We start from the raw sequence: 144,179 nt of genomic DNA, 5'->3' as shown, positions 1-144,179 counted from the left end.
ACAGACGCTTCCATCCTCAGGACCTGTCGCTCCTCTGCAGCGTTGTCCAGCAGCCTCTTCGGGCGCGCCCGTTGCAGCACTGCAAGCAGGATATTTCAAGACTAGAGTCCCGCAGGACACGGTCCACAGCTTGGTGTTTTATGTAATTCGTTGTTCTGATGATTGGGTGTGGCGGGGCCACACACGACCCGCCGCCCCTGTGTTCCACCGCAAGCCAACTTCCCTCACCTGCTGAGCCGCCCCGCGCTTGGCTTCTTCACCTATATATAATCTGTGCGGGAAGAGGAGGAAGGGCACCGAGCCGCGCGGGGAAGGGGACACCTGCCCGCGAGGCTGGCGATGCCCGTAGGCATACACCTGGTGGTGAGGAGGGCCAGACCCACACCCTCCGGCAGGGCCACGAGCTGCAGCCGCTGCCGCCGCCACCACCGCTAACACCACCACACACACGCCTCCTCCTTTGGCACTTAGTTGCAGGAACACGCCTGCCATTTGTTATGAGACGGAATGGCTATCACTTATGTACATGATGATAATAAACTAGTTTTTTGTAGTCCTTGGCATCACTAGCCCCAACACTACAGCAGCAGACCTACACGGCCAGGGAAGGCTTGGTGATGCAGAGTTTTAAATCACGACACGGGAGAACGTCTGTCCAGACAAAGGAACCAACACCTTGAAGAGCAACATACTGACCAGTCTCGTAAATTTACTGCTGAGTACCATAGCCTAGGAAAAAAATAATTCATGGGGAACGTACGGTAAGCGATACATAACCGTAAATAATGAAACGTGAAGTATTCGGGAACAGTTAGCGTAAAAGAGAAAGGCAAAATTGTCGATCACTTCTGTACATACACTCCACAACCTTTAGATAATACAGATATCACTCACATAAAGACATGATCACCCGAAAAGAGGGCAATAAAAAAACTTCAATCGATTAGCATAAAAAGGTTTCATTAGCAAAAAAGGAAAGTATTTAAACACCTGGTAGCAAGAGCAGTTTCCACACGACACCTAAACCACGATAGGGAGAGAGTGATGCATAAAAGACGCGGCTGTTAGTAGTGTTACGTCAGGCAGCCGGCACATGTACACACACCCCACACAACTGTGCATCCTCCCTCGCAGCGAAAGAAATAGAGTCAAATCAATAAAACAAAAGACGGAACAGTGAAAGTCAGGGAGGAGAAGTATCGGTATTCACATCAAGGGTGTAGGGTACTAGTGCGGTGAGGGAGAAGCAGAGGATCAAATCACTAAAACAAATGAAAGTCAGGAAGGAGAGGTGACAGTATTTACATCAGGGGTAAAGAGTACTACTGCAGGGAGAGGGATGAACCATGACTCGCTGGAGGATGTTGTTCTGTGCAATAATACTAAACAATACAACAACCTGCACAACTAAAGCCTAAGGTGACGGTGCCATACACATTCATTAAAGTCGTGAAAAGAGGAAGCAGTGACCCTGAGGTGCCCGAGTTAAAGCGACGAGGAGAACAACGGAATGACGTAAGACGTGAAAAATTTGCCTCACTCACTCTCTGAACTACGCACAGGTGTTATATTAATGCTAATCAGACACGGAGGTAAGACGTGCTGATGCCAGGTGAGAGGAGGGGAGGAGGTAAGGGGTGGAGGTAGGATTGAGAGAGAGAGAGAGAGAGAGAGGTGAACATAAGACCTTTTCCCTCGCCCCCTCACACCCGTCCCTTGCTCCCTGCCGCCCCTCACACCACTTTCACCGCCTCTTATGGGTAGGGCATATATAACATATGTAGTTGCCCTGCTGAAGTTGCATCCCCTACGGTTATATTAATACTTATGGTCGATCGATATCTGTCTCTGTGTCTATCTCTGTCTCTGTCTCTCTCTGTCTCTCACTCACTCGCACTCACACACACTCACACTCACACTCTCTCTCTCTCTCTCTCTCTCTCTCTCTCTCTCTCTCTCTCTCTCTCTCTCTCTCTCTCTCTCACACACACACACACACACACACACACGTAGCGATACCTATATTATCTTCAAGCACCGCATCACCTCCGATACAGAATGAATGAACTTCACTTTCGACCCCTTCTTTCCTTCTGCGTGTTCGCCACAACAGCATCACCCTCACCCCTCTACCCACCCCTTCCCCAACTGGATGCGTCTTGTAAGGGTCGCGGCCGTGGCCTCGCTCCATTTGCAGTTACTTCCTCTAGAACTGTCAGGGAACTGCATGAAATAATGAAACAAACAAAGAAAATGAAAGATAGACGGTCATCCAAGAGTTTTATGACCGATCCTCCATGACAGGCCTCTATATACGCACTGCCCCAAGACAAGGCAGCGTAAGAACAGACAACACTAACACTCTCTAGGTACAATCAAACCGCCTTTGTAATCTGACCCTGGCGACGCACAATGCTTGGCGTGGGCAAGTGAAAGTATTTTGGCTGTGTTGCTAGAAGAGCTGAGGTGTCAAGTGGGGCATCGTAGGCTCCAGTGAGGTTATAATATAGGAGGACAAGCGAGGCATTCGCAGCATTGCCTGACAGACATTATCTTGTGCTACAAAGGTCTTGCAGACAGGGAGGAGCAAGGAGTTGGATTCTTAAATATAAAAGAATTTAGCAGAAAACATGGAAGAATTGCTTAGCTTCAACGAAATAGTGTACTTAATCTGAACAAATGATAGAAACATAAAATACTTTAAACTTATGCATCACATTCAACTTAAAAATAGTAAGAGCGGAGGCTGGGCAGCGCCACATCGCTCTTCCCTTCCCACGCTTGGAAGCAGAGTTTCAGGTTCGCATGGACAGGACAAGTAATGAATCATAAACTAAATAAAGGCTAGTTGACGTGTCTGAAGAAGCTGTTCCTTTAAAATTAAGTTGTTTTCTATCTTATCTCCGCCGACACTTTTTAGGGGACGTGGAATGTTAGGTCGCCCAGATAAAAAATTCTCCACCAGGCATGAATGGGATGGGCCATGTTTAGCGAGCAAATCGGTTATTGTGTACAATATTACCAAACAATACATTAACCTGCACAACTAAAACACAAAGTGACGGTTGTGTACACATTTATTAAAACCGTGAAAACCAAATACTGAAGCCTTATGCAGATATAGCCTTGAGAGGAGCCACAGGTCGATATTTTCAGACGCTTCCACCTCTCACATCAACTATTTCCAAAGGCCGAAAAGATCACTCGGGTTCTCATGAGTGTTTTTTTTTTAGGTTAGGGTCATAAAACTACCCCTGGAAATGCCCACAACTCCTACGAAAGCCTTGCCAAATATGTGTGCCTGGGTGATAGTGTTTAGTAGTATGGTCCACAATTTGTCGCAGCACACCCACAAGGTCGTGCTGGCGTGCGTGCCGGGCTGCCGTGCGACCTTCTGGTACAGTCTCAACACATGTATGTTGACTCACCCAACCAAAACCCGGACCCGTATTCTCACACATTTAGGGCTCTCACAACGACCATTTCCAAACGCCACGATGAAGAGTGGTCGGATTCTCATGAGTGTTTTTCATGTTCATAGTGAAAGGCAATGTTAAACTATCACTAGACTCATAAAGCTACCCATGGAATTACTATAACTATAACACAACCTCTACCGAAGCTTTATCAAATGTGGGTGTGTAGGTCCCGAAATGTTTGGGAAAATAGCCCATCGTCTGCCAACGTAATTATTCAAAGTGGCGCAGTTTAAAAAAAAATATATATATGATTATTACTCTAGTTTTTAATTAATCATCACACACACACACACACACACACACACACACACACTCATAAGCACGTCGTCCTTCAAAGTTAATTTAATGATAAAAATGCCATTATTTTTTTTTTTTACGTCATGGCCTATTGCGCCGGTAGGCTTCTTCCCGGTGGATCCCGATGGTCGGTCCAAGGCTTCTTCCCGGTGGGGCCTGATGGTCGGCCCAGCCCGTTCTGGCGCAGGCGAGTGTTTATAGTGGCGCCATCTTGCATTGGCTCATGCTGCCCTCCCGGAGCTCATCTTTAATCCTAGAATCTAGAGTCCGGGTTGACAGGTGGTCTTCTGGAAGCCATGTGGGTAGTATTAAGCCACTCGGCGGCGGCTGAAAAATCCCAGCTTGGTGGCACCGATCGGGGATTGAACTCGCGTCCTCCTGAACGCGGGGCCGTCTCGCTATCCATTCAGCCACCGCCTCCCCATATAATCCACAAACATCAAAACATCTTCACATACACTGTCACCCTTGAGGAAGTGATTGTGGTTGGTAATGCCAGACGCTTCCACCTCTCACATCAACTATTTTCCAAAGGCCGAAAAGGAGATCAATCGTGTTCTAATGAGTGATATTTTACGTTCGTGGTACAGAAGAAGGGTCAAACTACCAGAGGGGTCATCAAATTAATCCTGCAAATACCCAAAACGCCTACGAAAGCCATGTCAAATATGTGTGCTTGGTCGCTGAAAAGTTTAAGAATATGACACTGTGTTTGGAGACGCCTTGCCGCAGCTGTACTATTAAACACGGACCATCCCTGCTGGAGCACCTCGAGGCATAAACTATACTGTCCAAATCCCTTATGCAAGAATTAACCAGCATCTTCATTCTTTCATCACTATACTGTCCAAATCCCGTATGCAAGGTTAACCAACATCTTCATTCTTTCATCCTTTTCTCCAGTAACCTCTGGAACAGCCATCCCTCGTCTGTAAATCATTTTGCCTATGACTTGACCTCCTTTAAGAGAGGAGTATCAAGAAACCTCTCCACCCGAAACTGACCTCTCTTTTGGCCACTCATCTATACTTTCTTTTGTAGAAGGAGTGATTAGAGGGCTTTGTTCTCATTTATTTTTGCCCTTGAGGTGCTTCCTTTGCTGTATAAAAACTGACGCTATGCACACGCTATCCAAGGCTCCAATACGTGACGAGGATTGTACTGCTGCGTCTGCATGGAAGTATTGCACGAAAACAGTCTAATATATGAACAAGGGGGAATGACCTCAACGACTTCACAGCTTTCGAAGACCTTGTGGCGCAGTGGCCTTGTGTTGAGACCTATTCTTCACCCTAGGAGAGAGAGAGAGAGAGAGAGAGAGAGAGAGAGAGAGAGAGAGAAAACGTGACTACATAAACGGTCATAGCATAGTGAGGATTTCTAACAGATGTTCAACTCTCTCTCTCTCTCTCTCACATATATATATATATATATATATACTATCTATCCAATTATCTAATTATCTATCCCTACCTCTCTATCTCTCTTTCAATCTATCTACCTATCGACCTCCTCCTCATTCTTCTACCACTACTGCTACACTAAGTATTCGATATCTTGTCACCTCCCCTAAGAGTAACCCCCCCCCGTACCCATTCCTTCCCTCTCGCTCGTCTCCGTATTGCCTCGCCTTCACTAGGACCTTAGTCAAGACTACGCCGCGGCCTGTCTTGAGTCGATCGCTGCCCTGCCTGACGGAGGGAAGGAGGGAGACACACATTGATCTGTCTTTGCCACGAGCCGAGAAGCCAGCCAGACAGCCAACCAGGACGATCCAGTTCTTGCGTGCGTGTGTGTGTGTGTGTGTGTGTGTGTGTGTGTGTGTGTGTGTGTGTGTGTGTGTAGAGAGAGAGAGAGAATGTTGTTGGAATGTTTGTATAAATTACGTTGAGGTTGCTTTGAAGTTTTATACATAGTCGATATTTTAAAATGGCCTTCTAATGCAGTGGTGCGTGTGTGTGTGTGTGTGTGTGTGTGTGTGTGTGTGTGTGTGTGTGCGTGTGTGTGTGTGTGTGTTCGCACAGCCATATTAGGTACCGCCAACAAGCAGGAAAACCTCAAGCAACAATGGATGAGGGACATCAAGCGAGGAGGAAGAAAAGCTTTAAAAAAAAAAAAGGTACTGAAGGTTACATCCCGAGTTATTAATTTATATTCACAGAGCTGCTTCATTTGCTGTCAAGAATAACCCACTAACTTCCTTCTCACAATACGACTGGACGTTTCATTCCCTGGGCAGGTTAAACGGGATAGACCGGTTTTGGCAACCACATCGCCTGCCCAGAAGAAACTATAATAATTCTGTTCATAATACTGCTAACTAATGTTACCCATAACGCTAATACTTTCATCAATACTGCCTTAAAGACGAAAACAAAGGAGGAAGAGGAAGCTTTTTAACACCCATCCACCTCTTCGTTTTTGCCCTCATATGACAATCCACGCGCCCACCTTGCCTTCAACTTTCCTTCCTCAACTCTCACACCGCTGCATTTACGTGGTGTCGGACACGCACACACACACACACACAGACACACAAACAGACAGCTTTTCCCCGGCGGCCACACTAGCTCTCCACCTGCCCGCCTCCCATTAAGATAGACAAACAAATATGTATCATAGAGAAAGAATGAAGAAGGAAGACTCCATTGTAATACTACCTTATGTAAACCTCCTTTTAACAGAGCAGTGACGCCCAACACCGCCGCCATCGTCACCCAAACACCCGGCAGTCGTTAAGTCGTGAGTCGCGTCACGTCAGTCGGCAGTTGACCCTCATAATGCCCTTCACGTGTCCTTTCTTTCTTTTCTTTCCTCAAACGGAAGACACTGCCCATACCCCTCCCTCTCCCCCGTCACCCTGGACCAAGAAGAAGGCCCCCCAGCACCCCTTAGCTCCTTCCAGCCCACCACATGCGATACACTTCCCTCCAATATGCACGCAACATACCTAACACCCCTTCTATCTAGCTCCCTGCCCCTCCACTACAAAAGGCCCCCCCCCATAGTTCCCTTCAGTGCTTTCCTGCCTACCACACACAATAAATTCCCTCCAACAACCACTCAACATTCCTAACACCCCTATACACCCTAGCTCCCTGCCCCCCAACGCTCACCCTCCACCACAAAAAGAGCTCCCCAGCCCCTTCCAGTCCACCACACACGATACACTTCCCCTACATAACCAAAACCCCTCCACCCTATAGTTCCGTGCCCCACAGCGCTCGCCCAACACCACAAAAATGACCCCCGGCATCTCTCAGCCCCTTCCAGACCACCCCCACACACGATACTCCTCTAACAAGAACCTAACGCGGGCACGAACGACGTTCAAACTACTCGAACCCACGACCTGTTGTCAAAATACCGACAAGTCATTCGACAGTACAAGACAAAGTCCACTCACATTGTCTCAGGAATCCTACCGAGATTCAACGCGTTCGCCGGCTTCAACACTAAAGCATACAGCATTAACACAAGTCTGAAGGAACTTTGCAATGACGAGGGCGTAACATTCACCAGTGCCTGGCATCACTTCGCTGAAAGTCCGTTTTTGTTCCGTGAAGACGGGCTCCACCTGAATGCGGTAGCTTCAGCACGTCTTGGAAGGCTGCTGAACGATGAGTTGAAAGTTTTTCAAAAAGGCGCCTACGAGGGGATATGATTCAAGTCTTCAAGTACCTGAAAATTTTCAACAACGTCGATCACTCAAAGTTCTTTGAACTGCAAACAAACTCAAGAACTAGAAATAACGGCTTACCCATTCAATCGAATCGATGTAGCACAGACATTGGCAGGAGTTTCTTCTCAAATCAAGTCATCAGCCAATGGAACGATCTTCCTTCAGAAGTAGTAAATGCGAATACCATCAACTCCTTCAAAAATCGAATCGACCGTCATTTCATTGCAACGGGAGTACACTGAATATCGAGGTGCTTTCATCTGCTCTGCGGGCACTAAGTGGTTGTTGAGCAGATTAAATCACCAGAGCGGGCAACCTCGTAATGAGCCAATAGGCTTTCTGTTGCCTGCATTTCCATGTTTCCTCCTCCTCCTCCTCCTCCTCCTCCCCCGACATCGCCGCCCCGCACGCAAAGTCTGACACACATGCATTTTCCATGAGCCTAGTATCGCTCGCCTCAAACTCGTTGCCATTGGAGTCGGTATTCTCAGACGCTTCTGCCTCTCACAACTATTTCCAAAGGCCATAAAGGAGATTAATCGGGTTTTAATGAGTGTTGCTTTAGGCTCCTGGTACAGAAGATGGGTCCGACTAACACCAGGGTCATAAAAGTACCCTTGGAAATGCCCGAAACTCCTACAAAAGCCTTGTCAAATATGTGTGCTTGAGCGCAGATATGTTTAACCCGTCCGCTGCGATTGGCACGATTTGGCTTTAACTGGTAGCCTGGTAACATAATATAGTCCTAGGTCTTTCTCTGCCCCTGTGGTGGATAGTGGAGTGTTTCCCATGTGGCACTGGTACGCTGGATATCAATTTCAAAGGTGCATGACTCTACATTTTTCTTCATTGAATTGTAGCGCCACTTTTCGTTCCATTCCTGTAGTTTGGTGAGGTCTTCTTGTAGGAACTCCGCAGTCAAGGGGTTAAGAAAATAACTACTATATCCTCATACAAAGACTACCTTACTGTTTTTTTACCGACATTTCTGTGCTCGGCTATTCGTCACGCACATAACACTAATTGCCTCCTCATATATGAATCATCAACGTCGCATGGCTTTGATGGTTTAGCTCAGTGGGTTCCTTTCCATGACGTTCATTTATCTCGTATATCAATATTCCCGAACAAAGAAAGTTTAAGCCTCAAACAAAAAAACATTTATTAAAGCCCGTATTCCTAAACGTCTCGGCACCTCAGATTACGGGTTTAAAAAGGCTCTCGTTGCTGGGATTTTCATGGACAATTTTGTGATCCCAGTGAGTTTTACACGACTGGGAAAATCACCCCCATGAAAACCCGGTTAATATTCTCTGTGGCCTTAGGAAAAAGTCGTAATGGGAGCCCGATACGTAAAAGAATATGAACTTTGTTGTCTTGAGAATATTTGTCCACATACTTATCTTTAACCACTTCAAAACCCATGATTACCTGATAAATGTTTTCTGGCTCTATAATTACTAGCGGGTGGTGAGTAATGTGGGGAAGGCGGCGGAAATAAGGGTCATATTCTTAAACATTTCGTCGCCCCAGCACACCTATATGACAAAGGCTTTCATAGGAATTGTGGGCATTTACAGGGGTAGTTTTATGACCCTAGTGGTAGCCTGACCCTTCTTCTGTAACCATGAACGTAAAAAAAACACTCATGAAACTCCGATTAAACTCCCTGTCGGCCTTTGGAAATGGTTGACGTGAGGGGTGGCAGGAAGCGTCTGAGAATATTGACCAAAGCATGACGGGCTGTTTTGTCGCATCATGGTGGCAGTGCGGTGTGGAGAGGCGGGCAGGGGCAGGGGCAGGGGCAGGGCAGGGCGAGGTAAGAGGCGTGCCCGGCAAACCAGACCTCGTGCGTGTCGCCAGCCACGTAATACCACCAACATGAGTGAGGACAAAGAAAAGGTGAGAGCCCGTACAGGTAAGTCTGACCACTCCACCAACGAAAGTATGTTGACGAACCGTGTGCAGGTAATGAAAGTAAGACACGGACGCTATACAATCGATGATATCTTAATGTTCTGAATACTTAACACACATATGTCAGATGCTGCATAACAGAATAGAAAGATAATGATTTTGAGTGCATTGAGCTGGTAGCCTTCCTGTGACCCACGACAGAGCGATAATCTCCCTACCTTCCTTATCTCCATCCTTCCTTTTCCCTTGTAAACATCTTCCCATTCTTCCTCCCTTCCTTTAATCCTAAGACTTACTAAGGTTCATATGTTCTTAAACGTCTCAGGTTCCCATTACGACTATTTCCCAAGGTCACAGAAAAGATTAACCGGGTTTTCATGGGTGGTGATTTTCCCGTTCGTGGTGCAGAGATCGTGTAAAACTATCACCACCATGACAGACCAGTCCATGAAAAGTCCAGCGGCTTCTACTACGAGAGGCTTTTCTAACAGGTGAACTGAGGTGCTGATATGTTTAAGAATACGGAGAGAAATAGGATAGGAGGAAAGGATGGGAAGAAGGAGAGATATGGTATGCAGTGGCAGTCTTGTTCTTCCCTCTTGCCTATTCCTTTCATTCTGTTCTCCTTTCCATCTATACGAAAGGAAGGGAGGCTATAGGGAACGAGAGATAAGAGAAAATATGTGTTAAATGGCATGTAGGAGCCCCAATTTATTAGTACGTGTTAGTAGCTGTGTGGGTGGGAGGAAGAGCTGTATACACAAACACACACAAACACACACACACACACACACACACACACACACACACACACACACACACACACACAGTAATCAATAAGGTCAATCTCTCTTTCTCTCTCGAATGTTGTGTGTGTGTGTGTGTGTGTGTGTGTGTGTGTGTGTGTGTGTGTGTATGTTAATAAACCTCTGCAGTGCGTGGCGAGGCAAGGAGAGCTGAGTTACAGGAAGAGGAAGCAGGAGGAGGAGGAGGAGGAGGAGGAGGAGGAGGAGGAGGAGGAGGAGGAGGAGGAGGAGGAGGAAGAGAAGAAAGAGAAAGAGGAAAATGTGAAATACAAGAAGAAAAAAATATCGTCACGAACATGTGTAAAAAAACAAAATTGAACAAGAAGAACACCAACACCACCAACACAAACGCCACCAACACCAACGCCACCACCACCAACAACAACAACAAAGACCATGAGAAAGCCACAAAACATCACGCCATAAAACAAGAAAAACCAATCGAAGCTATCAGTAATATCAGGGAGTTGGGAAAGAGAGGGAGAGGGAGGGAGGAACACAGACTTAGGGGTGGGGGGGAGAGAGAGAGAGAGAGAGAGAGAGAGAGAGAGAGAGAGAGAGAGAGAGAGAGAGAGAGAGAGAGAGAGAGAGAGAGAGAGAGAGAGAGAGAGAGAGAGAGAGAGAGAGAGAGAGAGAGAGCACAGATTTAAGATGAGAGGGAAAGGAGAGAGAAAATAAGGGAAGCTGGAAAGGGATAAGGTGAGGTGGTGTACAAGGCAAACAGACGAAAGTAAAAAGAATAGATTAACAGAAGACATAGATTCACACAGACGTGGGGAGAAAGGTTAGAGGGGAAAGACAGCTTGTAAGGGTTAGGAAAAGGTTGTGTAATTGACAGAAATAAAGGAAAGGGATTGATTGATTGATAGTTTATTGTTGCAAGTAAACAACAAAGGAGAAGGGAGGAGCATGCCATCCCAACCCCCAGGCAGTATAGTGTGATTATACAACTAAGGGTAACACGAGTAGAGGGGAAGGGGAAGAGGGGAAAGATAGCTGAGAAAGGCTTGGAGCGAGGTAATATAATAAGGAAATTGACCTCTCTTTTGTCCACTCTTCTGAACTTTTGCTTTTATAGGGGCAGTGTTTAGCGGGCTTTTTTTCTCAGTATTACTTTTTTTCTGCCCTTGAGCTGCTTCCTTTACTGTAAAAAGAAAGACAGAACAAGCATAAAGAAAAGGTTAACAGAAGATAGGGATTCACAGAGACGTAGAGAGGAGAAGGGGAGAGGGAAGAAGAAAAAGAAAGCTGGGAGGTGGTGTGAAAGGGCATATAGGGAAAAAAATAAAGGAAAGAGTAATAGGACAGAGACCCCTAGACGTAGAGAGGATGGGAGGAAGGAAAGAATAGCTGGAAGATGGTATGAAGGAGGAAACATTCAAGTATAAGTGAAAAGGTAACAGAAGAGAGGGATTCACGTAGGGGGGAGAGAAGGAAGGTAGCTGGAGAAGGTTAGGGTGAGGTGCTGTAAAGAGACACATCAAGTATAAAGGAAAGGGTAACAGAGGAGAGACTGATTCACGTCATGACAGTGTTTACCCGCAGTCGCATTGTCTCGCATCTGCAGCAGTCACCTTCAAGTTCCAGGACTCGACACGGTGGGGACTAACGTAAGGTTGCTGAGGTGACGACACACACACACACACACACACACACACACACACACACACACACACACACACACACACACACACACTTCGGACCCCACGAACATTTGCTCATATTCTGTTATTCAAAATTAGACAAATACAATAACTAGATAAACACACAATGTCGTATTGCCGCCCCCCCACTTCCCTCCCCCCCCCCTCTCATCCCTGTGTCAGAACGAGTCACATCGCCCTGTTATCACCCAAGGCGCCCACGCAACCCTCCCATCACCGGCCATACACGTAACACACACACACACACACACACACACACTCCCCCTCCCTCCCTATCTCCCTCTCTCTCTCTTCGTGTGTCCAAAAAAAATCTACGAAAATATTGGAACACTCATCATTTCACATCTGTTTAAGAGAGAATTACAGACCACTTCACGGATAACTAGAAAAATAACATATGACTGCTGAAAAGCTGAAATATTTATGGCTCTTCCGTAATTGCAGATAGATAGATATAGATAGATAGATAGATAGATGTGATGAGGAGCCTCTACCACTGTAACGCTTAACAAGATATATGTACAGTAAAATAAGGAAAAGTCTGTCACATGTAATAGTCTTTCATCACCTCTCCACAAAGGCGCTAACACACACACACCAGCCTGCTGTTGCCTTAATAGATAGCTGTCGTACTGTGCGTGGCAACCCGATAATGAGATATACCCTGTGCAGCGTTAGTGAAGGAGGGCATGGTGAAACAGGGAGAGGAGAGGAGAGGAGAGGAGAGGGGAGAGCAGGAAAGACTTGAAGGTGACTCATACTGAAGTGGGCGTAGTGGGGCATCTGGGGTGACACGAACGATTGCCGCAAAGAGTCCGGCCTGCCTAAGCCCGTATTCTCAAACCTTGCGGCGCCTGGGCACACACATTTGACAAGGCTTTCGTAGGAGCTGTGGAGCTGAGGAGAGGACGCACATGAAAATCTCCTATATAACTTATACAAGAGCCTTTTTAACGAGATGTACTGAGGTGTCGAAATGTTTGAGGATATGGGCCCAGAGTCTTTCAAGCGGGGAGGTATCAAGTCATAACTCTTTCCAAAACTGACTTCTCATTTTGGCCATTCATATCTATTTTCTTTATGGGAGCAGTGATTAGCGGAATTTCTTTATTTACTTATTTTTGCTCTCCTTTACTGTAAAAATATTGCCCTTGTCTGGTCCCTGATCCTTCATTCTGTGCACTCTGAAACTACGGAATAATTTTGGTGTTTAGGTTTTTGATGCTTGTAAACTGGCAAGGTAAAAATATATCTATATGTTAAAACTTTCCACAACCCCGGAAAAAATATTAGACGTAAGACACTCAGGGATCTCTGATGATAAGATTAGACAGATTGACACAAGTGTGGAACCCGCCACAGATGGTGATCGTTTAGGGAGTTTTAGCTCTGCTATGGATACGTAGTAGTAGTATTTTCTCCCCGCAGACTTACTCACGTCCCTCTCCACGGGACCGACTTTTATCACCGCGTTCTTATCGATCTTCTCAAGAGTCCTTTCTTCACCCACAAGGCTTAAGCGGATTTTTTATATAATTTTTCTTCTCTAGTTCCAAACAGACTTGAAATTAATGCATATATTATATATACGAGTATATATATGTATGTATGTATATATATATATATATATATATATATATATATATATATATATATATATATATATATATATATATATATATATATATATATATATATATATATATATATATATATATATATATATATATATATATATATATATATATATATATATATATATATATATATATATATATATATATATATATATATATATATATATATATATATATATATATATATATATATATATATATATATATATATATATATATATATATATATATATATATATATATATATATATATATATATATATGTAAACAAGATTACTACTATTACTACTTCTAACAATAATAATAATAATAACAATAATAATGATAATAATAATAATAATAATAATAATAATAATAATAATAATAATAATAATAATAATAATAATAATAATAATAATAATAATAATAATAATAATAATAATAATAATAATAATGACAGATAAATGTAATATAATAATGATGATATTTGATGATGATGATGATGATGATGATGATGATGATGATGATGAGGAGGAGGAGGAGGAGGAGGAGGAGGAGGAGGAGGAGGAGGAGGAGGAGGAGGAGGAGGAGGAGGAAGAGGAGGAGGAGGAGGAGGAAAAAGCAGTAAGCTTTTAAGATCAACTTGGAGAACTCATTAGCAAAGTCTCTGTTAGTTCCCACCCAACTCTGGAATTCCTCTCGAGTCCGTGACCTTTGCGGCGACAACTACACGTGCCGGCGAGACTCTCACCCGCCCCCCAAACCTGAAGCGATCCATCAATACAACATACCAATCACTCATCCACCCACACAACTCACCAATCACTCATCCACCAACGCCATCCGCCAGTCACTCATCCATCCACACAAAACGTCACTCACTACCTCCCTTTATACATAGTTTTGTCCCTTAAGCACCAGAAAGGTAATAATAATAGAGCAGTAAACACAACCTCTAAAGCAAGATAATAAAGGAACAGTAAACACAACCTCTACATAAGAAGAAGGAAAAGAAGGAGAAGAAGAATGAATAATAGTAGGAACAGTAAACGACCTCTGAAGCCAAGTAATAAGCTAACAGTAAACACAACCTCTTAAACCCTGTTTGTATAGTGTTAGCAATCTTAGCAAAGTATTGAGCGATGCACCACTCACTCAGTTGACTCACTAACACCCACCCACCCACACACACACACACACCCTTACCCACCCTCACTCTACCCCCACATCCCCTTACCCCTTCCCCATCCTTCCCTTTCTCTCCACTCCCTCATCCCCACCTCCACTGCTACATCTCACATCATCACTCCAAATCGCCCTTCTTTTCAACCACTTATCTCCACCCCTGTCCCATTCTCACTCTCCTATCCCTACATCCTACATGAATTCACTCTCCTCCAGCTGCTCAACTACGGCCACGCCCAAGCCCACCTGGACCCCGGCGGAACGACAGCCTTACGGAATGCTCCAGGACGAGGCTAACAGGAAACCGGTAACCTAATCGTATTCTCAAACCACTCGGGGTCTTTTTACGACCATTTTGGAAGGCCGCGAAGACAGGACGGGTTCTCGCGAGTGTTTTTCCCGCTCATGTTGCAGAAACCTTCCTAATCTACCTCCAGGGTCATGAAACTACCCTTGGAATGCCCTGATATATCCACGAAAGCCTTTTAAATAGAAGTGTAGTAAGGTGCCGGAACGTTTAAGAATGAAAGCCCCGGGAGTTGCGGGCTGCTGGCGCCTTGATATCACACACCCACATCCTTTCCCTTATGTAACAGATGCTCGAGTTTTTGCTTCCCCGACCTCGAGAAGCTGCCCAGAAGGATACTTTATCTCTTAATTGCTAAATACGTAACCACTCATTTACTTTATACTCTCAAGTACTAAAAAATGTGGACACCCTTTAATACATATATAAGCTCAAACTCAAAGCAAACTCACCCTTCAGTAGGAAGATCTAAAGTAAAAAGTCCTTTCAAAGTCAAAGTCTCCCAATCGTCGCGCTGCCTCTCTCTACAGCAGGTTTTTATCCACCCTCCACACGGATGCCACGGTTTATATGCAAAGAACCGCCCCTGCCCGTCTGTTGGGGGATAGAGAAGCAAAAGATGGTTAGGTAAGTATTCTCAGACGCTTTTGGCTCTCACAACAAATATTTTCAAAGGCCACAAAGGAGTAGTCTAGTTCTCATGAGTGTTTTTTTATATCTTATATTTATGGTGGAGAATCCTTGTTAAACTATCACTAGGCTCATAAAACAACCCATGGAAATACTAACATAACAACCTCAACAAAAGCCATAAATAACAAATCCTGAAATGTTTAAGAATATGAGCATTACAATCAAATATGGAATCGAGGGATGTTTCTGTCATTTTTACTCCTCTTTCTTACATCTGTTTGTTTGTTTGTTTGTTTTTTCAATACGAAAACACACACACACACACACACACACACACACACACACACACACACACACACACACACACACACACACACACACACACACACACACACACACACACACACACACACACACACACACACACACACACACACATATAGATATATATATATATATATATATATATATATATATATATATATATATATATATATATATATATATATATATATATATATATCACACACACACACACACACACACACACACACACACATATATGTCTCTCTCTCTCTCTCTCTCTCTCTCTCTCTCTCTCTCTCTCTCTCTCTCTCTCTCTCTCTCTCTCTCTCTCTCTCTCTCTCTCTCTCTCTCAAAGTGGAACTTCATGATTTTCTTACATCTTTGCATGCTCACCAACGATTACCTTGCTCATTAATAATTCGCATCTTTGCTAACCCATCTAATACACCCCCACGTTTCACGTGGAAATACTATGACAGCCGATTTCACAGTCCAACACAGTGGCTTTGTGATCGCCCGACCCAAACTATTCGATCTTCTACACTCCACAATAATTAGGTTTTCGATGCAACACCGGATACACAAGAGATTTCCCGTGTATGGTTTCCTCTAATTTCTTAACTTAAATATCAACACCAAATGATACACAAGGAATTTTCGAAGTCTTTGGTATTGGTTTGAAGGCTTACTAACCCATCATGTCCAGCTTGGAAAGTGGCCCTAAGTGTATCAGCGTGGGTTAGCAGGGTGTTCGCATTGCCCATCACAGAAGTACTCGAGTAATGTAAACGTGGCTGGCTGTGCCCGTAGAGTTTACCGCGTCACCTAACCCACGTTCCGCCCGTAACACTTTGTTTGTCTCGTAGGCATGGAAAAGTTGGTGGCAATTTGGAGGAAATCTTGCCGAAAAAACTTTTGCTGATGTCACTTCGTGCTAAATGTGGAAGAAGATTTCCTAAGATTATAATATAGTCTCGGGAACGTAAAGATTTATGTGGTTAAACAGAATTTGAAGCGCTGGCCCCAGAAACCTGATAGAAACTTTGCGTAGGAAACTGCAATGTTGTTTTATTAATAAATAGGAATATTTTGCTTTAATAAGCTATAATTGCTGTACTACTACTATCTGGGCTTCCGTAAAATGGTTCTCCGCAGTCACCTTGAAAACGAATCTCAGAAAACGAAGATTAAAAGAAAAGTAAGAAAACGTAGACAGCGACAGCACAAACATTACGAGATATACAAGACTCTCTCTCTCGCACTTAAAACAAATTAAAGTCCCGGACCTGACAAAGTATATCCTACACTGCTTAAAGAAACAAAGAGCGAAATACTCTCCTCCCTCACAACAGTATTCTATATGTCCTTGCGACAAGGAATCGTCCCTTCGGATTGAAAAAAGGCTAACGTGACACCAATCTTTAAGAAAGGAGACAAAAAAAAATACCAGGTAATTACAGGCCCATTATAAAATCTAACTTCAGTTGTAGGTAAGCTACTTGAGAGCATAATTAGAGACAAAATTGTGAGTTACCTTGAAAGCCACTCATTAACTGGGGATTCACAACATGGCTTCCGTAACAAAAGATCCTGCCTATCAAACCTATTGACCTTTTATAGCGACCTCTTCTCAGTTTATGACGTAACCAAATCATTGGACATAGTCTATCTTGATTTCCAGAAAGCGTTTGATAAAGTCCCACATCATAAATTACTTTATAAATTAAAGCAAATAGGTATTGACGGTCAAGTACAACAATGGATCGCGAATTGGTTGAGCAACAGACAACAAAGAGTGGTGATTGACGGATTTAACTCAGAGTGGGCGCCGGTCACTAGTGGCGTCCCTCAGGGCTCGGTTCTTGGCCTAGTGCTCTTCATTATTTACATCAACGATGTGGATGTTCGACTCAATAATCGCATTAGTAAATTTGCAGACGACACAAAGATTGGTAACTCGGTTCTCACTGACGAAGACAGGCAAAGCCTCCAAGAGGATTTGCACAAAATTTCAGCTAGGTCGGATAGATGGGAGATGCCCTTTAACGTAGACAAGTGCCAGGTCCTTCAAGTTGGAACAAGAAATAAGAAATTCGATTACGAAATGCGCGGCGTTAAACTCAAAAGCGTTCAATGCGTTAAGGACCTGGGGGTCAAAATTGCGTCCAACCTCAAATTCTCACAGCAATGCATCGATGCAGCAAATAAAGCGAACAGAATGTTGGGCTTCATTAAAAGAAACTTTTTATTCAACAATAAAGCTGTAATACTTCCGCTCTACAATAGTTTATTCAGACTCCACTTGGAATATGCGGTACAGTGTTGGTCTCCCCACCATTTATTTATTTATTTATTTATTTTTTACGTCGCGGCTTAATGCGCCGGTAGGCTTCTTTCCGGTGGGGCCTGATGGTCGGCCCAAGGCTTCTTTCCGGTGAGTCCTGATGGTCGACCCAGCCCGTTCTGGCGCAGGCGAGTGTTTATAGTGGCGCCATCTTGCATTAGCTCATGCTGCCCTCCCGGAGCTCATCTTTAATCCTAGAATCTAGAGTCCGGGTTGATAGGTGGTCTTCTGGACAGCATGTGGGTAGTTTTAAGCCCCTCGGCGGCGGCTGAAAAATCCCAGCTTGGTGGCACCGGGCGGGGATTGAACTCACGTCCTCCTGAACGCGGCGCCGTCACTCTGTCGATTCAGCCACCGCCTCTCCTAATCCAAAGGACATTGCTAAATTAGAATAGAAAGTGTTCAGCGTCGGGCAACAAAAATGATCCCTTCCTTGCGCAACAAATCCTACGAAGAAAGGCTTTCCACCCTTAACATGTTCTCTCTTGAGAAACGCCGCCTCCGAGGAAAACTGATCGAATGTTTTAAAATATTTAAGGTTTCACGAATGTAGACAGATCAAAATTGTTTATGATCGATGACACTTTGCGAACGAGGAACAATGGCATAAAACTCAAATGTAAGCAAGTAAATTCAGACTGCACCAAATTTTTCTTCACCAACGTTGTAGTGCGAGAATGGAATAAGCTCCCGTGCACCTTCAGTGGTCCAGTGTAACACGATTGACTCCTTTAAAAACAAGCTCGACCGTCACTTCCTTGAACATAATATTAACTAGAGTTGAAATGCAGCGTTTTGGAGCCAACTGATTAATGTAGAATCATTTAGGTTTAAGGACAGACCACCTAGTCTGGACCAAGGAGTCTGTGTGGTCTGATGTTCTATGTAAATCTATGTAAATCTCTCCGTGTTTTTCCTAATAATACACAAAGCATTTTATTTCAGGCATAACACGAGTAAATAAGATAAACAAACACCTGTAAATGAAAATATTAGGGAAACATTAATGACCCCTGGTATAGCCTAGTTATGACAGTCCGCCCTCTCTTTCTCTTCCAAGCACTTAATTAAACCTATTACCTCAAACCAAAGTCTCATAATCATCATTTATGCTTAATTACCTTGCACGACGGGCAGGTAAGCCATGGTATTGCGTGGGAACAGCAAATACAGGTAAATTTTCTTCCAAGAGAAACTCACGTCAACTCAAACCACTGTTTACATGCGGACTAACTTAACCCCAGCGCTGCCAGATTGTCGTACTACAACATTACATTTAGTTTCTGCCCCGAAACTGTCGTAGGCACACAAATAACGATATGCAGTTGAATTTAGTGTTAAAATCCTTAATTATGATGTTTGTTTGGTAGTAGTAATAATGGGTTAGAAATCGGATAATACCTACAGTGTGTCGAGTACGATAATTCCTTTCCTCCTCCTGTTGGTGGTAGCGAGTGTTCTAAGTGCTAATCGGTTCACGGATAGAGAAAGTCATATCCGCCAGGGTTACTTTATTGGACAAAAATCACAAAGGTCATTAGGACAAGGACAGCACATAGAATAGGTGTTTGTTTGTGTAAGCGTTTGTGTGAATGTTGTGAAGTGTGGGTGACATAGGTGTTGATGTGTATGTGTGGAACTATGTGTATAATTTGGACGAATTTGGACGAAGAAGGACGAAGACAGACAGTGGAAGATAAACGAGGACAAGGAAAGTTAAGCATTGAAGACACGACAAGACAGACTGGCAGACACATAATGACGATGGACATATTACATGTTGAGTCCGCTCTGCAGCGCCCATTTTCTTAAGTGTCACTGAGGGGAAGGAGCACGCAGTTGAGCGGTGACTGCTACACTCCTCCTCCTTCTCCTCCTACCTTTTTCTCTCTTTTTCCTCTTTCCTCCTTTCTTTCTTTTCTCTCCTGTTTCCCCTCCCCCTTCCTTCATTCATTCATTCTCTCTTTCCCCTGTTTTCTCCTCCTATTCTTCCTCCTCTTTTTCTCTTTCTTCCTACCTTCTCTCTTTCTCCTGGTTCCCTTCTCCTCCTTCCTTCCTTATTTCTCTTTTTCCCCTGTTATCTCCTCCTCCTCCTCCTTCTCCTCCTGCGATGCAAGTACAAAATTCCAAAGTTGACAAGGCTTTCGTAGGAGTTTGGGGCAGGACCCTGGTGGTAGGTTGACCCCTCTTCTGCACCATGAACCTAAAAACAACACTTATCAGAACCCAACTGATCTCCTTTTCGTCCTTAGGAAATAGGAAATAGGATAGGAAAATGTGCGAGCTGGCAAGGGAAGACGAGGACTGATGAACGACAACTACCTCAAAACACGACACACAAATGAGGTTTATGAGCCAATATCAATCTTTTCCGCCCGTATAACCTATATCAACAGTTAAGCTTTTTGTACACTTATTGCTTGGATACCGTTACTGATGTGAGTAGGACAGTGTTTAATTAGAAACTATATAGGAAGACATGATGCTTAGTAGGGAGACTGATAACTCCATGGACAGGTTGCTGGGACACGAGTGGGCGGGACGACTCAGCAGGAAGACGAGGTGAAACAGTCTATTTAGGGCTATTCTGTGGCTTGCTATTTTATGCCTAAGGCTTTCTCATCTCTAAGGAAACCACTGTATCACGGCTCCTTGTCGCTCCTTGTCTTATAAAGTTACACTCTTTCCACACTATGAAGCAAGTTAACCAACCATATAATTTTTCACCTCCGATCGAGGCAGTCTGATAAGGGATGAGGAGGACGAGGACGAGGACGAGGAATGGCAAAAGGAGGACGAGGACGAGGAATGGCAAAAGGAGGAGGAGGACGACGAAGAGGAGTAGCAAAAGGAGGATGAGGATGAGGAGAACGAAGAAGAGGAGGAAGAGGAGGAGGAAATAAAGAAGAAGGAGCAGGCGGAAAGGAATGAAGAAAGAGGTATTGGATTATGAAGAGGAGGAGGAGGAGGAAGAGGAGGAGGAAATAAAGAAGAAGGAGCAGGCGGAAAGGAATGAAGAATTAAAGAGGTATTGGATTATGAAGAGGAGGAGGAGGAGGAGGAGGAAAAGGACGAGGAGGAGGAGGAGGAAAAGGACGAGGAGGAGGACGAGGAGGAGGAGGAGGGGAAGATCCAACGTGCGTATGTGTGTCTCCTGCTAAGCGGCTTAAGCAGGAAGTGACATTTATTACCAAATTAGTGGATCGAGATATTCGGTAAATACTAAGAACGAATATTACTGTCACAGATAAGAGTGAAGTAAGATTAGTTCAACATGACGCTACATAAGCCCCCTCCAACACCACATAACCCCTCAACAACCCAACATAAACCCTCAACAACCCCACATAACCCCTCAACAACCCCACATAACCCCTCAACAAACCCACACAACCCCTCCTCAATCACCCATAACCCCTCAACAACCCGACATAACCCCTCAACAAACCCACATAATCCCTAAACAACCCCACATAACCCCTCCCCAAGCCTTCCCAACCCCATTAACCCCTCCCCAACCCCACATAAGTGACATAACCCCTCTCCAACCGCCCACAACCCCCGTAACCCTTCCCAACCCCATTAACCCCTCCCCAACCCCACATAAGTGACATAACCCCTCTCCAACCGCCCACAACCCCCCATAACCCCTACCCCAACCCAATATGAGTGACATGAAGACTGGTGTTCTCAGACGCTTTCGGCTGTCACATCAACTATTTCCAAAGGCCGACAAAGAGATCAGTCGGGTTCTCATGAGTGTTTTCTTCACGTTCATGGTGCAGAAGCCTTGTCAAATTATAACTAGGCTCATAAAACTACCCTTGGGAATGCTCGAAACTCCTCTGCGAAAGCATTGTTGAATATGTATGCTTGGACGCAGAAAGGTTTAATGGATATCAAAATGTTAGAATCGGTGCAGAGGAGGAGGATTAAGATGATTCAGGGGTTGAGAAACTTGCCATACAAGGAAAGACTCAAACAGTTAAACTTGCATTCTCTAGAAAGGCGAAGGGTGCGTGGAGACATGATCGAGGTTTATAAATGGATGAAGGGCTTAAATAAGGGGACTATTCATAAGGTTTTGTTGGTAAGAGAACCGGGTAGGACACGAAGTAATGGGTTTAAACTGGATAAATTCAGATTCAACAGGGACACAGGCAACAGGGTGGTGGATGAGTGGAATAGGCTTAGCAGTCACGTGGTGAGTGCTAATACAAATGTCACATTCAAAAATGGATTAGATAAATTCATGGACAGCGATATTAGGTGGGGTTAGATACACGGGAGCTTAGGTTCAAAGGAGCTGCCTTGTACAGGCCTACCGGCCTCTTGCAGACTCCTACGTTCTTATGTTCTTATGTTCTTAATACGGCCCTGAATAACATGAAAAGGAGGGATGTTGCGTCAGTATTAATGAGTGAGTGATCTTGAAGGGGTTGGGGAAATTAATAGAGAAAAAAGGAAGGAAAAGGAAGAGGTAAGGATTTCAGAGATAGTTGAGTCGAGGGCTGGAGTTCAAGCCTCACTATAGACCACTAAGAATATACACATACCTCACATATATAGTTAGTGTTACAGAAGCTATTAAGAGACATATGCCACCTTGATCAAAACTCATGATTACCACTGTCCCCACGCATCGAAACACTTACATATGGGCAGAAATTGACATATCATATTACAGTTTCCTAAAGACTTATTATCGTGATGTCTTACGCCCGTATTCTTAAACATATCAGCGAGGCCTCAGTTCCCCTGTTTGAAAAGCCTCTCGTTGTAGAAGTTGCTGCTGGGACTTTCATGGACTGTTTTGTGATGCAAGTGATAGTTTTACACGGCTTCTGCGTCCTGAGTGGAAAAAGCACCCATGAAAACCCGATCTGTCTTCTTTGTGGCCTTGGGAAATAGTCATAATGGAAGCCCGAGTCGTTTAAAAATGTGAACCTAAGTGGATGTATCAGTTTATCGAGTCTGTTTCCGCTCGACGTGGGCTCAAAGGAATGTTATCCTCGCCCACATTATAACCGCCACCCGCAGACTATTTCAAGCACATATCAGGAAGACAAAAAAAGGAGGAGGAGGAGAAGAAGAAGAAGAACAAGAACAAGAAGAACAAGGAGAAGAACAAGAAGAACAAGAACAAGAACAAGAAGAACAAAAACAAGAACAAGAACAAGAAGAACAAGAACAAGAAAAGAAGGAGAGAGAGAGAGAGAGAGAGAGAGAGATTTTTCTCAAGCTATCGTGCTTCACCGGTACCTCCTTGACTAACATGAATCGGGCACATTGTCATACCACTGCTTGATAACACAGGCGATAGCGGCAGCGCCCTTGCACGCCTCACCTCCACTGGACAACAAGAGTGACGGCGCCCACACCCTAACACAGGATATTCGCCTGTAATGAACCTCTAGCCTGCGACACTCACCCCCAGCCTGTTATCAGTGGCTCCCTCAACTTGCATCATGATCGAGAGCGGTTTTTATCTACATCCTTAATCTTGGTGGATCGTGGCCACGGTAGGGCTTCAGAACACATCGCCGCCCAGCTGAGGCACCGCCGCTCCGAGCTCTCCGGCCACCGCTGCCACTTCGTCCGCCATCCTAAGACGCACACCCCCTTCGGCGGCACCTATGAGGTCGTTGCTCCTATGTCTGCTCCTGCTGGGTGAGTAACGGGCGAAAACTCTTGCGTGATATACAAACGATTGAAATTTTGTTCCTACCTCTGTTACCTTTTTTGTATAGATGATATTTACTCGTTCTTATTACTACTACGATATTGATAGTCATACTTATAATCTTATTATTATCATAACTATCACCCTTCACCAATTCTCGTCCTCCAAACTCTCGTGAATGAGAGCGTCCGTCCCTTACAGGCGCGCGCACGCACTTTTGAAAACTTATCATTGCATGCAAACCGTCCGCCTCAATAAGATTACTTATATTGATAGACTCCTGGACACAGAAGCCCGTATTTTTAAACGTATCGACGCCTCGTTTCGCCTGTTTGAAAAGCCTCTCGTCGTAAAAGATGCTGGGATTTTCATGGACTGTTTAGTGATCCTAGTGATAGTTTTACATGACTTCTGCACCTTGAAAGGGAAAACACCACCCATGAAAACCCGGTTAATCTTCTCTGTGGCCTTGGGAAATAGTCGTATAGTGGGAGCCCGATACGTTTAAGAATAAAGATCATACAGTTCTTCCATGTAACACGTATAGAGCCTACTCCGTGTGATGGGCCTTGACGAGCCGCCACGGTGAAGCACAATAACACTATTCAATCTAATCATTTGATGACGAAACTAAACGGGGGATACGCTTATCTTGGACGCAGTGAATGTTATAGAATGGCATAAAATGACCCACAAGAACCGTGCTTACCTGTAGATTTGATTTCTCTTCCCTCCTTCCTGCACCGCCATTCCCGAGAATCTCAACGTAATATTTCCTTGCATATTCAACACCGGCTCTCTCTCTCTCTCTCTCTCTCTCTCTCTCTCTCTCTCTCTCTCACATCAGGGCCCTCACATGGAGGGGCAGGGGGGGGGGGGCATATGCCCGGGGGCGGCACTTTTAGGGGGGCGGCAATTCTAGCCTGGACCTGCCTCCCACAAGGCTGACAAAATAATAATAATAAAAAAGAAGCAAAGCATTCAATCTGACACTCTGATGGATATGAGCTTTGATGACATCATTCATAAATTTGCCAGAAGCAAAGCAAGAAAATTCTTAATGTAATCTACTAATCAATATGATCCATCATTATCTTCTTATATTATCATTCTTATGGCAATCTTTTTACTTTGAAATCAATATTTTTTCAGAAAATAATAATAACAACCACATTGCAGTCTGAGGAATGATTCTTCCTATTATTTATGAAAAAATTATGTTTACTCTTTAAATTTCACTTAATTATACGGCACACACAGCAAAAGCATCTTTTATTATGTATACCGGTATCCTATAATTACGTTGCCCAAATTAGGGTCATAGGCAGTAAAGGTACGTGGTGGAGGTGGGAAGTGGTGATTGGGGGGGGGGGCGCGTCACTGAGAGCTTTGCCCTGGGGCGGCACTTAGGCATGTAAGGGCTCTGCCTCACATGCACGTACATATAGCTTCATCGGAATTTAATTGTTTTCGTGATCTCCCGATTCTTGAATCGCGTTACAAATCGCGTTACAACACTTTCATAAAATCGTTAGGGTCATATTCTTAAACATTTCGGCGCATAAGTAGGTACACCTATTTGACAAGGTTTTCGTATAAGTTCATGGCATTTCCAGGCGTAGTTAATGGCCCTTTAATGGTTTAATGCTTTTAAGCCCCCGGATATTCCCAGTGACTGTACCTTTGAACCTAAGTAAACACTTATGAGAACCCGGTTGATCTCCTTTTTGGCCTTAGGAAATAGTTGATGTTTGAGGCGGAAGCGTCTGAGAATACCGGCCTGCTAACTTCGCTTCCGGTTCTCTCCCTTCGCTAGGCATCAGCTGGGTGGGGACGGATGCCTTCTTCGATGGTTTCTTTGGCATCAGTGACAACACCACCTCGCCTTCAGCCCCCTTAGACCACCCTCCCAGCCACGTCCATGGTCACAGCACGGACGAGGAGAGTGACAATGAAGCCCACCATCACCACCACCACGACCATGATGGTATAGACGGGGATGTGCACGACCAGCCTAGCCACGCCCATCATGGCAATGAACATCCCTACATGGACGAATATGAAGACACCCCCTCAGATGACACTCAACACCACGGCCGCCGCCACCACAATCACAACCACAACCACACCTACCTTCACCACAACCACACTCACCACCACAACCACACCCACCACAACCACACCCACCATCTCCCTCCACACCAACATGGCCGCCACCCACACCCCCACCACCGTCACCATGGGCCGACCCGAGAAAGTGACCGCCGGATCTTCGAGTTAAAAAACCCGATGAGCTTGGACGAGCGACGCCAACTGAACTTGTGGGACTCCATCATTAGAAGGAAAAACAACGGGTTCCAGTCGTCTGCAGGCTCCCACTATGACCGCAAGAACCCCCACTACATCCCTGACGGCCCTACACCCAACACTAACCCGGATATTCCCAGTGACCCAAGGCATATCTTTGGGATCTTCCCCGCGAGAAGACTTCCCTTCCCTCCTTATGGTCCCCACACCCACCACCAAAGTCCCCAAGCTGCTATCCCTCATATATCTCCCCCTCGCCACCACAGCCCTTCTCACCGATTCCCCCCTGAGGATGGTCGCAGTCCCCACCACGAGGATCCCCACTACTACGGCCCCAGGTATCACCCCCGTCCTCTCCACTCCAGCCTTCCCTACCCGCCACTTCCCTTCCCGTCACTTCGCATCCCGCCGCCGCCTCCGCCGCCCACGACCCCCCGGCGGAGGTGCCCGATGCTGTACTCCTCTATCGGCGGCCGCTGCATTGCCATATTCAGCATCGCCCGAGTGAGTAATTTCATGATAATCTACTTCTTAATGTATCAAAATGGGTCTATTTCATGAGTTTGACCTTTATCTCCTTTAGAACAAATTTGGGTATATTTCCTCTTTCTATGGGAGTAACCCGATATTTTCATTAGCCTCTCCAGAGTTCATCCACTTTACCATATGAATAGGAAGGATGGAAGTTCCCTTAGAAATACCGTGGCATCGTTAGCCTTTAGTCAGGGGAACATTCGCAATGACCAAGTTTTTTATAATGTCTTGAAGGTCATGAATATCAACCTTTGGTCCATCCACTTTACCATATGAATAGGCAGGATGGACAGTCATTCAGAAACAGTCTTTAGTCGGGGAACATTCGCAGTGACCCAGTTTATTATTACTCTTGAAATTCATGAATGTGAACTCCACGCACAGATGTCATGGAACGACGCCAAGCAGTTCTGTGACGGCATCTTCGGGGAGCTGTTCACCTTCAGCCGCCCGCAGGAGTACCGCGACCTAGTGGTGTACCTGCGGGCAAAGGGTACGTGCATAGGCTGACCTCTCTTTTTGCCACTCATATATACTCTCTTTTATTGGGGCTGTGATTAGCGGGCTGTTTTTTTCCCTTGAGCTGCTTTCTTTACTGTAAAAAAAAAAAAGACTAAACAACACCACCTTAGGCATTAAAAGCAATGTCTCTAAACTGCTCCCCACATTCCATAACCTTCTCATCTATACTCTCTTTATTGGGGCTGTGATTAGCGGGAGGGGTTTTCTTGTTTTTACCCTTGAGATGCTTCCTTTACTGTAAAAAAAACGAGTAGACAACACCTCAGGAACTAAAACCAATGCCTCATAACTGCTCCCCACATTCCATAAACTTCTAAACTTTCTATTCTTCCTCTCCACGCATTTCTAGAGGGTCTTTTTATTCCCGGGTTTTCTTTTTTTCCCCTTGAGTTGCCTCCCTTGTTTTAAAAAAAGTAAAAGTCTAAGGTTCGCCACTGCCACGGAACCATAATCACACTTAGTTCGGTTGGGTACTTTCTGTAATGTATAAGAGAGAATTTGCTATAATGTGCTAGAGCCCTTAACTACAAAACTTCTAAAATTACTAAACTTTCCATCCTTTTCCTCCACGCATTCAGTCTAATGTTCACAAGACCACTCTATAAATACACTACACTCAGTTCGGTGGGGTCCTTTCGAAATTATATTATGAGAGAACTTGCTATGTAAACTACTAAAACCCACTTCGTATTAACACTATACTCAGTTCGGTTGGGTTCTTTCTGTAATGTATAAGAGAGAACTTCCTATATTGTGTCACGGCACTTTCTTCCACAACATGTCGAAGTCCTTTCTATAACACGGACATGATTTCAGGGCTGAGTACGCCTCTGTGGGTGGGTGGCCGCGAAACCCCAAGCGGCTGGAAGTGGCTGGACCAAAGGATTATGCCGCTCGGGACGCCGTACTGGGCTGTCAGGTGAGTGCGTGAGGGAAGGAGTCCTCGGTCGGTATTCTCAGACGCTTCCGCCTCTCACATCAACATGCCGAAAAGGGGATTAATCGGGTTCTCATGAGTATTTTATTTTTCTTTCAAAGTCCTGGTTCAGAAGCTTTGGCATTTTACCAACAGGGTCATAAAACTACCCCAGGAAATCCCCACAACTCCTACGAAAGCCTTGTCAAATGTGTTTAGGTATACTTGGGCGGTGAAATGTTTAAGAATGCGGCATTTTGTCTGAATGAAATGGTTGAGTGTTAGTACTGCACCTACACAGCCACGCCTCAGGGAAAGGAGTCACGCTTGCAGCAATGAAACAATCGATGCAGTGTTTAGGAAAGGGCTGTGTTAGCAAGAGACAACACACCCACGTCACAGGGCACGGGTTCAGCCTTACGGTCCACTAACATATCCACACCCGGAGGTATACAGGTTCAAGTGCTGATAACGTATTTCCTTGATGCGCGACACCTACACAAAATATTACAGATAGATAAGGTGTCCCTGTCTCTGAGTCGCGTCCGGTAAACACATGCATTCCTTTCATCCGAGTCACTGATGTCTTTGCTTTGCTCTCCTTTGTCTTCTTGGCTTTATCAACGCCCATGGATATGTAAAAAAAATTATACGGTTTTGTTATTGAGGCAGAGATACTTGCTGAAGGCCACCAGTAATCCACAGAGGACGAGTGTTTTTTTTTTTTTAAGAACGTAGAGTAACATAGAAAGAAAACATTATATAGACAGAAACAAATCTATTTAGAAGTTACATTAACATTCTAATTCTATCCAGACAAGATCAACAAAGCAATGCAAATTTATTTTACTTGGCTATTTACTTTATCATCTATACTGAAAGGCAAGATTAACGATTTTTAGTTATAAATATGTTCAGCTTGGAATGAATAACTTCCAATCATGCAAAGTAAATCGCTGATGGACATTGTTATCATGGAGACAAAGGTTAGTTTTCTCAGACGCTTCTGCCTCTCACATCAACTATTTCCAAAGGCCGAAAAGAATAATAAGCGGTTTCTAATGAGTGTTATTTTATTTTCATGGTATAGAAGAAGGGTCAAACTACCAGCAGGGTCATAAAACTACCCCTGGATATGCCAAAAACTCCTACGAAAGCCTTGTCAAATATGTGTGCTTTGGCGCCAAAATGTTTAAGACCCAAAGATCAACTGGGTTCTAATGAGTGTTATTTTAGGTTCATGGTATAGAAGAATGGTCAAACTACCAGCAGGGTCATAAAACTACCCCTGGAAATGCCCAAAACTCCTACGAAAGCCCTGTCAAATATGTGTGCTTGGGTGCCAAAATGTTTAAAAATATGACCCAAAGACTTCGCCTCCTTCCTCACTTCCTCTCTCCCTCCCCAGGGCCGCCCCCTTGTCGAGCGGCAGCCGAACCATGCAGTGTCCTTCCAAGAGGAGCGACGACTCTCTGTGGTGAGTGTTTTAGTTTCAACTTTAACCTCATCCTGGGATGGTACGGCCGGTCAAGACTTAGGTTGGTATTATTAGTGGCTTTCGGCTTTCACATCAACTATTTTCAAAGGCCGACAAGGAGGTCAGTCGGGTTCTAATGAGTGTTTCTTAAGTTCACGGTACAGAAAAGGGAGCAGTAGTAGTAGTAGTAGCAGTAGTAGTAGTAGGGTCAGCCCCGTCCCGCACCTTGCCACACACTCAACACCTCTCGCTTCCTCTCATATATCAGCTATTTACTACCTTTGAATGAATTTCATTAAATAATTGGATAATCCAATAAGGTCATATAATGTTAAGATTGTTTCGTTTTTAGGATAATAACAAAGATTTTGCATAAATACCACGACACTTGACAGCGTTGGAATACAACTTTATCAAGTGTCGTGGTATTTATACAAAATCTTTGTAATTATACTAAAAATGAAACAATCTCAATACTATATGACCTTATTGGATTATCCAATTATTTAATCAAATTCATTTAAAGGTAGTAAATGGCTGACATATAAGAGGAACCAAGAGGTGTTGAGAGTGCGTGGAAAGGTGCGCGGCGGGGTTGACCCCGCAGCCGCCACCACCCCACCCGCCAGTTTCTCGTGGAAATACTATAGTAGTAGTAGTAGTAGTAGTAGTAGTAGTTGTTGTTGTTGTTGTTGTTGTTGTTGTTGTTGTTGTTGTTGTTGTAGCAGCAGCACCAAAAGAAGAAGCAGCACCAGCAAAAGTAGCCGTAAGGTCAAATTCGCCAAAGTCTACTATTAAAACTTTCACATTTTAAATAAGTTCAGAAAATATAAGATCGAAGTGCTTTTAGGGGAAGAAAAAACAAACTGTCGGCTATTTCGCGGCCCTCTTTACGTAAGGAGCAAATCTGGTTGGTCTTCATCAGCTTAATTTACTTCGGCAGGTGCGCGGCGATTGAAGCAGAGGACTACTACTACCTGAGCGACGCCGAGTGTGGCGCCCACAAGGCCCCGCTGTGTGTGCTGCGGGACGACGCCGAGGTGGTGGTTGCGCGCGGAGAAACCAACTACTTCTACCCTGCCCTCGACCCAGGCTTCTGCCGGAACTGGATGGTGACCGGCCAAGACGAGGATGGCAAGGAAATCTTCAGTGAGGAGACCGATCAAGGCGGCGAGGAAAGCAGTAGTGACGACGAAGAGATGAGCGAGGGTGAGAGCCAGGAAAGCAGTGACGAAAGCGAGGAGGAGGAAGAAGGGCAGGAAGATGAAGAGAAGGGAACGGAAGAAAACGAAGAGGAAGGAGCAGATGAAAATGACCAGGAAGAAGGCAAACAAACCACTTCTTCACCTACTCTTGGCGGAGATGTAGACAACGAAGAGGAAGACAGTACCGACACCGACCAGGAGACGAACTCAGGGTCAGGTGGCGGAGATGGGATGCATGAGGATGACGAGGACTTTGAAGTGGAGGGTTCGGGGTTCAGCTTATTGAACCCACCCATAGACGACTATTATTATGATGCGAATGACCCAGAGGACTACGATGCCATAGATAGCCTTTTCGATAACTAGTGCAAGAGGATGAACGCATGATAGACAGACAAGACGTTTTTGTGTTGGGTTTTTTTTCTCAGTTTGCAGTGTGTGTGGAATTGTACGGGTGGGTGAGTAAGTGAGTTAAAGTGAGTGAGTGAGAACTTTATTAAACACAACGCTGAAGTGTATGGGTGAATAAGTGAGTGAACGAATGAGAGGGAGTGATGGAGTAGGCTAGTCTATGGTATTTGCGCGAGTTCGATTGCCTCGCTAATAATGCAAACTTTATTAATGTAGTTTTCATTTGAAGACGAGACTGCGACAATCTGATACCAAACAAATCCATGTGCTTTTGCTTCTAATACCACGAAAATTAATTAAAAAAAATTATTGTAATACATGACACAACAATTTAGCTTCTTACTGTGTGTGTGTGTGTGTGTGTGTGTGTGTGTTATTCATTAGTACTATTTTGTGAATGTGTAGCAAGTGTACGTTTCTAAATTTACATTAGCATCTAGTAGGTTTTGCACTTCGTATTTGAGTCCATGTTTCGCCATCAATAAAACTAAGTCCTTAACCTTTGCATTCCCTTCTATGACCTTATTTTCTTCCTCATCGTGGTTCTTTGATCGAGCCATCAAGTGCTAAACGCACACACGCAAAAGTACAGTGGAAGGGTTAGAATAGGTTCCTGAAGAATAATATACCAGATAGAGAAGGGGTAAAAAACTAATACAGGAAGGAAGAGGTCTAGACCGTCTAGTCACTCTAGTGAGTCCAGAAATATAGAATGAGTACTGGTGAAATAAATAAAAAGGCTTCGAAAACTCAAAATAGTGCTTTAATCAAGACTCAAACAGACGGGCAGAAGACACCATTTTATTACACTTCCCATACCAATACGAGGCTGTAATGATTTGGGTATGACTTAAAAGTAAAAACATGAAAATAATTATAGGATAGCATCATAGCACTAATTACATCGACCGATCTTGAAAGCAGACATAACCAGCTTCGTTACGTTACTCCCGCCCACCTAGGCTATCTTTGAGTCATTCTTAAACATTTCTGGGTATTTCCAGGAGTAGTTTAATGACCCTGGTGGTAGTTTGACCCTTCGTCTGTACCAAGAATCTAAAAGAACATTCATTAGAACCCGATCAATCTCTTATTCGGCCTTTGGAAAAAGTTTGTGAGAGGTGGAAGCGTACCGACCAACGTTGCCCTCCTCACCCCCGAAGTCGATGCATTAGTAATATTTTTGAGTGTCTGGATTAAGCCCAGCCTGCAATAATTATAGAAGGGACAAGACACGAGTGGCATCTTCCTTGGAGCTTACTGGTCGACATAAATACATTGAGAGGGGAAAGAAGACAGCGTTAGGGTTGTGATGCCATATCTTAGGGAAAGGATATAGGAGGCATATCAAACTGAATCCATGCTGTCCATCATGCCCTCTCAGCCAAACAACCATCAGCGTGGCATTACGAGAATCTCATACACCCTCTCCCAGGCCATTCCAGCACTCCAGACACCTCACAATACCTTCAAACATGCCACAAGAGTCATTCCACCCCATCGCTGGTTCTCAAAAATACGACTCCGTTTAGAATATACCTTCATCCAAACCACCACTAAAGGAATAGTTAAGCCTTCATTAACGATTGATTATTATAGTAATTGACCTCACGTACGTACCTTCCTGTATGAAGACGATGACCTTGACTGCCTCCTGCTAGATGATGTAATTGAGAACACAGATAAAAAAAAACTACCGCTCATGAACACCGTGAAAAGTTTGGATTCCGCACTCACTTCTCCACCGACCCCACGTGAGGTAACCACTGAGGTAACTCGCTTCACTGCATGGTCACCGTCACCACACACAGGTGCACGAGATCCACGGGCTGATTCACAATACATATTTCTTACGTGTTCAAATAGATACCTACAACATGCATACTTACGTTACACCATGGTCTCGTATTCTCAAACCTTTCGGCGCCCAAGCACACATATTCGACAAGGCTTTCGTAGGCGTTTTGGGCATTTCCAGAAACATTTTAATGGCCCTGATGGTAGTGTGGCTTCTTCTGTAGGCTACCATGAATGTGAAAAAATATTCATGAGAACCCGATTAATTTCCTTTTCGGCTTTTGGAAAAAGTGATATGAATGTTGGCAACCGTTTGCGGCGTGAAGCTCGAAAACGATCCGAGCGTGTGAAGCAGTGAGATGGCCAATTAATAATGAAAAAAAAAAAAAAGCAGCGAGTGAGCAGACCACGAGATGGCTCGGTGGGGCAGGGCTTTCTATCCCTCCTCCCTTGACGATCCCAACACAGAATGCAGGGTTACACGGTTGTAGCCACCTTGTAATGAAATCTAGTGTATTGGTATATTACTGCTCTTATGGATCTCTCTTATAGGGAAAGCATATGCAAAACTAAAGACGAGGTTTGTGAGGAACATATCAGCAAAGAGGAAACAATCAATCAATAGGGTCATACGCTGGGTGGAGGGGGGGAGATGGGCGCTCGTTGGTTCACCCACCTGCGATGCTAAACATCGGGGTTCCCCTGAGCAAGGTAATACCTCCTGGCAAGAGTCATCCACTTGCTCAAGCCACAAACTTTGTGGGCCTCCCTTTGACCTTTCACATGGGGTTGACTCTTGATACAGTAATCCGGTGAGCAGGGTGCGACTTAACATGTCCAAATAACCAGTATTTGTGTTCATGGGCTATAGAAGTGTCCTAGAGGCTCCGCCCTGACGTGGCCAAGACTATCGACATGCTGCCCTGAAGACCACCTATCAACCCAGACTCTAGATTCTCTCTAGAGGATGAAAAATGAGATCCAAGGGGTAAAATCAGCCAAGCAAGTTGATACCACTATAAAACACTTGCTTGTACCACACAAGGCTGGGGCCGACCACCAGGCCTCACCATGAACAAAAGGCTATCGACACCATAGGTTGAACCTTAAAAAAAATATATATAATAAAATAAATTAATCAGAGGTATCCCATGCCAAGTGGGTTTTTAGGGGCTTTGTCTCAGGTGGGTCATTACAGCTTCATCTCTCAGGTTCCTCAGGCTTCATCTCTAGGCTCCTTGTTCTTCCCTTAACCAAGTCTCTGTTTATTTTCCCCAAAACACAACCAAGCTTCAGTCGCAAGCAAAGTGGTGGTGGTGGCAGCAGTGGCGGTGATGATATGATTATGATGATGATGATGATGATGATGATGATGATGATGATGATTGCACAATCTTTGTAACTATCATGGCAATCACAAATCTAGGAAAAATTGTTCCAATACAAAATGCAACTAATATAAAACTTTTTAATTTCTCCAAGCATTGTGCATTCTCACATACACTTCTGGAATGTGACTTGTGACAGACATTCACAATTAATTTGTCCCAAAATCTTGAACCTGAGTAATAAACATTCATTTCATGAGCACAAATATTATTTACCAAAGTGTTACACCACATATGCAAATACCCTTATATGGTCAATATTTTTATCTAACACAAATTAAGCTATAAACATTTAAAAATCACATAGTAGTAACTGTCCATACCTGCTTCACATCAATGTCTTCCTTCAGAGATACAAATGAAATCTATAATCCCCACACAATCAAGAAGCTACAAAGGACAACCATCACTCCTTTCTGACTGAGGTCATGTCTTTACAAATAACTTGGTTGTTTCTTTCTATCCTGTCCCTCCCCCCTCGGCAACAGGAGCAATTTTTCCCATCAAACCCAGTGCAACCTCTTCTAAACATCACAAGGCATTACAACACTACTTAATATGTGGTCAGTATTTCAGTATCAACACTCACTCAGTCATGCAAACACCCACACCATGAAGTGATCAAACAGAGGAATACACTTTATGTGCTTGTTTTGGTAGTGAATTCATGAATCCATAACACATCTACAAATGCATACACATACATATTCTAATGCACACCCTTTGTTATGATTTATTTTTCAAATAACCATTCTAATGTCTACTACACAGTTACTAAAAAATGGATATTCATTTCTTTGTGTAAAAATGTCTAGACATGAACATTCCCCAATATACAGAAATCACAAACATATCTCAGAACGTGAAAACTTATTCCTTTCAACAAATCCCTCTAAGCAGCTGCTTTCTAAAAAAAATTGCACTGGAGAATAAATAGGAAATCTAGCTTTAATATCACTCACAACACAGAATCTCTCTTACCTTGAAAACAATTGATGAAAAAATATAACAAATTATGCTAACCCCTCCCACATCCTATAACATGAGTCTTGCTAAAGGGATTAACTAGTCAGCACTCATTGGATAGAAATGGTGAAGTTCTCCTTGATGCTGATTCCTGGCTTGCGTATGGTGAGCTTGCTTGCATGTATGCTGTCACCACCCTCAAAGGAGCTCTCCAGCACCTGAGTGCCTTGTGCTGCAAAGGTGATTGTGTCAAGAGGCAAATCAGTTTGAGGAACCAGTTAAAGAAAACTTACTTAGATTGTAGCATGGCAGTAATGACTAGAAATTTGCCAACCTACTCAATACTGAGTTTGATTTCAGTGTCTGAACAATAAGTGTATATCACATATTTCAAGCATACAATTTAGCTCCTTTCAGTGATCAAAAAGCAACAAAAGTTCAATGTTTCAAATCCCGAGTTAGTGGGTAAATTTCTGTCAATCAATTTCAATACATCCATATTTCTATGACTGTATTTCTCAGACACCACTTAAATGATATTGGTGAGATCCTTAAGTATCATACTCTACAATTTATCTCATTTTAACCTTAAATTTAACGCAAGCAAAATACAAACCACATCAACATTCTAGAAACAAAAATACTTACATGCACTGTTTAGGGTGACTTTGAATGGCCGTTTGTCTAGGCCAATGATAATGACTCGCTCCAGCCACGAGTTTGTTTCATAGCTGCCATTCGGGTCCAGTCGTTGTGACTTCAAGATTCCTTTCTCATATGAAAGCCCAAGGTACAGGAATTTACCCTGGGGAGATGAGATAATCAAGTATTACACAACAGTTTTTGTATTTATCCAGAGGAAGCTAATGGGAAGAAGGCACAAGGGTAAAGTCCTCGTCCCTTGGTCCTTCATCCTCATTGCTACTATTTGTATCTCATGGTACCCAAAGAATCTGGATATGTACATTATATTCTACAAGGATTAATGGCTATAAAAATAGTTATATAATAATGATGTAGAAATCTGCTCCACTTCATTTAGGCTCACACATGCTCAGAGGAGTATAGCGCTGCCATCACATGATATTCTTGCCTCTATAATCATCAATGCAAGGTACCAGAAGACTAGACAAAGGCCATCATCATGCTACTATATAAAGGAATAGGAGGTAGGAATGGATGTATCAGTTAAAGGAGAATAAGCCTGCTCAGTGTGCCAGGAAATGAATATAAAGTATGAGTTTCTAGATGCACCCTGGAGGGTCACTTTCACGTTGCTGCCTGCTACACCTTGCCAACCCACAGGATATACCTCTTACAGCCCATGTGATCTAGATCGTGTTCAGTATGTAAAGATATGTCATGATGCCAGGTGCCGTCCCCTTGACCACCCTCACGACAGCCCCTTCAAGGCACTCTAAACACAATAGATATATTCAAAGCGCACCAAGGAAACAGCCAGGGAAATATTTCTGTAGTCAGTTTCAAATTTGACCCTCATAACCACAAACCTGTCGGTACTCGAAGGTGTGCTCATCATCCATGTAGAGTGTGCCCTGAGCCTTGCCCTCAGCATCCAGGGCCACCACCAGGGTATAAGGGTCCTCTCGCATCAGTGAGGAGGCACGGCGCACCCTGTCCTTGCGTGGGATGATGCTGCCGCCACGCTGGTACACGGGAATCTGTGGGACAGCAAGCAGTAACAAAGTTTAGGGGAGCAGTTAGCATGAAAACAGAAGTAGAAGATAGAAATACGTACTGTATTTCCCACCATAAAAGATGCACTTTTTTTCAAAAAAGATGATTTTAAAAATCACCCTGTGTCTTATACGCCGATGGTTAGGTTTTGGTAGGCCTAGGGGTTATTGTTACAAGTACAAAACCAACACTCAAAACGCGTTCATTTGACACAATAGTTCTCAGATATCCCCAGAATGAAATATACCGTATCTTGCAGCGTGTAACACGCACCTTGTTTCACTCAGAAAATTACAAAAAGTTACCCATGTGCGGTATATGCCAAAGGTACAAATTTTGAATGATTTAAATAATGAACAGTGTGATGCAATAGAAAAGTGTGAATAAGCAGAAGAGAGGAGGAGGACAAGACCATACAGGTCACAAGAAGAAGAAGACGCACCACCCTTGGGAGCCGAGCGCTGCGTGAACAAGAAACAACACACAACACCGCCATGGCACACCAGTCACCAGTGTGCTGGGTACCTTGGCGGTGATGGTTAAAGTGGCTATTACACGGGAACAATATTGGTGGAGCAGGGTGCTGCCTGACATGACTTCGGCAATTGTGGGGTGGACTTGGGCGGATTAGTCTGGAGGTATTTCTGCTGTGCAGCGGCCTGGTCAGCTGACGTTTTCTGTGATACATGTTCGAAAGAACGGATATCCGTGGATGACTTAAGTGTTTATTGTAAACACATTTTTGTCTTTCATTGTAAAAATAACTATATTAAAACATAATATGATAAGTCACAGCTGCTCGGGGCAAGAGCACTGTAATTCTTCAACCAACAGTGGAACACTTTGAACAAAGAGAAGGGCACAAAACACCATACAGTATCATAGTCATAATTGTAGGTAAGGTGGCCAAATGTACTATTTCTTATATATTGAGGTCAGGAAATATGTGGAGGTTTTTTTTTTTTCTAAATATATCTTGCCAAATTATTGGTGCGTCTTATATGGCGGGAAATACGGTAGATCCAACATTGTAACAAAACTGAAGAGGTAGAAAAAAAAGTCAATGTGAGCTGAGGAAGTAAAAAGTTTTTAACTTTACTCTCTCCAAAAAGGCTGCATGTAGAGCCCTTAAAACATGAGATGCATACTCCATAGAAGGACTAGACACAGCCTTTATATATGGTTAGCTACTGTGAGGGCAAAAAGAATTGCTGGAGACAATACAAAACACCTAACCTCGAGGAAGCTAATTTAGCAAAAAGTTATAAGAAGTTTCTAGTTAAAATTTTGAGTTCAGGAGAGGCCAAGAATATTTAAGTAAGAACATAAGAATGTGAGGAGTCTGCAAGAGACCGGTTGGCCTATACAAGGCAGCTCCGGCAAGCCTAATCGCACCTAACCTCACTATCCATGAATTTATCTAACCTCTTCTTGAATGTATCTATAGTATTGGCACCCACATGATTTATACCATAAGGTGCTGGCTATCATGTGTTTGAAGATACCCTAAGCTTGACCTAACATAACCCGATACAGTTACTATAGGTCTTGACTCAGAAAATTCATATATGCTTCCTTACTAATGAGACTTTCTATACAACTAAGTGAGGTCATCCTTTGTTGATTTATACTATGAGGTGCAGGCTATCATGCACTTGAAGATACCCTAAACTTAACCTAACATAACCTAACCAAAACAAAACAGTAACCATAGGTCGTAACTCGGAAAATTAATTTATGCTTCCTTACTAATGAAACTTTCTATACAACCAAGTGAAGTCAATCTTTGTTGATTTTTACCAGAAGGTGCTGGCTATCATGCGTTTGAAGATACCCAAACTTAACCTAACAAAACCCCAAACAGTTACTATAGGTCTCAACTTCGAAAATTCATATATGCTTCCTACTAATGAGACTCTATACAACAAAGTGAGGCCATTCTTTGTTGATATAAAGCATAAGGTGCTGGCTATCATGTGTTTGAAGATACTCTAAACTTAACCTAACGTAACCTAACAAAACCCCAAACAGTTACTATAGGTCTTAACTCAGAAAATTCATTTATGCTTCTTTACCGACGAGACTTTCTATACAAGAAAGTGAGGCCATTCTTTGTTGATTTATACCATAAGGTGCTGACTAAAATCAAATAATAATTTATGCTATTAATAATGACAAAAAGAGATATCTAACCTCTAACTTCTCTAGGATACAAAAGAAAAATTGCATTTAAACAAATTAAATATCAATAAATTAATAAATATAAATCATAAATTAATCAACAACACATTGAAAACCATATCAAGCTTTGGCATTCAGATAAAGTGCAAGCGAGTTCCTAGCGCAGTTAGCAGCAGACCTACCTTATCCCTGGGGGCAGGCACGGTGGTGGAGCCGGGGCCGGTGTGTGTGGTGAGGTCTAGCACATCGTACCAGACCCCTGGAGGGAAGTAAACAGAGGCAGTGTTGGCACCCTCTGTCACCACAGGGCGCGCCAGCAAGGCCGAGCCAATCAGGTGCTCATAATCGATATCAAAGGAACCTTCGTCTTCAGGGAATTCCACCCATAGGGGTCTCATTGGGGGAGCACCTGAAAAAAATTGTATTGAATTGTATGATACATATAACTACACCCATAGGCTAAGGGCTATGACAAAAATCTGAGCCTGCATCAATCTTATATTTTTTCTCTCCTCTTTGTATTGAGTGGCATAGCAGAGCCCTTAACTACTTCCTATCAACCCATTGCTCTTAATTCACCTGTCAGCTCGTTCTCATAGAAGAGGGTGTACCACAGGGGCAGGTACTGGTAGCGCTGCCGCAGGACATTCCTGATTATTCTAAGCGTTTCTGCATCAAACAGCCATGGCTCACGTCTCTTGGTGTCCAGGTGGGCATGGGCTCTCATAAATGGTTGGAATGCTGCCGCCTGCAAAGGTAAGGAAACGATATGAGGTTTGAGACCAATCACTAATGTGATCCTTGTGATACTTGAATTACTTATCAATATCACAATCAAGGCTCTTATTTCACAAACAATGGTGGCTTAAGGGTTCAAACCCTAACACACCCTACAAGAGGGAAAAGCAAGAAGCTAACAGAACAGGAGAAGGGCATACCTGATACCACCTGCTCAGAAGCTGGGCATCAGAATTGCCAAAGAAGCCACCAACATCTGCCCCAACATGAGTGATGCCAGTAACAGAGAGGGACAGAAGCATGGGCTCAGAAATGCGCAGATGACCCCAGTCTGCAGTGTTGTCACCTGTCCACACTGAAGAGGAGCGTTGTGAGCCAGCATAGAAGGCCCTCGTCAGGATGAAGGGCCTAAGGCGACCTTCTGACCTCCGCAGGTGACCCTCATATGTGGACTGGTGCTGTGTGTTGGGAAGGGTCTTGTTACATCCTCCACACAAGTGAAAATTTGACTATGCCAAATAATTAATAAATACCTCAACCCTATGAATAATCTATTATAATGATTATCTGCCCCTCCTCATTATATCTTTCTACCTAACATTATTGAAAAAATAGTAAAATGATTCTTTTGTTTAATAGCTTGATCTGGCAAACACTAAATGTCATTTCCCTAACTCAGTGAACATCAACAAGCATGACCTTGTACCTTTTCCCGTTTTCCCCTCCCACACACATAAGGCTTGCCTGAGGGACTTACAAAGAGCAGGCCATACACGTTGTGAATCTCTCGGTGCTCCACGCCAAGGCCGGGGTGAAGGTTGTCCTTCTGCATGGTGATCTCAGGTCCGTTGAACACCGATGGCTCATTCATGTCATTCCAGGTGAAGGTGTCCAGTGTGGAGCCCTGCATAAAGGCTGGTAAGTCTACTAGGCACCAGTTTAAATGCGTAGGCCCTGCATTTCCCTAAATATCAGAATAATATTTCCTGTCATACTAGAAACCCTATACAATGGAAACAGTGGTGATATTCTCCTCACATAGCTCTATGAAAACAAAATATATATAGAACATGGTTACCAGTTTCATGACAAAGTAACATAAGTCACTATGCTTTTTCTTTTTCTTTTTTTTTCTTTTTTCTTTTTACAGTGGAGGAATCAGCTCAAGGGAAAAAACAAATAGAAAACAAAAAAGCCCACTCAGCACTTCTCTTATAAGACCAAACAGAAAGAGTGGCCAAAAGAGAGTTCAATTTTGGATGGAGAGATGTCTTCCTACTCCCCTCTTGAAAGACTTTAAGTTGTGGACAGGAGGAAACACAGAGGAAGGAGAATTGTTCCAGAGTTTACCAGCAAGAAGGATGAAAGAATGAAGATGCTGGCTAACCCTTGCATAGGGGACTTTGATATCATACAGAAAGAGACAATTCTGGCATCTACAAAGGCAACTCCCATCTGTGGCTCACCTTGTAGCGGTCCAGCATGTAGGTGTCACTGTAGTGGTTGCGTGCCTCAGGGTTGGTCAGGTCAAGGTAAGAGGAAGACCCAGGCCAGCACCAACCTGTGATAATGCATATAATTTACATTATACAATGACTCATTTAACCCCTTGACTGCAGATTTCCTACAAGAAAACATCACCAAGCTAGAGGAATGGAACAAACAGTGGCTGCTACAATTCAATGAAGAAAAAGGTAAAGTCATGCACCTTGTGAGGGGAAATCCAGCATACCAATTCCACATGGGAAACACTCCACTATCCACCACAGAAACAAAGACCTGAGACTATATGTTACTAGGATACCAGTGAAGGCGAAATCTGTGCCAATTGCAGCGGACGGGTTAACTTTGATCCTTCCAACAGCCTTAATGCTTTCAAAGGCTACACATTAAACTTCTTAAGTCAGCATTATGAGGTGGAGGCTTTATTGACTTTACTGACTTCCCTATCACACACAAGAAAAATTACCATGCTTGCATACAGGAATAAGTTGTAATGTAAACACAGGTAGGGACTTTTGATTCATCATCTCTCCATTAAGGCTTCTGTAGATCAGTTCCTTGTTTGATTTTTGCTCAAATAATGTGTTTATGAGTCTCTCCATGCTCCTTCCTATCTAAGACTTTTGTAGCACAAGTATGTCCATCAGGCAATACTACCCCTCACCCACTTTCCTAATCTCACTGACATTTTTATTTCCTACTTAAAATTTTTCCAAGCCTTCCTGTAGGTTCTTCCTAATGGACGGTGAGGAGCATGTCTACACAATCTCTTTTAAAATGTCTAAGGGTACCAAAACCAACTCACCATCAAACAATGTGTACGGGTACCAGAACCAACTCACCAAACAATGTGTAAGGGTACCAGAACCAACTCATCAAACAATGTGTAAGGGTACCAGAACCAACTCACCATCAAACAATGTGTAAGGGTACCAGAACCAACTCACCATCAAACAATGTGTAAGGGTACCAGAACCAACTCACCATCAAACAATGTGTAAGGGTACCAGAACCAACTCACCATCAAACTCCGAGCCATCCTTGGTGTGAACGAAGAGGTCTCGGTCATGATTTTCCTTATAGAAGAAGTAGTTGCTGTCTCGCTTGATGTGAGGGTCAACAATGGTGACAAGCTTGCGGCCCCGTGCAGTGAGGTTGGCAGTCATCTCCAGCGGGTTAGGGAACTTGTGTGCATCCCAGGTGAAATATCTAAGAGGAAAGATTACACATTCAATACAAATGATGTGAATGAGTTTAATGACATTCAACTGAGCCCTATCATCTATCTATCTCTATCCATGATCCTTCATGGGAACTTTCCTAATGGAGGTGGCCACAGCAGAAGCATCTCCAACTTTCCCTATTCTGGCACTTCCTCTCGCACAGTCAATCCCTAACCTGCCAACTCTCCTCCTCCAATACTTGTCCACTCTATTGATCACTTTCACTGGTGGTCTGTTCCTGACTCATCTTCCCTCGATCTTATCCCCATATACTCTCTTCACAAAATCATCCTCATTCATTCTCATCACATGTCCAAACCCTCGCAGAGCACCACACTTCATCCTGTCAACCACTCTACAATCCAGTCTCCTCGCATATGAAAAAATAAAACATGTCAAAACAAAAAAACATTGAGAAAGAATTGTGATGTACAAACAAGGCCACCTCATGAAGGCAAGGTAGGACTTTGCTACCACAGGCAATACTTGTGGTAGCCCTCAAAGTGCAACTAGTTTTCCAAATTTTGGTGTTTTAGCCTTACACAACATAGCAGCCTTCAGACAAATGTTTGACCTCACTGGTTACGATACTACCGCCAATGGACATGATTTGACCTTTCTAGGCAACCCAAATGTTGTATGTACCTTTTGCCATCAGTGTGCTCAATGTCCAGCCACATGACATCCATGGGAAGGTCATGGTGGTCAAAGTTTTCGTTCACCTGTCGCACATCCTCTTCATCATTGTAGTTCCAGCGGCACTGGTGGTAGCCCAAGCTGAACAGCTGCCGAGAGGACAGATTCATCATCACAGCATCCAGAAACATTATCCTTTACAGTGAATTCTTTCAACCTCTTACAGTGAGACTACATATAGCTAATAACAGAAAAATACTTGAAGAAACCCTTTTGTTTTTATCAATCAATTAACACAAAAATAAGTAACTACAACTAGCATATCCATGAAATACTCAGATCCTAAAAAAATAAAATGTTGAACCCATCTTAATTTGCACAGGAACTAGAATTAACTACTGGCTTATCACTATCCACTTAGAGTTATCCTTCCTTCTTTAATTTCGGGAAGATGGGTACCCCCGAGGGCTATTGCCATAGGTTGGCCCGCCTTTATCCTGTGATTTCTTTACTAAAGCTTCTGAGATGCACTTACATGAAGTAATAATGTTTCAGCTGACCTTGAAAAGTTAATTTTCTTTAGTTTTTAAATTCTATGACATCTTGATGTTTTCTAGGCCTTCCAAGTATCAGTATAATTTCCTGTTCTCAAAGACCATTCAAATGAATTAGACATTAGACAAAAGAGATTACATCCTAATTACTTTTACACATTTAAAGCATTGTTCCTTACTGGAGGCAGATTGTTGTTCCCTGTGAGTGCGCCATACTGCCGGAACACATCCAGAGGCCGAGAGCCAAGCATGACAAATAAGTCAATGATGCCTGACTCTGAGGACCAGTGGGTGGACACCTGCGGCGGGTCAGAGTCACCTCCTGAGAAGAAGCCAGTGATGGACGACACAACGTTGCGGTCAGGAAGTTTCTGTGGGTAGATAATTATTGCTCTTCAGGTCACTACCTTATTCTAATGCTTGGATGCAGTGTAAAGCTTCCACTATTAATGTCCAGTAAAATGTCAAATAAACTCATATCACGAAACCCAATAATAATAATAATAATAATGTTTGCCAATACTCAGTGTTCTAGGAGTCCACTCACAGAGCCCCCCGAAGGCTAACCCCAGGCCTCTTCTACAAACAAGTGCCACATCTGCACCACCCTGACCACCCCATAACAAATAGAAGGCACTAGGAAGCCCTTTCCCTTAAGATAATGGGGATCCACAGCCTTTGTCCTGCACTCATCGGCAGCCGACTCATCAAATGAGGATGCACTGAGGGAACCCACCATGTGGTCAGGCCCTAGCAAAACCAGATCAGGGTTGCGGTGAGCCTTAACCCCACCATTTACTTCTTATTTTGTATTTGCCAGAGTTTAGGGTTTTATGAGAAGGGGTTGCATTACCCACTGCAACCAATCCACATCAGTGATTGGACAAAATGCCAACTGTGGACAGAGGCAAGACCTTGAGGAGGATAAATTTCCCATACACTAAATAATACTCCACATTTACTGCCAAAACTTACTAATGAATAATTGCTCACTTTCATTAAAATAAAAGTTGCCAGAGAGCAAGATTGATGCATGACAAGGAAACCACTTTTCAGCAAAAAGTAAATAAATAAATCATGATCTCAAAATGAATACATAGGAATTCACATTACCTATATTTTCTAGGGATCTTAGCTTGTAAACCTACACTACTAGTCATAATACTACTACATACCCTTTGCATACACCCCTGCAATTACCTTAATGTCCACCCAGGTCTCTGCTGCATTATGCCAGAAGATACTGGCTGTGTGCTTGGGTGTGTGGGAAATCATAACTGGCACTGAGCCATACAAAGCCATTGGATTGTCAAGCTCATACTCAAACACATCCAGGTTGTACAGCCGGTAAGGCTCAGTTGACCTAGGGAAAAAGTGTGGTGTTTAGTTACCACAGTTATGTATATTTAGATTTCAACAACCACTGCATTCAATGTTGTAACTTCCCTTTAATATTTTTTTTAAATAACATCACTTATATCAAAGTATCAATGTATTAGGTGAGCCACATCCACAGTCTGGGATGGAGGGATCTACTCACGTGGTTTCTTTGAGGGAGAAGCTGTCTGCATGCTCTGGGATGCCATACACGTGGTTAGAGTTCACAAAAGAGATGTCCATACCCACGGAGGATGGGCCATGAGGCTTGCTGTCTGTGTGGCTCTTGAAGGTCTCCTCCCACAGGCCATTAGTGTCCTCCTCTTCCTCCAGAGGAGCAACATTTGCTCCTTCCTCTGCCTCACCACCCTGGGGTTCACTGACAAGGGGGAAACATTGTCTGTGACTCGGGAAAAGTGTAAATATTTTGCTAATGAAGTAATAATTCAATGACAAATGGGGATTTATTTCGCTGAACTGCAATAACTCACCCTTCAGGTTTTTTACGGTAATGTTCAAACTTGAGGAGGCCTCGAGCATTAGCACTGACTACCAATGTGTTGCCGCTGTACACGTCCACCTTGAGTGGCTTGGCCTGCACCACGGCATGGCTTGAGCCAAACTTGAGCGTGAAGCCTTCCTCAGACCGGTCCACCACCTGAAACCTACAGCACAGATATTGAATGTCACTGACTGTGCAGGAGTAATGGAGCACACAGAGACAAGGGTGGCTGGCATGGTTGTGGCATTTTGTTTTCTGAGATCATATATTACAATATTTGTTAATGCAAAGTATTACGAGGCATCTCCATTCCCTAACGGGCGAGACGACTCCCCCCTCCCCACCCCCACCTGATGCATGCCGTTGATTGATTGATTGATTGATTGAGAGAAAATTAAACCTCAAGTAAATATAAATAGCCACATCATATCTTATAGAAGAATATAGATTACATACAGGATGCAAGAACATGATGCTGCTTTTAATACAAGATCTGACATCATATAAATATTATGGAAAATATGTAAGAACTAAGAGGACTGTGGAAGGGTTAGAATGAAGCATGTAAACACTACAATTGTTTAGTCACACACTCACTCATCTGTAGATAAGGAAAATTACAGATGAGAGGAGATCTTGTTTTCAGAAGATATACCCCATGAAACGTTTGTCATTAAGGGCAGTGTCTACAGCTATTGGATGACAGGGTTGGAAAAAATCATGATTTAGAAAAAAAAATCAAAAAAATAGATTTATTTGATTTAAATCAGATTTTTTTTTATTTAAATCAATTTTTTTTTTATTTAAATGATTTTTTTTGCATTAATTCTTGTTTGTTTCCACTGATTATTTGTTTAAGTCTTATGAAACCATTTTCTTGCATTAAACTTTGCCAATGTTAAATGAAACCATAGTTTAATATACATTACCCAAGATGAGTTTTTCACATAAAAATCATAAGTAGCCATAAAAATCATAAGTTGCCAACTTGTCTATTTATGTTGTCAAATTTGGATCATATTAATAAGAAATTAGACTTAATCATGTTACTTTCCATTAAAAAAAGAATTAAGCTCATTAAACTTCATAATTACATTTATTGTTATTATCAACAAAAAGACCTTACTTTCTTTTTTATGCTTTTGAATATTTTTCTTTTAAGAGATGGTAATGATTCAATGGTGCCTGACTTGCTACAGGACCAGTACAGGATCAGTACAGGACATGTAGACTTGATACTTTTCCTCTACAACTGGTTCACACGTTCTTCCTTATATATATATATATATATATATATATATATATATATATATATATATATATATATATATATATATATATATATATATATATATATATATATATATATATATATATATATATATATATATATATATATATATATATATATATATATATATATATATATATATATATATATATATATATATATATATATATATATATATATATGACTTACATCATTAGATATTTCACTCTTGATATAACACTTAAATCATTTTAACTACAGTGTTTAATTTTCTATTTAAATCATGATTTTTTTTACTCTGATTTAAATTGATTTAAACCACTTGATTTATATCATTTGATTTAAATCAAACTAACCCTGAATTGGGTGAGGTGGAACTATGAAAACTTTGGAAAAAAAATACAATAAAAATTGTGCAAAACTTCCAAACTTTCTGCTGTGCAGTGTGTCATTTTTCAGTGTATGGTACAACAATCTCATTACAGGTAACAGACTATTTTTTGAGTGCAGGAAATTAACATTAACATGGACAACACACCTCACTTCAGGAATTTTGAATTTTTGTTTAGCAAAACGTCTTCTGTGTCGGATGAAATACTGCCCTTCCTCAGATGGATCTCTATTGAATTCAAAATATTAAATGAATCGTTATGCATGACTGTCCTTCCTCTGATAGAAGCAAATTTAAGCTGAAATGTACATAATCTATTGCATAGTTATGTGCCCTTTGTTGGACATAACCATGACAGGCAATACCAGCTTTAGTTAAATTTGTGCAAAACCATGTAATGTCATCTTTCCTAGATGGGTCCCTTGAACATTATTATTAATGATACAAAAAAACTATTTTCACAAAGCATGGAAAGGCAGAGGATTTCTTAATTTATGGAGGGAATAATTATGACTGGAGAAGTCTGTCTTAATAAAAAGAAATGAAAACAGATGATTTTCATATTATCAAATTCAGAATAAAAGTAAAATCCATTTATAAGGCCAAAAAAGTAACTGATATTTCTAACACTCAACCTTTTCATTCTCTTACTGTCAGGTGACGCCTGACAGTACAGTCATACCTAAGTTAGCAGTAGACCAAGATGACAGTCACAGGTAAATTAATAAACAAAGGTATTCTGGACATCCACTAAAACCCCGGACTCACTGTTCTGTCTGGCTGCCTCCAATAAGGCCATATGGCTCTTCGAAGCGCTGCTTGATTGGGTTCTTTTCATTGATCTTCATGCGAAGTGTGGCATCCTTGAGTGGGTACAGCTCCAGCGTAAAGAAAACCCTTGTCCTCTCATTGAGCAGGTCAGCGAACACCCCCTCCTCCGTGGTGGTCAGGGTGGGGAGCAGCAGCACATATGGACTCTCCCCGGGACGCACTGCTCTGTGACGACTGCAAGGGAAACAATAATCCTGTAGTGACAGAGTAGTGGGTGGTAAAACCTACTTTCTGTGACAACACTGTTATATCAACTTTAAGTAAAGCCTTGAAAAGCAGCACGGCGGTAAAATTTACTCAAGCCGAAAGAGGCAAGAGCTGATAGCCACTTCCCTCCAAAAGATGCCTGATAGAGCCCTAGGTGTTGGCACATATATGAAGAAAAAAAATTCCATAACCTCTCATAATTATTTCATTTAACCCATGGAATATGCAAAATAGTTTGTTTTTTGTATTACAAGCTTCAAGATAAACTTTCAGGTCATCATCAAGTGAAAAAAAAAATACTTCTCTCCAAGTTTGAAGAGCCTCATGTGTAAGGTAGTGAGTGGGAGAGAGATTATGTGCAGCTACTGGCAAGTTGCAGGTTGTGAGGCATTTTGGACATGGTACAAAGGTGTGGGGGAGTTATGTCGGACATAGTATGAGGCTGTTTTGTTGTTTATGTTTTTGTCATATACTTACATTATAATGCAATCTCTATAATTGATTGCAATTTACATATAAAGCCATTTTTGCATTTTTAAACATACCAGTAATACAGTAAACCCTCCCTTTAACGGGTCAATTTGGGGGAAGGAGGTGACATTACATCTGAAAATCTATTATATTCATGGAATCCTTTTCACAAACGAACTTTGTTTGTTTGATGAGCTGAAACTTTGTTATTTCCAACTATTTCTCTATAGAGTAAAACCCTTACTATCCAGCAACTGCTAGGATTCTGAGGTGCCAGATATGTGGAAATTCCAGAAACTTGGGGCATGTTCCAGTTCCCCCTATAATTTCATTCAACCCAACACATTAGCACACTATACACAAAGATATGCATCACCCAGTTGCAAGATGTATGCATGTGCTTACCCAGGTACTGAGCAGTGAGGGACTCAGGTGTGGATAAAATAACCTGGACACCTGTAATGAAATATACAGTAAATCAATGGACTTACCGACAGAAGCTGCTCTGTTGACATGTCTTGAAGTTGTTGCGGTCCACAGCACACACCACCACCACCAGGACTGCACTGAACAGTAATCTGCAGGGCAACAAGAGGTGGAATAAAATATATGCGTACCTAGAGGGAATATTTTGATAATGATCTTGGCAGCTTTGCAATATTTATTCTTCCTCTTACCCTGAACATACCAGTGAAATTTTCAAATAAAATGGTTTAGAGGTAAAGGAGAGGGATACGCCCCATTTCGTCACCAGTTCAGTTCGTCACTTACCCGGTTTGCCACCAAAAATTCCATTTCGTCACCAAAGCACTCCAATTCATCACCAATGTGAAATCCACATGCTGGTGTGCGTTCCGACAAAGAATGACATCGGGGCCTGGCACCTACGCATCAACAAAGCACAACTTTTCAATGTACCTTCTCATCCCACTTCTTCACAGGAAAGCCACAATGGTTGATTTACAGCAACAGTTGGTTGCTGCACACACACTAAGGTCATCCACAAGGAAGGGAAATCACGACAAGCAAGTCCGTCTCTGGAAGTTGTGGGATGCATACGAGAAAAATCCAACACCACTACTAAATTTCTGGGAAGCTGTCAGTGTCTTCTTCCGAGTCCAACACATGATTAACAATTAATTTGCGCATGTCCTCTCTAGAACTGTGTTTGCTCCCCACCAAAATTTTAATACCTACAGTTACGTTAAAAATTTTGTTGTTGTTGCTATTGTTTTGCTACAACACAATTGCATGTACCTTTTGATCTATTTCTACTGCAATGTAAAAAGAATTATGTTTTTTTATTTTCATATACAGACAATAGTCACACTCTGACCAGTTTTTGAATTTACTTCATTCCTCTTTGCTTAATATTTATTTTTATTTTATTTTATTTTATTTTATTTTATTTTATTTTATTTTATTATTTTATTTATTTTATTTTATTTATTTTTTTGCTGGCGTATCCATGAAAAAAAGTCATCAAGATACTTAAACGGTGAAAAAAAGCATGGTGACGAAACGTTTGAAAACAGTGGTGACGAAACGGGTGTAAATAGTGGTGACGAAAAGGTTTGGTGACGAAATGAGTATACCCCAAGGAGAAAACATTTGGCTACAAGCCTATTTCTAAGTTGTAAAAGACTACATCTTAGGGTGATCCAAATGCATAACAATGAAATCTTCTCCAACGTAAAATCCTTTTTTGTGAATTATCATCATCTTTATCCATAAAATACCAAGGAGAACCTAAGAAGAAGCGATACAAAGCGGAACAGCTCAAAAGAAGAAGAAAAAGGTGCATGGCTCGCCTAGCCGGCCTGGAATTACCATGCACGGCTATCCGGCATGGCCCTCACCGACCCCTGCCTGCTGCGGTGGCCTTCACTACCCAACACACTGGTCACCTACACTACAGGGACCTATTAGTTACCTGTAATACGTTTTATAGTCAATATATTCACTGGAAAATACTAAAAGGTTCAGGTTCACACTCACCTCCGCAGCCTGGCCATGTTGTTGTTGTTTGGGCGCCGCTGATTGGCCGAGGCGCGTCATGACAGCTGGCCTAACAAGCGAGCCTCTAAAAAGGATTCAGGAAGTAAAAATAAAATATAATGAGATGCTGAGAAGTGTCCACATAGTTCCGTTTTATCACAACTATCTTAGCCCTTCCTTAACAATTGCAAAATGTAACAAAGGGCATAATTAACGTATCATTTTTTTCCTCTCCGTGAAGTAAAAACTATAAACAAAAGATTCAAATAAATAAGGAACACTAGAAAAATGTTCCATCATCCCATTTTACATATTAATGAGTGAAAGACATAGATTATATAACTTGCGGCAGGTATAGCTACAGCGAGACGAAATAGGTACCTGTCATGATTACAATCTGTCCAAGAGACCCTTGATAGAGACTTATTCTTCTTCTCACATATATTGTAATCCTGTTGTCTTCTTTGGTTTGCTTTCTATTATGTAGATTGTGGTTTATGTCTTCAACTATCAACCAAAGATATGTTTATATGCAACAATTAGGATCACTATATCTCTATCAAGGGACAATATAACATAGCTGTCCCAGGCGGCAGCTAGGCCAGTACATGGGCCAGCCGTTTCAGAATGACTATGTCTAAGCTACCAACCGAATCACAAACATATTTTCTTTTTCAATGCACCAGTTAATAATAATTGTAATATGTCGTTAGTCTTTCCAGAAAGGGCTAGTCTGAAATTTTAGAAATGGGAGTAAAGTGTACCCAGTGACGTGGCGGATAGAAGTGCAGAATCCGCAACAGATTTTGTTATGGCAAACAATTAACTGCAACAATAAACTATCAATCAGTCAACAATCTGTACGATATAGAAAGATGAGGATTCAGGATATAAAACATGTCAGATCACATAATGATATATATAGCATGATATATGCACGGTGAGAAATTATAAGAGCTATCAAGAAGAGGGTAGATGAATAGTCATGATGGGAGGTTAGGTGGATTTGGGTTTCGGTACACGAGCTGCAGTGTGTAGGCCTACACCAGCTTCTTGCAGACTCCGTTTTTTTATCTCTATTTTTTTTTTTTTTGTGTGTGTGTGTGTGTGTGTGTGTGTGTGTGTGCTGCTTGTAGCGCCGGCCGGTAGGCTGTCTTGGGTGGCCTCTGACGACCCCAACTCGTTAGCGCCGCACTAATTTGATTTATAGTGGCTGCCGTGATATATGACGGTTTTATATACTTACGATGATGTGGATACTGTCATGATGTGGAGCTGCAGGGCGTTTGATGCAGTCTGACGCCAGGCCCCGAGTGTTCTCTCTGCGAGTGTGCAAAACGAGCGTATACAGATGTGCATACTCCATTATTATAGAAACTAATGACTATAATTACTATATAATGAACTGATCGATGGAGAAAGCGATGTATGGGGTCGCTGTACTACTCATTGGTATCACAAGCTTTGAAGGAACAATTATATGAAAAACGTGATAAAATACGAGGCTATACAACCTTAACTTAATCGATTATTTAGACATATGTAGAAATAAGTAAGAACAAGGTTGGGTAAAAACAAATAAGTATAGGAACAGAGGTAATAGTGAATTGAATGCTTTGTAGCGGTCGGTAGAAGCAGCCGGTAGCGTATTCTCCTCGAACCAATATAGGCTATACCTCGGTTTGGTCAAGGTCTGAATAAATTCTTTAGATCTTGGGTTTGGTAGGGTTGGCTGTACCTACTATTCTTCAACCCCAACTATAAGAGATTTTATCCAAGTGATTTTTTACATAAGTGAGTGGTCCTGCCTGGGGGTTGGGATGGCATGTTCCTCCCTTCTCCCTTGTTGTTTACCTGCAACAATAAACTATCAATCAATCAATCAATCAGAGGCTCTTTAAAAGGGTGCACGTGCCTCGGTTCCAGATGCATCACGTAGTCGTAGGGGAAGGTGAGGCAAAATGGCACAGGCGGGTAAATGGAGCACCCCGTTTTCTGTTTATAGCTTCTGCCAGCTATTGATAAGGATATGGACTTACTCCTCGGCTCATTAGTCACCTGTAACACCGGAGCAAGTTTGGACGCCGTCGTTTGTTTGTGTGTGAAAAATCCCAGAATATCACCAGCTGTCGTGACGTGGGCCATTACACAGCTGGGATCTATGTTGATAAGGGTCTGATAAAATCGTGTTTGTAGGAATACTGTGACTCATAATTTCATGCATTATGTTCAGGAAGGTAATGTCACTTTTCATTTCTGAGTTCATATGTTGTTCATGCTACTGAGCCAAAAAAACAATTATTTTTGTAATGCATTAAGAACTTTTATGCTCAGAAAGGTAATTTCACTTTCACTTGTGAGTAGTTTCATGAGAGTTTATTTTGTTTAATGATGAATAAAGATTGCAAAAACACCAACTATCTCGATCTGAATATAGTACAAAATTGCTGCAAAATTTGGAGTGAAACGTCCATGTGTTTTGTTATGGATCTGTCAATGGCACCAAGACTGCTTGTGGATTATTTATTAGGGACTATGCCACCCCCTCTAAATACACTGACACTGAGGTTTCTATAAGAGGCTTCCTGATCATCTGTCTTCCACAAGGGCAGAACTCTATGCCATATATGAAGCCCTCCATATCACTGTAGCTCTCGGGAAAGTTGTGTACCTGTTTGTTGATAGTCAATGTGCCTTGTATGCACTTCTGTCTTCTTCCCCTTCTGACTGTGATATAGTCAATAAGTGCCTTAGTGCCCTTAGCCTGCTTGAGCGCTGTGGTGCTACTGCACACTTCATCTGGGTGCCCTTCCATGTTGGGCTGCCCCATAATGAAAAGGCAGACAGACTTGCTCGTGCTGCCTCTGATGATCTCAATGTACACCCACGTGTTGAATACACCAATAATTATGTTAAGAGTAGACTTAGAACCCTTGTTAGTGAGTCTGTTACCAATCAGCTTGCCTTGAGGTGTCAGGATGGTAGTCCCTCCAGCATTCATTATGCCCAGGTATCAAGTATCTGCACCCACACTTATGGTAGGCTTAGTGCATCCTATGATCTGGTGGTGATGCGGCCGAGGCTGGGCTACAGATATTACTGGTAGGTCAGTGGGGCTGACCCTGTACTTTGCCGCTTGTGTGCCAGGCCAGGGGGTCACACGCTCAAACACTATGTCCTGCAATGTTCTGCTATTAGTGCCTACCGCTCACAGGGCCACTGGGACCTGCCTGAGCTGGTGGCCTGGTTCATTAACAATAATGCTCTTTCAGCTGTGCTTAGTGAGTATCCTGCATTTGCCGCTAGATTGTAGTTCATATGTTCAGTCTCTTATGTCTGCTCCCTTGACTAAATCAAGGCCTTTTTTAAAAAAAAATTAGCACTTGTCCCCTACCATTGTATCTTTTTAGTTTCCTGGTGCTACTTCCACATGTATCCTTAGTTGTATAATCACACTCTGTGCTGCCTGGGGGTTGGGATGGCATGCTCCTCCTCCTTTGTTGTTTACTTGCAACAATAAACTATCAATCAATCCTTAATTAAATATAATAAGGGTGGCGTTTTGCCCCACCTTTTTTAATTCGATCCCCTACTATATCAGAAGTGTGGAAGAAAGATTATTCTATGCTTCTCTCACCGCTCAAAAGATGAGAGAGAGAGAGAGAGAGAGAGAGAGAGAGAGAGAGAGAGAGAGAGAGAGAGAGAGAGAGAGAGAGAGAGAGAGAGAGTCAGATCGCGAGTACTACCGATGCTTATCATTGTAGCCTACTCGGCACAAATCAATAATTCATGAATATTGTATCGTAGTATCTATATTCGGGACTAATATATTGACAGCTTGTTGCACACACACCGGTAGCTCAATTGGTTAGAGCGCCGCGCTGCAAGGCTTCACGGCCAAACAGGCGGCGGTTCGAGCCCCGGTCAGGCCGGATTCTTTCCGTTGACTAGGAGTGGTTACTGAGCAAGGGGGATGGGGTGTGTGGTGTGTGAGGTCCTGGCAGTACACAGAGATCGACAATATGATCACTTGCTCACGTCGTGAGGGTACCTGCTGGCGAAAGCGAGTCCAACTCGTGATCAGGCTGTGGTGAATTACACACACACACCGCTCCGGTAGCTCAGTGCTTATAGCTCTGCGCTGCCAGGTTTCGCGGCCTGGCAGGCGGAGGTTTTCAGGCAGGAATTTTTCCACTGACAAGGAGCGGGAGGGGGATGGGGTACATGTGTGGTGTCCGAAGGTCCCGCCAATAGCCAGAGATACACTATAATGAGCATGCTCGGGTCGGGAGGATATATATATATATATATATATATATATATATATATATATATATATATATATATATATATATATATATATATATATATATATATATATATATATATATATATATATATATATATATATATATATATATATATACGTAGGTGAAAATAAACACACACACACATGATCTCAGGTCCATATATATGCAGTGCTTTGCACACTTGCCTCATAACTGAGAGATTTCGGGAAGAGTGGAAACAGATTGGGACATTCCGTGCCCCCTGTCCACCCTGCAGTGAATGGATACACGGGGTCTAGCCAAGGAACCTCCAGCTTGGCCTTGGCTCAAACCTCGTTTGGTCCACGTAGTCAATACTACTAATAATGATAATGATACCTAATAACAACAATACATTGGACGTACCTACTTCTTACTCTGCTACAGGTCTCACCGTATGGCAGGCTCCTTAATCCGCCGCACTATATGTGAAAGCCTCACCCTGCTGAGTCCGAAAGTAAGAAGGTATGCATCATTTGAAATATTTAGCTTTGTCACATTCTTCTTCAGTCACACGTATATATGTCAGTACCTGGACGGAACTTGATACATCATACAATATTAGTTTTTTTTCGGACAAATAGCAGTTGTTTTGAGTATGCCAAGGCATCCTCCTCTTCTATATAGTTTAACGCGCAAACTGGACACAGAAATCGCGTTGCCCGCACGGCAGCAACCTCTCGCCTCCCCCTTGCAAGCGGGGTTACAGATCACGTGATTGATACTTAATTCTATAGGTTATCATGTTGATCTGTTCTGAAAAACATCGACAGAATATGCATGGAATTGCAATTTTTTATATTTTTTTTGTTATCGATAGAGGGGGGACCCATCATGCCTAACTACGAATCCGCGGGTTCGGGTTCGAATCCCGGCCCGGGAAGTAGCGTGGAACTCTCATCTACCTGTTCTTTCTCCCTTTCGGGATGGTTGATAAGTGGGTGGTAGGCTACCTAGGGAAACCTGGGGAAAGTAAGTTCTGAATAAGAGAATGCATTTACAATTTTCATATATCTCTTTTATTTCCATTTTTTTTTAACAAATGTGTTACAAGATACAGCTGTGAGAAGCTTGGAAGTGTAAATCTACAGCAGAGGCTTTACCCAAATCTCATTTGGTTCAAGGCAGCAATAAAGTCACTTTACATGGTCTACCATCACACTTCAACATTCTACTCACAGCTGTACCACCGAATGAATATAATTTGTACTTAAAAACCATGAATTTACAAAACATGAATGCTAGAAACATCTTCCATGATGCTACCGTAGGCATGAGCAATCCAACACGTATGAAAATGAAGCAGTAGTAATTGTGTAATGTCAGTGAGTTAAGAACTTTCAACAATAATAATAATAATAAATAAAAAAATGTCAATCACTGACTGCAATTCATCACAGAAAAATGTCATTCCAAAAAAAAAAAAATAAATAAATAAATAAAAAAAAAAAATAAATAAATAATAATAATAATACACATTCTCCACACGCAAACAGAATGAGCTTCACTGTTTACTGACACCTGGCGAGTCCCAGGCTGGGTTGGGTGTGCGTCAGGGTGCCCCAAAGTAACCACTACCTTGGCATTATTTACTTGACAGCATAATTTGCATGGCAGTGAAAATGGGTGTAAATTAAATTCATTTGCAAACATGCACACACATGTCTTTAAGAAGCTTTAGCACTAAATTAGACTTAAAACATGACATCCTACAGAATAAATTTAATAATTTTCTAAGCTCTCTGACCCACTCAGAACCATACACAGGACACATACATACATCTTGGCCGCCACAGGGTTCATCAGGCCCAGATTTGGTGTAAAAGTAATGTGTAACATTTATCAACACTCACTGATATAAACATTCAGTTAATGGCTTCTGCCAATTATTTATTTGCATATATATTAGCCATTATGAAACATGCTGTCTGTCAAATTTTCCCAAGAACCTATCTGGCTTGAAAATTCAATTAAAAATTTTCCATAGGAAATAATAAAATGTAGTACTGCAAAATATTACATTTGGTTCTAGTATAAGGCATCTAGTTAGATTGAAATCTCTTGGATGTGAGGTTGTTATGACTTGTATGCTTAAATAAATGTCTTAAAAGAAAAGGGAATTTGATTGGCACATTATAGTTATGAAAAGCAAATAATTTTCTCATATAATTGTTAAGAAAACTAATGGATGGAAGTAATGGCTCCCTCTGCACCCAAAGGCCAAGTTTGTCAACCATTAAAGCTTAAACTGGAATTCTAAGATATTATAAGAAAATAAAATTAATTCTCAGTTATACTTATCAAGTTATGAACCATTAAATAAGAAAGATCTGAAGGAAACAGTAATAAGAAGGAAATAAAGAAATTGTCAAATAAAAATATTATATATAATTCACTACTACTCGACCCCTAAAGTAATTAAAGAATTGGTTAAATATTTCAGGTGTCAATTTTTAAAAGGAATGATGCAACACAAGCTGCACTTCTATAATGTGCTTTCTTTTAAAACTGTGGAGGCAGCCCTTGGTCACCAGAATGCAGGTACTACATGGGGCTGACATGCAGATCTCCAGTTAGAATAGTCACAGCTACTTTTGGCTTGATAGTTAAGCCTACATAAAAATGCACCAGAGGAAACATTTGCAGTCTCTTCAACACCATTGCAGAGCACACGAGTACCACCACATTGGCTTTGCTCCTCCAATCATTTGTTCGCAATTGGTCAGTTAAGTCTTTATTGTATAAATACTTTATTGCTGAAAAAATTATACTACAAAACAAAACAAATTATGAATGAAATGAGTTTATCATGGGGAGAAAAAAAATGACCTAGAACACATCTCATAAAGGAGTGAGAACACTAAAAAGTCTACATTTCCAGTGTCTGAAAGCTTACATTATGCAAGTGAAAACCATCAAGAACATAAACTGCATTCAGGAATAATAATGTAAACACAAGATTTAATTTCTTTACAAAATAAAACACTCGCTGGACTATACTTTGACTGGTCAGAAGTTAAAATCAAAGAGATCATATACTCCTTCAGTGATGTCAAGAGCAAAGTTGTAATCTGTGTCCGAGATGGGAGGCTCCAGTGTGAGGAAGGGCAGGGGAGAGCCAGAGGTGCAGCCCAGCATCACGTCTTCAGATCCGCCTGCAATACAACACCCCGGCTCAGGTTCACAACACATCACACAGCTAAGACAGGGACTTGTTCATATAAAAAAAAACTCTCATGAAGACAACTACTTCATACTTCACTTACTAAATAATATCAAATTAAAATTTCATTGTGTCAAAGAACCAGTGCACTAAGTAATTCACTCTTTTCTTATGGAAATAAGGAATTCTTCATTCATTCAAATCTTCACTTTTTGCCATCTTACCATGGTGTCACTGAGCCCCGGGGCATGCTGAATCCACTGGTGCTATGGTATGCCATCACAGGACCAGCGGATCCAACACAACCCAAGGCTCTTTCCTCATCCTGGGGTGTTGCTGACTTCAGAGGTATTCCAGCATCCATTCTCAAACATTTCATATAATAATTTCTTTTCAAACAACTAAGTGATAAGATTTTTTTTTATCTGCTCCTCAAATCTTCATCCATCGTTGCACGAAGAACAGGAAGTGAAGGTAACTAACACTGTGATACAATCTGATGACATACCACAGTGATAGTTCCTGCAGTTACAGTCATAATCACAAGCTGGAAGGGGGCTGGGTGGCTCAGTGATTTTGGTACTTGGCTGGCATGAATGAGGTTGCAAGTTCAATCGCAGGTCAAGGTGGCTTCTTAGTGGGAGGTAGAGCACTCCTGTAACCCTACCAGAGCTATCATGGCTTAGCTACCTAAGCTCCGAGGGATTCTTTAGTTACAATTTTCATTAGATCAATTATCCAGTAAGAGAGAAGTTCTACTCAAGGAATCTATAGAGTTAAGGAGAGATGATGATGCCTGCAAAACAAAGTAAAGGACTAATGATTTTGATCTTTGTGCAAGGACACCTTCATGAAAAGGTTAAACATGTTTAACCTCCTTGCACAAACATGAACTGTGGCAAACAACTGCTCCCTGCAATTATCAATTCCTCATGACTCACTGGATGATTTGCCATCAGTATGTTGAGCCCAAACCAGCACCGAAACCAAAAAATCCTTTGCTGTTAACCCCTACCAAATATCTCACATCATTTTTTTATTTTCTTCGTCCCATTTCGGGCCCCACACACACCACATCTTTGGGAGTATTTGTAATTGCTGTACTACATTCTACATCAATATCTGATGCATATGACAGAGTTGGAAGGTAATAGTATTTCTTATAATCTTTACCTCCATCCTCACACTTCCTTTCATAACTCTCCAAAGAAAACATTACCCGTCTATCATTCACTGCCCTCTCCCTCCATGCCTTCAAAGAACTGTCCTTCAGTACCTGGTCTCAATTACTTCCTCCATCTTTTCTTCTCCCAACCAGATGTTACATTGTCATACTCTCTGCTCTGACCCTCAAACATCGAACTTAAGTAATGCCACCATTTTGTTCATTCTAATTTTGGTAACTTTATTCATAGTACTAATAAGTGACAAAAATTAATATCTTGCATCTTTCAAGTGAATATTGCTTGCAAGTCCATTTATAGCAAAGGACAGTGCTAATAAATCTGCTCTTAAAAGTGAACTGACAGAACAATGCTCTAAATGTGACTGCAATGCATTTAGTTATGTCAAAAGTCAGTGATACCAAAAAAAGGGGCTACAACTTTGATATAATAATTCAAATATTAGATAATGCTTGCAGTCATGCCTACCAACTCTCCATTCAGACTGGTAGAGCATTCTCAGTTTTGTAAAATGGCTGGGAAGTTGTGGCCACATTATATTCCTCCAACAAGAACAGAAAATGCAGACATATTTCATCTACCCATGATTTATGATCAATATGAAAAATATTCCAAACAGCTTATATATGAAATCATGTCCCAATGTGGCCTAACATTCACAATGAGTCAATAATATTTGTTATTTTCACAACTTCCTATGGCCATGTATATTTAGTGAACATGATACACAAGTGGCCAGTCTCATACACCTGAATATCTCAAAGATCTCACAGAATCAGTTCAAAAGTACAAAGGAAAAGCAAACAGCAACAGACCTCTTGGTCGTAACAAGGCTGCTTGTTGTTGCTACCATCTACTTTAATCTACGAGTCAGAGACACATGACAGCAAAGGTGAAGGCTCCTCCCCTCCCACTATACTATTCCCAATATGTTGAGGCCGGTTTGGTGGGGCACCGAAAGGGAATTTCCCTGATGCGGCGTTGCCAGATGTACTGGCAACAATTAAAGGCTTAGCAAGGAAGTGCGATTTATTTCCTCTCTCCCTCTTTCTTTTTCCACACCACCCATGAGGTAAGAATTAAGGTGCGTTTTTTTTTATAGAGGTTTCTCCAGGCAGCATGAGGGAGAATGACTTGACTTGATTAACGGCGGCCTAGGAACGGTCAGCCAACCCTTAATTCAAAGTAGCCACGTCTCTCTCTCAGTGTGTGTGTGTGTGTGTGTGTGTGTGTAATTGTTAGCTTTTACGCTTTGCTTCATAGTTCCGTGGGCATTTCTGCTTCTTTTGGCCGAAGCCAGGTTTGGGGGCCGTGGTTTTCCACCCTTGAGTTACCCGCCACGGCAGTAGCCAGACCAGTGTGTGTGTGTGTGTGTGTGTGTGTGTGTGTGTGTGTGTGTGTGTGTGTGTGTGTGGGGTTATCATGAGAATCGACCTCGTGTACTTGCGGATTAGTGCGGTCAATGTACCATTGACACAGCCTTAAAAATGGCAACATTGGAGAACAGAGCTGCCACATTTTGTGGTATCTATACAAAGTCATTGTTGTCATTCCACTAGAACAATATTCAAAGCTCTCTATACATCCTTATTAGAAATTTATATATATGCACTATTATGAAGTTTCATTTAAAAGTAATCTAACAATAAGACTAATTGTTGCTAGTACATCTGGCAACACCGCATCAGGGGAATTCCCTTTCGGCGCCCCGCCAGACCAGTCTCAACATATTGGGAATACTGTAGTCCCTCCAGCTGAGGCTGGCACAAAAAGGAAGTACAAAGATGTTGGCTGCCAGGCTGTTAGTGTTGTGACAATGCAGCCAATGTCAACATGAGATGAAAACAATTAGAACAAATGAACTGAAGCTGTTAACCTATGGCTCAACCACACAGTCTAAATGTTTTAGCTCATGGTCTGGAAATTGGTAACATAAATGAACATGTGGTTTATGTAGTAAAATACTTTTAAAACTATCAATTTACCTCAGCAAGACACAACCATCAGAGAGGCTTTGTTCTGCCCCAGGACACTAAATGGACAATGTGTAAACTGCCTGAAGATATCTATTATGAACTGGCCTGTGAAGTTGATGGGGTAAATGTTGATATCAAAGTTAGTGTCTTTTTTGTTTGTTTATTTTTCCCTTCCATACTCTTGTCCAGTAATATGACCAAGAGCTGAATCAACTATAATATAAAAAAATCATACAATTTAAATCAAATATTGTTTTTTAAATTAGTAATTTATAACAACTTGATTTAAATCATACAACCCTGTAGTTTATTCATAATAATTTGAGGTTAATGAATTAATTGTAACTTGTCATTCATCAATAGGATAGGATACCAATTTTCATACCTTCAGATGCACATTTTCTTGTCCTGCTCAGGGTGAAACATGCATGTGTATTACGAGAAAGTAAGCAAAGACTAACGATGGTATTTCAATGTCAAATACTAAGATTAAACAATAAAGGGACAAATTAAGGAAGGCCACTTTTTCATGGAAACAACTCAATGAACCAGCTTTGGCAGTCATAGTGGAAAACCAACTCACCTTCTCCCTGGTCTTCCATCTGGAGCTGGAGTTTCCCCCCAACAGGGCCGAGGTCCTCTGACCCCACAATGAGGGCGGTGCGCAGACCCTCATCATTTAGGTCCAGAGTGGACGAGGCTCCCAACAGGCCCTCTTCATCTGGTTCAGGTACTTCTGTCTTAATGTCAGATTGCGCAGGTGACTCCAATTCCTTGGGGGAAGAAGCACACTGAATTATTAATTTTGTATTAATGTTGAAAAGTGGCAACTCCATCACCATTTATCAAGCAACCCAAGTGCACTTATAATACCAGGTGCTTAGCGCCAAGTTTAGAATCTGATCAACAAATTTCTCTCCTCAAAGGTTATTTAAAAACTGATATGATGAGTACCAATGGCCCTGCAGGTCAAAACAATTGAGGTGGCTGCGTGTGATGCAAATAAACTGTGTACTTGTAAACAAAGACTTGTTTTCCTGATCATCTTTAAATCTATGAGGATGAATAATTAAACTTTTTTTTTTTTTTTTTTTTTTGCTTAATTTCAGTAAAAACATTACCTTAATATTAAACTTGTGATGTTGTCACCTCACACTAAAATGTACTTTTTTTTCCCATTCATGGCACCTAAAAGTTTCCTTAGGTTATAACGTGTAGCTTGAATAGGCAATTTCCTAAGATATTAAACCATACTCCTGTAACTCTGACCTTCCAGTGAAGAGAATAATTTGATAGCATGTCATTCCTCCAACAGAGCACATAGTAGTTAAACTTTCATAAAAATTTCCCTAGCTCACCTTCTTTGGTGTTTTAAGAACAGGCTTGTTTGTCTGCAGTAATGCTTTGCTGGCTTTTGTCCGAGTGGGTCTAAGTTTGGCCCTGGAGGTGTTTGCTGCTGATGTGGAGGCTTTGAGAGGGCTTTGTCTGATAGCCTGCTCCTTGGCTGGGCTGTCCTCAACAGCAGATTCTGACAGGTAAACTTCTATGGGACCGTTATCACTCTTTAAGTGAAGTGTACAGTTCTGAAACAAAGAATGAGCATAAGATTATAAAATGCAAGATCTGTGAAAAATAAATAAATATACATTTTGGGGAAAACAGACCACTGATATCAATCAAACCACAAGAAAAATCATCTCAATATGCCCTTTTTTCAGTTAACATCTAGGCTGATTTGACATAATTAAATGGATATGATAGTGAAGGTGTCAGATATCTGCTTCTTACTTCTGAACTGTATTTTATCTTCCCTTCCTGCAGTACCAACAACTGTGGATCTGACTCACAAACCTTTTTTTTCAACTCCTGAGGGACCTCCAACTGAGTTCCGGGTGGAGCCTTGATGGCAAACACAGTCTTGTCCTTGTATTCCCTGATGGTGTGCAGGTCCTGGTAGGTGATGTAGGCAAACCTCTTGTCCTGACTCAGCTGTCTCAAGTCTCTCTCTGCAAACAGAAATATACAGATAAGACACTTGAGCAGCACCATCTGAGGCACATCCGTTTCTTACCCAACAGCACACCAACATTAAAGGCACACCCTATTTTGTTAAAAGGGTTTGTTTAATTACTTTATATGCTTAAAAAAATTAAGTGTTCAAGACATTTAAAGAACCAGGTACTTACTGATGCCCTTCATTATGTAACAACTCATATTTCTTTCCACAAGTACTCATCAATAATGCAAATATGAAATCTCTTCCCTCAAACTTTAAATGCACAAAGAAAAAATGGGAAGCTGAATTCTCCAAGTTTTGTTTTAAGTTGTTACATAGAAAGTGATTTTGCAATTAATACAAAATTCAGTGCAAGTAGGAACGATAATAAATCCCATCACTGCTCCCTACATAAAAAAAAATAGATGCTGCTTGCCATCAAAAAGGGTCAGATTTCAAGGATAAGGACTATTTCATCTTAAGGTTTGGGGTTTGGTTATGGCACATTATACATTGTACCAAAGATATTTTCTAAGTGTAGTATTACATAAGAACATAAGAACGCAGGAGTCTACAAGAGGCCGGTAGGCCTGTACGAGGCAGCTCCTGTAAAAAAATGTAAAAAAATTCTACATTGAAATCACTGGCCAGTCAGATCATTGCTTTTAGGGCAACTTGATACTTTATATATACCTTCCAAGACACTTGCTCTTTATGTTCAGTTCTATTAAATTATGTCAGAAATTAAGTATTAACAATTCACAAGCAATCAAGTAACAATGATATATTTTTTTTTTATCTCAATAAAGGTTTTTGGATGGTTTAAGTAACATTACAAAGGATACAAGAAGCAAATGTTAGCTCCCTGTAAGCATATACTCTCTGCATTCAATATAGAAGTCTTGATTAGCTTTTAGCAGCACCAATTTTCATAGGAATTCAGCAGATTAAAGACAAGGAAATTTTGAAAACAATCTAGGGAGAGCAACTGCCACTGACAGAGGTCACTATACTGCTTATGACTACTAACAAACGATCAGCTTATTTCATGTCGTATGTCAATTTTCAGATGAGGTTAATAGACGATACTTGACAAAAGCCAATATCAGAGCAACAGTACTCAGATTCATTCAAAGTTGCTCTTGTTTTCCACAAACTGTGGCCACTAATGAACTGCACAATGAAATTTCACCTACCATGTAATATTTGTATTTAGCACACAACCAGGAAATTAAATATCCATTCAACTTACAAAAAGTTTGTCAAACAATCTTTTCAAAATCTGGCCTCTGATCTTGGCAGAGCTGAAACACGTCAGCAATGAGTCTGTAGAGCTCGGCAAACCATCAAGGTCCATTCACCATTGACGGACACAGCTGTGCTCTGCGTTCCTGTACCAGACATGCGGCACACAGATGGCTACACACAGCCATCCTGTAATTACTAGTCTGGATATTTATTAAATGTTTATGCAAAGTCATCTGGGCAACACAGAATACTGTAAAAATAATAACAATTTCCTTACAAATGTAATTTTCAAACTACTTGCTTGAGAATATAGAAACCAATAGTATTTCTATGTTCCATGAAGTTCACTGAAACTAAAATATCATTGTCATATTTGATTTCAATTACTTCTCATTTATGAGCACCCATAACTTTTTTGGGTTTTATTTTCCTTCTCATCCTCCAGAATTGTTATCTTCAATCAGTTATCAGCAGGATGACAAGAATATTTTTAACTAATTTCAAAAGCGTGCAAGGGACTTTGCCACAGAATCTCTTGACTTGGCTCAGTTTATCTGTAAGTACAGCACATTTATTCCTAAGTATTTAGTTCACAAGGACAGAACTTTCATTTTAAGGTTTCAAGAACCTGGAGGGTATTGGAGAAGGGACAGAGAGGAAAAACATTCAAGCTAGTGTCCAAGAAAAGGAACTGTACCCAAAAATCTGAAATGTGTGTTGACAAACATGGTAAGTCCAGCAGCTCAGGGGGATACAAGCTGTACACTTTTCAGAATGTAAAATGTCATGACAGGCAGCACAGCTATTAAGTGTGCAGAAGAACCAGTGTGCAAGGGGAGTACTGTACATGAAGGAACTGTTGTACCTACCCTGGTGTAAGGTTGTTATGACAGTGGTCTGGAAGAAGTACAACAAAAGATATCAGGAATGTGTACAAAGAAGAATCAGAATATTCAAGGAACGAAATAAATTGTGTCAAAATCTTGCTGGAAGAAAGAAAGGAGCAGTTCAATGCATGTATCATTTTTGACGTATAAAATTGAGAAATATAAATCATCTTAGCGATTTAAAGATTAGGAAAACGGAAAACAAATATAGAAGTCCTGACCTCTCAAAAGAGCCTCATTGAGAAGTGTTTGTTAAGTAAGAAACAGAATTTCTTACTCTGTGGCCTATATTAATTCACCATTCTAATTTACTGACTTCTTAATACAAACCTAACAGGTTTGAAAAGGAAGCAATCAATAACTTACACGTATATCTAGCAGACTTAAATCCAACAGAAAATATAGGAAATAATCTACGAGCAATGATAAACACTATTCAGATCATGCTTGAACCAGTAATAATGAGAAAGTTATGTTAAATTAGAAAAAAATCTAAACGACTCATCAGTAATCAATTGGAATAAATCTTTTGAGAAAGTGGTTGCCAATGCTCACAGACTATACACATTATACTATAGTGTTTTGGGCTAAAACATTAACTTCGCACCTGCTTGTTCTATAAGGTTATCGAGCTCGTTTTCCTTGGCTTCTAGGTCATGCAGATCTCCTTCAAGATCCTCGCTGTTCACCCTGGCCGCTCTGCAACACAACAACACCTGTAGCCTCACATCCACAAACAAGTTATACCTAAACAACTGCAAGCCTGCCCATACATTTGGATGACTGCACACATAACAGACCTGGCAACACCCAGCAATATAATTTAATAATTTATGTACGTATCAAATATACCACTCGATTTTACCCCACCCCCCAACGCACACACACACATTTATAAAGGGGAAAACAGCCATACATACCTTCCTGATAATTATAACTCGATTAACTCTAGGTTTACACTTAAGCCTATCATACGCCATTGTCGAGAAGGCAGATACAGCAGCAAGGCATGGGAGGCTCTGCTGCTCATGCTGCCCTCCAACACTTACTTTCCCAGACATTCGGCACATGAAGGCATATGGGTGCCAAACATGTAATTATTTATCTGGTTACCATGAGAATAATGAACTGCAGCTAATTTATCTCTTCAGGAATCACAATAAATCAAGAAAAAAATAAATAAATAACATTCCAAAGTATACATCAGCTATCATATTGGCCAAAACTAAATTTTGAAGATGGATGCCATCATTCACTATTATTAGCCTTCACAGAATGAAAGGGCAACAATGTTCCTGTCATTGTCTGTCTGTCTGTCTGTAACCAAAATCTCTTAATATGGATTGAAAGACACCAAATTCCTAAGAATACATTTTTACACAAATATCCCAAACAAATTGACTTTTGAGGGAACTGATAAATACTTACTAAATGATAAAGACTGACTGACTGAATTACTTACTCGTTCATTACTACAAAAACTAAGAAATAGATTAGCATAAGTCACCAAATTCGTTAACCAATATAGGCCATGTGGGTTTTACGCTTGCCTTGTACACTGTCCGGGCATCTTTCCTCAAACTGATGTGTTTTCCACTTAAAACTGAATGAAAAATACTGAAGCAGAACAAGCATGTGTGACTGTTTACTAAAATCCTAATACATTATGCAAAATCAACTAGATTCCAGTGATGAAACAAATTATGCTGTATGCTTACCCTTGCACTAGGAGGCTTAGTTTAAAATTTGTCATTAAAGTGTATCGACTTACAACCACTGGACGTTGTTTTTGGATTTCTTGTTGACTAGACCAATGCCCTCTAACACATTTGTAATATCATATATTCTTCGTTTTTGAACAGACAGCATATCAGAAGCCTGTGGAAAGAGAATGGGATAAGTATCAAATAATTCTTCACTACATTTATATCTTTTCACATTCTTGGTTAGTTCTTTACCCATCACAGCATACTAAATTTGCCCCAAATGAAAGGCTTTTGTCCCAAACTAAGCACCATTCTGACTCCATTTTTAGAACATTCCTCGACATAAAATCCTGCCTATATTACTTGATTGTTCCAAGATCAGAAAATCCATATATTCTGATATTATTTCACTGTCAGGTTTCCACTGGCCATGAACAATTGAATATTCATCACAGAAGCCTGGTGATGTACCAACTCCTTACTCTGCTGACATACCTTGTTTAGATCCACTGTGCCATCTGGGGCAGTCTGCAGCAGATCCACGAAGCGTTTGGTAAGGAGTCCTAGGGAAGTGTCATACCGGGATGTTTTGCCTGGGGAGGGCGCTGGAGGAACAGCTGAAGGTTGGGAGGGGAGGAGGAAGAGCCATATATTATGCTACACATTGCTTGAAATTAATGTAATTCTCCAGCCTCTTCATCATTACTCTACCTAGATATCCAGAAAAATAATTCATACGAGAAGAGATTTTTTCAGAATATCAAAAATTGTGAAAACACAGCACTGAGGATATGCAGAGCTTTCTTTTTCCCCTCTCAAATTAAAGGGACATGATTACTAAACATTAGTAATTAAAAAATAGTCTCTCAAGATATATGCCTACCCTTCCATTTTTATGTAGATTAACCTCTTCTTAAAAACACATGAAATCCTAAGGCTGGATAAAACTCAAAGTGGAACAAGAAAAATGCAGCACAGTAGCTAACACAGTAAACTTAATACATCATTTAGGTAATGAGAGTAAACTTCACCACCAGCCACCTACCTGGCGCTTTCCCCTTGGACGGTGATGGAGTGTAGTGGGTGGAGGAGACGGACTTCTGCCTGGCCCGCCGGGGGGTCTTGACTGGAGTCCTGAAGCCCTCCCCGTCAACACCCCCCTCCTCCAGCACCAGGCGGCGCTTCACACTCTGCAGCACCACCACCATAAATACTTTGTGTACTTCTACCACTAATAATAATAAGAACAACAATAACAATAAATGGCACATTCATCTAGTTCTTGAGGCAAACTCTATCCACTTGCCTGTGTGCGACCTGGAGTGACGGAGGGGGACTCCTGGGAGTTGCTGGGTGTGATGGGGGTAAGGCCATAGCCGTGGTCCAGAAGCTGGGTGTAGGTGAGGCCATCACACACACTCAGCACTGTGCCCCCAACCACTGACAACCCTCCTGAGGAAGGTGTCCCCACACTCTCCATGGCTCATAAACCTGGTGACACCAATGGACATTATATGAAGAAGCTCTCCCTTACCGCAATGAGTAAGCTAAATGACAAGGCCTTTTACTCAAAACCTGCTTCAGTATTGACATTCATAGGATGCATGGGAAAAATATCAGTTTAAATCTTAGGACTTTAAAGGACAAGGTAACATGATAAAATTGATTCATCTTAAAAGTGTATAGTCATGATTTTTTTCCTTCCAATACAAAATATAAAAAATAAGAATAACTGAGGTGATAATATCCCACTTTAAAGCCCTTCTGCTCAAAAGCACTCAAATTATCAATACAGCTCCTAATACTATAATATGCAAAATCTAATATACACTGATGAAAAACTTGCAGACACAGCATATGGATCTAGAAAGCTAGAGTTCAAATTATATTACCCTTGACAAGTTTCATATTCAATCATGGGCTAGGAAATCCCATCCTAAGATACACATACATGATGTGTGTGTGTGGCCTGCCGTACAAACCTTCAAACTTTTACTCCTATTACTACTATAAAAAAAATATATATATATAGTACTAGTATGACCACCACCATCCAAGTGGTCTGGATTAAAATAATAAAACCAAGACAAGACAACTCACCTAGTATTGTGTAAATGTAAGTGCCCCCTGGTGGGCAACCCTAGGGAAGCACGCGCCCTCACACTGTCAAAGGCATGAGAGGAGGGGGATCATTAGCAGTGTTCTGGATGACAGCCTCTCAAGAAGTGAAGCTAACATGGATGGACAAGGGGAGGGGGACCAATCAGTTGACGGTGGTTGGGAGGGGGTGAGGAAGGTTATGGTCTGTGGAAGGGAAAAGCATAAATGTAGAAATATGACACAATGACACAATACTCCGTCATTCTGAAATACTTCATTAACTCCTTGACTGCAGATTTCCTACAATAAAACATCACCAAGCAACAGGAACGAAACAAAAAGTGGCTGCTACAATTCAATGAAGAAAAATGTAGTCATGTATACCTTGGGAGGGGATATCCAGCATACCAATAACTTATGGGAAACACTCCACTATCCCCTACAGAGGCAGGGAAAGACCTGGGAGTATATATTACCAGGCTACCACAATACAGTTACAAATACAGTTTTCCATACAGGACTTGACGAGGAGACTGTGTGTGAAAAACGATTCATGAATTTAAAGCCAAACTGGATAATAAGTGTTATGGAGACAGGAACAGCACGAGCCTAGTACTTCTCTTTTCCTGTATTTCACAACTAGGTAAATATATATATACATACACACACACACACACACACACAGCTATAATGAAGCTAAATTGCTATATTAATATTTTAATTTTTTAGTATTTATGGAATACTATTAAGGATTTTAATTTTCCACATGAATAATATAAGCACTCAGTGGTGTTGAGTTTTGTACTGTAATATGATCCTGCAGAACACCTTTACATTGAAAACTACATTCATAAAATGTTTTTTTTTCAAACAATAGTTAAATGAATCTATCAAGAGAAATTACTAAAATAATACAAATGACTAAATACAAACTGTTAATTGATCATTGATATATCATTAATTACTAAATTTCAATAAAGAGTTTCCATTTGCACGATTTCCAAGACAATACTTCCCTGCATCGTAACTGTAATGATGTATATTAAGATTCATGCAGGGTCTACAAAGATTGGTAGCAAACCTGTATGAATTGGAGTGCCATGTGGTTTTATTCCAAGGTTGCAATCCCTTATAAATTAAAGGTCTACAATTACCCCAAAACCTAGGTAATGCAAAGTAGTTAGTTCTCAATGTTTTATTATGTTTTTTTTCTTTCTAGCCAATGATATGCTTGAGTGACTGGCATCTTTGCTTGTGGACGATGGGACTGCTTAGTTTTCTGATGTCCTTTTATTATAATGGGGTTGAAATAATTCCCAAGGATGTAAATTGTAAAGCTATCAGCTTAGTTCAGCATCAACACAATGACCTTGTTCACATTTCTTGAGGGTTCTTTTGCATGTGTACTACTTGAGACTTGTCTAAGGAAGGGTAATCACACAAACCCAAAATGTTGGAAGAATACTGGGAAATGCACTGCAGCCTTGTCAAGCCCAGTGGAAAATAAATCCTAAAAAGGGGACACTTAGCTACCCTGCCCCACCTCTGACTTAACTATGCCTGATATCAAAATTCATAATGATGTTTTCTATGCCCTTACTGGCCTAATTCTTCAGAAGGTTTATGACCTCCATAATGCTCCAACTGTTGTTCATCAAAACTGTGCTTCTATGCTGACATCACACATGGCCAAATTTTTTCACCTCTACTTTTTGATAAAACATGATTCAAGGGGTGAGAAATTTGCCTTATGAGGATAGACTGAAGCATTTAAATCTACACTCTCTAGAAAGGAGAAGGTTGTGAGGAGACCTGATCAAAGTTTATAAATGGATGAAGGGCTGTAATAAAGGGGATGTCAATAGGGTTTTGGTAGTAAAAGAACCAGGTTGGACACATAGCAATGGTTTTAAGTTAGATAAATTCAGATTCAACAAAGACATAGGCAAGAACTGGTTTACCAACAGAGTGGTGGATGAATGGAACAAACTTGGCAGTCATGTTGTGGATGCCAATACCATAGATGCATTCAAGAGGAGGTTGGATAAATTCATGGATAGTGAGGTAAGGTGGGGTTAGGATTACAGGAGCAGCCTTGTATAGGCCAACTGGCCTCTTGCAGACTCCTTATGTTTTTATGTACTTTCATCTCCAGTTTCCTTTCAGGTCCACCTATTTCTGCTGTGATAAAGACCATTTTCTACCCTTAATCCTATAGCCTGAGGTGTCCTGCAGGACTCTGTTCTATCTCCCTCACCCCTTCAATTGTTTATTAATGATCTTTCCAAAACAAACTGTTTTATCGACTGTTATAATGATGACTACACCATCTTTTTTAACCTCACAGCAGGAATCATACAACTCAAGGCTGGATACCAAAGATTGATGCATAACCTGGCTAATATATCCGAATGGGGTACAGGGAACCTGATGGCCTTCAATCGCTCAAAATGTTTATTTCTGAACCTGACAACTTGACACGGCCTTCCAGACATCTATCCCCTTGTCTTCAATAACACACAGCTGTCCCCTTAAGCACAAAACATTCTTGGCCTCTCCTTAACATCTCACCTAGAAATTTCACATTTTATCTTGTTAAATCAGCTTCCTCAAGGTTGGTGTTCTGCATTATCCACACCAGTTCTTTTCCCTTTTCCAGATGCTAACTATATATAAGGCCCTTGTGCTCTCTTATATGGAGTGTAAATCCCATGTGTGGGGGAGATCCACACAAAGTTCTTTTTTGAAGTCAAAGGCTATTCACCTCATCAGCTCCTCTTCTTATTGACTCTTTTACTGCTTACATTCTGCTGCAATGTTGCTTCCCTTTCTCTAATTTATTAATATTTTCATGCTAACTGCTCTTCTGAATCTGCTAACTTAATGCCTCCACCCCTCTTGTAGCCTTGCTGCACACAACTTTCTTCTCTAGCTCATCCCTTTGTTGCCCCAAATCCTAATACAGGAGTTAACCATCATTTAAGTTCTTTCATCCTTTAGGATGATAAACTCAAACAGAACTCCTTTGTATGTATTTCCTCCTTCCTAAGAATTTAAATGTTTACAGTGGGGCGCATGAAATGCTTACACCTTAAAATCACTACTACTTCCTCTTTGCAGGCATTTTTCAGCTTGTTTTGCCTTCTTTGATCTCAACAGCCCATTAAAAATAAAGAAATACCCTCAATAAACAGTAAAAGATACAAACTAAACATTGTCACCTTTTATAACAAGTAAATTCTTTAAAAGTACAAGTACGCATGTCTACAATGTTGGGCTGGTGGCTATTATAGTGAAGTTAATCTTTATCAACAGCTTCATACAAATTCCTAGAAAAGGGCTTTCTGTATTAGCCAATGAATATTTACATAATTCACAAATTGAGATTTTGGGTCTCTGAAAGGTACTAGACACGTTTATTTATGCTCGGTATTAGGAAGATATAGGATTGATCTTGTATTGCAGGCCAGTTATATGCAATGCAAAGACCACAGAGATGCCTAAGCACAGCTATCTACATGTATTTCCATGTTTTCATAATAGCATAAACATACAAGTATGCAACCTAAGATTTAACAGTGTGTACTTGTACGACCGAAAACCATTTTACATAACTCACGAGTGATAGTGTATTGGTGCTAATTTTATCTATCATCTAAAATATTATCTATAACTGAGTGTTATTTCCATATGAAACCTCTGATCATCAGCTGCATATTCTTAAACCATGACCACCACATTCCCAAGTGGCCCCAAAACTTATCAGCAAATACAGGACATTAATTACTATGGATTGATCGTGGTGCACTGTTGCAAAGCATTTAAACACCACCTCCAGTGGAGGGATACATCCTGACTGAGGCCACTTAACTCTTCAAGCACTCAGGAATGGATTAAGTATCATTCAGTATAATTACTATACAATTAAAGGGTAAATCCAAGTTACATCTCACTAATTAGCACAAAGCATATGATATCGGGGTGTGGCTATGTGCACTTAATGTTCTGTAAATAAGTATATACAAAGGTAGTCTCCCATAGGCTACTCAATGCCCTAGGCACCCAACTTCCTCCGGGACCGTCTCATTAATCACCTCCACCCAGTGTACGCCGTCCACACCCCGCCCTGCTCCCCCCTGTAGCTCAGTGGCCGCCGCACAGGGGCGTCAGGTGGGCATCACGCCTGTTTAAATGCCCCTCACCTCGACAAGGCCCTGAGAACGGCCTTCCCCACGGCCACGAGGACACTGGGCCACCTCCACCACCTCTCCTAAACTCGCGGCTCCCGAGCCGGCGTTCAGCCTGGCGATGGGGTGGACTGGGTACACACACCCTAGTGCAGCCCTGGCTATGGCGGCGGCCCCACATATGTCATGGGTGCCGGTGGTCACGTCAGGAGCCCGGCAGCGACCCTCACCTCTCCACCGCCACAACCCGAGCCACAAGACGCGGCAACACTGCATCCGCTTTTGATATCCCTCAATAAAATGTGACCCGGAAACGATACCTCAGCGACCCTCAGGCCCTCTCCTTGCCTGGCCCGGGCAGAGGGAGGCGATGGGTGTGCCGGGGATGTACTAAATTTCAGGTGAGGCACAGTGCCGTCGGTGAGCGTCTTCCATGCTGGCCCCGAGATGGCCGCCAGCCCGCCAAAACTGCACCTTTACTTCCGCCCTTTATCACACCACCCTGCCAAGCCCTGGGCACCATCTAGGCGGCCAGGGCCCACGAAGAGGCGCGAAAGTCTCAGGAAAAGCAACTCTCAGGCCACAAAAGTACTACTTACTCCACTCGTGAGGTGAAATGCGGAGAGCGCCACTCTCCCTCCCGCCGCCAGTCCTCCAGTGAACAATAAGTGGCGCCAAAATCTAATCCCGATGCCTTACAAATTTCCCGCCAGTCCCACTCAGCGAGCGTTGCCCGCCGTTTTCCTTCAATTATGGCTCGCACATTGTTCCTTCGAAACATCAAAGGCAGCACTTCGAGATCTTTTCTATATAGTTATTTAATCATGGTAGTGTGATGGATTGATAATACCTCCATATCTCAAAATTCATATATAAACAAAAAGTCCAAATTTTAAACAGGCTGTCGCCAGATGTCCTTAGCGTCGATTTAAAGCCACGGTATTTTGGTAAACAAAGACACAAACCTTTGCAAAGCTTGACAAAACTAAGCGACGCTACTTCGCTTTCTGAGAGAGCAGACAACTTAGCTAGCATTTTTCAAGGAATCCTTACGTGTGTTTATATATTTCTATCATGGTATGAAAGTGTAAATCTGTCTAATCTATTTACACACTGATGTTTAAAGACGTCACGCTCCTTCACGGGTATGCATGCCGTAAGGTCGATGTATGTAGAGTTAAATGGCCCAGCTGGTGAGGGGCTAGCCAAGGCCCGAGAGTCCCGTCCATTCACTGCTTTCTCATATTCACCGAGTTAAGAGGGAACACCCGTGTATATCAAGATTTGCATCATGGTAATGTATGAGAAAACGTTATTGGTGTGATCCTATTTTTTTTCCCGCCAGGAAGTGTGGTCAGGTGGCCTGCGTGCCGTGGAAATAACACTAGGGGGCTGTAACCTGAGTTTCTCCCAACTTATTTGATAACGGTTTCATCAACTTAGTTGCAGGTAACAAATATATTGTAGAACTGTTTTATCCCTCAGAAAGAAGTTTATTCCCATTTCCTGTATATATAACGATATAACGAGAAAATAATAACCCGCCCATCCAACAAAGCCTAGTCCTATACGTACGTAACCTCTGTTCGTTTGCACAGCTTGGGTACGTAGGGCTACTGGTAATATGCATTTCATTCATCAGTTCAAGGAACACATCCATAGTTTTTATTTTTATTCTTTTCGTAAAATCCACAGCTATAGTTCTCATGCCATTATCCCACGCCTTACATTTCTTATCCATGGTGCACGCAATCACTAGCATAAGAGAATAATAGGAGGAGTGGGCAAAGCCAACAAGACAAGCCTTTCTTTTGCTGAGTTGCACCTCGCTGTGGTGGTCCGTGAGGGAGAGTCAGTCGGCGGAAGGGAGGGATGGAGAGGAAGGTAGGCGGAGCAGAGGCGGCGGCGACACACTTGTGGCGGGCAGCGGGGCGGCGGCGGTCAGCTGGCCCGCCTAGCGCCCACAACAACCACCACCACCACCGATTCCGCTCCACCCCACCCCATTCCCTCTTGAACTTCAACGTTGAAGTCGTTTATAATTTAAGGCCCGCACAATCACCCGTTCCCTCGACACCAAGGTTCCTTGCTCGACAGTTGACACTCACCAGCATTGTCCCCTACGAGAGAGTAGCCCTATATATAGCTGCCATTACGTAGTACAGACCTGCCATCCCCGAGGCTGTAGACTTTCTCCCCGAGCTAAAGAGTGAGCACAAGTATCACCTCGACTTGTAGCTGTCTCACTTGTGAATGAAACTAAAAACAAGAACTGATGTATTTACCAAAGAAAGATTAGATGATATACCTCAGGGAGAACAGATTTACAGGGGAGAAGAGGTAGAAGGATTAACCGACATCAACATAAGTAGGGAGCTCGTGATTAGACAGATAGATAGACTTAAGTCACTAAGGCGCCAGGGCCAGATGAACTTTTCCCCAGGGTAATAAAGGAATGTAAAACTGAAATCAGTGGGCAGTTAACAGAAGTATTTAGGAAGTCACTAGACACAGGGGTGGTGCCTGTCTCATGGAGGCAGACACACGTTATTCCAATATTTAAGAAGGGTGACAAATCTTCAATGGAAAACTATAGGCCGATTAGTTTGACGTCAGTTATAGGTAAAATGCTTGAGTCAATAATAGCTGATAGTATTAGGGACCATAATTATTGAGACATAATTTAATTCACGACTCACAGCATGGGTATATTAAAGGAAAGTCGTGCCTCACTAATCTTTTATCCTTTTACAATAGAGTATACGAGGCAGCTGACAATGATGAGAGCTATGATGTAGTTTATCTTGATTTTAGTAAGGCCTTCAATAAGGTACCTCACCAGAGACTGTTAAGTCAGGGCTCATGGAATAAGAGGAAAGGTATTTGATTGGATTAAGGCGTGGATTAGCCACAGGAAACAGAGGGTTACCATTAATGGTAAAAAATCCGAATGGGGTAATGTTACCAGTGAGATTCCTTAAGGTTCAGTTTTAGGCCCGCTTTTATTCATTATCTACATCAATGACATAGACAATGGGATAACTAGAGACTTAGGTAAATTTGCAGATGACACCAAAATAGGACGCACTATTAGGACAGGGGAGGATGCTAAAGCACTGCAGGAGGATCTCAACAAACTGTCACCTTGGTCAGAGAAATGGCAGATGAATTTTAACATTACCAAGTGTAGCGTACTTAGTGTAGGAACACGCAACCCATTACACGGGTATAGTTTAGACTCCATAGCGATAGACAGATCAGAGTGTGAAAGGGATTTGGGAGTGTTAGTGAACTCTGACCTAAAACTAAGGAAGCAATGTATTAGTGCGAGGAATAGGGCTAGCAGGGTATTAGGCTTTATTAACAGGACGGTAACCAACAGGAGTGCAGAGGTCATCTTCAGACTCTATTTAGCGTTAGTTAGGCCACACTTAGATTATGCTGTCCAGTTTTGGTGCCCACACCACAGAATGGACATCAGCTTGCTAGAATCAGTTCAGAGGAGGATGACCAAGATGATTCAGGGGCTGAGGAACCTCCCATATCAAGATAGGCTGAAACATCTAAACTTACATTCACTAGAAAGACGAAGAGTGCGGGGAGATCTGATAGAAGTATTCAAATGGGTCAAGGGTTACAACAAAGGCGATATAAGTAAAGTACTGAAAATTAGCCAGCAGGATAGAACACGCAGTAATGGATTTGAATTAGAAAAGTATAGATTTAGGAAAGATATAGGCACGCATTGGTTTAGTAATAGGGTGGTGGGGGAATGGAATAGACTCAGCAATCCCATAGTTAGTGCAGGGGCGATAGCTTGTTTTAAGAGTAGACTGGATAGCTACATGGACGAGGATGACAGGTGGCAGTGAGGTGTGGGTGCAGTAAGGAGACAGGGTACTGGAGCGTACGCCCGTACCGAAGGTAAATGAGGATCAAGCCTCTACCTGTAACCCCTGAAACTACACCTCACCCATCGTGAGTAGTGGGGGGGATTCTGGAGCTGCCTTGTGTAGGCCACTCGGCCTCTTGCAGTTTCCCTATGTTCTTATGATGAATTTTGACACAGCAGGAAGAGGAACTGTTAATCCAGGGGAAGAAAACTGCTCTCCACTGCTTGTGTTGTTGTTTTTATTGTTGTTCTCTGCGGTTTTCTAATTTTGTTGTTGATGTTGTTACTGTATTGTTGTCAGATCTGCTAAAATAATTGATTTAGTTAGGAGGAAGAGCAAACGGAGGAAGGAAGTAGGAGCAAATGGAGGAAGGAAGGAGGAGGCTCGGAAGAGGATTAGAAGAGGAAGAAGGAAGAGGAGACGAGGGAGGATAAAGACGAATAACCAGAGGAGGTGGGGAAATAATGGTATTGTAATTTTCTTATTATTGACACGGTTTTCCATTATTTCATATTTTTCTCTTTAAATTTGTTATTATAACATTGCTCCTCCTACAACTGGCGCTATTTCTACTACTACTACTACTACTACTACTACTTTTTTTTCAACTTTTACATAAAAGATATCTCCACCCATGTTTATTTTCCCGACACATAATCATGGAGGGCTCCATAGCTTGGAGGTCATTACTCATTAGCCCCAACTCTGTTCGCTAATGACTCTAACCATATCACTAATACTACTTAGCACTAAATCTATACATAACACCCTATCATTTATTGCGTCTAAATCCCCCTTTCCTTCCCTACTCATGTCACTCCCGACCCCTAATGCCACTCTCCACCACTGTGGCCTCATAGTCCATATTGGAGATGTTGGTGGCTTTTGGGCTGGAGTGTCTTGTGCTCCTGAGACACGTAGGATGGCCGACCTGAGCAGGGAGAACAAGAGGCGACACCTCATCCAGGCTACAACGTGGCTCCTTGGCTGATGCTTCTTTTCTGAGATCAGTTCCGCGAGTCATGCGTAGAAGCATCGGGCCCTGGGACCCATCCCGCCGGATGTGGTGAAGACGAGGGAGGTGAAGCTGCCCTGATCCACATATTGGATTCATTCACCGTATGCCCTTGTCTTCTCCTGCTCGTTCCTGTGGTGGGTGGCTTCCAGGGGCAGCTCACGGTGGCAGGCAGCCATCGGGTCGAATATGCGGATGTCCATGAACGCCCGCTGTCCGCGCACCCAGAATCCGCGGGAACTTACATCAAACCCGTGTCTCATGTGAGGTATGGGCCGTCCTGTACCGAAGATGTTCGCCATCCAGGGGAAGCAGTGCCGGCTCGGTAGTGACGTCTTGGCATACCTCCCCGAACATGCTGGCTGTCAGATCCCTCACCTCATCGTGTCGAATACAGACGAAGCCTCCCTTTTTACATGTCATGGTGTGGGTGACATCATTATGGTGATCCACATGCACAGAGATCAGGCAGCCCCTCAATCGGCCAGCCATATCTCAGAGCAACGGCGTCGACAAATTCTTGTTTGTTGAGGCTGAAGCCTTTTGCTCTGATTGATTGCCTCCTGTGCTGTGTGGATTTTTCTACCCATTTCTGTGGACAGGTGGTGTGTTAGACGGTCCAGCTCGTCTTTTTGGGCTTGTTGTCTTTCTTCTGAGATTGTTCTTTTGATTTCTCTTATTTCTGTTTGGTCTATTTTGTCCTCTGCCTCCTACTTCTACTACTACTACTACTGCTGCTGCTGCTACTACAACTACTACTACTACTACTACTACTACTACTACTACTACTACTACTACTACCATTACTATTGCTACTAATACTAATACTGGCGATACTACACACACTCCCTCTCTCTACGTTGCCAGCCCATGACTCACTTGAGCTGACCTCTCTATCCCTTGGCCGGTCAAGGTCACATCTCTCTCTCTCTCTCTCTCTCTCTCTCTCTCTCTCTCTCTCTCTCTAGCACATAAAAAAACATAAATAAACAGCCATCTGGGGGGGGGGAGGGGGGGGACCACAAATTCCCCCAAGGAGGACTCCCCTTCCGGCTGCCGACTTGAGAGATGTCTTGATAACTCCTCAAACCTCTTTCTTATAAGTTTCTGCAACATTCGCGGTCTTCGTTCTAATTTTCATTCTGTGGAACACCATTTCTTCTCCTCTAAACCTCACCTTCTCTTCCTCACCGAAACACAGGTTTCTAAGGCTACTGATAGCAATCTCTATTCTGTTCCCTCCTTCTATCTCTATCCTCAATTTCAGTCCAAAGTTGGCTGTTGTGTCTACGTATGCAACGACATCACTTGCTCTTGTGCCCACGACCTTGACTCTTCAGAATTTTCCAACTCTGGCTAAGAATTTATTGTCATCCTATTACTAAATACATCTGTGCTGTTTATCTCTCACCTAACTCTACTAACTCTGTAAATTTTTTTGACTACCTGAACTCTAAGTGGAGCACATCTTGACCCACTCTCCTTTCGCTGAAATCTCCATCCTAGGAGATTTCAATGTTCACCACCAGCTTTGGCTTTCATCCTCCTTCACTGACCAGCCTGGTGAACAAGCCTACAACTTTGCAATCCTCAACGATCTAGAGCAGTTGGTTTAGCACCCTACACGTATTCCCGACCGCCTTGGAGACAGGCCCAACATACTAGACCTCTTCCTTACCTCAAACCCTTCTGCTTACTCTGTCAAACTGTTCTCTCCGTTGGGCTCCTCCGATCACAACCTTATTTCTGTATCCTGTCCTTTCGCTCCTGTACATCCTCTGGACCCACCGAAGAGGCGATGCTTCTGCATGGCATTTTGCTTCCGCTCGATGGGACGCCCTGAGGATGTACTTCTCCGATTTCCCGTGGAATGATTACTGCTTCCAGGAGAGAGGCCCCTTTGTGTGTGTCCAGCGCATGACAGAGGTGAATGTCGCTGGAATGGAGGAACACATTCCACGTACTTTCTCTATTCCTCATGCTAAAAAGCCTTGGTTTAATCACGCTTGTTCTCGTGCTATCAAAGATAGAGAGGCAGCTCACAAAAGGTACCAGAGCCTTCGCACTCCTGCTAACCATGATCTTTATATTTCTGCCCGGAATCATGCCAAATGTATTCTTTGACTTACCAAAAGCTCTTTCTAATTCTTCCAGAGACTTCTGGCACTTAACCAAAAATATCTCCTTCACTTTCACTTCTTCATCTTTCCCTCCTCTCCTTAACCCTGACGGTAGCACTGCCGTCTCATCTATCTCTAAGGCTGAACTCTTCGCTCAGACTTTCTGTAAAAACTCCACTCTGGACGATTCGGGGCATATTCCTCCTACTCATCCCCCCTCTGACTCCTTTATGCCTGTTATTAAGATTCTTAACCCCGGATCACCAGCGTTATAAATTATACTTTATTACCAGACTTGTCCAGGATTCCGGACACATTTTGCAGTGCAAAAAACAAGCTCTTGTACATCAGTGTATTTTTGTCATTGACGGTTTAGAGAGGGATAATCATCGGGTTCACTTCACTTGGGTGCCATCTCATGTGGGCATCCCTTTTAATGAACAAGCGGATGCTTTGGCTCGGCGTGCCCTTAATAGGACTCCAGAAGGCACTCCTGCAGAATATACTTATAATTATATCAAGGGCAGACTAAAACTCTACACACAAAGCTCAATCGACTCTGACATTGCCAGCTGCTATGTCCATGTTTCGCAAGACACCAGTGTCACCTGCGGTAGAAGGAGTGCCTTATATGATCTTGTTGTAATGCGTCTTAGACTAGGGTATAAATACTACTGGGAGGTGAGTGGTGCCCCACCCGAGTCTTGTGCTGTGTGCGCCAGGCCGGGAGGTCACACTCTACAACATTATGTCCTTGAGTGTCCTGCCATAGCCTGTTACCGTCCACAGGGCATAAGTGATGTGCCTTCCCTTGTCGCCTGGTACATTAATCATAACATTGTAGCTGCCATTATTAAAGAGTACCCAAAGTTTGCTGCCAGGTGGTAGGTGACTGCATTTGTACCTACTCAGGAATATTGTCAGTATTTACATTCTAATTCCTTTTTCTGTTAACCAACCTCAACTTGTGTTTGTATTTTTGTTCAATGGAAATATTTTTTTGTAACTAGCCTAGTCAGGGGTTTGTCTGCAAGACCAGCCATCTCCCTTTGTTGTATTTTACAACAATATATATTTCAATTCAATTTCAATTCTATCTCTTAAATTCCGCCGCCATGTTGCCTCTCTTTCTATCTTCTATCGATATTTTCATACTGACTTCTCTTCTGAACTTGCTAACTGCATGCCTTCCCCCCCTCCCGCGGCCCTGCTGCACTCGACTTTCTACTCTAGTTCATCACTATACACTATCCAAACTCCTTATGCAAGAGTTAATCAGCATCTTCACTCTTTCATCCCTTACACTGGTAAACTCTGGAACAGCCTTCCTTCGTCGATGCATTTCCTCCTGCCTATGACTTGACCTCCTTCAAGAAAAGTGTATCAAGACACCTGTCCACCCTAAATTGACCTCTCTTTTGGCCACTCTTTACTTTTGTCTATTATGGGAACAGTGAGTAGCGGGCTTTTTTTTCTACACTCTTTTTGTTGCCCTTGAGCCGTCTCTTTTGTTGTATAAAAAAAAAAAAATATATATATATATATATATATATATATATATATATATATATATATATATATATATGATTGATTTTATATAAGTTCATTGCTTATTATTGGCGATTTTCCTCAGTATATAATAATTTATTTAAGAGCAATGCTTGTTTAGGTAATAAAATTGCCTGCCATTACAATGCTGATATTTCTGAGTTAGTGGTTGTCAGCGTCTGTCCGCTTCCCCAGAGCCCACGTCAGCATGAGGGTTCAGCATATTGTTTTCCACGAGACGGTGCCGCGTAAACTTTCCATAGCGGACTGCATCAAGGTCAGCCGTCCGTCACCTTGGTGTTCCCTGAGAAGTTGTGGTCACGTGAAGCATTTCTTTTCGTCAGATTATGGCGTTGATGGCAAGAGGACAGCATGCGAATCCCCTCTGGACACATTAAACGCCTTCCTGTAGGTGCGCGGCTGCGATGCTCAACCTTGATGGGGGGTCACGTGCCCCGCTCCGGCAACCAGTAAGGCAGCCCCGCACCTCACGTGTCCCCACTTTTTAAAAGGCCACAGAGATGCAGGACTTTTAAGCCAAAGAAGTGTTCAGCACCACTTTTTTTTCTTTTTTCGTCACAAGAAAGAGGGGCGCGGTTGTCAACTTGCATGAAATTTAAGATATTTTACCTTACCACTGTGTGGACGGGCAACAGGGGCGGGGATTGAACACTGTACCACCACATCCTTATTTCAATGGCAAGCTCATCAACCTTAAAATATGGTTTACAGTTACAGTGTGTGTATCCCCGGTCCGTTGACCAGCTGAGGCTGGGGCCAATGGATCGTTGGGACGTGCTGTGATCGACTTGTTGCGTAACAAGAGACGCCGTGGGACAGCAGAGTTCAGGTGTGTCAGAGGAAGTGGGCGTGTGATGCCAATATCTCTCACCTAATGAAGTAAACGGATCATCACTTTTGCAGGCGGTGGCTAAATATTTCACAAAATTTCTAATTTACTATTATATAATATTAGTTGACCCTGCTGTAACAAAATAGTACTTGGAGATCACTGGACTCGTGACTGAAGTATTCCTCCACGCTTGCAGGTGTCCTCCACTAACCGGTCAAGGTTCAATACAACATCCCAGCAAAATGGCATGCAAGCCGACAGTGCACCTCCACGTCCATTATGGCAACTATTACGCGGCTGTGTATCTATATCTGCACGCCCTCGTCGACAGACCGGCTCCCTGCTATACGGGCCGCCTCTGGCAAAGGCCACCACCACCACCACGGACCAACCCTGACTGAGCAGTGAGCAGATTTCCCGGGAGGCTTTCGACGCTTGATATTCTAATCAATGTAAAGGTTGTTGTTCAGTGAAACGTTGTCTTTTACTACTAATAATGACAGAAGATCCATAACAATTAGGTATACTACTTCGATCAACAGGAGACTAAATGAGTCACAAGAAAAATCCCTCGACTCGACAACCTCAGAAGAAAGCGAATATTCGCCAAGTTTTCCTGTAGGGGATCAGCGCTTACCCTGTGCTGCATCATCCCTCATCCTCGGCAGCTGCAACCAGCGCCACCGCCAGGGACAGACATGTGCTGAGGTATAGAAGAATGCCACGCGGGACAGTAAGTGCCTGGCATGGAAAAAGGGAAGTAAATTGGTGTGATTTGCCGTGCCAAGGCTTGCAGCGTGCATACGTGTGCGTGTGGCTGGTGGTGGTGTGTGGTGTGGTGACGCTAGGTGGGGGCGGCGTCGTACTGGTGGTGGGCCCGTGGCTCCTGCAGCATCCAGAGACACACTGCCACCACACGGAGACTCTGGACCAAAGATGTGAAGGCTGGGACATGACAGGGCGAGGCGACGGTCGTGACAGCGTAATGAATAAGGAGTCTCCCTTTCCCCGACTGTTTTACAAGGTTCCGTCAATGGTAGATGAGACAAGGAGAGTAACATCGGCAGTTCATTCCTTTGCCCAACCCCTTCGCAATTCTGACTCCCAGCCACAGGGAGAAAACCTCGCCCAACGCCTGCAGAGCCTTCTGAGGGAGCCCACAGCCACTTGCAGGAAGCTGATCAGGGTGGGCGGTCGGTCCTGCCTTGGTGCTTACGATGGTTCAAAAGTGAGTAAATGATACTGAGTGAGTAAATCAACGGAATTAATAAGCGAGTAAATTTGTTCAGAAGTGAGTAAAGGAGTGATCCCGTGACCTAAATTAATTAAACACTGAATGGGTAAATATGTGAGTGACTGACTGACCGTGTTTCTCTTTCTTGAACGAGTGTAAAAAAAAATACATCGACTATTCCTTCGTAGGGGTAAATGAAACCTGTCGACTCGATTGGGGTACGGAAAATAAGTAAAATGTTATCACTTCTTTTCGTGGGGATCAGATGGTTTGTCTGGACGAGGGGGCCGGCGTGGTGCCCAGAGACTGTCTCGTGTATTCCTTCGGTGTGGGCAACGACTTCACCTTCGACACGCACATGCAGGTGAGAAAAGAAGGGAAGAACATCGCCGGACACACACTCTCTCGTTTACTTCCAAAATCCTTAAACTATATTATCCATAAAATAATGTACGCTTTTCCTATCTATTTGTAAGTAAAATATGAAGACTTTTTTCGACATTACCATGTTTCTTTTTTAATATCATCTTGTTAGTTCTGTAGTTCATTTTCCAGCGAGCTGATAGAGATCAACGTAGCTCATCGCCCCCTCTTCCTGTTCTTCGCACACCCACTTCCGCCCTCGGCAGCTGTAGTGTTAAACCAACGTTTACATGGACGCTTTAATATGTTTAGTTTTTTTTTCTTCTCCCTCTTAAATCCAGCATATATTTTGCTTTACATTTATTACTATACAAGACTAACGCACACCTTATTAATTGCGACGTGCGTCACCTGGCTGGCGATGGTCAGGACTTGGGCTGTGAGGTGCATGCCTTTGACCACGACAACGACCACGAAATCTACGACCACCGCCTGGGACCCACCGCCTTCTTTCACAAGACCCGCATCGGTGCAGAGACGGGATACACGAGGTAATTTCTACCCAATATCTTTGAAATCTTTGTCTTCGCTTTAGCAAAAATACATAGCTAGCTATAAACAGATAAAAAGAAAAAAAAAACGTAATTTTTTTCATAGATCAATCAGCATTTATTTTTGTTCTTTGTCTTCGACGGTGTCTCTCTTCTACTTCTTTGCCCGATACTTAACTAAAGTGACACGAAAAGGCACCGCTAAACTGTGCATTTTTATCAAACAAAATATCAGCAAATTTCAATACATCTACTGATTTTCTTTGTTCAGTGTGGCCGGAAGCATCTCACAGCTGTCCGATCACATGAAGATGCATGGGTAGCTAAACGTTGCTCTTGAATATGAATTTTATATAGGGATTTTAGAGTGGAGTGGAGCGTATACCCCAAAACGTGTCCATTTGTTTTCTCGTTATCTGTGTTGCTTTGTGAAAGATACAGGCAAAGCATGGCTGAGGTAAAGCTCTCGATAAGTATGTGTTCTGTTTGCGGAGAAGCTGGAAAAAGGCACCCTTGGTTGTGAGGAGACGGCTGCTGTGATTATAGCTTGCTCTGGAATGTTGTGTGGGCAGAGTCAGCTGAGAGGGCCTGTTGGACGGGGGCTGGGCAAAGGTAAAATTGGGGACCAATGCTAAGCTGCGCGTGGCCCCGGTGCTCACCGTTTCGTTGGCCTTTATGTGTGTAAGAAGCCATTGGAAAGTATAACACCAGGGTTGCCACAGTTTACCTTCATCCATATTAAGGATACTGGTTAACCTGTAATTAGGATAATTAACAACACAGGGATGAGCGAGGCCTCAGGAAGGGAAAAGGCATGCAGTTAATAAGTTTAAAGAAGTTTCATGAAAATAAGGACATTAAAATAGCAGAGGTGGGCAAGTGCGGTACTTAGTGTGGTAGTGCGGTAGTACCGCATCACACAAAAAAATACCGCACTACCGCAAAATTTCTGAAAATACCGCACTACTATGGACCGCACTAAAAAATCCTGCGGTACTTTTTGCGGTACTTTGAAAACTACCGAAGACGACATTTGCAGCGCGGCATGCTCAGATTTTTTTTTTTTTTTTTTTTTTTTTTACAGTCAATCGGTATTAGTTTTCAGAATCAATGATTCAATCAATCTGACTTTTCAGTTATTGTTCAAAATTAAATACTAAATAGACAGACTAAACTACTACACTGCGAGTCTTTCTTAACCCGCGCGGTGCCGGCCATTTCAACCCTGGACCCGTCCGTGGTGCCGGCCAATTTTTCATTGTACTATTTTAAGCATGTTTCCTTTGTTTGGATAGCCAGGATAGGCACTGAAGTATTTTTTATTTTGACTACCGCTACCTCAATACCGCACACCGCGTACCGCACTGGGAAAGAAAAAAAAAATGGGACCGCACTACCGCAACCGCACTACTGATTTTTCAGTACTGCGCCCACCTCTGTAAAATAGCAAAAGTAAGCAACAATGCGGTGGTTTTCAAGGGATAGAAAAATCTGTAAAGGAATACATTTATATGAACAGCTAACTGCCTGCGCAAGTCTAGCTGTAGATGGGGGCAGGCAAAGGAGCCATGCCCTCCCCAGTAACCCCTGGCCACAGTGAAAAAAGGCCTGCCTTGGGATCGGGAGGGTCAAGGGTGCTGATGAAGCTACTACAAGGCTATCGCGCCATCGCTTTCTCTACTCAAAACTCGATCCGCCCCTCTCCGCTACCCTTGAGTTAACCGATTATTATCTTTTCTAAAATAGGAGTGTCTTTAAATAAAATAAGCCACACAAGATTCCTCCCTCCCTCTATACCTTTCTTCCTCAACGGAAATTTTCATAATTTATTTTCTACTAATTAACAGTCAAAACCATGTAGTGTCAAATCATAAACTTGAAAACGTGATGTACTAATATATATATATATATATATATATATATATATATATATATATATATATATATATATATATATATATATATATATATATATATATATATATAAAGTTTTGTGAATGTTGTGGTAACGAAGAGATTGAGCACTGAGAGAAAAGTAAGAAGAAAGGAAAAGTAAGTGGTAAAGGATCATACAAAATTAGTTTCGTTGAAGGTTGCTCAAAGCAAGGACCGAAGTACGGCTAAGCTAGAGCACACCCTTGGCAGTGGGTACCCAGCCTGTCTCCCCAACCCCAACCCCTCTCCCCTACACACACACACACACACACACAGCTTTTAACGGCAAAATATAGAGCAGGGAGTCTCAACTAAGGGGGGAATTCTCCCTCAGAGGGAAATTTCAGGGTTTCAGAGGGGAGAGTTGGATTATATATTAGCGGACTCAAACATTTGTAATATCGATCTTTTTCATTGCCTTCAAGCTCCCCGGGGCGGCACAAAACGCGGTAAACATCAGTTACCCGTTGCAAGCATCCTGACAGACCGTGTGTCACAAGGCCCTGAACAGTTAGGTTGAAGATAGCTTACCATGGAATGGACCGCCGCACTACACTTTCCCTAGGCCTTCTGAACGAGTACCCCCCCCTCCTGAAAGTGACGCCGCTGCACCCCCTCCCGCAAGGGAAGTGACTCATGCTTTTGAGTCAGACTTGGAAAATGGGGTAATGACATTCTGACTGGTTAAAAGAGTGCATTGGGCAAACACGGTTGAGAGTAAAAACTTTGCAGAGAATTTACTAATATGGTTATTTATGGATCCTAATGACAGTTTGTGGGGGTCTTAATGTCAAAAGGGTACACTATATCAGTGCTGTCCAAACCTTTTCGCCTGTTGCTTCCTCTCCTTTACTCCTCTACTGTACCCCCCCAATGGCTTAAATTAAACTATATTATATTACATTATATATATATATATTTTATTTATATTATATTTAGGTTACATTACGCGTCCTCCTTCCTAGGTACTCCCCCTCCCTCTCTCTTTTCTTTTCCTGAACATGGTTTCTTTCTGCTGTGTGTGTGTGTGTGTTTGTGTGTGTGTGTTCATCGTTCACATACCCTTTTATTTCTGGGGTATGCCCCCCCAGGTACGCGGACTATTTGGACTATTGTACTTGCAATATGCTGATGGTTTTAATCCTTACAGGAATGCAGTCAAATAGCCTACTCTTGCTCCTTTGCCAGGTTCTGTGATGCCATCGCGTGTAACCCCCTCATCCATTATCTCGCCCTGGCAGACATCACCAAGTAAGTTCTAAATGCTATATTTTTCGACCTCTACTTTTGCAGAGTATTTCGGTATCATTCTTACTCAAGAATTATCTTCAGGGTGGTAGTTTGAATATTTTCATGTGCAACGTATTACTCCTTTTATAACGACGTTGATATTCGTTTCCATATATGCATAAAAGTTCTCGCCTCTTGATGAAGCTAGAATAAACTGGATATGGGAGCAGGGGGCACTAATTTTTCAGAGGCTTCTCTGTAAAGGCCTAATAATGAACGGCGATGATTATAATTAATCAAGTCCTCATACATCTCAACTCTGCAGGTCACTGGGTCATCAGGGCCGACGACTCGCTTACCTAAAGATGGACATTGAAGGAGAGGAGTGGACAGTACTGCGACAGATCCTGAGTCACCCGCCAGCCACCGCCACCCTCGCCGCTACCTCACAGCTCTCCCTCGAGGTATATGAATTTGCACGCATCGGCACCCTCTCAATAGCTCTTGAAAGTCTAGTTTGCAGAAACCCCAACATATTACTATAGTCAAGCTAACAAGCAGCTAGGCATTTCCAATATTTAAGAAAATAGTAGCAGCAGTTATATACAACCTTCAATGTAACAACAAACTAGATTTTCATGATCACTTAGTAATTATGACCTGTCCGGAAATACTTTCAGCATACAAGTCATTACAGTGTTGTTCACCTATTACTCACACTTTATCCACACAAGATTTAAGAACATGCTCTTACAAAATTAATCTTACCCTTAAGTCTTATGTGGATGAAGTGTCTTGAGTAAAAGCAGATGGCTAGCAAAGTTTATTCTATGCTGCTCGCCATTCTCTCAGGTTAGCTCTTGTAACTGTTCAATTCCCAACTACCCTTTGTGTAATTATATGCTCAATTTTTTTCCCCCCACCTATCAATTTTACACTGATAAAAGTTCCACTCCCAAATTGATACAATCTCACCTGCAGTGCATAGCTCTATAACTGGGAAGTCTTAAGAATCTAAGTTAAGACCATACCTTAACCCCTTTTACTATATTCCACTTTCAATCCATGCTAATGACTGTAGCTCTTCCATATTCCGCAACCAGTCACGAAACTAGTTTACTTCCTAATTATGTAACATTACTACCAGAATGTTGTACTCTGCCTATAATTGCAAGCCTGACCAAAGCCTCCTTTTTTATGCAAAGCCCTGAAGACACTATTGGACAGTACCTAGGAGGCACATAATAAGTCATTGCACACTTTTTGGCAATTGCCGGGCTTAGACTACTTTTACCAAGCTCAAATTATCTGAAAATTTCACTGTGCCTAACAAGACAAAATGTTAAGTGTTTTCCCTAGTAATTGAATTGCTAATATCCTAACACTATGCAACACGACCACATGGTGCTAATCACAAACATGTGGCAACTTGTTCCCTCTTAGATTCATCTGGATCTTAACGGGAACAAAACGGTGGTAGAGAAGAGGGAGCAGATCTCATCATATCTCTCGGTCCTCTCAAGCCTGAGCAGCCTTGGCTTCAGGCTGGTCAACCATGAGGAAAACGAACTCAACCCCCAATCAGAGGAGATCGATGGAACTCTCCTGCGTCTTTACTCAGAGATTCTCTTCATAAACACTAACAGCAGCATTATATTTCAATAATTCCGATCTTTCCATATTGCCCCAAACCCAATTAGTTATTAGATTGTACCCCAAAAATTTATGTCCATTCCTAAACACCAAGAGAAAGAGGCTGTAAACATCTTTTTTGTTCAATTATTTACTTGGAAAACTTATATAAACTTCACACCGTAAAATACTTACACCCATAACAAGACTGCATGAAGTTTCCAGGTCATGAGGAACTAATATAAATTAGATAAGGCATCAAACTAGGATGGAAGTTTCTTTCAATACCCTACATGTTTACACATCAACAATTTGGAACACTATTACCTAAACATTAATGAATCTAGTACTCAAGATTTTAAAACCAAATTCCCAAGACTGGAATGTTTACTGCCAGACAAGAATTTGACTCATTACCCATCTTTACACACTAACAGAAGTCGCAAAGCAAGTGTTAACCTTGACTAGGCATGCCTTGCACCTTCATCTTCCAAAGTTTAATGCACACCTACAGTACTATAGCATTGGAGATATCCCATATATAAATATATAGGTGGGTAAGTGCCGCCAGTCATTTACAAAGTCAAACAAATTCAAACCTGCATGTCACTTTGTGAACAGTACTGAAGACATCCAATATCTGTACACTGCATTTAGATGGCACAAACAATTAAGAGGACAAATTTTAATTCTACAAAATCAGATCTATTCTTATTAAATCCAACAGGAATTAAATACCTCATGATCATCCAGACTATCAAATGAATCCTTCCACAGCTAACTAGTATTTACAAGCATATATCAGCATCAACATCAACATTTATGGCTAATGTAGTCTTCAGCCATTTCATTTATTAAATAATTGAAGATGGAAATTCAATCAAGCCACCCTATACAAAATGGGAATGGGTAGTCTTAAATTACCACAACCAATGCCAGTAGCTGAATAAGCAGACGTGAGTAATCTTCATAACAACTGCTAACTGTAGTTTTCAGTCCAATTAAAACAACAAGTTTTTCATCACAATACTTCCTTGATCTACATATCACAGTGTATGCCACCCACTATATCCCAAATAGTATGCCAATATACTAATCCTTATAAGTGTTCAGTCTTCCCCCACCTGCCCCACCTCACACCGACTGGTATGCTCCCGACCTTTTGCGACGACCTACCAGATAGGCAATGAGCACAATCACTACTAGGCCAGCCAGAGCACAGCCAACAGCAATGGGTACCACATCCGAGGTGTTGTCGGCAGTGCAGTGTACAGCTGAAAGTGCATAAGTCACAGATTAAATTAAGATCCAATGGTTCATATCTTAAGTATTAACTTTCTTGTTGCACAACATTAAAAATGTTCCAGCCTATACAGTCAAAGAAAATGTAAATTCAAACAATGCAATACCAAATTAATGTTACTTTGTACTTTAAGAAAGAGCAAATATCTATACGAGTTGAAGTGGTACCACAAATTATTAAACACCTTTAGGTACAAAGCTTCCAATTAATGTTTGGCATAGATTCTCATAAGGGAGCTTTAAATACTCTGCTCAATGAGGTGAAACATTTGCAACAGAATCAATGAAACTTGAGTTTAAAGCAAATACGAAGCTAAGGACACCGACGACACTACTGGAAGTATACACGACTTAGAGCTATATTCCTTTTTGAAAGCCTCTATGATCTCTGGTCTTCAATGGATCAAAGCATACTCACTACGAAAGATTAGATGACCTCGGGTTCTGGGACAACTTATGTAATCTACTGAGTGGCCGATTTCATTAGATCATTTTTTCCTTTTAACTTAATGTGCTCTCTTGCTTTTCAAGTCTTATCTTATTAATGTCACACACCATTACTCTGTTAAATGGAGTTTGAAATCAGATGCCTGCTTCCATGTACTTACACTCTGCAAAGTTTTCCTGACCCTTTATCTTGTTGAAGGCCTGCATTTGGATGTTCTTCAGGGTAGATGTGACTGGAGAGCTGTAAGTATCCTTTTCAATGGTGGCAGTCACATTGTTGGTGGTAATGGAGGAGCGGCAGATGAAGCTGTGGTTGACACTCACTTCACCAGGGCTAAAGTTGTAATCTACTGTCAGGTCAAGTGTCTTGCCTGAAAGAACATTTTGAATTAGATTGATAATTATAGAGTAAAAAATGGTAACATCAAATTCACAGCTGTCTTGGATTCTGAATATTATCTAGTGGTAAATCTAAACTATTTCACACTAAGAGCATATATAGATTCTGTAAAACTATGGGAAGGTAAAAACTGGTTATATAGGCCTTATGCTAATCAATACTTGGCAGTCTCAAGCTTAGGAGTTATATCATAATGAAAGGAAGCCATTACAAAACTCCATCATTTAGTTTGATGAGGCTGCTAGTACTGACAAATATAGGACACTTACTCAATCCACTTTGGCTAACCTGAAGCTGTAAGTCTGAGAAAGGGACAAATAGGGACCCAATATGAGACTAGCAAAAATGCATGAACACATATACACACAGACACAAGAACGCACATGTATGTGGCTTTGAGAGCAAGGGTCACACGTCTCGCCCCTATTAGTGCTGGAGGTAGACTGACCTGGGTCATGTATGGTGGAATGCCACATGTCACTCCAACTTAGGGTCACAGGTCGCAAACATCAGTGGCCGTATCAAACCAGTGACACCACCCACGTTTGGACATTGGTGACTGTATTGTACCAGAAGGGTTAAGCAACTTTTTACTCTCCCATAGTTTTACAGAATAATTAGAAACAGAATTCTAGTAAGCTGGTGTAAAGTACTTTTAAGACTTCACACCATACTACACACCAGCATCTGTAGCATTTGCAAATGAGTCATCATCCATGAGCAGGGAGGCTGTGAGGGTTGTGAACATCCAGGCATCCTTGTCTCCAATTTCAAAGTTCATCCGGACAGAGTTGTTGTTTTTGTCCCAAGAGAATGAGATGAACTGATTGCCTTCAGTTGTATTACAAGACCCATCAACTGTGACACCAATGGATGGCACAAACACAGACTTGACTGCAGTTGTCTGAAAATAAGATGGAAATTTTTGGGTACTCTTCATAATGAACATTACATGTCATCTTTATACATTTTCAAGCAAATCTTTAATTCTGTCTAGCAGTGAACTAGTTATGGCTGAAGATGATTACTTCTACTTATCAATTAAAAGCAAACTTTTAAATCCTGTATAGACATGGAATTAAAGTCAGATCCAGGATCCGGACATTAGGGAAAAGTTACTGATGTGACAAAAGTGTATATATATATATATATATATATATATATATATATATATATATATATATATATATATATATATATATATATATATATATATATATATATATATATATATATATATATATATATATATATATATATATATATATATATATATATATATATATATATATATATATATATATATATATATATATATATATATATATATATATAGAAATAACAAGAGGGCCTGAAGAATATGAAATGGAACAAAAAAAATTGCTATTTACATTTTATCTTGAAAAAATGCAATTTGAGAATAGGTAAGGGGCTGCAGATTGAGAATATTGCATGTATGAATGAATACATGTCAAAAAAGAAAAAGTAATTTTCAAATTCATCAGACAAAAAAATTCACAGTATAAGTTGTAGACATCAGAGAAACACAAATGTTATGATAAAGGCAGATCTCGTGGTTGGTGGATTGTGTACATACATTTACGTATGTGTTTTCAATAGCTCTGGAACTTTCCACAACTTAAGTGCCTGATTTTGAGCTGGAGGTGAAGAGGGGTCAGGGGCCCCCCATGAACAAGGCCAACTTTAGGGGGCAAGCCCCATCAGAAAGAAGAACCAAAGTGTCCTCTACCCATCCCAACTCGCCCTGTGACTGAGCCGCAAGGGAAATGTTTTCATGCACCTTGACAAAAGATTGTCCATTAGTGTATTTCAAATGCAGGACAATAGCAAAGGTCATAAGGAAACAGGGGACATAAAAGAAAATGAAGGCAGCTGCATGAATGACACTCATCCTTTTAGGGATCCCAACAATATCTCTGCTTGCAGGTCACTTGTTTTATAGGTCTCTAAAGGTGAAACTTATGTTTGCTAAGATCTTTTCAACTGTATGCAAGGATTCTATTAAAAGAGGAAGAATTTTGAAGAAATATACCATTCTTACTTTTACTGCCTTGTTGACTAAATAAAAGTAAGAACTTTCTGCTGCAACAGAACGGTAAATAATTTCAAATACATATTATGCACTTGTGAATCAGTCAGACTTTAAAAGAAATATTGAAACGACTTGGAGTTGACAGGAGCAAGTATACAATTACAGAGCCTCCGCGGTGCAGTGGTTATGTGCCTAACTACAAATCTGCGGGCCCGGGTTCAAATCCCGGTCCATGTAGTAAGCATGCAGCTCACCCAGCTGTTCATTCTCCCTATGGGCTGGTCAATAAATGGGTACCTGTTGAACCAAGGGGAAGGTAAACTGTGGTAGCCAGGACGTCACACTGGCCCTGTATCCTAGAGTAATGGGTTCTTCCCACCACAGGTTCAAGGGCCAATGTGACCGAGATGAGCAACACAGTCACGCACAGCTAGTGTATGCCACCAACTTTACCTTTTTACATTTAATACAGAATACTGGTCCAGTAATGTATTGTGCTGAAAATTCTATGGGAGATTGTATTACAGGCCATTTAGGCCTCTTCCAGAAGATCTACTCAACTAAATAAGTAAAATTGATGCAATGAACACAAGAGGGCAACCTGAAGTAAACTGGGAGGACAGGATGGTAAAATACTTTAGAGAAGGTGCACATATGGAGTGAATGGGTATGAGGAAATGGATACTTATCTGCCATAGACATCCCCTTGTGGAAGCTCGAAGGACCAGCCACTTTTGACCATGAATCTTATATCATCACTTACTATTTAGAGAACATCAAACGTATGTTAAAATATCAAATATTCAATGAGATGCCATCACCCATGTAAGTCCAGATTCACATATCAGGTGAGTTTACTTACATTGTCACGGAGTGTGTAGTTGACATTGAAAAATATTTCCCCTGCTACAATAATGCAGGTCACATTATTTTCATCAGTCACGCTGTACTTGATGTCTGGCTTTGGCGGTGCAGTGGTGGTGGGGGGAGAAGTACTGGTAGAAGTAGTGACCTCTGTTGTGGTGGGGGTTTCTGTTGTGGTGGTAGTGGTGGTGGTCTCTGTGGTGGTAGTGGTGGTGGTCTCTGTGGTGGTAGTGGGAGGCTCTGTGGTTGTGGTTTCCTCAGTGGTTGTGGTTTCCTCAGTGGTGGTGGTGGTAGGAGTAGTGGTGGTGGTGGGAGTAGTGGTGGTGGTAGTAGGAGTTGTGGTGGTGGTAGTTGTGGTGGTGGTTGACTCAGTGGTGGTCTCGCTGCCTGCTGGGTCCTCAGCTTTGACCACAGACCCTGTAATTAACACCCATAATATAGAAACTTCATTCACTTTCATAAATAAAATTGGAACAACAATTTCTCCAAGTTATATTAAAATAATGTTGATAAGTAGCAAATGACAATGTTAAAGGCAAATGTGAGGCTTAATCTCCACAATGATGACTTTAGATATTTAAAACTACTAAACCATAACACTACAAACTACACAAATAGTTTTAACCTTAATTGCAACAAGTATATATTCCATGCTCTAAGCTTGGCATTCCCAAAGCACTTTGACAATGAAACAATAGTCCCAAACCAGCAGGCAATTAAAGGCTGGTCAGGACATGGGTGTGTGGAGCAGGTCATACAATGCCACCGTTCACTTCTACCCTTCACTTTTCTAATATTACCTTTATATTTGTCCAGTATGTACTATAAAGCCATTGAACTCCTATGATGTGTGATCATCCCTGTAACTAACTTGACAAAATAAATAAATAAATTATATACACACGTGTGTGTGTGTGTGTGTGTGTGTGTGTGCATGCGCAGATCTAGAATATGATAAACTGGTACTTTTAACTAGTCTGATTCCATGGTATAACATAGGTTCTTCAGTCCATGGTTCCTAAAATGCAGTTTCAATTTTAAGATAATGATTATCATGAAATGAGAAATAATGATTCGCCCATGGGGATTAAGTGGCCTCCTCGAAGGAAGGTAATTAATAGTATACATTCACCCATGTTTTAGTGACCCAAAGGCATACTCTCCATTATAGGAAGGAATTGACCCCTCTAACCCCTTTTAGCATCACTGACAGATGAATGTGTGTGTGTGTGTGTGTGTGTGTATTTACCTAGTTGTGACATACGGGAAAACAGCTACGCTCGCGCTGTCCTGTCTCCATATCCTGTATGTGTGTGTGTGTATCTTCCTGACAAGGCATGCTAAGATCAACATCCAATCGTTACAAAGGATTCCTCATTGTTTTCATGGTGACTGTCATCCACAAAAATATATTAAAGAAATATGTTTAACCATACACATATGCATTAATGACTGAAAGTAACATAATATTCATTCGTACCACAAAGCAAGTAAATTCTTTCATATTACTGACAATTAGGTCTGACTTCACATATCCTCATCAGGCACACCTCTGTGCTGTATATATTGACTAGCACACATAGCTAGAAATACATGAGCCAAGTTTCGATCCTGGCAGTAGGCACATAGCTCATCCACCTGTTCATCCTTCCTTTCAGGATGGTCAATAAATGGGTTACATGGGAAAAGTGACCTGTGGTAACCTGGATGTCACGTCTACCCTGTGTCCTGGGGTACAATGGGTTCTTACCAACCGCAGGCTCAATTGCCAAGAAAACGAAGATGAGCATGAAGGCACTGTGCAGTTTTGTTTATGCAACTATTTAATTTCTTTACTAATGGTAGGATGAGACAGCATCTAATGAATTTGACACCACTGCTTGGACCCCCGATTACTTTACCTAGTTGGCTACGCCTGGCGTCAGCAGCCACTTTCATCCTTCTTGTATGCGGGCACCCCTGAACTATTGGCGCGGTAAAAAATAAATAAATAAATAAATAAAAACGGAGACAACCTTATATAATGGGCAGAGTTGTGCCAGATGTAACCATCTGTTAAATTAATGTAGACGATTTGTCATTTGAGCAGTCAATGCAGCTGAACAATTCACCATGTGTGTGACTAGTGGAGATGCAAGTATCATTACCGTTACCGTTGATGAGGTTTCAGGCCCCGGTCCGCCACTGTAGCAGTGCTCCACAGGGCCGCCATCATTGTAACAGTAATATTAGCACCGAAAGTTGTCCTCAATCCTCATGTTTGTAAAGTCGTAGGTTTTAGTGAATAAGTAAGTTTTCAGCGCTTCTTGAAGATTGCCATACTGCCACTATTCTTAATGTCCCCGGGTAACTCATTATAGAGCCGCTGGGCACTCTTCTCAAATGCTCTGAAACCCAGTTCCAGGTTGACTCTGGGCTCATAGAGTCTATACTGTTCAGAACTGTCTCAGTGACATGGCAGTGTCCAAATGAAAATCCTGCAGTAAATTTCTCATATATCCAGGTTTACCAAGTCGTGTTGCTTGATAAGTCAAAACATTTTGTAGACTATTCGTACCTTAATGGGTAGCCAATGCAAGTCTACAAGTGCAGGTGTTATTCTCTTACATGGTAGCAGACCCTTTATTAGCCTTGCAGCTCTGTTCATGACAAGTTGTAATTTCTTCAGCAGATTTTTAGGAAGGCCATACTAAAGTGAATTATAATAATCCAGCTTACTAGTCACATGATTATATACAAGCATCTTCATGGTCTTATCATTCAAGTATTTCTTGACAAATTAAATATTTCTTAGATGGTAGCCTGCTGTTCTCAGTTTCTCACCACCTGATTGATCTGGTCTTTGAATGAAAGAGTGCAGTCAATTATCACACCTAAATCTTTAACTGCCTTTTTTACTGTCGTAGTGTCATCTTTAATCCGAAGAGTGGAAATATCTAGCCTCCTGAAATCCTTGTTCTTCCCCACAATCAAGCATTCAGTTTTATTCTCATTCAGCTTCAATTCTTAAAATTCATCCATTTCCCAACATCATCCATAGCTCAGCTTATCTTCAGTGTTTTCCACGTCACTCAGCAACTGATTGAACGGTGTATCATCGGCATAGTTTAAAATCAACTCCATGCTTTCTTAGCAAATGTGCAAGTCCAATAGTATACACACCATAAGACTGGACCCAGTAAACTTCCCCAAGGGACTCCACTTTGCAAAATTTTATGAGAAGAGAAAGATTTACCTATTTGCACACACCTCCACATACTATTACAATTCTATTGAGCCCTGCAACTCAAATTTGAATTGTGTATTAAACATTTAAAAAATCCACACTAAAAGTAATGTGTGAAGAGGGTTACATTTTTTAAATCAAGAAACCATCCGCAGACACTTGTGATGATTAAAAGATTTCCCCAATTTCATCGAAAATATGAAGAGGAAGGGTGACCTAGGCTGAAAAATTTACCAGTGCTGGATTTCCTGTGGCTGAGAGAATATGCCTCAGGATAAGCTGCAATCATTATGGGCCCAAGGGGCAAACTCGCAGTGCAGAAACGAGCCAACTATTTAAGTCACTCCAGCCTCCATTGTTCTTACTTAGTAAACCATTAGGGTTGCCTATGATATCCTTAAACACAACATTGTTTAATAATACTGTAGGAAATATATTGCGACAATCACACAAATGACACTTCCTTGGGGGTCCACATTCACAAAACTAAATTGGTCATTCCTAATCCTTCACATACCTCGTTTTGGTTTCATCATGCATTAGTAAATTACAGGTAGTTCAGTCGTCCCTGCGGTGCAGTGGTTAGCATCCCTAACTACAAAACTGTGGGCCTGGGTTCAAATCCCAGCGTGGGCAGGCCGTGTGCAGCTCATCAAGCTGCTTATTCTTTCTTTCATGATTGTCGATATATGAGTACCTGAGGAAGGAAAACTCAGTCTAATTATAATTAGACTTTGGGTAAACTACGGTAACCCGGATGTTACGTTGGCCCTGTGTCGGGTCAAGTTTATTTGCGATTCTCTCCCACCACTATAAATATAGGTAGCTCAGGGGGCCAACGGGACGGAGATGAGCACCGCCGCCATATGCAGACATGGCGTATGTATGCACTAAACTTGACATTAAATTTTATCAGCCGCTGCCCCAGATGGAAGCAAATCAAGGCACCAAACATCCTCCAACTAGTGCAGGAAGCCTTCTCATCGCCTACCTTCGAAAATTTAAATGTCATACGAGCAAACATCGACATAGTTTTCATTCTCTGTTCGTTTAGACGTTGGGACAAGTGAAGAAATGGGCCGAGGGAAGATAAATGGGTTAAGATTCGTTTTAGTACCATGCCAGTATTTCATTACCTACCTTATGAAACATCACTAGCTCTTCATATATCTTTTCTACAAACGTTCAACAATCATGGAAACTCTTTCAAATTCCAATTCAAGGACTATTTATTATTGAAAATAGGGGATAATATTCACAAAAGCGTATATATAGCCTCCTTTGGCGGCGGCCGCGGTGCAGTCTGTGTTGCGAGAAATACCTCCTAGCAGAAACACGTCGCATATAAATGTAGAGGGGAGGGGCCTGGGGAGGGGCGCAGCCCCCCGTTAAAAGGGGAGGTCGAGGGGGGCGAAGTCCCCCAGTTAGCAGGTTGCAAGGTTCGGTTGGAGTATTTTAAAAATGCTCCCCCACCCTAAACCCTCTGCGGCACCGTCGCCACGGCCGCCGTCAGAGGAGGCTACGCTTTCGTGATTAGTATCCCCTATTTTCAACAATAAATAGTCCTTTAATTGGATTTTGAAGGCGTTTCTATGATTGTTGAACGTTTGTAGAAAAGATATATGAAGAGCTAGTGATGTTTCATAAAGGAGGTAATGAAATACTGGTACGGTACTAAAACGAATCTTTACCGATAAATGAGTAAACAGCGACATAATTTTCATTCACTGTTCGCATGGACGTTGTGACAAGCGAAGAGGTGGGTCGAGGGAAGAAAAATGAGCAAACAGCGACATATTTTTCATTCACTGTTCGCATGGACGTTGTGACAAGCGAAGAGGAGAGTCGAGGGAAGAAAAATGAGCAAACAGCGACATAATTTTCATTCTTTGTTCGCAGGGACGTTGTGACAAGCGAAGAGGAGAGTCGAGGGAAGAAAAATGAGCAAACAGCGACATAATTTTCATTCTTTGTTCGCAGGGACGTTGTGGCAAGCGAAGAGGAGAGTCGAGGGAAGAAAAATGAGCAAACAGCGACATAATTTTCATTCTTTGTTCGCAGGGACGTTGTGGCAAGCGAAGAGGAGAGTCGAGGGAAGAAAAATGAGCAAACAGCGACATAATTTTCATTCGCTGTTCGCATGGACGTTGTGACAAGCGAAGAGGTGGGTCGAGGGAAGAAAAATGAGCAAACAGCGACATAATTTTCATTCACTGTTCGCATGGACGTTGTGACAAGCGAAGAGGAGAGTCGAGGGAAGAAAAATGAGCAAACAGCGACATAATTTTCATTCTTTGTTCGCAGGGACGTTGTGACAAGCGAAGAGGAGAGTCGAGGGAAGAAAAATGAGCAAACAGCGACATAATTTTCATTCGCTGTTCGCATGGACGTTGTGACAAGCGAAGAGGAGAGTCGAGGGAAGAAAAATGAGCAAACAGCGACATAATTTTCATTCTTTGTTCGCATGGACGTTGTGACAAGCGAAGAGGAGAGTCGAGGGAAGAAAAATGAGCAAACAGCGACATAATTTTCATTCTTTGTTCGCATGGACGTTGTGACAAGCGAAGAGGAGAGTCGAGGGAAGAAAAATGAGCAAACGACATAATTTTCATTTTGTTCGCATGGACGTTGTGACAAGCGAAGAGGAGAGTCGAGGGAAGAAAAACGAGCAAACGACAATTTTCATTTTGTTCGCATGGACGTTGACAAGCGAAAAGGAGGGTCGAGGGAAGAAAAATGAGCAAACAGCGACATAATTTTCATTCTTTGTTCGCAGGGACGTTGTGACAAGCGAAGAGGTGGGTCCAGGGAAGAAAAATGAGCAAACGACATAATTTTCATTTTGTTCGCATGGACGTGACAAGCGAAGAGGAGAGTCGAGGGGAGATAAATGAGCAAACAGCGACATTATTTTCATTCTTTGTTCGCATGGACGTTGTGACTATTAAAGAGATGGGAAGATAGATGTGCTCTAGTAACTTCGCCAAGAGTCTTCCAGCCTCTGCAACACTGGCCAACATCTCACGTGGCAGCCACATCCCTTCATCGAGCGGGGCAAGGGCCGGTGGGCGTCGCAGCGGCCAGACCGACCTGATCACATGACACCAGCCTGCCAGCCTTCCTTCCCCCCTCCACCACCACCCTGCCACCCCCGCACCGCACTCACGCCCCCGCTCCATCCACCTTTTATGACCTCTACACGGTCCTCCATATCCCGGCCATACATTCCACATCCGGGTCACAGGAGGTGGTGGAAAGGATCAGTCATCACGCGAAGTCATCAGTAGAACCACCCAGACGGACGACCTGCAATCAGCCTGCCATACGCCTACAAAGCACTCCACGCCTTCAGGACGCAACACTTACCCGCCACGAGCAGGAGCGCAGCAAATAAGACCGTAAACCGTGCCATGATGTAGGAAAATATCGGCCGAGCTGATACAACCTCCTCACACCACCGCTTGACAACTACTGCGTCAAGGCTAAGCTCCACCCTCCATCCCCGGCTGTTCCCCCCGCTGTAGGAATCAGTTGCAAAATAGCTCGCAGAAAGGTCCAACTTGCTTACTCTTTTTCTATATTTCACTCACCGCTATCGTTCACTACTTCAGTTTCGGCTCCAATGTATGGCACAAACATCAGAGCAGAACTTTGAATCAAGAGAAAGCTTTATAACGAACGAATAAGGTAGATTTATAGAAAGCATTGCCCCCAAGTTGATGTTCACTAAGTTCTTGCCTGTTTGGTCTGTTGGTCTCGTGTATTGCTTTCTTCCGGCAATATCAACCATCACAAAGATCACAGGTGGATAAACTAGAACAAAATAAGGCAAATTAATAGGTTTTCCTGCCGTGTATTCCCCAGTGCGCATGCGTAGCGGACAGCAGAGCGACTTATTTCTGCTGGGAGGTATTTCTTGTAACACCGTCCTCCCTCTCGCCCACCAGCCTGCCCCGCACCTCCATTATCACCCTCTATCCTTCCATTCCCTCCCTCCCATTGATTGTCCATGCCTAAACAAAGCTAACCCCCTAAGAATCCATGCTATCCATTAGAGATGACATGGGAATTAAAGTTTTAACGGTTTCTACAAACACAAAAATGAGCACTCCAGTGAGTTCCTCTAATCCCTTTCCAGTTTAACAAGTCTCGTTTATTTTCTCAGTACTTGACTTTTTTTTATATGAACCGTAATTTATGAAAACCAACGCATTACAGCATCGACATTTAATAACTTTTTGGTCCACAAGTGTGCCAAGTGGTGTGGATAAATAATGCTAAATATTGTAGTTATCGTGCCTCAAAAGAGCGGCAATTTAAAGGTCCTCTCTCAGACCGGACGAGGCAGAGCTGACGGCTGTATGTGTAATTGTTATTGCATCCGTTTATTCTTCTGACTTGTTCTCACCTACATACCACCATATCTGCAACGAAGTACTGAAGTTTGCACATCAGAGCGCTGCAGAGTGCGCAGCAATCAATAATATCTGCAGGGACTTTCTAGAAAATTCCTGGACGTGTTACAGTTTCCAATAGTTTACGTATATCATCGAAAAAAACTATCTTCATAAATATTGTTTGATGACTTTGAATAGTAAATGTTGTTGGTGACGCAATATACTAGGGCCATATTCTTTAACTTATCCGCGCCCAAGTACACATACTTGACAAGGCTTTCGTAGGAGTCGTGGGCATTTTTAGGAGCAGTTTTATGACCCTGATGGTAGTTTGACCCTTTTTCTGTATCATAAACCTAAAAAAAGCACTCATGACAACCAGACTCATCCCCTTTTGGCCTTTGAAAATAGATGCTGTGAGGGGTGGAACTGACCCTGCTACCTTTCTCTTCCCGCTGGGTGGGGAGTGGGAGTGGTCCCTGCGTCTGCTGCTGTTTATTTAGGAAGGGACAGGTGTACAGGTAAAAGTGAGACATTTCCCACCCCGCACATTACATGCTGCATCTTGGAGGGCAGCTGGACGCAGTCACTTGAATTACCAAACTTGCAAATGGCTAAATTGGGGAAGAAATTGCTGTGGGGTGGTGAAAGGAATGGATGTGCAAAAAATAATTGACTGTTATGAGTTGTTGAACACCAAAGCAAGTAAAGGGAAAATATGTACCACTACTAGATAAACGAAATGCTGAACACGTGTTGGTCTGCAGTTTCGTATAACAGTTAGTTCGATTACGAGAGCTTATTTCTGGAGTGACAACATCAATACGTATCCAACTTTCTAATTCAACAACTACAACAACAACAAAACTAAAATTGCTCTACCATTTAAATGCCAAATGCCTATTAACCTCGTCATCTCACAATAAGACTTCCCTCCTAAATCACAATGGCCAACCAACTCTCAAATCTATATCGAGGTCTCTGCTTCTCTTTCCTACACTCCTCTAAGGGCTACCAAAGATTACACAAATTGGTGAAGCATGTAAAATTTGGGTTTACAATTAGTCTCAATCGTTGTATTAGTGATTAGCTACTCTCTCTCTCTCTCTCTCTCTCTCTCTCTCTCTCTCTCTCTCTCTCTCTCTCTCTCTCTCTCTCTCTCTCCGAATCCTTATCTTTGCCTTTATCACACATCTGCCTACACACCGCCACTGACAAATACGACCACAGCAGATAACAACCAGCTGCCCGCATTAAACTGATGGACTATCGTAGTATTGTCTGTATCACACATGGTGCTGTAACCAAACACACACACACACACACACACACACACACACACACACACACACACACACACTACATTGATGCATATAACCAAATACAAGTAGTTATAATCATCCTAATCCAGCAACCTTGAACACAGAGCATCATCGTTGGAGCCTCCCAAGGATCGACTTGACGACTGGCTGACTGTTAACGAAGTACTGTTTGCCTAGAATGACTATAACGGCAGGTAATTGACGAAAATTATCTGAGAGATTGAAAAGATCCCCATACACATCAAGCAGGCAGTCTTAATGGGGACAAGGTAGGCAATCAGACAGAGAAAGACACATCTAGGTAGACAGACCGGCAGACTGCATGATCATGTGCAGAGTCAAGATAAACCTTCGTCAAGCTTGCGATCGGTGCCTTACTGCAGTCAATTATTTAATCAATATTTAAGTTTAGGAAAGTCAACAGAATCAGAACAAATATGTAGGTTCAGTTAGGTAATACTACTTTTTATCTATTTTTTTTCTCGGGTGGGTGCCTCGTGGTTCGCGGAGGCTGGTAGCGGCGGGCAGCAGCAGAGGAGGGGGAGGGAGGGAGGGGAAGTACCGGTATCGGACAAAAAACAAGCCAGGTTACTACTACGGACTGCGGTCGGCGGCCTTGGGACACTCCGGCGCCAGGAGTCAGGGCTAAAAGAGTGCTTGTGCCATTCGTGCCCACGGCTTCTCGAGGCAAGCAGCACACGCAGGACGACCTGGAGAGGCGCGTCGTGTAGGCAGCAGGGGGGAAGGGCCGGCCATCCCCTTCCCGTGGCCACAGTATTGAAGTCTGGTACCCCTCAGCATCCTCCTGCAGGACGTCGGCCCTCGCCCACTAGCGCCATCATGGCCGTCATCACGTGATTCGTCTCCTTCAGTGTTGCTATGGGTGGCGGCGGCGGCGGCAGTGATGGTAGCTCCGAGGACTAGCCAAGGATGCTTATCGTGACACTCTCCGCTTGCCCTCACACACACACACACACACACACACACATATATATATATATATATATTTATATATATATATATATATATATATATATATATATATATATGTGTGTGTGTGTGTGTGTGTGTGTGTGTGAAACGGCATTTAGCCGCAAACGGTGATACGAGGCGGGGGGGATCCAAATACATACAACACCTCCTGTCTCTGCCTTGCCAGGGGTGCGCGGAATCGCTATGTTTAAACTCCGAGGGTTGGAAGCTCTGCGTATCAGCATGTGTGATTCGATTACAGGTGTGGTGATAATGAGCTACTATCATAGAGGCACCTGTAGGCGTCACCCACCTAGGCGAAGCACACACTTGTACCGCCAGGTGACACAGACCCTCATGATGGCGCCGCGTCGTCATCGAGGTGCCGAACTTTTCAGATTTATGTATCAAAATCCTAAGTTGTATGTATATTGAGCCAAACAAACGGATGATAGCTGAGACACAAAGAAGGATACGCCTCGTGTGGTCGACGTGGCCCCTTGGCGAGAGGGTCAGCGCTCCCAACACCTCCCTCGCCTCCCTCACACACCAGCTACAGGTGCCTTTGGGAGGAAATTAAACCGACACACCTGGCTGTCTTTATAAACAGTCACCTTTCTAGTAGATCACGTATACTGTACACCACTGCTCCCCCCCTACCTCCCAGGACATCGCCTTGAGGCTTCAAATGACCTTCGCGCTGTAACCCACAGTCCTCAAGGATCAGTGCCCGCCCTCCCCGTCCCCCCTTCTTGTTCCCTTCCCTCCCTCTCCTCCTCCGCCGAGTCCCTGATAACATTGTCAAAACAGTGGACGCGACGAATTAGTAGATGTAGACCCTGCCCACGCGAAGCGACAAAGACGACACAGCACAAGATCATTAGCATCAACAACAACAACAACGACTCCACTACTACTACCACTACTACTACTACTACTATTATTACTACTACTACTACTACTACTACTACTACTACTACTACTACTACTACTATAGCTGCTGTTGCTCGTGCTGTACCACTACTATTCCGTATTGTTTGAGAGCACAAGGAATGGTCGGCAGTCACCCTTCCCATCTTCCACACCAACATTCAGATAAACAGACAGGCGGTATACAGGACGGGCTGAAAACATCCTGCAATTACCAACATGAAGACAATATAATGAGACTTTGGTGTTGCCGCTAAGAATAAAAGAAAGAAGAGAGGAAGAGGGAGGCAGAAGAAACAGAGAGGACAATATGGAAAATGAAAAATCAGAGCAAGGAAGAAGAAAAGGAAGGGTATGGATGAAAATATGGAACGAGGAGCGGGGAAAAAGGAAAGAAGGAAGGATACGGATGAATGAAGGAATGAAGTGTGAACAAGGAGATAAGAAATGGAGAGCAAGAAGGAGAGAGGGAAGGAAAGGCAAGCAAGAGGGATTGAGAGGCAAGAAAACGGATCAGAAGGAGATGATGATGAGAAAATATTTCCGAGAGAGTAAACGTTAAGGAGAGAAATCGAGAATGAAGTATAAAAAAAAAATGTATGTAAACTTAATAGACATCTCTGTAGTGTGTGTGTGTGTGTGTGTGTGTGAGAGAGAGAGAGAGAGAGAGAGAGAGAGAGAGTTTCAAATAGTGAGGAAAGGAAGGAACGAAGAGAACGAGGGGCAAATGGAAGAAGGGATGAAAGAGGGAGGGAAGGAAAGATGCAGTGAGGCCTTGGGGTGCAGAGGAGGAGGAGGAGGAAGAAGAGGATAGCGGCGGAATGGGAAGGAGAAGTTGAGGTCAAATTTTCCTTTCTCTCTCTCTCTCTCTCTCTCTCTCTCTCTCTCTCTCTCTCTCTCTCTCTCTCTCTCTCTCTCTCTCTCGACCTGTGCTTCAACTAGTGTCAACAAGGCAACTTTCACCTCTCTCTCTCTCTCTCTCTCTCTCTCTCTCTCTCTCTCTCTCTCTCTCTCTCTGACAGGTGCCTCAATAAACTGTAAACAAACAATTATGTTAACTTTTCCGTTTGTTAATTCCTTTTATTGAAAACTATTTATTTGTTGATGGTACCCAGAATGCGTTATACCTCCTTCTCCTCCTCCTCCTCCTGCTGCTGTTACCTCTCCACCTCGTCATCGCCGCCTTTTTCGTCACATTTAGAGAGAGAGAGAGAGAGAGAGAGAGAGAGAGAGAGAGAGAGAGTAAACACGGCTGGGGTGGTAGGCTGTCAAGGTCCAGACTCCAGACAGACGCCCACTCGCAGCACTTTATGGGTTAACACAGTGTTCTTCAACCTTTTCTAAGATCATGCACCCTTCCGGGAGCTCTTGAAAAATTCATGTACCCTAGCGCCGTCGAAAAAAAAAAAAAAAAAAAAAAAAAAAAAATCACATTGTTTTTTATTTTTAAGACCAATATATAAATAAAAAGTTCCTCATACTTTTCCCCCACACTTGGTATCTGTATCTACTGATCTGGGGGCTGAATATACTAGTATAAATAGTATAGTAATATATGTAATATATATAGTAATAATATACTAATATTATATACTATAATTTATTACTATAATAATTTCTTAAATTAATTTCTTACATTACTTACAATTTTCACCTTTTAAAACACACTCTTTCGTAGTGCATTCTTGTACACTACCTCCATACATGCCCCAATATTCCCATTATTTCCATGTAAAATCATGCACCCTATGCACCCTGGGTGCACCCAGGTTGACTATCACTGGACCGTTAACAGACCAAAGAACAGCTGTGAAGGAGACGCATTTCATATTCCGTCACTTCAATGGACCTCGTGATGCTGGACTCTCTCTCTCTCTCTCTCTCTCTCTCTCTCTCTCTCTCTCTCTCTCTCTCTCTCTCATGCAAGGAAAAATGTTCAAGTCGTCTTTTTATCTTTTTTTTACTCTTATCTATCGACGTTGCACTAATATAAGCATGGGAGGTTTATGCTTGGAAACAGTGGGAAAGTATGGCTTGCGTGTTATAGCGAGAATAAAGCGAACACAAATAGATGAAAGAATGAAAGGTATAATGAAAAAGAGAAGGGATTGATCTCATACATGATTCGTACTTGTCGTTTTATAGCAAGCGAACACGAAATAGTTTAAAACTTGAAAGCAAATATATAACTCCCTGAATATTAAAAAAAACAATAGTAATGATAACGTGACATGGTGCAACGGAAAACAAATGAAGCACGTGAAGGACTATATAGTTACTTCATATATATAAAAAAAAAAAAGATGCAAACTATAGCAGACAAAGCATTGAAAATAAAACGAAAACAACAGACTACCGAGTTATCAACCCCTGATTACAAGGAAAACAGGATATGCTTTCGTACAGTGGTGGTGCAACGGAATACAAATATACCACGTGAGATCAAGTACCACGAACCCCTCTACTGACGACCGCTTCTCTCGGCCAGACGCACAGCGAGACACGTAGCCACGAATCCTGTGCTGCTAAGGAGGAGCGTGACTCGCCTTGTCAGCGGTGACCCGAGGCTCTGAGTCAGCTCCACCTCTCCCAGTCTTGCCTAACCTAACCTCCTGGGCTCATGATCTCAAACCTTTCGGCACCCAAGTAGCCTACACACACTTGACAAGGCTTTCGTAGGTGTTTGGGACATTTCTAGGGGTAGTTTAATGGCCTTAGTGGTAATGTGACCCTTCTGCATCATGAATGTGAAAAAAACACTCATGAGAATCCGATTAATCTCCTTTCCGGATTTTGGAGATAGTTGATGTGAGAGGCGGAAGCGTCTGAGAATACCGAGGTTGGTCTGAGGAGGATGAGAAGGATAAGAAGGAGGTTTAAGAGAAGGAAGAGGAGGAGGAGAGGAGGAGGGGGAAGGAAGGTCCAGGAAGGGCAGGGTAGAGGTGCTTCCCACTAGCTTACGGGGAAATGATGACGGTAACGTTTTGTTTTTTCTTTACTTTTCTCGTTGCTTTCTCTTGAAGTTAGTCGACACATCTGTTTCCTTTAGTCATTCTGTCACTCTTAATCTTTCTTTTTCTTTCTTTCTTTCTTTCTTTCTTGAATTCATTATTTATTCATTTGATTTATTTTTCAGCTGGATAATTGCACACTTATCAAGAGAGAGAGAGAGAGAGAGAGAGAGAGAGAGAGAGAGAGAGAGAGAGAGAGAGAGAGAGAGAGAGAGAGAGAGAGAGAGTACTGATGATGATGAAGGAAAGTAGGAAAGAAGACGAAGAAGAACAAGAACGAGATCAAGAACAAGAAGAGGAGGAGGAGGAGGAGGAGGAGGGAAAGAGAAGGGTGAGGTTGTCATAGTAGTATTAGTGGTGATGGTTGTAGTAATGTAGAGATGCTAATACTGTTCTTATTAACGATGGTGTTCTGCAAAATAATAATAATAGTACTGCCAACTTCATTTTATAATGGCGGTGATGTTGAAGTCTTGCTTATAACATTATGGATACGCTGTTCGGTGAGATGGTAACACTGCTGCTTGCTAGTGGTGATACTGGTGGTGGTGGTGGTGGTGGTAGTGATGATGCTGCAGGAGTTTGGAAGACCAGTTCAAGGGACCTCGTGGAGTGACGCAAGAGACATAATTTGACTGCATCCTCCTCCTCCTCCTCTTCCTCCTCCTCCTCCTCCCATGGTGTGGTGTAGTGACTCTTGGGAAGGAAGGAGTTTGGAATCCTAATATTGAAGGAACACAAAAATAATGATAATAATGATAAAAAGAAGACGAAAAAGAAGAAAACGAAGAGATGAAAGAGGGTGAGGAAGGAGAAGAATAAGAGGAGGAGGAGGAGGAGGAGGAAAAGATGTGATGTGAGGATAAAATGCCGTTAGATAATGGAGGAAATAGAAAGTCAGGATAGGAGGAGGAGGAGGAGGAGGAGGTTATTGTAGTGAGGAAGAACGTGGGAAGTTGGACAGAGAGAGGATAAGAAGAGATAGGCAGAAGAAGAAGAGGAGGAATAAGAAGGATAGTAGAAGAGAAGAAAAAGAAGAAGAAGAAGAAGGAGGAGGAGGAGGAGGAGGAGGGGTTTACTTTGAAAGATTAAGTAGATCAACATCAATTCGTCTAACGTACGAGGAGGAGGAGGAGGAGGAGGAGACATCGGCGAGGCTAAACTATAAAGAGTAAATAAAATAATACAAAAGGGACATTCAGCTATAAAAAAGAACCAAGTAGCGTCACAATGGCTAACTATATTTAGAAAGAAAAAAAAAACATCGACAGATCACCCAAACCTACAAGCAAAACTAAAATGAGGTTAAATAATGTGATAGAAATAATGTTTGATAAATGATTGTGAGATTTGAGGCACGTAGACAAGTGTGTGTGTGTGTGTTTGTGTGTGTGTTAAAGGAAGGAAAGGGAGTGGATAACAAGTGGAAATGAGTAATGAGTAGCGAGTAACGTTTCATATAAACTTTCGTCATATTACAACCTTAGATGCAGGAACGTTTTGATAGTGGGTAAGGTTATGACAAGGGATACACACACACGCACACACACACGCACACACACGGCTCCTAAGCTCTTCTCATAGCCTAGTCACGGAGCTTTCCTTTTCATCATAGTGCTGTATAATTTAGTTGGTTTATTATTTAGTATTTATTTAGCTTAGTTGCGTGCGGAGGAAGTGTATAAATTAAAGGCTCAATGAATGTAATGAACTTTACCCTTCACCGTAAATTTCAAGTCTATAGTTCATGTTAGTTACGTCTTTTTTTATTTTTTTTCTTAGCCTAGTTCCCATTACTTTTTTTTTCATGCACTCACCTCAATACGCCCCTGAACAACAACAACAACAACAACAACGACAATAATAATGATATACCCTGTGTGTGTGTGTGTGTGTGTGTGTGTGTGTGTGTGTGTCAGGTGCACGCACTCTTAAGGGTGTGCCCGCGGGTGTGTGAGGGATGAAAGAGCGTGTGAATGTGATCATACTTCCTCGTCAGCACACACACACACACACACACACACACACACACGCCAAGGACACTTTTGGTATTACATTTGAATATTCTTTCGTTTTTTTGTGTGCTTTTCTTTTTCCTACAGACCTCTCTATTTTAGCTTTCATTACACTTCAACGGCAATGTGGCGCAATCTATAAAGGAAATCCGCAAGACACCCACTCGTAATACATCCTTCGTTTTTTCCATAAGTTCTTTCAAGCCCGTTTAGTCCGTATTTCACATTCCACGTCATCGTCATCCTCTCAAAGTTCCCGTATTCCACCGCAATGATATTTTCGTATAGTAGGATAGAACTGAGTAGGATATGGTTAATAGTCTCCTTACTATACTTTTTCCTGTTCTTTTTTTCTTTATTCCATCTTCATCCCCTTCCTTCTCCTCCTTCTTCCCTCCTCTCATTACAAAGACAATGCCAACAGACGTCATTACTATTCTCTCAAGGTTATTTCCGTTGTCTCCTCCTCGCTCCTCACCAAGAAGACAAAAGAATAAATGAACAACGTACAATATTTCCGTGAATCTGTTTTTCCTTCCGTCGTACTTTTGATGTCATTTCCGTCATAAAGAAGGAAAAAAATAAATAGTAGCTGGGCCATTTATAAGTATTTTCACTGTTTTAATGTCTCCTTTTCCCCTTACCCACGTATATTAAAGCAGGAAACACGTATGGCAGCTCCTAGTTTTCCTTCCTGAGCCCACGTTATAAAACTAATAATGTCAGACCCACAATTCAACTATAAAGGCTTTCCTCATGTCTCCTCTTACCCTATACACATACATTATAGCAGGACACAAGAATACCATATCTTACGTATAATATCTCATCCCACGGTAGAATTGATGAAGATTTGCCCACCACGCGAAGCACCAGGGAGGGAACCGCAAGAGCAGGTGAGGGACAGGACTGAGCAAGGTGTATTGTTTTGGAGGTATACCTACTCGTACATGTAAAGACGGAGACGCACAGTTAGGAGCACGTCCCCAGGCTTATTCTTACGTTTAAACTGTGAGTCTGTGTTTGTTGTGCGTCTCGAATCTGTCTAAGAGCTCTCACTCCCGAGACTTAAGACTTTGTATGACCATCACGTTCCTTCATGAACTCGATATAGACCCACACAAGAACCATTAGCTAAGAGGAACAGGAACGGAAGGGTAGAATAAGAGAACAAACTCAAGAACAAGATCAAACGAAGAGGGAAATCACTATCACCAGGTCTTCACGAAAACCACATTGATACACGAGAACCATTAGCTAAATAGAATAGGAACGTCGGTGTAAGATAAGGAACGGAACAGAACAGAGAAGATAAGAAAACAAACCCCAAAAAACAAGACTGAACAAAGAAGAAAATCACTCCCAGGTCTTCACGAAAACCACATAGACACATACGAGAACCATTAACTAAGAACAAGAACGGAAGGATAAGATAAGAAAACAAACCCAAGAAAAGATTAAACGAAGAAAATTAAATCACTCCAGGTCTTCGTTAGTCACCTGAGAAGCACGTAGCTTAAACTTGTTAGGTTCTCTGTTGTTTAAGCTTATTAGGAGGAGGAGGAAGGAGCAGAGGAGAAGGTGGAGGAGGAGGAGGAGGAAGGCAGCATTGGAGGAGGACAAAGCCTAGAACCAGAGCCCAGAACATAGTAAGAAGGCAGGGTGCAAGGGATTGTTTGATGGACTGCGTGTCGGATTGGCTGTGTGCGGCGTCATGGCTAGCGAGGATTATTCTTGTTGCTGTTGTTACGGGCGTACGACATAAGCTAAGAGGCTCAGATGGCGGTGTAGGCGTGGGAGGGGAGGGAAGGGGTGAATGGGTGAGGGGGGAAGGGGTAGTATTGGTAGTGACACTCTCTCTCTCTCTCTCTCTCTCTCTCTCTCTCTCTCTCTCTCTCTCTCTCTCTCTCACTGACCCGCCCCTTGTCCACGTAATGAGGCTATCCTATTACTTAGTTCAGGGCCACTACTACTAAACCCCCGACAACAACAACAACAACAACAACAACAACAACAACAGTCATTATCGTAAGCAAATAAATAACACGGATAAAGATCATATAAACGATAACAGTAAGTTCTTGTATATAGCGACGAAAAGAACTCCAAAAAGTCTATTCTACATCTTCTAAATTGCTCCTTTGGTTCTCTATTTGTCTATTTGTTTTTGCCTCCTGCTTCTGCTTCTGCAACCTCCTAGCTCTTGCGTCCTTCTCCTCCTCCTCCTTCAACTCATATTAAGTTCGTCCTGTTCCTTATATCTCCTGCTGTTCACCTATTTCTACTTCTCTGGAGTTTTCTATTTCTACGTCCTCCTCATAATCCTCAAGTCTTCTGTCTTCTGCTTAAACCTGCTTCTCCTTAAGCCTCCTATCTTCTTCTGTCTCCTCTTTAGCCCGTTTCCTGCTCCTCCTGTCAACTCCCGGCTACTCTTTGACCCTCCTCTTTATTCTCTTTTCTCCTCTCTAACCCTCCTCCTATATTTCAGAATCCTCCTCTCTCCTCTTCCTTCAGCTTTTGTCTCCTCCTCCTGCTAGTGCTCATCCTGCCTCCTCTGCAGCAGGTCTATGCAGGCAGGCAGGCAGGCAGGCGGGTGTGTGAGGCAGAGAGCGGTGGGCCAGAGTTCGCAACGGGAAGCGGACATTATATGCAATGATCTCTCTTATTATTGGTTACTCGATTCGTCCCTTGCACTGGCTAGCTGAGAGAGAGAGAGAGAGAGAGAGAGAGAGAGAGAGAGAGAGTTGGACTATTAAAATAAAGCTGTAACCAACCCAGCCGTTCATCAACTTTGCTCTCTCTCTCTCTCTCTCTCTCTCTCTCTCTCTCTCTCTCTCTCTCTCTCTCTCTCTCTCTCTCTCTCTCTCTCTCTTTCACTACGCATCTACTATTAAGAGCAGACCACCTCGAATAGAGCAAGAGGAGTATGATCTCTCTCTCTCTCTCTCTCTCTCTCTCTCTCTCTCTCTCTCTACCATTTTTTCATTATAAATCTCGGTGACTGGTTGATTGACCGGACCTGTGATTACGTGGCCCTACTTGGCAACTCGTTCAAGCCGTTGCCACAATGTTAAGGGGTAATATATACAAACTCATTGTTATGTCCTCAGGAAACAAATCTCTCGTAGAATTGTATGGTCTTTTCATAAAACTAAATCTACATAGACCATTTAAATCATTTTCAGAAGTAGTTACCGATTAACAGCATGAGGGAGAGAGAAGGTGGCGGAGATGTGGCAACTCTCTAATACCGCCAACCCCACCTAAAGTGACTTATTAAAATGGAAAAACTACAGTACAGGTTATTCACTTTTACTTTGCCTCTTGCTTTTTTCTGTTCGAGATTTGCTGTAATTTTCTGGGGAGGTTACTTATGGAGGCTTATCAATAATCGGCCTGTAAACGGCTTAAGGTAACCTACGTGACAGTAACATTTTAGACGTCAGAGAGTGAGGCTTCCGGGTACTGTCTCCCATAGCTTCCGTACCCACACCGCTGTTTTTCGTTCCAACAAACAGGTGAGTGTTAACCCATAATGGCGGTACAGACATGCAAACACAACACCGTGAGGTAACAATAGCCTCACAGTGCAGTGGTTTTCACGCTCGTCTCACAACTGAGCGGTTCCGGGTTCGATTCCCTGGTGGAGTGGAGACGGATGAGCAGTCTTCTCTAACCAGGGGGCGTGGGTGTGAGGTTTCGACCGTACCCAGATATTTCACTTGTGATTTCCCAGCTCATTCAGGGAGGGATTGGCTGGCGATTGACAGTCTAGCACGTGGGCAGACCATGGTGAACATACACACACACGGGCCATATTTCAGTCGCACTACCTGTAACCCACATATGATAAGAGAGAGAGAGAGGCAGATGACCCGAGGTGACACGATGTTAGATAAGATAAATGGACACACACACACACACACATGCACATGCCAAATCTAGTATATGTATGTCAAGTTAGCTTAGTTACATAATTATATAGATCACTAGGGAGGAAGAAGAGGAAGAGAAAGAGGTGAAAGACGCAAACAAAGGGATGCTGTCAGCGATAGAAGAGTATAGTTTGTGTAGCTGCCGCGAAGAGAGGTTAACAGAACGATGATGATGTGGAGGAGGAAGAGGAGGAGGCGAGGTAGAAGGAAGGAAAGAAGGATTACATAATATATTGAAAGTGTGTCAGTTTAAGGGTATTTTCGTAACAGTCATCTCCATAGTAGTAGTGGTAGGTAATAGTAGTAGTAGTTGGTGTTGTTGTTATTTTGAATCTCGGTCGTCCAGCTCAGGACACAACGACGCACAACAGCAAAATGAGGAGTGACGGGTCGCGCGGGCACGGGCATATATGTGTGTGTGTGTGTGTGTGTGTGTTGTTGTTGTTTTATTTGTTGCTTCGTAAAGGCAGCTTATCATTTGCTTCCATGACGCTTGTCCTGCTCTCTCTCTCTCTCTCTCTCTCTCTCTCTCTCTCTCTCTCTCTCTCTCTCTCTCTCTCTCTCTCTCTCTCTCTCTCATTTCTTATCAATCTATCTGTCTCCACCTTTTATTTACTTAATTAACTGGTGTATTCAATTTGATCTTTGTATAATCTACACTACAATCAATGCAATATTTTGTTTATCAATTTTTTAATATGTATAGATACTTAGTTCTTTACTGTTTGCAGTGCTCTTTATCTCCTTTATTGCCTCGCTTTCGGCACGTTATTAATTATTTCCAGTTTTCGCCTCATTTATCTTCCCCTCGGCCACCACATGGTAACACTTTTATATTTATCACGTAGGTCTTTACTCTCCATCACTTTCGCTTCTCACTTCTTCACGTTCTGTATTTTTTTCTCTTGTCCCGCCCTTCGCATGTTTCACCTTTTATCTCAGTGTCTCCTTCTCTACGCCCTTTAATAATAATGTATTGATCGCTTTTAAGAGTTTATTATTTTATGAACTGGTTGCCTTCCTCTTAACTATATTGCTATACTTTCCCATACGATTTCGCGCTTTTCATATTACTGCGTCCAATATCAGCCTCTATTAATTATTCATATGCATTATTTTTTTCCTCAGACTCTCAGCTCCTTATACTCGATTAATATTTCCTGTTATCTATCTTATTATGTTCGTTTGACTCACTTTGTTTCTTTCCATCAATTTCATTCTGTTTGTTCTTCTTCACGCCACCTATTCTACTACATTTTCTCCATTCTTTCTATTCCATTCCATCTTCTCTCTCTATTCCAATTATTTTTTGCCACTCCACACCATCTAGTCAATTCAGCTTACTCCATTCCTTCTATTCCATTCCATTTCCTCTATTTCATTTACTCCATCGTTTCTACTCCACTCCATGTTCTTTTCTTTCTACTCCATTTGTCCTATCCTTTTCCATATACTCTTATTTCTGCTTCAAACTACTTATTTTCTCGATCCTCCATTACATCTACTCCATTCCTTCTATTCCATTACATCTCTATTCCATTTACTCCATCCATTCTACTCCATTCAATCTACTGTCTTTAACCTGTTCTTTTCTTCCTACTCCATTCCATCTATTTTTTTCATGTTACTGTATTTCAACTATTATTTTATGTCTACTCCATTCAATCCATTCTTTTCCATCTGCTTCAAACTACCTACTCCGTTTTTTATTCTCCATTACATCTACACTATCCCATCTGCACCTCTCCGTCTATTTTTTTCATCGACTTCATCATTATCGACTCTCGTATTGTTTGTATGACCTTCGCTCCCCTCTGGTTCTCGTCTGCTTGTCGTGCGGTCAGTGTTACCATATTATCGCACTCAGAACATTGCTTTTACCTCGGTTTCACACCCAAAACTACCCTACCCGCACTAATATCGATATCGAATTCAAGTTATTGTTAAAACCGCCCGTTACTGATTTTTTTTTTTGCGGTAATTATGAGTCAGAAACCAGAACTAAAATACAATGTGCTGGAGTGTAGCGCTGCGGTGGTGTGGGTCCTGTGGTTGGCAGCTCACATGATACAGGCGAGATAACAGTGATGGTGTGGTTACAGGAGCGATGATTGTCCCTGTAGCCTATACGTCACCCCTCATCCAGATCCCGTGTACTATAACCAGCTGTTGACCTATATTCTCAAAACATTTCAGGTCTTACACACCCACAGCTGATAAAACTTTCGTAGAGGTTGTGGCTGTGCATGGTCCGTATTCTTAAACGTCTCGGACTCCCATTACGACCAGGTGGAGTAATTACGCATGAAAAAATTAATTACAATTACAATTACTTTCAGAAACTTTGAATTACAATTATAATTTTATTATAATTACATTTGGAAATAGAAATTACATTACAATTACAATTACTTCAAAACAAATTCAATTACAATTACATAAGAACATCACCTGTATGCTACATATCATCACTTCACAATTACACGTCTTAACCTAACTCAAGAAGAAGCACAGAGTGTAAGCAGCCAGCGTGACTGTAGGAGTAGGACTGAAGTCACTGACCCTCACTCTAGGAAAGTTTTGGAAAAAGGAAAGTTTTGTTTAGTCGGCGCAACATCTGTGGTCATATGCCACAGAGAGACAGAAGGGGAAGGAATTATAGGAGAAGGGAACAGATCCCAGGAGACGGGACACAACCCCCGATTAATACCTGGTATCCATTCACTGCTGGGTGGACAGGGGCGTAGGGTATCGGAAAAGCCGCCCAAATTTTTCCACTCCGCCCGGGAATCGAACCCGGGCTCTCTCAGTTGAGCAGTGTGCTAACCACTGCACCACGAAGCCCCCCAAGGAAAGGTTTGGAGGAAATGAACTGAATTACGTCGCCGCAGGGGGCAGTAGGGGCAAAAGACCGTTTGTTTCTCGTTTAATCCAATTACAATAATACTGTAATTAATTACATCTCAATTAATTACAATTACAATTACTCCAACTCTGATTACGACTATTTCCCAAGGCCAAAGAAAAGATTAACCGGGTTTTCATGGGTGATTTTTCCTTTTAAGGAGCAGAGGTCGTGTAAAGCTGTAACTAAGAACACTAAACAGTCCATGAAAATCCCTGCAACTTCTACGAGAGGCTTTCCAACCAGTTGTCATGAGGTGCCGATACGTTTAACATACGGGCTAATGTCCACGGTTAGTTTTACATTAAGAGCCTAGTGATAGTCTGACGAGGTGAAATACGCTCATGCAAATCAGACTAAACTACGTTGCGGCCTTTAGAAAGAGTTGGATGTGGAAGCCGAAAGCGTCTGAGGATACGGGCCACGGCAGGGATACGGAGCCTTAGCACAGAGGCGAGGCACCATGTATACACGGCTGATGTCTGTGTCATCCCTGTTATACTCCTTATCTGCTCTATCTCCCTGCGCCTGTGTGTCGTCCTCTCCTGACCCAGATTGTGTACCGCTTTTTTCTTTTTCTTTTTTTCCTCTTCGTTTTGTCTTCCTTTATTTAGCTGTTTATTGTCTTCTGAGTTATTTGTTGTTTTTGTTTGGATTTGTGGTTTTCTTTTTTCTTTTTTTAATTTTTTAACTTGAATTTTTTTGTTGGTTTTGCTTATCACCAACGTTCTTAGTTGCTCTTTCTTTGTTTCTTCACTTTATCACGATCTTTGTCTCTTCAATTTATGTTTTTTTGTTTACTTCTATGCTTTAATTTATCACGTTCTTTGTTGCTCTAACTTAATACGTTTTATTTTTATTTTTAAGGTTTAATATGTTACGTTTTTTCCTCGTATTTTTGCTTGTATGTTTTTTTTTTCAACAGTCGTTCGTTAACTTAATTCTAAAAAAAAAAAACATCTCTTATTGACACACAAAAAAATCATCTCTCTCTCTCTCTCTCTCTCTCTCTCTCTCTCTCTCTCTCTCTCTCTCTCTCTCTCTCTCTCTCTCTCTCTCTCTCTCTCTCTCTCTCTCTCTCTCTCTCTCTCGTCTTGTGCTTTTGCAGGTTATCGTTCAAATTATCTCAAAGTGTCTGTGTTAGTTCATTGACTTGACTGATGCCCTGCTTTGATTAGGTCCACTTGGCCTACATATTTTCACTCTTATATCCTCCTACTAACTATGGTCCTATTAATTTATCTTATGCTTCATGTTTCCGTTCATATTCACAGTTATTTATGTCTGGAGGTTTCATTGTCGTCATATTCCTGGTACCATAAACTTCTAATCGTTTCTCTAATCACCTTCGCATTTGGCCCTTTTAGAGTCCTTTATTTTCATTCTTTTATCCCACCACGCAGTCACTTCATGGCTCAAGTTTCTGTTCATTCATTACCTAAGGCATTGGCTATGTGTTCACTTACTCTATGTACATTTTCCTGTCTTCTTTTCTCCTAATGCTGCTGTTTGTCACTTGTGGTCAGGATAAGAGGAGGGGGAGCATGTGAAAGGGTAACACAATGAGCAGCGATATTATGAAAGACAGAGATAGATAGATACATACATATATACACATACAGGGAGAGAGAGAGAGAGAGAGAGAGAGAGAGAGAGGAGAGAGGGTGGCGGTAGCATCTCTTACGTCACATTAACGAAAAAATAATGATTAGTTAGATTAGATATACTGACTGGTGGGCGATTGTTCGGTGTATCTCGTGCATAGTTTAAGCATTAACCCTTTATTTTTACTCCTGTGTGAAGTGAAGGAATGAAGAGTGAATGATGAAGGGAAAAAGCATGAACACTCGTATCTATTCTATTTATTCATTCAATCATTCATGTATTTGGTGATTGGTTTATCTAGTTATTTGTTTGAGGGAAATGTAAGATGGACAAACACGGTAACAGAGTGCCAACCGAGAAACAATAAATGAGGGCAGACAGAGAACCAGATGACGATATGAAGCTATGGTGTTTGTCGGGGCAAAATGTGTGAAACTAGTGTTTGTACGGGGAAAAATGTGTGAAATTAGTATTTGTACGGGGCAAAATATGCGAAATTAGTGTTTGTACGGGGCAAAATGTGTGAAATTTGTGTTTGTCGGGGCAAAATATATGAAATTAATGTTTGTCGGGGTAAAATCGAGTACATTGGTATCAAACAGGGATGAAACACGTCGGGGAAGGCTTTGTCCTGCATTAGCGTAAATAGTAACGGTTGAAGGTGAGGATAAAGAGTCGGAATGAGTGTCGGCTGCTTCCAAGATGAAGGTCTGACCAGGTGTAGACACAGGTGTTAGGCGGTGAACAGGTGTGCGTGTGTGTGGCGATGGGAGGAAGGGAGGGAAATGTAGTGGAAAGGAATAACACGAAAGGAGTATATATTTAAATGAAAGAAAATAGAAAGATAAGATGTTATTCTCTAGAGCAGCGTCTCTTAAGCTAGTGTGATGAAACTGATTTTAGGGGCGTGCTTGGAAAGGGTTTCAGCCAAGTACAATGCAAGGGACAGCTAAATCATAAGATAAGATCATAAGATAAACCATAAGATAATGTGTTACCATGATTAACTTTTTTACATACTAATGAGATTTGTCGTTTTTATTTCATATCTAGTAAAATACTCAACCTACATTTTTTCACCTTGTAGCACCGTCGTAAATGTGGTCTTCGTAATAAAATGATAGATGCTGAACAAGCTAGGATTGGCTCAAGGGGTTTCCGATACCTTACACAGGGATGCTGGGGGCAGGAGAGGCTTCAGAAAAGGTAATCTTGAGGGTTAAGCTTTCTCATTTCCTCCCCCCCCTCTCTCTCTCTCTCTCTCTCTCTCTCTCTCTCTCTCTCTCTCTCTCTCTCTCTCGTTACTATTTAGTTGATTACTCACACGGTTAGTCATGGTGTGTGGGTGTGCGTGTGTGTGGGTGTGTATGTGTGTGTGTTGAGGGGTTGAGGGGTTGAGTAGGCGGGGGAAAGAGGACGGAAGGGGAGGGGAAGTGAAGGGAAGGGAATGAACGGCAGGTGAAGCAGAGGTAGGAAGGGGAAGGGAGGGAGGAGAACAAGTAAGGGGAGGATGGTGGGGGTTGGGTAGGTGGGAGGAGGAGGGGGGTGAATGGAGGGGAATGGAAGGTAGGGAGGGGAAGGTAGGGTAGAGGTAGGAAGGGGAAGGGAAGGAGGAGAACAGGAAAGGGGAGGATGTTGGGAGTTGGGTAGATGGGAGAAGGGGGAGGGAGGTAAAGGGAGGGGATGGAAGGTAGGGAGGGGAAGGCAGGGAGGAGAACAGGAAAGGGAAGGGGGAGGTTGGGGGTTGGGGTACAGATATCACGTGAGTCACAGGAGGGGCACATGACCTTAGCTGCACACGAACATGACTCGTATACAGCAGAGGACACACGGCTGGTGGAGTGTAGCATAAAGGAAGAGATAGAATGAGAATCAGCAGAAAGAAATACGAGGGAGAGCACATCTGTCTGTCTCGTGTAAATGCTGTCATGTTTATTGTTTCTATGTGATATTATTTGTGTCTTTCTCCGCTCTTTCATATTGTACACAGGCGTCAGAATTTGTATAGTGTTTCCTGGCTGACTGACTGGCTGACTTACTGGCTGATTGGTTACTGGACTGACTTAATGACTGAGTGATTGATTACCTGAATGATTGGTTATTGGACTGACTAACTGACTGATTGGTTACCTGATTGACTGACTGACTGACCGACTGACTGATGGGTACATGAATGAGTGACTAACTGATTGATTGGATACTTGACTGAGTGACTGACTAAATGACTGACTTACTAGCTGACTGACTGTTTACCAGACTGACTAAAGAATACCTCCTTACATTTATACACACGTTTTAAGTTACTGCCGAGAGAGAGAGAGAGAGAGAGAGAGAAGCTTATCACGCTCAACACCCACCACCCTGTTCATCTTCACGTGTTTCAAGGTGTTATCAATATAGGAGTCACAGCTGTTAAGACCACCATAAAAATGAATAACCTTTGCCTCTGTTACCTTCTAGCTGGTCTTTTAGTTTGCGGTGGAGACGAATTTCTTCCTACGATCAATCTTTCTCTTTCTTCATCCGGCCACCATGATCATATTGTTCTCCCTTTCCGGTATTAAGAAATCCATGGCGACGCAAAAGCATTACCCAACGTCAGGAGTCTTCTGCATACTGTTCTACTTCATCGCTTTAAAAGACGGATTTTGCCCGGAACTTGGAACCCCGCGAGACAGTACCTTTCCCTCCACCCTCCATTCCTCCTTCCCTCTCCCAGTCCCTCCCTTTTTCCATGGACCCGATGCCCTCTACAAAGGCTCACTTCTCTCTCTCTCTCTCTCTCTCTCTCTCTCTCTCTCTCTCTCTCTCTCTCTCTCTCTCTGTATATCTATTTCCATTTCCGTTTATCTGATTCTTTGGTTTCTTTCCTCCATAATAACCCCCATTCTCTCTCTCTCTCTCTCTCTCTCTCTCTCTCTCTCTCTCTCTCTCTCTCTCCTAACGGACTCTACCCCCCCCCCTCCCCTTTAAACCACACAAAACCAGTTCTCGGAGCAGCGCGGGGTCGTGCAAGGGAGGGACATAACCATCACTGTAGGCACCAGCCTTTGAAAGACACCCTCAATACACCAAAGACGACCCTGCAATAAGGACACACGACAACCAGAGTCTCCTTCAATGAAACACGAACATCATTTCATACTTCAAGCTACGTAAGATGACTCTGTAGGAACCAAACACCTAAGGCACCAGCTGATTGATCCCTTGAGGAACTCCAGACAAACCCTACAACAAGTACACGTGACAACCAGAGTCTCCCTGAATTAACCAATGGCACGATCTTCTAAGAGTCAACCGGTGTAAACAAACTCATCTTTTGCACTATAACTCGAGTGGATTCAAGCTCTCTCTGCAGCAGCGGCAGAATCCATTAGTCCAACCAAGTGTTGAGTTGTTGATCCGCCTCTTTACCCTCTGACAGGCTGGGGCCACAGCAGACACCAAGAAGAACTCTCCAAACACCAAGGCTGGAATTTCCTCTACGACGCTAACTTGTGGAGGCAATAGAAACAGTAGAGCTCACCCCCTTTTCAATATCGTTGCGTTTGTGGCTTCTGTTGAACGAAAAACTAATTTATCATTCTGCGTTGCTAGAGGACGATATGGAAAACAGGAAGCTTAATAGTGATGTATATAAGCAAGCTCAAACATATTCTTCTTAAGCTCCTGGATGAGAAATCGTATACATTCCATTGCTTTTAGGGACTTCTAGGAGGGGCGAATGGCTAACCTGTTTCATGTCATTCTTAACCAACCAGGGAGTGCACGAGGTCTAGATGATACGCATCCTCTGCCTAAAGACACGTGTTGTAGAGCTGCTTAATTAGCCAACACTTGCATCATGTTTCCCTAACCAGTCATGGAGTGCACGAGGTCTCGACATATTACTAAACGTATCGGATTCCTATTGATACTATTTCCCAAGGCCACAGAGAAGACTATCCGGATTTTAGCACCAACATCACGAAACAGTCCATGAACCACCCAGCAACTTCTACGAGAGGGAATTCAAACAGGCGAACTGAGGTGTCGAGACGTTTCTGAATACTTGCTTGTGACTGCGAGTAAAGGCAAGTATTGGAAAGAAAAGCCGGCCGGTGCTGGGGTATCTGACTGGCTGGCTGGCTGGCTGGTTCACCTCCCGTCCCCCTCACCAGGCTGGCAAGGTATTGTGAAACTCTTCCCAGTTCTGCCGCGGTGACGGGAAATCCCCCTCCGACACATCCACGTTTGCCTGTCTTGTACTTACGAAAGAGGAAAAAGAGGAAGACAATGTGTGTGTGTGTGTATGTATGAGTCTTTTTGATGGGCCCAAAATTTTCTTGCTCGCATAGACGGGGAGTGGTGCATATTTTGATAAATTTTCTTTGTTTGTTTTGTGGTTCATATGTGTATAGTGTGTGTGTGTGAGAGAGAGAGAGAGAGAGAGAGAGAGAGAATGACTAGATACGATAATCAACTCTTGCCGGAAATGCCACGAGGGTCAAGTTGGCATCTTTTGCTCTCTCTCTCTCTCTCTCTCTCTCTCTCTCTCTCTCTCTCTCTCTCTCTCACACACACACACGAAGACTTCTCTCACCCATCCCCACCACCATGACCTATACCACCTTCAGCCTCCCCTACCCACCCACCTCCTCAGGCGTCACAGAGCAGAGGGAAGCGTCATCTCTCTCACAGCCATCGGGGGAGGGGGGGGGGTTACCCAGATACAAATACAGTCCCATTCCCACCATTGTATATCAGCAACACGCCATCCCTCCCCTCCCCCCCTTCTCCCTCCTCCTCCCTGTTGTTGTTGTTGTTGTTGTTGTTGTTGTTGTTGTTAAATTCGTAGTTGGTGTTGTTGATTTCATCTTCATTCGTCTTTGTTCTTTCTTTTCTTTCTCTCTCCTTCCTCTGCCTCCTCCTCCTCCTCCTCGTCCTTCTCCTCGTCTTTGTCTAACTCTTTCTCTTTACATTTTAACAATTTAACAAAACTCTCGCTGACCAAAACCCTCCTTCTTCTTTATTTGTCTTTATTGTAGTTGTTGTTGTTGGTGTTCCTCTGCTCCTCCTCCTCCGCCTTCTCCTCCTCTTCCTCCACCTCTGCATCTATGGACCAGTTTTACAGTTCATTACAGCATGTTTGTAAGCTCCCCAACCAAACACAAAATACCATGAACATTCCTTGTATAGTGTTTGGCGTTGATATAAAAAGAAGGAAAATATAGAAAACCACACAGGAAATCTCTTTAGTATCTGGGTATTGAGTAGAAACAACGGATCACTGAGGAGAATATAGCTTGGTTTCGGCGCTTACAATGACTCTGTGTTGGACTGTCGAACTTTCCCTATATCTTTCCCTCTGCATTTTAACAATTTAACGAAACACTCTCTGGCCAAAACCCTCCAGCACGGTATACCCAACATGAACACAAACCCGTAAGCGCGTTGGTTCACTCATATACAAAGTGCCGAGTCACGGGCAAAAAGATACGCTATTATAAAGAACTAAAATGACATGCAAACGTGTGAATTAACTCCAAGAGAATTTCCGTGGGCATCTGCTTATAGAGGTTTACAGTACGAAGCCATACATATGTTCCCTTTATTAAGACTCTCTCTCTCTCTCTCTCTCTCTCTCTCTCTCTCTCTCTCTCTCTCTGTGTGTGTGTGTGTTTGCGTTGCTACCATTACCTTGACCGCTATAAATCCACTAAAAAAAAAAAAAAAGTGAAGTAAGAAGGTGAGATTGGTGAAGAGAGGGAAGGAGGAGGAGGAGAAGTGAGAGGATGGAGAGAAAGTATAGGAAGGGGAGAGGAGGGAAGGAGGGAAGGAGGATGTAGAAGGAGGAAATCGTGAAGAGAAAGGGGAAACGAGGTATTAGAGAATGGAGTGAGAGTAGGGAGGGAGGGGAGAGAACAGAGGGTGGGAGATGAAGAAGGGAAGGAGGATGTTGGAAGAAGAGGAAGGAGGCATTGGTGAGGAGAGGTGGAGGAGGAGGAGGAGGAGGAGGAAGAGTGAGAGAAGGGAGAGAAGGTATAGAGAGGGGAGCGGAGAGAACGGGGGTTGGAGATAAAGGAGAGGGAAGGAGGGAGGGAAAAAAAGGGAGGGAAAAATTGGTTGCCTTCAGCCACATCACGGGTCACGGGAAGTCCCACAATCACCTGGCGCAATCTGGCTACAGGTGTGTGTGTGTGTGTGTGTGTGTGTGTGTGTGTGTGTGTGTGTGTGTGTGTGTTTGTTTGTTTTATGGTTGTTTGTTCTCTGTTTGTGTATGTATTTGATTGTGTTTGTGGGTGTTTCTTTGTTTGTGTGTGTGTGTGTGTGTGTGTGTGTGTGTGTGTGTGTGTGTGTGTGTGTGTGTGTGTGTGTGTGTGTGTGTGTGTGTGTGTTTGTTTTATGCTTGTTTGTTTATCTGTTTGTGTATGTATTTGATTGTGTTTGTGGGTGTTTGTTTGCGTGTGTGTGTGTGTGTGTGTATGTGTGTGTGTGTGTGTGAGAGAGAGAGAGAGAGTATGCAAAAAAAAAAAATTCCCCTTTTCACAAACCGCTCAGCGTAATCATTTCTCGATATATAATGATTCATCTAATTTAATTCCAGTTAATGAAAAATAAATCGCACTCAGCTGGTCAATAAACAAAATTGATTCTAATGGGAAGTTAAATTATGGGGACCGACATCACTCTCTCTCTCTCTCTCTCTCTCTCTAGTAAGGAAAGTAGGTCATTGCTTCCGAAAAGGTCATGCAGAGGAGGAGGAGGAGGAGGAGGAGGAGGAGGAGAAGGAAGAAGAAGAAGAGGAGGAGGAGGAAGAGGGAAAAAATGGGTATGAAGGCAATGGTGGGGGGGATGAGGGGAAGAGGAGGAGGAGGAAGAGGAGGAGGAGGAGGAGGAGGAGGACATGAGAGAAGGTGGAGGAAGAGGAGGAGGACATGAGAGAAGGTGGAGAAGAGAGACAAGGAGGGAGACGAAGGGAAAGGAGGGGGGAAGAGGAGCAAAGAAGAAGAGGAGGAGGAGGAGGAGGAGGCAGAGGTAGGTAAGTGGGGCATGAGGTTAAGAGGGAAAGTGGATGGTGGAAAAGAAGGAAGGGAGGAAGAGAAGGGAGGAAGAAATTATAAAGAGTGGGAGGAAAATGGTTTAGGAGTGATTTGGATATTAGAATGAGGTGGGAAAAGAAGATGAGAAAGAGGAAAAGGAAGGAAAAGAAGATAAATAAGAAGAAGAGGAAGGAAAGGAAGGTGAATAGAGAAAAATGAAAGAAAGGGTGAAAAAGGAAAATGAAGGAAGATAGGATGAACAGAAAGGCAATGAAGATGAAGAATAGGAAAAGGAAAAGAAGATGAAAAAGAGGAAAAGATGGATGAAAAAGAGGAAAACTAAAGAAAAAAAAGAGGAAAAGGATGAAAAAGTAGATGGAAACGAGGAAAAGGAAGGAAGAGAAGATGAAAAAGAGGAAAATGAAGGATAAAAAAGAGGAAAAGGAAAGAAAAAAAGAGGAAAAGGAAGAAAAAGTAGATGGAAACGAGGAAAAGGAAAGAAAAAAATATGAAAAAGAGGAAAAGGAAGGAAATGGAAAGCAGGTCAAAGGAGAAAGGAGTGAAATATATGTGATTGGATAAACTAGTTAAGAAAGAAAGAGGGAGAGAGGGAGGAAGGGAGGGAGGGAGGGGGGAAGGGGAGAGAAAAAATAGAAAATGAAAAAAAATGACCTACCTGCCTAACACACACACACACACGAACGCAGACACCCACAAAATCTCGTCATGGGTATTGTTGGGAAAACTCAGTGACCTTGCAACACCTCTCTCTCTCTCTCTCTCTCTCTCTCTCTCTCTCTCTCTCTCTCTCTCTCTCTCTCTCTCTCTCTCTCTCACACACACACACACACACACATTAAAGAGAAAGAACAAACTCGTATATTAGTATAGTTTAGTTTCCGAAGACGATTTACAGTTTATATATATATTTTTTTTTATATCCTTCTTCATATTTTCACTCCTACGTCAAGTGCAGCTTCTTACAGAGTTTATAAAAGTTTTCGGTAGTGTCTTCAACATCAAGATATCCATCATTGTTAATTCATCTTTCTTTCTTTCATTCTTTCTGTTTTCTCTCTTCGTTCTTTCTTTTTCTTACTCTCACTCTTCCTTCATTGTTAAGGGGTGCATATATGTTTTGGATGGTGCCTGAGAATACAAGACATCGCCCCCAAGAACACATATTTGACAAGGCTTTCGTAGGAGTTGTGGGCATTTCCAGGGGTAGTTTTATGACCCTGGTGGTAGTGTGAGTCTTCTTCTGTACCATGAACCTAAAGAAACACATATTTGACAAGGCTTTCGTAGGAGTTGTGGGCATTTCCAGGGGTAGTTTTATGACCCTGGTGGTAGTGTGAGTCTTCTTCTGTACCATGAACCTGAAGAAACACTCATTAGAACCCGACTGACTCCCTCTTTGACCTTTAGAAATAGGTGAAGTGAGAAGCGAGAGTGTCTTAAAATACCAACCTATGAGTTTTCTTGGTATAATATTTCTTTACGTGGCTTTCCTATTCGTTTAACCTCTTCGTAAACTCACTATAGCGAACGAAATAATAGTTTAGTTTCCGAAGACGATTTACAGTGCTTTTTTTATATCCTTCTTTACATTTTCACTCCTACGTCAAGTGCAGCTTCTTACAGAGTTTATAGAAGTTTTCGGTAGTGTCTTCAACATCAAGATATCCATCATTGTTAATTCATCTTTCTTTCTTTCATTCTTTCTGTTTTCTCTCTTCGTTCTTTCTTTTTCTTACTCTCACTCTTCCTTCATTGTTAAGGGGTGCATATATGTTTTGGATGGTGCCTGAGAATACAAGACATCGCCCCCAAGAACACATATTTGACAAGGCTTTCGTAGGAGTTGTGGGCATTTCCAGGGGTAATTTTATGACCCTGGTGGTAGTGTGAGTCTTCTTCTGTACCATGAACCTAAAGAAACACATATTTGACAAGGCTTTCGTAGGAGTTGTGGGCATTTCCAGGGGTAGTTTTATGACCCTGGTGGTAGTGTGAGTCTTCTTCTGTACCATGAACCTGAAGAAACACTCATTAGAACCCGACTGACTCCCTCTTTGACCTTTAGAAATAGGTGAAGTGAGAAGCGAGAGTGTCTTAAAATACCAACCTATGAGTTTTCTTGGTATAATATTTCTTTACGTGGCTTTCCTATTCGTTTAACCTCTTCGTAAACTCACTATAGCGAACGAAATAATCAGCGTCGTTTAATGGATATGCCGTGACTTGTATAGATCTAACTTTAGCCCCAGGATGAAATAAGAACAGGCAGCAGATATTTCGGCAGTAACGGAAGACAAAATAAAAGAAAAAGAAAACGGTGAGAATTATGAAAAGTGGGAAAGAAAGAAAGTGTAATGGAATTGAGAAAGAAAACGGTTTGTGGGCCGCTTGCAAGATACTGGAAACTCGAGGCACAAGAAACAAATAGAAATGATTGAGAGAGAGAGAGAGAGAGAGAGAGAGAGAGAGAGAGAGAGAGAGAGAGAGGGGCGGGGGGGGGAGGGGGTAGCAATAGTAGTATATTGTATTGATTGTAGTGTAGATTATACAAAGATCAAATTGAATACATCAGTTAATAAAGTAAATATAAGAGAGAGAGAGAGAGAGAGAGGTAGACTTACATTCCCCGACCAGTCAGCATCGCCACATGACGTCATTCTCACCCCCACGTCCCGTTTCGTGTTTTTTGCATGGGTTCAATCACGTCTGCATTTTTTTCCGTTTAGTGTGTGTGTGTGTTTTTGTGACTTTCCGAAACCTTTACTGCTTCTTTTCTAACAATGCAACACCGAACAGACTGATTTCCACAACGTTTCTCACTTCAGCAGCTCACCTTCAAATTCTACTTCTTTCTCTTATTCAACATGGCATCTACTTCCGCACAGAGGGACTTTCTATGCGGCTTTTCCGTATAGAGGGCAGCACTGTAGCTATTTATCAGTCCTAGCTTTGGTCAGGGACTATTTTCGGTCTCTTATCTCTTTCGTATTTTCAAACGCTCTATATAGTTATCTTCGTATTTTTAAAGGTTTCGGGCTCTTGTTACGACGAAATGGCAATGAGTCGGGTTGTCGTGTGTATCTTCTGTGAGAGACTTTTAAAACAGATGTACAGAGACGCCGACCCCCCATACCCCTCCACCCCACACACGTGATAAATAATATACCTTTGAAATAAAAATAAATCAGAAAATAAATAATACTGGTAATGCCTGTCTAATTTTCATCGTCACATACCCCCCCCCCCCCCCACACACACACGTGATAGATAATATACCGTTGAAATAAAAAGAAATAATAAAATAAACAATACTGGTAATGCCTGTCTAATTTTCCTCGTCACATACCCCCACCCCACACACACGTGATAAACAATATACCGTTGAAATAAAAATAAATCAGAAAATAAACAATACTGGTAATGCCTGTCTAAGTTTCCTCGTCACATACCACCCCCACACACGTGATAATAATATACCTCTGAAATAAAAAGAAATCATAAAATAAACAATACTGGTAATTCCTGTCTAAGCTTCCTCGTCACGGTCAATCCCCCTAATACTATTTTCCTTCTTACGAACTAATCATTTTTCAAACTTAGCCTTGATCCCTCTCTACCAGACTAATAATTGATCCCGTTAATTTTTAGTACGAAGGAAAATATGTCACATTAAAAACAAAAATCGTTGAAACTTTCCTTATACTTTTTTCTCTATGTGAATCAACTCTTTTTTCCTTTTTGGGGGGGCCAATTTCTCAACGGCTTAGCAGATTTTACGATTACGGACATTCACCCTGAAATCCCTCTTCTTATTGCCTCTTTGCTCTCCTCCTTCCTTTCCTTATAACTTCTTTCTCCTCTCTCTCCTTCCTCCTTACGTAAGTTCCACCGTCAACCAATTTGGCCACACGAAAGCAAAGAGCCAAATCGGAGCAGTCCAATCAACGTCTCGTCATTTGGTCGGTATGCTCAGACGCTTCAACCCCTCACAGCAACTATTTCCAAAGGCCAAAAAAGGAGACTAATCGGGTTCTCATGAGTGTTTCTTTACGTTCACGGTACAGAGGAAGAATCAGACTACCACCAGAGCCATAAAACTACCCCTGGAAATGCTCACAACTCCTACGAAAGCCTTGTCAAATGTATCTTTTTCTGCGCTGGTTTACGAAGTACAATAATTTCCCCGCAGACATTGTTATTCCTTTCCCTCGGGTAATTTAAGAGATAAGAAACTCTCGGCGTCTACAAAGAAATAACAAAAAAGGAGTCATTCGAAAAAACAACGTCTCGTCTAGCCTACTCTTTGCTATGCCGTACGTGACTCCTCTCTCTCTCTCTCTCTCTCTCTCTCGCTCTACGACAGAAACTCCTTATATGCTACTTTCTTCCTCTGAGTAATCTCCTTGACAGCCAAATTTCGGCATATAAAAGGAAAGAAAGATTAACGTAGAAAAATAATCTAGTCAAACCAGCATCTCTTATTATTACGCTCCGGTGAACTTGTACCCATTTTACTACTACTGCTACTACTACTACTGATGTTGCTACTGGTGTAAGTTCATCCTTGAGTCAACCACCTTCAACATTGGCAGTTCCAATTTTCACTTTTCGCTTTTTTCCTTATATGTACGTGGCGACAATGTGTGTGTGTGTGTGTGTGTGTGTGTGTGTGTGTGTTGTGGACGTTAAACACACACACACACACACACACACACACAAACAAGGCCACAAACGCGAAGGGGTCACTCTTAAAAGGTTCATGTATACACTTTCACCTTCAGACTGAAATCACAAACTATCTCAGTCTCCTTATCTTCTCTCTCTCTCTCTCTCTCTCTCTCTCTAATCATATCATGCTGACTTCGTAGCTTCCTCATTACTTATTCACTTCTGACTTCCTTGAGAGAGAGAGAGAGAGAGAGAGAGAGAGAGAGAGAGAGAGAGAGAGAGAGAGTCATTGCCATGGTCCTGTCAGCATAATAAATCGAAGGACAGTTGTCAACCTCTTGGACGTTGTCAGAGGAAGTGTGGATGTCAGTGAAGAAGACGGGGGTGCAGGAGGAGGAGGAGGAGGAGGAAAGGGACGAAGTAAGTAGGAGGAGGAGAAAGAAGAAAAGAAGAAGAAATAAAAGGAGGAAGAGGAGGAGGAGGAAAAAGGCGAAGGAGGAAGAGGAGGAGGAAAGGAAGGCTACTGGTGTTGACTAACCTACTTGTCTTCTATTCGAGTTGACAATCAAGTGAGTAATATCTGTATGCGCTTTCACTCTCTCTCTCTCTCTCTCTCTCTCTCTCTCTCTCTCTCTCACACACACACACACACACACACACATCAAGTACGTACCGCGAGTTTCTATACTGAATTTCAACGTATTATTATCATTATTATTATTATTATTATTATTATTATTATTATTATTATTATTATCATTATTATCATTATTATTGTTGTTGTTGTTATTGTCCAGGAATTTTCTCGATACGGACGCAAGATTTTTTTTTTTTCTTTAAGTAGAAGAATTTCCACACAACTTTCACTCAAGCCTTTCCCTTTCGTGTACACAGTCTCTCTCTCTCTCTCTCTCTCTCTCTCTCTCTCTCTCTCTCTCTCTCTCTCTCTCTCTCTTCCAAACACGGACTAAGCAAACAGACAAACACAGAGACAGCGAGTGACGCGCCGCACAACACACTATAAGAATGACAAACAAACAGTAAACAGACAGAGAGAGAGAGAGAGAGAGAGAGAGAGAGAGAGAGAGAGAGAGAGAGAGAGAGCACCCACACTCATACCCAACGTCAACGGGTGAGACTCTATACCAGTGATTCTTAATTCATTAATAACCTATATATGCCTAACGTCCTATGTATATATAGTCCCCTAGGGAAGCGTGATTGTTTCCAGGAGGTGGGGCGCGAACCCTGGAGGAAAAGTTGCCCCGGGATCATTTTCTGCCCCGGGGTCTTCCTCGGGGCAGGGCCAGTCTAGGGGGCATCGGGGCAAGGAAGTAGAGCCTGGAATCCTGCCCCGAAACCAACCCAAGGCTCATTTTCGGGGCAATGCCAATCGGGGCAAGGAATTAGACCGGAGTTTCTGTTGTTGGGGTATTTGATATTATCTTAGCGAGAGCGTGGGCTGAGGTTGAGGTTTATGAAAAAAAGTAAAGTTATCGCCTGTATTAACTTAATTTTTTTATAGTCTAGTTTGACTTAGCATTGTTAATATACCTGGGAGCGATTTTTTTCTATACATGCAAGGGGGGGGGGGAGGGGGGGGGTTGAGCAATCAGTTTTTTAAGCAATCATATTTTTAAGCAGTTCTTTAAGCAATTTTTTAAGCAATAATTTTTTTCTATATATGCAAGGGGGCGTGGAAGGAGGGAACCATTCCTAGAGGAGTCGCGGTAGTAAAAAGTTTAGGAACCCCTCAGGGCTCTAGACGGCCAAGACAGATATTGTTGTCATAGATCCTAGAGTCTTAGACATTCATTAATTCATATAGTTTTAATCGTCACTCTTTAGCGCCGCCCGTGGATACTCGCACAAACCGGATGACAAGTTCGTTTGATCTTAAACATTCATTAATTCATATAGTTTTAATCTCTAAGTCACTCTCGCGCCGCCTTTGGATACTATTATAGCACAAACCGGATAACAAGTTCGTTTGATCTTAGACATTCATTAATTCATATAGTTTTAATCTCTAAGTCTACTCTAGCGCCGCCTTTGCATATACTATTATAGCACAAACCGGATAACAAGTTCTTTTTTGAGGCACGCGGAACGAGGCAGTAAAAACCACGTGCACGGAGACAGACAGACAGAACAGACAAGTTACACAACCCTTGAAGGACGCCCTCCAGCACCGACGACTTGAGTACCAGTAGTCTCAACGGCAGTAACAGAGAGCGATCACAAGACTCACGAGGATGAAAGGGATGGGGGTGGACGAAAGAGATGAACAGTAGAGAGGGGGATTGTCGGCGTCTTGGCAGTAAACAGATACATCAACGGCAGCAACAGAACGCAAAACAGAATATTCACGAGGGGGACATGGTGGGCAGGCAAGCTTAGATTAGGAGGGTAAGAGGGGAAGGGGTGGACAAAATATGACGAACAAAAGGAGTGGACTTGTCGGCGTCTTGCGTTAAAGAGACAACACCAACGGCAGTAACAGAAAGCAACTGTAAAGCAGAATATTCACGAAGGGGACTAAATAAAGGGTTGCACTAGGCGGGTAAGAGGTATATGGACAAAAAATAATGAACAAAAGGGGCGGCATTGTCGGCGTCTTGGCAGTAAACAGACACACCAACGGCAGTAATAGAATTCAACAGTAAACCATAATGTTCGCGAGCGGGACTGGAGGCGCGGGCAAGAGGGGGCCGGTCAATGGTCGGGGATGGGTGCACGTGGGCATGAGGGGGGGGGGCGTCGTGGGGCATGGCATACAGACACACAAGGCTTCAGCTAAAGACTCTGTAAAGTGTGGCGCCGGGCGGAGCGGTGGGGCGGCAGACTACAGCTTTATCAAGGTCTTGGGAGCTGATAGGGCCGCGTGTGGCCGATCAAAGCAAGGGTGGCGCCGTGTGTGTGTATGTGTGTGTGTGTGTGTGTGTGTGTGTGTCCTCCCTTCCTCATCCACCAGTTACGTTAGGTCCCGAGGCTGTGGGTGACCGGGTTAAGTAAGTAAAGGTAGGGATCCGTGTGTGTGTGTGTGTGTGTGTGTGTGTGTGTGTTGGGATGACTGCGTGTTTTGATGTGGTGATAGTTAGGACTAAGTCTTAGAGTTAGGATGTGTAGTGAGCGCTATCTCCCCTTCCGTCCATCAACCTTCCCTCCCCTTCCATTCGTGACCCTTCCCTCCTCTTCCTTCTGTCACCCTTCCCTCCCCTTCCTTCCGTCACCCTTCCCTCCCCTTTCTTCCGTCACCCTTCCCTCCCCTTTCTTCCGTCACCCTTCCCTCCCCTTTCTTCCGTCACCCTTCCCTCCCCTTCCTTCGCTACCCTTCCCTCCCCTTCCATCCGTCACCCTTCCCTCCCCTTCCATCCGTCACCCTTCCCTCCCCTTCCTTCCGTCACCCTTCCTCCTTCCATCCGTCACCCTTCCCTCCCCTTCCTTCACTACCCTTCCCTCCCCTTCCATCCATCACCCTTCCCTCCCCTTCCATCCGTTACCCTGCCCTCCCCTTCCTTCGCTAGCCTTCCTTCCCCTTCCTTCGCTAGTCTTCCCTCCCCTTCCTTTGCTACCTTTCCCTCCCCTTCCTTCGCTAGTCTGCCCTCCCCTTCCATTGCCACCTTTGCCTCCCCTTCCTTCGCATATAGCCCTCCATCCACTGAGCAGATTCCGCCCTCTATCATCTCTGCTGTAGCTGTAAGTTAATGGTGATCCTACAATACTATGGCGTGGTAAACAGTGCTATCCCTTTCCTTTGTCACCATTCCTTCCCTTTATCAGTTTATCTATAGTTTTTTCTTCCTTTATGTAGCTTTAGCCCTGTGATTTCTCTTTGCAGACGTCAGTGGTGGCCTTACAAGACAAGAGTATGGTGTGGTAAACAGTGCTTTCTCTTTCCCTCGTCACCATGCCCTTCCCTTCTCTCGCTAATTTTCCTTCCTTTGTACAGCTTCATGCCTCTGTTCTCTCCGCTGCAGCTGATACCGGTGATATTAAAAGATTGTGGCATGGTAAACAGTGCTTTCTCTTTCCCTCGTCACCATGCCCTTCCCTTATCTCGCTAACTTTCATTCCTCCCTTCGTACAGCTTGATCCCTCTGTTCTCTCCGCTGCAGCTGATACCGGTGATATTAAAAGATTGTGGCATGGTAAACAGTGCTTTCTCTTTCCCTTGTCACCATGCCCTTCCCTTATCTCGCTAACTTTCCTTCCCTTGTGGAGCTAAAGCCCTCTGATCTCCCTTGCAGACGTCAGCGGTGACAACACAAGAGTATGGTGTGGTAAACAGTGCTTTCCCTTCCCCTCGTCACCATGCCCTTCCCTTACCTATCTAACTTTCCTTCCCTTGTGTAGCTCTACCAAGGTCGGTATTCTCTGACGCCTTCGCCTCTCACTTCAACTATTTTAAAAGGACGAAAAGGGGATTAATCGTGTTCTAATGAATGTTTTATAGGTTCATGACACTAAAGAATGATCAGTCTACCAAAAGGGTCATAAAACTACCTCTCGAAAGCCCAAAGCTCCTATGAAAGCTTGTCAAATGTGTGAACTTGGACGCCGAAATGTTTAAGGTCGGTATTCTCAGACGCTGCTGCCTCTCACACCAACTATTTCTAAAGGCCAAAAAGAAGATTAATCAACTTCTAATGAGTGTTTTTTCACGTTCATGGTACAGAAGAAGGGTCTTACTACCACCAGGGCACTAAAACTATCCCTGGAAATGCCCAAAACTCCTACGAAAGCCTTGTCAAATATGTGGGCTTGGGCTCCGAAATGTTTAAGAATGGCCCTGTAAGAATATGACCATTTGGCATTTGCCCTGTTATCTCTCTCCCTTGGAAACGTCAGCGAGTCTGTGATATATTTCAGTCTCGCCTCTTTCTCCCCTCTGCATGCCATTCCCTCTCCCAACTTCACCACCCTTCATTTCCCTAAAACTTCGGCTCCTTATTCTCCTCCCAGCAAGTAGACAGTCAGTGGTGATCCTACAGAAGCCTGACAGGGGGTCACCACGACCTTTTAACCAGTGCCAGCACCACTTTTTACTTGGTTGATCTCGAACCAGTCGGGGCGAGGAGCAGCAGCTATCTGGCAGCCGTCCCTTCCCAACCCAACCTTGCTTCAGGGTGTGTGTGGTGGTGTTGTGCTCCTGTGTGTGTGTGTGTGTGAGAGAGAGAGAGAGAGAGAGAGAGAGAGAGAGAGAGAGAGAGAGAGAGAGAGGAAGGGAGGGAGTGGATGGGTGGATGAGTGAGGGAGGAAGGGAGGGAGGGAGAGGGTGGATGGGTGAGAGAGAGAGAGAGAGAGAGAGAGAGAGAGAGAGAGAGAGAGGGAGTGGATGGGTGGGTGAGTGAGGAGGAAGGGAGGAGGGAGTGGATGGGTGAGAGAGAGAGAGAGAGAGAGAGAGAGAGAGAGAGAGAGAGAGAGAGTTTGCGATGTTCTTTCTATGTTTACGATGAATAGTGTTAGAGAGAGAGAGAGAGAGAGAGAGAGAGAGAGAGAGAGAGAGAGAGAGAGAGAGAGAGAGAGAGAGTTTGCGATGTTCTTTCTATGTTTACGATGAATAGTGTTAAAATTGAAATCCAAACACTATTATTATTATTATTATTATTATTGTATTCTTAAGGCTGATCCTCTCGTTGACCTTGAGACAGTGGACAGGTGAGGAATACAATACAGGTTAATTAGATCTGACGTATTTGTTTATTCACCTATAACCTTATTCATTCACTTGCTTACCTACGTAGCATTCATTCAGTGTTATAATCTCCTTCCTTTTCGCTCATTCATTTATCCCTTTATTCATCTATTTATTTATTTGTGTACATATCTTTCTTTTATATGCTGTTTTTTTCCTCCTACAGTTTTCACTCATTCATTTATTCCTTTATTCATTTATTCATCTATTTATTTATTAGTGTATATTTCTTCCTTTTATACACTTCTTTTTTTCCTACTGTTGTGAGGCTGAAAAACCTGTTCCTGATCCCAACACAACGCACAGCGAAGAGTGAGGTGCAGGACTTGGCTTGGCTGTGCAGTGCTGGGCTTGGCTTTTTTTTTTTACAGCAAGGGAGGCAACTCAAGGGCAGAAACAAACAAAAACCAGCAACTAAAAAAGCCCGCAAGACGCTACTCCGACACAAGAAAAAAGGAAGAGAGGCCAGAAAGAGAGGTCAGTTTCGGGTTGAGTGGTGGTGTCTTGATACTCTTCTGCTGGGGTTTTGCTGTATGCCTTGTTGGTGTGTGTGTGTGTGTGTGTGTGTGTGTGTGTGTGTGTGTGTGTGTAACTGGATTGAGCTTGACACGCACACACACACACACACACACTGAAAGCAATACCAGAGAGAGAGAGAGAGAGAGAGAGAGAGAGAGAGAGAGAGAGAGAGAGAGAGAGTTTAGATATGACTTAATTTCCTTTCCCTTATTTTCTAGTTCTTATCTTTGAAGACCGAGAAGGATTGAAAAAAATACAGGATATGACACGGCAAGAGGAGGAGGAGGAGAAGAGAGAGAGAGAGAGAGAGAGAGAGAGAGAGAGAGAAATCTGAGTATATACTACATTTAATATTTTCTCGTGATGGAATTAAGATTATGTTAACTCAATCTGACACCGGCCTAGTTCTATGAAGCAAAGAGGCTCTGTGTTGTGGTACTTTTTTTTATAAGAAGTCTGGCTTGTCGCACATGTCTGTCTGTCTGTCTTGTCTCTAACGTGAAGTGTGTGATATAGTGGTGGTGGTGGTGGTAGGTAGTGGTGGTGGTGGTGGTAGGTAGTGGTGGTGGTGGTGGTAGTAGTAGTAGTTGTAGTAGTAGTAGTAGTAGTAGTAATGACGATAAGGAGGATGATAATGATAAATAATAAAAAAATAATAAAAAATAATAAAAGAAAGAACTAAGCACCTCCTCTAATACAACCACCACAACCACCACCACCACAACAACAAAAACAACAACAAACAACTTCCAGGATATCCTCAGCTGTGCCTTTCGGATGAGTAGTCACAAAGCATCCGAGTGTGTGTGTATGTGTGTATGTGTGTTACGTGACTCGCCTTACTGAGAGGAGGAGGAGGAGGGGGAGGACGAGGACGAGGACAAGAACGTAGACGACAAGAAAGAAGAAAAGAAGAAGAAGAAGAGAAGAAAGAATTTATTAACATGATGGGTAGAAGATGGGAGAAAGAAAGGAGGAGGAGGAAGAGAAGAGAAGGAGAAGGGGGAGAAGGGACAAGCTGTCGTTTTTGTTGCCAACTGTTTGTCTGTCCTTCACTCAGATCACTCAAGCCTTAGAAGTGTGCTTGTAACGCCTCCTTGCCCTTCAGGAAGCAAGTGTTATTCAGCGTTACATTATATAACACGACAACTGAAAGCGTTTGTATTTGAGAAAAGAATATTGTTTACGAATGAAAGTAACTGAATCAATACCTAACTACCTATCTATATGTCCCTTACTGTACTTTCCTTAGATAAATGAAGTAATAAGTTAATCGATAAAAACAATAACAACAATTCAGTATAATGATTAAAGAAGAAAATAAAGAACGAAGAAAAAGGAGCTTGAGGATAGGAAAGAAAAGATGGACGAGGGGAGGGGAAGATAGACGAGATGGAAGAAGAGGAAAAAAACGAGAAGATAGACGAGATGAAAGAAGAAAAGGAAGAAGAGAAGTTACACGAGGTGGAAGTGGAGAAGATAGAGAAATAGGAAGAAGAGCAAAAAATGGAAGAAGAGAAGGAAGAGGAGGAGAAGAAAAGCGTTATAGCCGAAAATTCATGTCATCTGCAAATCACTTCTCTTCACTGACAAAAGAACAAACAGCAGACAGGCGAGAGAGAGAGAGAGAGAGAGAGAGAGAGAGAGAGAGAGAGAGAGAGAGAGAGAGAGAGAGAGAGAGAGAGAGGGGGTAGCAATAGTAGACTCCTGCCTCCACCCTTATCAACCAACGATAACTGGGTACATTTGGGTACAGAACTACTCAACAAACAGTACAAACGCAAACGACTGGTGTTCATTGATTCTTCGTTCTTTAATGTTCTCTAACGGGCACTTCATAACAAGGCCATTCGTAGGCTTTCGAGTTTTCATTACATAGATTTTTTAAATGTCATATTAGTAGCTATACATTAACCGTTAATGTAATGAAAAAGCCTTTTTCATTACAATTTTGGGACCGAGTTAGCTGGACGTATTGGATTTTCAGAGTTGAGTCGTGTTACACGTATCACACTGTCAATTTTATTATTATTTTTATATAATACATACTCCTCACTCAAACATCACATTTCTTTCTGCTGTCTCTTTCTACTACAGCTGTGGTTCCCATCCTTTTTTGTCCCGTTCCCCTTTTTCCGGTCAATTTGTCACCGGTGGACCCCCACTAGGTCCAAATTTTCATCTGTGGACCCCTACAACAAGGGCCAAATTTGTCACGTGAGCCATGAGTTTGACATCCCTGGTACCGTTAGCTGATGTAGAGCAATTCTAGCATTTAAACATTTAGTTTTTAGGATTGTGTACACTAGTATAAATTTTATTCCGAGCCGCATGTCTCCTAATTGCATAATAAGAAATTTAAAAATAATTAGAATATCTATGAACCCCATAAAATTCTTCCATGGACCCCTTGTGGTCCACCCTGGTTGGGAACCACTGTACTCCAGGGAGAGGCAAGAGAGCATTTATCGGCAAGGAGGAAGAGAAACGGATAGCGGGCAGGGAGAAAGGAAGGTAGGAGAGGTAGGAAGAGGAGAAAACATTATTGCCACAGACATAACTCACACCTAAACCTGTCATGTCTTCCATTCTGTATCATTTGCCTAGTATATCTTAGGATGTTTTTAGCAACCCTTCCTTCAGACATTATACGAGTCTGTTTTCATATAGGCACCTTCTTTACCATAATTACAGTATAAAATAACGTCCTATCCATCATTGGGGTTAGTCAAAGTGCTTTGCTAAAATGGGTTCATCTCGCTACTCAGGACCATAAATGCTGTAATAATATTGCTATCAAAGGCCTGCATCGCGTTGCTTTGTTTGAATTTTACTTTTAAGATATTCAGGGGTTTTAAAATTAACGCGGTCGTCTTAGGTCATGTAGAGTAAGAATCCTCTGTTTGTTTTAAGTCGATGCGCGCGCAGCCTGGATCACTTGGCTAGTCGGAGTGGACGCCTCGACACACGCATACGGCAATTTCAAGGTAAAAACCGCATAATTACCACCACCTGAGACGTGTGGATACTCATATGATAATCAATAGGTGTGAGTGCAGTGGTTCACGGAGATAAGGCGATGTGTGGAGGCGTTAATGAAGTGATTAGTGGAGTTTTTGTGGTGTGCTCCTGCGGGTTGCCCAGGTGGTCAGGCCTCAATGGTTTCCTCCTTCCTTCATTCATTCATTTCTCGTTTTCTTCCTTGCTATGTTTTCTTCTTTACTCTTCCCTCTTCTTTCATGTTTTATTTTTATTTTATTCGTTCTTTCTTCCGGGAATCTTTCGCTGTCTTTATATTAGTGATCCGGGGCTCCGTGGTGCAGTGGTTAGCACACTCGGCTCATCCGAGAGCCCGGGCTCTACTCCCGGGCGCGGAGTGGAAAAATTTGGGCGGCTTTTCCGATACCCTACGTCCCTGTCCACCCAGCCTTGAATGGGTAGCTACCAGGTATTAATCGGGGGTTGTGTCCCGTCTCCTGGGATCTGTTCCCTTCTCCTATAATGCCTTCCCTTCTGTCTCTCTCCGGCATATGACCACAGATGTTGCGCCGACTAAACGAAACTTTCCCAATTTTCTATAGGAGTGATTGTTGCAGGAAAAACACAGATTCACCCCTCGCCTTCCCCCCTCGCACACACACATACGCACAATGGACACAATGCTACGGTATTCTTTCCATTGACTGATGGACTAATCGGTATGCTAACCGGGACGAGTGATGCGGCATACCTTGGCAACAAACTAACTAGCATGCTGCCTGTGTGTGTCAGTGTGTGAGCGAGTGTGCTGCGAATGTATAAAAAGGACTAAACAGCCTTCAGATCATCGTCGTAACGGGTCTCTTACTAGCTTCTGTATGGTCCTTGAACAGTACGCTTCTAACATCTGCCCTTGTGCTGTGTAGACTGAGGGATGGATGTATTTGTGATTGATGGAATGTATATCGTAAATTTGACAACGTAGAAGCTGGTGTGTGTGTGTGTGTGTGTGTGTGTGTGTGTGTGTGTGTGTGTGTGTGTGAAACGTTGGTTGATGATCGCCTTCCGGAGTGATTCGAGAAGTTACGGTGCTTGAGGTTCACCCCTGTGCTTCCCAACTGCCATGTGTGTGATTCTAACGGCATCACAGGAGTATTAGTATGGGTAGATCACATATTATTATTATTATTATTACTATTATTATTATTATTATTATTATTATTATTATTATTATTATTATTAGTAGTAGTAGTAGTAGTAGTAGTAGAAGTAGTAGTAGTAGTAGTAGTAGTGGTAGTAGTAGTAGTAGTAGTAGTAGTGGTAGCAGTAGTGGTGGTGGTAGTAGTAGCAGTAGTGGTGGTGTCGGTACTGGTAATAGCCAAAGTCTTTACAGAGTAGTTTTAGTATTGGTGGGTTGTAAAATTCTCCAAACATTACTATAGGTCTTGATTCTGAAAATTCATATAAGCTTCCTTACTAATAAGATTTTCTATACAACAAAGTGAGGTTATTCTTTGTTGATTTATACCATAAGTTGCTGGCTATCATGTATTTGAAGATACTCTAAACTTAACCTAACCTAACAAAACCCCAAACATTAATATAGGTCTCGACTCAGAAAATTCATATGCGTGTATCAAGGGCATGAACTACCTGCTGAGGTCCCTAACTCCTACCTCTCATTGGTCTCCAGCACTAGTTTCCAGAGAATTCTAACCCCCAGCTTTGACGGGCATGGTATCAGGCTAAGACAAATAGAACTGACCAATACTAATGATGTGCTTACCTTAGACTTCCGGAACTTAGGAAGAGACGTAGACGGAGGTAAATAGTCGTTGAAGTCCGGGCAAAGTGGCTGACCAGTTCCGGACGGGTTCCAAGGGCTGTGCCGTGGTTATAGAACTTGGCCGGGCATTTTATCAGTTTGCACTTGGCCTTTTCTTTAAAATATACTTCACATTCTGGAGAAGTTCAAGTTTGAGCGCAGGTTCGAAGAAGTACACTTTGTGGCAGCGGGTGATTAATTAAGTGAGCGCTGACCTCCGTCCTGGGGCTCAATGCATTCAGGCTAAAAATCGAGCGATAAAATGTTTTGCACCACATCCCTTCCCTTCAATCTGCTGCCATTAGGAACCTTTAATTGTACTTTCAATTTTACTGACTTCCCGTCTGCTAAATTTCTTCCATTCGCATACTATTTTCATTTTTATTACTATTATTATTATTATTATTATTATTATTATTATTATTATTATTATTATTATTATTAGTAGTAGTAGTAGTAGTAGTAGTAGTAGTAGTAATAGTAGTAGTAGTAGTAGTAGTAGTAGTAGTAGTAGTAGTAGCATCAGCAGCATTAGTATCATCATCAGCAGCAGCAGCAGAGGTAGCAGGAGCAGCAGCAGCACTGGTGTTTTGCTTCACGACTGCTTGAACGGTGTGTGTGTGTGTGTGTGTGTGTGTGTGCGCGTGTCGGTCGGTGGCTGGTGGTGTTAGGCGGTGCTGTCTGGTGGTGGTGGTGGTGGGTGGGACGTCGTGAGTGCCGGGAAGGCGGAGCATGGGGAGTCACTTGTTCAGCCACATATAATTACTACGAGGTTGAAATTTAACAGCTTAATGAGCAATTTTGGAACATGTGAAGTCATGACCACAGTATGAAGCTACAAAAATCTCAAGCAGACGCCGCTCCTCGCTGGTCTCTTATATATTAAAATTCTGTGAGGATATGAACCGTGCCCGCAAACTCACGCCCTGTATTCTAACCACTTCCTCCTCAAACGTACCCTTATTATTACTGTTAATGAGGATACATCGCATAGTTTACTGAACTTACAATTGAGGACAGAAATGAATTGCAGAAGTCACTCTCTACATTGTCACGATTCTTTCTCAAACAGTAAACAGCTCAGGGTAAAAAAATAAAAAAAAACCCGTTACAACATTAATACTGACGTGAAATGCCGCACGTAATGGTTTATCTGAATACGTGAAGACTGGAACTATATCCGCAAAATCTCTTCGTATACATTTAACCATTCCTTTTAAGTTAATACTGATGTAAATGGCCTACACAACATGGTTTATTTGACTTTTTGTTGGAGGAGGTCTCGGGAGGGCCCAGGAGTCATTAATTGCAGGGTTTGGAGGCGTCTTGGGACTGGGGACAAGGGCGCGGCGGCTGTGAGACAAGAAGGCCACGCTTGTCTGATCGCGGCGGTGGTGGTGGTGGTGGTGAGGGAGGCAGTGGTGGTGGTGGTGAGGGAGGCGCCGGCGGGTGTCGTGAAGGGCGCCGCCACCCTCACCACCACTACCATGCACTGGCTGGCGGGGTCATAGCAGTGGATTCGGCTTCGGGGGCCATATTCTCCAACCATTAGACTCCCCAACACACATAGTATCTGACACGCTTTTCGTAGGAGTTTTGGACATTTTCAGGGGTGGTTTAATGGCCCTGGTGGTAGATTGACCCTTTTTCTATGCTATGATTGTGAAAAAGCACTCATGAAAACCCTATTGATCTTCTTTTTGACCTTTGTAAATAGTTGATGTGAGAGGTGGAAGCGTCTGAGAATACCGGCCCAGGATATTGTGGCGTTACACTGCTCATCGCCTCATATTATTTTTTACATCAATGGAAAGCTGAAGGGCATAAAACAAACAAACAAACAAACAAACAAAAAAAGCCCGGCAAAGTGTTTACACTGGCCAAATTTTCCG

At 42.4% G+C, this 144,179-nt stretch overlaps 6 protein-coding genes across 10 annotated transcripts in view; 3 read left to right on the top strand and 3 right to left on the bottom strand.

Moving 5' to 3' along the window:
• Positions 1 to 553, top strand: part of LOC127007501 (gamma-butyrobetaine dioxygenase-like) — a 1,987-nt gene extending 1,434 nt beyond the window's left edge. The window contains exon 5 of the mRNA XM_050878599.1: positions 21 to 553. The gene's annotated coding sequence lies outside the window, so the exon portion shown is untranslated. The remainder of the gene's footprint in view (positions 1 to 20) is intronic.
• A 23,183-nt stretch (positions 554 to 23,736) lies between these two features.
• Positions 23,737 to 31,791, top strand: LOC127007500 (uncharacterized). The gene is made up of 6 exons (XM_050878598.1): positions 23,737 to 23,906; positions 25,736 to 26,730; positions 27,145 to 27,253; positions 28,099 to 28,201; positions 29,607 to 29,675; positions 30,619 to 31,791. The coding sequence occupies exons 1-6, from the start codon at positions 23,873 to 23,875 to the stop codon at positions 31,244 to 31,246; spliced, it is 1,938 nt and encodes a 645-aa protein (XP_050734555.1). The 5' UTR covers positions 23,737 to 23,872; the 3' UTR covers positions 31,247 to 31,791.
• A 2,751-nt stretch (positions 31,792 to 34,542) lies between these two features.
• LOC127007499 (neutral alpha-glucosidase AB-like) lies at positions 34,543 to 51,094 on the bottom strand. Its single transcript, XM_050878597.1, has 17 exons — positions 51,023 to 51,094; positions 49,516 to 49,602; positions 48,284 to 48,520; positions 45,844 to 46,017; positions 45,516 to 45,731; positions 45,176 to 45,338; positions 44,155 to 44,346; positions 43,431 to 43,570; positions 42,584 to 42,771; positions 41,526 to 41,620; positions 40,817 to 40,963; positions 40,260 to 40,517; positions 39,901 to 40,069; positions 39,504 to 39,730; positions 36,954 to 37,124; positions 36,091 to 36,247; positions 34,543 to 35,674 (listed from the first exon to the last, which is right to left on the bottom strand). The coding sequence occupies exons 1-17, from the start codon at positions 51,037 to 51,039 to the stop codon at positions 35,553 to 35,555; spliced, it is 2,760 nt and encodes a 919-aa protein (XP_050734554.1). The 5' UTR covers positions 51,040 to 51,094; the 3' UTR covers positions 34,543 to 35,552.
• A 5,252-nt stretch (positions 51,095 to 56,346) lies between these two features.
• Positions 56,347 to 74,478, bottom strand: LOC127007495 (transcription factor E2F3-like). Of its 2 annotated transcripts, none has more exons than XM_050878589.1 (11): positions 74,397 to 74,478; positions 69,611 to 69,673; positions 68,817 to 69,001; positions 68,556 to 68,700; positions 68,006 to 68,127; positions 67,576 to 67,682; positions 66,412 to 66,503; positions 63,525 to 63,679; positions 63,032 to 63,256; positions 62,257 to 62,446; positions 56,347 to 58,505 (listed from the first exon to the last, which is right to left on the bottom strand). In XM_050878589.1, exons 3-11 carry the CDS (start codon positions 68,988 to 68,990, stop codon positions 58,360 to 58,362), a joined length of 1,356 nt encoding a protein of 451 aa, XP_050734546.1. In that variant the 5' UTR covers positions 68,991 to 69,001; positions 69,611 to 69,673; positions 74,397 to 74,478; the 3' UTR covers positions 56,347 to 58,359. The 2 variants fall into 2 exon arrangements, with proteins under 2 accessions (XP_050734546.1, XP_050734547.1); XM_050878590.1 differs by lacking the exon at positions 74,397 to 74,478 and adding an exon at positions 74,118 to 74,313.
• Positions 74,479 to 74,625: 147 nt separating this feature from the next.
• Positions 74,626 to 91,038, top strand: LOC127007497 (uncharacterized). 4 transcript variants are annotated; one of them, XM_050878591.1, is made up of 8 exons: positions 74,626 to 75,091; positions 83,106 to 83,223; positions 83,423 to 84,454; positions 84,726 to 84,824; positions 85,253 to 85,374; positions 88,498 to 88,560; positions 88,865 to 89,003; positions 89,983 to 91,038. In XM_050878591.1, exons 3-8 carry the CDS (start codon positions 83,945 to 83,947, stop codon positions 90,202 to 90,204), a joined length of 1,155 nt encoding a protein of 384 aa, XP_050734548.1. In that variant the 5' UTR covers positions 74,626 to 75,091; positions 83,106 to 83,223; positions 83,423 to 83,944; the 3' UTR covers positions 90,205 to 91,038. The 4 variants fall into 4 exon arrangements, with proteins under 4 accessions (XP_050734548.1, XP_050734551.1, XP_050734549.1 ...); XM_050878594.1 differs by having other exon boundaries at positions 83,423 to 84,824; XM_050878592.1 differs by having other exon boundaries at positions 83,106 to 84,454.
• On the bottom strand, positions 90,541 to 101,997 carry LOC127007498 (uncharacterized). The gene is made up of 5 exons (XM_050878596.1): positions 101,830 to 101,997; positions 95,236 to 95,654; positions 93,002 to 93,224; positions 92,082 to 92,291; positions 90,541 to 91,445 (listed from the first exon to the last, which is right to left on the bottom strand). The coding sequence occupies exons 1-5, from the start codon at positions 101,873 to 101,875 to the stop codon at positions 91,306 to 91,308; spliced, it is 1,038 nt and encodes a 345-aa protein (XP_050734553.1). The 5' UTR covers positions 101,876 to 101,997; the 3' UTR covers positions 90,541 to 91,305.
• Positions 101,998 to 144,179: the final 42,182 nt, after the last annotated feature.

This window comes from Eriocheir sinensis, chromosome 35, assembly GCF_024679095.1.
Source record: "Eriocheir sinensis breed Jianghai 21 chromosome 35, ASM2467909v1, whole genome shotgun sequence".
Classification (NCBI taxonomy): Eukaryota; Metazoa; Arthropoda; class Malacostraca; order Decapoda; family Varunidae; genus Eriocheir; species Eriocheir sinensis.
The sequence above is the reverse complement of the archived record's forward strand: the minus strand, read 5'-3'. Positions and strand labels throughout refer to the sequence as shown.

Excerpts from the sequence above, each read along its gene's own strand:
- LOC127007500 (XM_050878598.1), top strand. The coding sequence starts at position 23,873 with ATGAGGTCGTTGCTCCTATGTCTGCTCCTGCTGG. Across the intron at positions 28,202-29,606 it reads ACGCCGTACTGGGCTGTCAG|GGCCGCCCCCTTGTCGAGCG; the intron begins GTGAGTGCGTGA and ends CTCCCTCCCCAG. Across the intron at positions 29,676-30,618 it reads AGGAGCGACGACTCTCTGTG|GTGCGCGGCGATTGAAGCAG; the intron begins GTGAGTGTTTTA and ends TTACTTCGGCAG.
- LOC127007499 (XM_050878597.1), bottom strand. Across the intron at positions 48,521-49,515 it reads CAACAGAGCAGCTTCTGTCG|TCGTCACAGAGCAGTGCGTC; the intron begins GTAAGTCCATTG and ends TTTCCCTTGCAG. Across the intron at positions 43,571-44,154 it reads GGAACAACAATCTGCCTCCA|CTGTTCAGCTTGGGCTACCA; the intron begins GTAAGGAACAAT and ends TCCTCTCGGCAG.
- LOC127007495 (XM_050878589.1), bottom strand. The coding sequence starts at position 68,990 with ATGGAGAGTGTGGGGACACCTTCCTCAGGAGGGTTGTCAGTGGTTGGG. Across the intron at positions 68,701-68,816 it reads TCACTCCAGGTCGCACACAG|AGTGTGAAGCGCCGCCTGGT; the intron begins GCAAGTGGATAG and ends GTGGTGCTGCAG. Across the intron at positions 67,683-68,005 it reads GCACAGTGGATCTAAACAAG|GCTTCTGATATGCTGTCTGT; the intron begins GTATGTCAGCAG and ends CTCTTTCCACAG.
- LOC127007497 (XM_050878591.1), top strand. The coding sequence starts at position 83,945 with ATGCCACGCGGGACAGTAAGTGCCTGGCATGGAAAAAGGGAAGTAAAT. Across the intron at positions 85,375-88,497 it reads GCAGAGACGGGATACACGAG|GTTCTGTGATGCCATCGCGT; the intron begins GTAATTTCTACC and ends CTCCTTTGCCAG. Across the intron at positions 88,561-88,864 it reads GCCCTGGCAGACATCACCAA|GTCACTGGGTCATCAGGGCC; the intron begins GTAAGTTCTAAA and ends TCAACTCTGCAG.
- LOC127007498 (XM_050878596.1), bottom strand. The coding sequence starts at position 101,875 with ATGGCACGGTTTACGGTCTTATTTGCTGCGCTCCTGCTCGTGGCGG. Across the intron at positions 93,225-95,235 it reads ACTACACACTCCGTGACAAT|ACAACTGCAGTCAAGTCTGT; the intron begins GTAAGTAAACTC and ends TCTTATTTTCAG. Across the intron at positions 92,292-93,001 it reads TGCAAATGCTACAGATGCTG|GCAAGACACTTGACCTGACA; the intron begins GTGTGTAGTATG and ends ATGTTCTTTCAG.